Below are 144179 nucleotides of genomic sequence, written 5' to 3'. Positions count from 1 at the left end.
ACATCGCGGCTAAATATAAAATGCATGCTCCCGAAGATTGCTAACATGAATGAAAACCAAGTCTTAGTTTAATTATCAGAATGCAAAAAGGTTTTTACAATATTTCGGCTCTATTTCAGGCCCCGTCCACTCTACGCGGGAGTAATGTAACAACGCAGCTTTATTGCTACGATTAGGCCAACCGTCCACAACATTCCGTCGCGAAAACGGACGTTTTCGAAAACGCTCTTCAAACCGGACAGAATTTGAAAACGCCGGCTTTGAGTTTTGGTGTGGACATTGTGAAAACGGAGCTTTTGGAAAACAATGACGTCACGACAATCATGTAATAGAGACGGTTTTTCTAAAACACGAATCCAAGATGACCGCTGATTGGTGCGTTTTCCAATTTCTCCGGCGTAGTGTGGACAGAAAACATTTGATGCGTTTTCAAAGTGAACACTCTCAAAACAAGTGGACAGCGGTAAGGATTATTCAATACGCATAATAGGAGATTGTTTGGTATCACAGGATATTGTTTGACATCATAGGAGATTGTTTGACATCATAGAAGATTGTGTGACATCACAGGACATTGTTTGGCATCATAGGAGATTGTTTGGCATCATAGGCGATTGTTTGGCATAATAGGAGATTGTTTGACATCATAGGAGATTGTTAGGGATCATAGGAGATTGTTTGGCATCATAGGAGATTGTTAGGCAACATAGGAGATCGTTTGTCATCACAAGAGATTGTTTGACATCATAGGAGATTGTTAGGGGTCATAGGAAATTGTTTGGCATCATAGGAGATTGTTTGGCATCACAGGAGATTGTTTGGCATCATGGATCATAGAAGCGCTCAAGATGACCGCTGATTGGTGCGTTTTCAAATTTCTCCGGCGCAGTGTGGACAGAAAAAATTTGATGCGTTTTTAGAGTGAAAACTCTCAAAACAAGTGGACAGCTATAAGGATTATTCAGTACGCATAATAGGAGATTGTTTGACATCATGGGGTATTGTTTGGCATCATAAGAGATTGTTAGGCATCATGGGAGATTGTTTGACATCATAGAAGATCGTTTTCATGCCCCATGAAAAACAAAAACTCAGATAACTGACTACTCACCTTGTTTCCGCTTGTCTCTTTGTCGCTTCTTAAACATCTAGTGAACAAAATAAAAACGACAAAGAAATAAAATCAGAATCCTTTAGCAGTAAGACGGCTTTTCCACAAATGTCACGTCTACATTACCTTTTTCCTTTCTTTGTTGGTCTGCATATTAAACTCGTTCATTTCATCCGCGTTTAATCCAACTATGGTCTTCTCACGAGATTTTGTGACGTCTTTAGAGTGCGTGACGGATTTTGATTTCTTGATAAGAACTGTCATGCCATCTTTCTCAGCCTATGAATCAGTACACAAACAGATTTAAGAATTAAAAATTAAGAACTCCATTTGTTAAAAGAATACATGGTTTTTCCTTTTCCTTATCTTTTCTTTTTTTTTTCTCTCTCATAAGAACCTTTTTTGTGAGAACAACGAAGTAGACAAAGACCAAAAACATGGTTAGACCAAAATTTGAGAATTTGGTTTTTCAATCTGTTGACCGAGATGTTAACACTGTGGAGAGAAAATACACGTTGATACCTGCTCGTCATCACTATCTTCCATGGCTTCTCCTTCATCACTTTGATCATCATCATCATCATCATCATCTTCTTCCAAGTGTTCTTCTTCTTCGTCGTCAGACTCCTTCATTAAACCAAAAAAATTCACGAGGTGCATAACATATTTCTTATTCTTTTAAGTAAAACATTTATTACCGATCATATAGGTAGAGAAAGAGAAGAAAACGAAACAAAACAGAAATACATGTATATGATGTGGTTTAAATAGGTTGGAAAGTTTTAAAACCGAATTCTCCGTAGGGAAAACGATGCCGACTAGAACATTTACCCATAATTCTTAGCGAAAGAAAACTTAAACAACGCTAATAAAAACGTACTGAAAAGTTCAAACATCTTCAAATCTAAAATACACAATGTCGCAATGTCGTAAGCACAGGGACAAATACTGCCAAAATATGGTTTTCCATGTACTCTATGCTTCTAAAAGGCTGGCATGTTATTGCGGTAAAATGTACAGCCGTCACCTATTTTTCCTACAGAGGACTGAGTTTCATTTTCCTTTGCTTCGGAATAAAAACAAGGAAAAATCAATTCGGATTAAACAAAATTCACATCAAAGCAATATATATATAAATGGAACTAAATTGATGACCCATCCAATACCCGTTTAGCGTTCCTTTAACACAAGCGCGTCTTTAATTGAGACCTTGAGGTCAAGTTCAGAATTTGTTGCCATCTCGACAATTCAGAAGGAGCTTGCCACGCATTGGCAACAAGAATGTCACCAAACAAAAGGTTTATTGGGCAATGCAATGGCTCTACACGGGCGCTGGCGTTATGAACCTTTATACATTGCTGAACTGTCCTCTGCACAACAACATGAAATAACCATAATCTGTGTTTGCGTTGAATAAGGTAGCTCTTGCCCGTTTCTATGGACTTGGTCAGTGAGTAACGCATATTTAAAATGTTATGACATTTATTTTTATTATTTTTTTACCCAACAACTGTTCATAATACTAGCTTAGTATTTTTCTTTAAGTTACTATCGCTCTTAATTAAACAATGCTCTGTCAATAACTGGTACTGTTACTACTTATATTTCTTTTTATATTTATATCTATATTTTTTTTTCTACCTCTTCTTTTCTTTATTTTCCCTACAACCTATTTAAAGCGTAATAATCCTTGTAACTACTCAGCTCGTTTAGTTCTTACTATTTTGAGTAGTCTTTTTTTTGCTTATTTAAGTTTAGTGTATTTTTTTCCTGTATGATATTCTATGTATTAAGCAAAATAAAATGGTTGTTGTTGTTAAGTATCAACATACCATATCTTCTTCCTCAATCTCCTCTGCGGCATCCACAGGACCACCAGCCTTAAGCACCATGGCATCCTCCATTTTATTCTGCAGACCTACCAAGTATAGTGTCTCAGTAATCATACTGGGTCACGCAAAAACGCTCTATTTATTTACACTGTCGATCCTAGCTATCAAATAAGTAAGGCTTAAGAGAATACTTTCAACACAAAAATTAACGAAAGTAATGCACGACGTTTGTTCGACATCCCAACGATGTCGAAACGTGGTTTATTACTTTCGCTAATTTTTGCGTTGATTCTAGCTATCTTTCTATAATTAAGAACCGCTGCAAACAAGCCGAAAATTCAACACAATCTGTAATTGTGACATCATCTATACAGACAACAGCCGTAGACCGTAGTTATTACACGTAATATGATGTCACCACAAAATCTTACCTGCGCTTTTGTTTAAAATACGCTTACAATAAATTTGCATTTAAGAACTACAAAATAGTGCGCGTGTTTCGATAATCTGTTGCAAACACGAAAAGGAGAATTTGAGAGTTTAGCTAAAGCTTCGTCGCAGATGGTTTACCATACATGTTAAGTAATTTTAAACGCTAGCATCAGGTTATGGAACAAAATTTCTCAAACCCACAAATAATTGTTTGGATATCGGAACTAAATTAACATAGATTTTTACGATTTTATTTCTCTGCTTTCTCCTTAGTATTTGTTTCGATTGAGAAGATATATCAAACACTCGAGACAGTGTTTCTTCGGCTATCCAAACACCTCAAATTTCGTCAAAAATACTCCGCTGAAACACAAGTGCCAACAACCCAATTTTCTCCGAATAGTAAATCTTTTAGTCCACATTTTCTATTTAATATGAAGTTTCAGTCGTGAAGTTACCTTATGTTACCTTAGAACAGGCGCTTTAGCGGGGCAGAGTACGAAGTGCGATACACTAGCGAGGAACCCGAGACCGAAGTTTTCGTAACTTCTTTTTCGCGCTCCGCGCTTGCCCTCGCGTTTCGCGGTCATGTGTTGCGCTCGTCTTCCGCCCCGCTAGACAACCTGTTGCACAGCTAAGTTATCTGAAATTCTCAAAATTAATTACACTTGAACTTTTTTCAAAAATAAGGAAATTGACACCAAAGATAATCATTCCTTTAAAACGCGAGATAAATAATAAAATGTGTTCATTCTTTGTGACAAATTCTTCATTTAAGATTTTAAATATCTAAATTAATCATCAGTTAACTCACCATGCAGTTCAGCGCGTTCATGCTGTTGAAGAGAGCCCTGGAAACGAAAAGAACAACATTCCTAATCAGGAAACTGGGTGATAAAACAGACTGTAAATACTTATATACGTACTGATGCGCTGACCATCGCCTCTCCGAGACGAGGATGCCAACTGTATTTATTGTAAATCTCCAGTATTTCAGTCTGTTTCAAAAATTCCAGAGACAACATGGCAGCTACTCAACCATGCTAGTGCGGGTAAACTTTCCTCTATCTGCCATCACTCCTCCATTTAGCCCCCTCCCTCTAAAAAGAACTTCTACACCTCTCCTCCAAGACTTCTCACTCTCATAAGCCGCCACCGCCCCCCGCCCCCCCCCAACCTCCCCACCTCGAGTAGGATAGAAAAGGAACAATTTATTTGTTCATGATAACTTTGTTCAAACAAAACAAGTATTTTGGTTCTTTTGTAAAGCCGTGCAGTTACTTACGGAAAGAACCTGGAATCGTGGATTATTAGTGCCAGTCGCTGAGAAGCAAGTTTAATGGACGAGTTAGAGGCATACATAACCTGCGATCATACCCTCCCACCCCCCCCCCCCAAAAAAGAGAAACGCCTGATCGCAGGTTAAGGCATACATGACGAGGGACACATAATATCGTTATTTGTAAATGTTTAAGTCAATACAATTGGTCAATACTGGAGGCAGAGGCAAATAATTCATCTGCGACAAACGTACAAAGCACGATCATATTTTGTGATAACTGAGTTCAATAATTATCTTGTTCCTTGACAAGTGACCTTTGTAGATGTAGCTTTCATTACATGCACGCTATTTCGATGTGCACTATTGTGCATTAGGAAAGTATTATTTTAATTTGTAGCAAGTAATTTGTTAATTTAGGATTTAATAACTAACTCACCAGATCAAATTCCTTGCTCCACTTACTAACAATATCAGCTGATAGATGGGTGGGTAGCTTGTGTTCTTCTGGTGGATGTGTGTAGAATACAATCTTTCCACTGTCAGAAATGGAAAATTTATATTTCATTCATTTCTACAAACAGAAACCCCTCATTACAGTTACTCCCTCAGTACTTCCCAATGTACGTCTTGCACAGAAAAATATTTTGCAAAAGTACTGTTACACTATGCATGGAAGAAATCTAATGCATTTGCCATGATTGAGTTGCCTTTTAGACCCAGGGTCAACCTGTTGCGGTCTTGGACAAGAATGAACCCTGCTATCTCAAACTCCCAAGAGTAACTAAAAAACAAAGATTCAAGATGGCCGATGGTATACACGTGAAAGAAAGGCAAATGATTTGAGTTTGTGATAGTAAGGAGTTCAAGATAATGATGTTTAACTACTTTACTCTCACAGAGCCTTTCTGTAAGGGTCATCACAACTGATATCACATTTTGAACTACCTGCGGTGGACTACCATCTCATCCAGGGGGAGTAGGTGCAACAGTGTTTGTTGCTTCATGCTACAGAAACCAACATCAGCTCTGACAGGTTGGTTCAATTTAGTCTGAGTTCAGATTTTGACTTCATACAGTATGTAACATATAACAAACCTATTCCAGTCTTTCAACACCATCTTTCCAGCAGCATTAACGTCAGGTATACCACCTACAATAAATTGTAATCAATTTACGATCAACAATAGAGTAATATCCCTTAGATGAAAACAGAAACGAAAATGTAACAAAGCTGTGAAGGCAGCAAATTGTTATCCCATTTAGAAGCCTTGCATTTGGCTGATTTCCTTTGTTTCAATGACCATAAACTACCCTCTGGTACTAAATGCCATGAGTTTTTATCTCTTGTTATATAACACTAAGAAAGTAAGATTTTATTTTATGGGGTAATGAATTTATGGCTAGGTGAGTTACTGCTGCAAATTGTAAGTCTTGATTGAATAACCCCAACAAAGGCTAACTATAAGAGCCAATACTACTATCCAATGCTTGGTTGTTCAAAGTATAATTACGATAGTCCAGTCCAAGATAAACATCAACTTTATTATTTTTCTTAAAGAACCTCATTTTAATTTTTTAAACTCTTCATTAATACTTGTCAAGAGAAATGCAAAAACATCGATGAACATGAAATTGTAGTCTTTGTTTGGTGTTATCAGCTTTTGAACAACAGAGTCCAGACTTGCAGAGTTCATTATTCCTTCGAACAAACAACTTACCTTTCTTTAATTTCCCAAGTCTTTTACCAAGATGTGCTAGAAACTCTTGTACATTAGCATAATCAGGAACAAGGTATTTTTCCATTACCTTAGTAACAGAAAATAAAAAAAGTGGTAGAACATACTTCAGTTGGATAATAGCCACAATAAGAAAATAACAAATAAAAGACATTATTTTGATTTACAAATGTTATATATGTACAAATTTTGTTTTGTTTTTTCTTTTTTTATGTCTTAACTTTCATTTAATTTTATTTACCTGTTGTTTGTTACACCTTCTTAGGATAGCTTCAACTGATGGAACTGGATCATCAATGCTCTCTATCTGAAATGAAATGAAAAGTACCTTACCATGACAGTGAATCGTTAGAAGCAACGTAAGCATGTCAGAAGTGGAAAGAGCTTAACACTCTGTACGCATTACGTGCCTATGCAACATTCTTGGCCTGCAGTCTACAGAAGCGCTAAAACATGGTTCATACAAGTTTGATGACCTTTTACTCAAGGACTTTTCCAGGACTTTTCAAGGACTTTTAACAATGTTCAAGGAGTCCGTTTCCACAGGCACGATTATCACATTTTCTCCACAGATCACTCCAAAAAAACTGAATTTCCATTTCCACATGATACAAAAGCGAATGAGGATAACGTCACTGGCTGTTCACCTCCAATTCTACTGTTGTTTTCGTGCCTTTCACTTTTCATGTGCGATTTCAACGCAGACTCTCCCATGTTTGAAATGTCGATCATTCGATCGCAGCATTTGCAGAAGGCTTTTTTCACTCAACCAGCCAGGTGTCTGGAAAACCCGAATAGCGAATATTCCCGAATAGTGTGAATAGTCTCAAATAGTGTGAATAGTGGTGAACAGTTGCGAAAAGTGAAGAATAGTCGTCAATAGTCACCGCTTTAGATCTAATGTCCTGTGTTAATTATTAATTATTCAAATAAGCAACAGAATTTCAGTGAATTTATTACCTATTACTAGGGCTATCCATCGCCAACATTAAGAAAACAGAAAACACAAGGATAACCTAATAAAGACGTATTTACGCTTTCGCAGCGGTTAAAACGGAAGTAATTACATTTAGAAACACCTTTTGTCCTGATAAGCGTCTGTGCTTTTTAGCGAGAAAATCCCATCCTACGTTGCTGCGAGGTTGACTGCGAGATACTGGGTACCCTATTTGCTACGATTTGCCACTATTTGCCTATTCGCACTGATTGAGACTATTCATACTATTCGCTATTCGCCCCCCCCCCCCCCCCCCCTATTCGGGACTATTCGTGGTTCGCGACTATTCGCTATTTGGGTTTCCCAGTCACCCCAACCAGCCTTTGTACTTGGAAAGTTTCCACTGTCGATTATAAAAGCAGTTTCCTCTTTGACCTTTTGAATTCATTTAAGATACAATAAACAGGACCAGAGTCGAATAAATTTCACACTTCAAGCTGCATTTCCCTTGTGGTTTTATTTGCTTAGAGAGGGCCCACACAATACACCTGGGATACTCCATTAAAGGTGCAGTTACTTAGATGCTTTGAATAAGAAACACTGAATTGTCCTACTATAAAAAGCTTTGCCATTTTGAGACGATAAATGAGTTTTTCAACTGATGTTAGATGTTAACGCAATCTTTTCAATCTTTTGATGCCAAAATGAACTTATTTTGCTGTATTCTCAAGTATTCAAGGACTTTTTCATAAATTTCAAGCACTACTACTTCAACTTCAAGGAGTTTTCAACGACCTAGCAGTTTTTCAAGGAGTATTCCAGGCCGTGCGAACCATGTAGAAGAGTGACGAGGAATATTCTACTCTCCCCGGATGGGTGGCTAGTTCTTTCACTGACTACATGTAATTCATTGAGCATCAGTAATATTCCTATTGGTTTTCCCTAATTATTGTACATTGAACTCGCTATCTCTTTTCTGATTGGCTGAAAGCGTACTATGAATTTTTGAAATCAGCGCATGTGACGTCATCTAGCAGTAGATTATACAATAATCATGTTTAGGACACACAAGGTCACGGGTAATCATGTCAGTGAAGAAGCAAAAACATGATTTCCTGGTTTTTTCGTTCAATGTCTAATGAAACAGTTATTAAACTCGGTTTTTGTGATATCCAGAATAATCAAGGTCTTGGTAAGGTTTATCAGCCTCAACCTTCCACTTCGGCTGACAACCCCTACCTCGATCTTGATTATTCTGGATATCACAAAACCTCATCCAATAAAATTGTTTATAATCTAACTAAGTGAGTTTGACAGTCCCAATTTATAGTGGTGGCCTTAGGTGGGAGAGAGGCTCTAACAAAGGAAAGGGTAATTATGAAGAAGAGTTCCCAAAACCGACTGTCAGCATGCAGCATCTTTAGTTATTATTATGATCTCATACTGTACCTTGACACAGTTGCGTAATATAACAGCTGAATCAGAGTTTCCACTGTCCATCACTATACCAGGACTATCTAGAAGTTTAACATGTTTATCCAGATGTACTTCCTGCATGCTCCTGGAAATTAATCCCACACAAATTAGTAAGATTGTGATGAAATTCCTGTTATTACATCAATACACTGTCAAGCTGAGATGATGAGAATTTATATTATATAATCATCAATTTGGGGATGATGTTTTGATGCACAACCAAATAATCAGAATTGAAATTAAAAGAATGCATGACTGTCAGTTAAGGGAATGTAAAGAATGATCAAACTTAGAACAAAACTCTGCAGAATCCACCTCACAAACAGTACATGTATCTGTTGTTTGTATCATATATAATTATATTTTTTTTGGGGGGGGGGGCATGGTTTAAACCAATTCAAGTTTTAATTCTTTCATCTACAGTGCTTTCATTAGAAGCTGGCTACCACTGGAGCTGTAACAGCTGTGAGTCATTGAGTCACTGGCGACTTGGCTGTGTTTGTTGACAAAATCTTTAAAAATGTAACTCTTATAACATTTACAGCCTACCTATTTCTCAGTTCAAATAAACTGATAAAACATTTCTTACATTTGTCTTGACTGTTCATGTATATAAAAGCATACACATTGATCAAATACGATTGCAAATGCAAAACATTCAGCCATTTTCAACAGTATCATAATAAAACTTAACCTCGCTTTCAAACTATTACCACCTGGTCAATTGAGCAAAGCATGCTCCTGTACAGTCTGGAAAGACTGATTTCAAAGAAACCACATACCAGAACAGGTATTTGAATAAATTTATTTGATTTCGGAATTATTCTTTCATAAACCCATTGTGTTCTTCTTTGCTTACGAATGAATATTAATTGCAGAAAACAAAACGCTTCATTCCAATGATGAAATTTCGCCAATCAACCAACTGACTCTAACACTGTATCATCTGAAGTCGCAGATAAGACCTTGTCATCTTTGCAGTTTTTGGAAAGTCGTGAGCCACGCAAAGGGCTATCAATCAAAGAAATGAAAGACTTTATTTGTTCATTGTTTGGAAATTCATTCAACAAGCCTGTTCACAGTTTTTACACTTGCAGTTGTGAAGGAAGCCAACGTACTTTGGTAACCCAAACAGAGATAAATCGTTTACGAGCAGCGAGCGAAAAAGATCGGTTCCAGCATATATTCCTCATTGACTTTGCAAACTTTGATGCCCAGAAAGCTGGAAATCGTATATCTGAGAGATTAAATTTCAAAATTTTCTAGGGGAGCATGCCCCCAACCCCCTTATATATCCTTAGCTGCCTACTTTTATACTGGCAGATGTCTACTTCAAATCTTATTGAAAGCACTGCATCTAACAGTTATATCATAAAGAGAAAAAAAGGAAAATTTAAATCAAACTGGTTTGAAAAAACCACAACATATACAGTCAAACCTTTTCCCTACAGACACCTCCATAATGCAAACACCTCTATATTAAGAACAGTTAACCCAGTCCCAGCTTAACCAGAATTCATAGATCAATCCCTTCCTCTCTATAATACAGTCCCCTCTGTAATAGGGAAACCAAGATCTGCCCCTTTAGAGTTCATTAAAGAGGTAACTTCAAAAATCTTCTTAGGAATTAACAACTTAACCAATGGCGTATAAACAAGAAAGAGCGGATTAAAGTAACTTTGATGCACAGGTCACTTGAATACATAATCAGTGTGTGTTTTGAACAGTGGTAGGTATGTAAGATAAACTCTTCATTCAAGTCTTGTGTCCAATGGGTTGGCAAACTTATCTGTGGTTTCTGCTGCATGAAGAAACAACAAGTATTTCTTCTCCCTTGTGGATTGGACGGTAGTCCATCACAGGGTTACTGACCCAGCATGTAATTAGCTGTACCTATTTACACATCTGAGTGGAGAGAGGCCCAAGTGTCTTGTGTAAGAACACAACACTGTGACTAGCCAGGGCTTGATCCCAGACTGCTCAATCCAATGGTCTACCATGTCGCACCAGTTTCAATGTACACACTTACTGCAACTACATCTAACAGATTGTTAATTAGACTTTCAACAAAATTAAGGAGAAAAAATAAAAGTTACCACAAGGTCTTGCCTGGGCATGCAAAGTGCTCTCTAATACACTTAGGAGTATAATGTTTATTTGCTCACTTGAAATCAATCCTCACACTGCAATAAAATTTACTCACTTTGTAACTCCTGGAGTAGCCCCCACTGTACAGGCCTTGCACCTTTTTAAACTGTTTATGATGCTGGAAAACAACGTCAAAAGAACATTCATTAGACAAATGAATTCAAAAAGATATGTAATTGTTAAATTTCAATTACAAATGATGTAATGATAAATGTATAGAGAGTAAACCTAGCTACATGGTAACGTTGTAGTTATGATAATCCACTATTTGAGTGAAAAACAGTAACTGAATTTTACCTGCTTTTGCCAACATTGGGAAAACCTAAAAAAAATAATTTGTTTGATTAATTTGTTACAATGTTTTATGATACATTACACTTCTCACATGTACAACATTAAAATTACTTAGTATACTTTGTCCCACAACAGAAAAAAAAAACATTAAAACACATAACAATAAGATTGTGTGTAACTGCGGTGATCAATCACATCTTCATATGTTTCTCTGCAGTTCAAATATATGGTCTTTCATATATTCACGTGAATATGATTTATCTTACTTTTGTTACATATTTACATTCCAGAACATTACTTACAATACATGTATACATGTATACTGTATTACAGTACATTACAATGTATTTCTTACTGCTATGTATTATATAAAAGTTCATTTCATGCTGTTCTGCCAATTTAATTAAGGAGAAGTAGTACTTATTCATATATTTTTCTCTTTTTACTGGAAATTACATAACATTAATTTTATAGTTTAAACAAGAAACAAGAAAAAGTGACTATTAGGAAACTATAATGTCAACTAAACAACCCGTTTTACTCTGAGTGAGTCTGACTGAGTATTCTGAATACCATTTTTCCATCTTGAAGAAATGCAGAAGTAAACTTGACTGCCTGAGATATGAAATGTTATATATCAGAGATCTTAAGGTGGTTTGGTACAGTTTTTTCTGGACCATACCTAGCATTTTCAATTGGCGTTTTACCAACCTACATCTACATCTACATCTACATCTACATCTACATCTACATCTACATCTACATCTACATCTACATCTACATCTACATCTACATCTACATCTACATCTACATCTACATCTACATCTACATCTACAGCTACAGCTACAGCTACAGCTACAGCTACAGCTACAGCTACAGCTACAGCTACAGCTACAGCTACAGCTACAGCTACAGCTACAGCTACAGCTACAGCTACAGCTACAGCTACAGCTACAGCTACAGCTACAGCTACAGCTACAGCTACAGCTACAGCTACAGCTACAGCTACAGCTACAGCTACAGCTACAGCTACAGCTACAGCTACAGCTACAGCTACAGCTACAGCTACAGCTACAGCTACAGCTACAGCTACAGCTACAGCTACAGCTACAGCTACAGCTACAGCTACAGCTACAGCTACAGCTACAGCTACAGCTACAGCTACAGCTACAGCTACAGCTACAGCTACAGCTACAGCTACAGCTACATCTACATCTACATCTACATCTACATCTACATCTACATTATGGGGGTCTTGCAAAGGGAGGCATGCTCCCATCACTGCAAGACATTAAATAAAAAAAAAATAAAAAGCAGGGTGGGTGTGGGGGGTAAAAAACCTTAAAAATATATAATAAAATATGTACATAATTTAAAAAGATTACTAAGAAAAGTTAATTAAGATTAAAAAATTGGAACCTAATTAAAATGTCATCATTCTAATCTAAGAGCGTTCTTGAATAATTGACTTTACCTTAACCTTCCCTTACTCTGATCAATGTGCAATCGATCGGGATTTTGTGACACAAGTTTTTTGTGTGTTCGAGCACCTACTTCATCCACAAATTTAAAAGTGTTCCAGTATATCAATGCTAATGAAACTTTGGAATAAAATTGTTCACACCATCAGGCATACATGGTTAACGTCTTGAAAAATCTATTGAGCCGTTTTTAAGATTTTCCAAAAAGCGTTTAAAATCAAAAATTGTTCTTAATTTATCATGGAAGTGATGTTGAGAAAAAGTCTTGTTCTAGAGATCAAGTTCAGCGACGCGCGACAAAGCACATCCTGAGGCTCCCTTTTTGCTGTGACGTTCCATACAAGACCAGGCTTCTGATGACCAACTTAATTCCACTATCCTTCTGGCACGAGTATTTGGACATTGTTTTCTTTTACAAAGCTGTAAATAATTTAATATATGTAAATAGTGATGCTCTACCGGTTACTAGGCAACCGGTCAGAATAACGAGATATTCTAGCAATAGCTCTGTCACTTATATACCTAAGAAATGCCGTACTCTCTCCTATCAACGCTCGTTTTTTGTCCGATGTGCTAGAATCTGGAACATTTTGCCTGAAAGTCTTAAGGAACACAATCAAACACCCCTTGCTTTTAAGAGATCCTTACTAAAATATTATACAAACGCTGTAGATATTTTTGATCAAGAAGATATAAGGACGTGGTGGACAATTTGCCCAAAGTGCAATACCGCTAAGACCTTAACGCGCCCACCGCATTGCTGCTTTTAAGCTCTCTTTACTACATTTAGATTTATATATATTGTATAATTTTGTCTCTTAATTATATCTAAGGGGGCTGCTGTAATTGGCTAAGCTTTAGCGGCTCCCCTGGCCATTTTGTTTTTTGTTTTTTTGTTTTTTGTTTTTTTTGTTTTTGTTTTTTGTTTTTTGTTTTTTGTTTTTCTTTATGTGTAATAGTAGGCCGAAGCTTAATAAATAAATAAATAAATAAACTACAAATGAACAAAACTTTCATGGCTTCAAAACAAAACTTCAAGACACATTTTGGTGTCTTTTGGAGCAATTTCATTGAAATAGCATTCTTCTTTCAGTCCATTTAATTTCATTAAACATACAGAATTTTTTATTCTTGCATATTCCCCTAGCTACATTTTAATTTCAGAAATTCACATCGGATTTTCTGTAACAGATCTGGTTCGTACAAAATTCACGCTTTACCGATTGTCATATTTTTGGTTTATTGTTTCCATGGAAATATCGATAACCTTAAAAAACACATTCAACCAAACTTCAATCATTTCCAAAAGCTGGTGTAATTTGCACATCGATCAGAGTATGGGAAGGTTGGTAAAATGCCAATTGAAAATGCTAGGTATGGTCCAGACAAAACTGAATCAAACCACCCTAAGCCAGTACTCAATACTCAGTCAGACTCAATCAGAGCAAAACTGTTTGTTTAATTAACATAGTTTCTGACATGTAATACTCACGTTTTCTTGTCACTTAACATGTTTGGCCATATAATGCAAAAACTAACCTACAAGTTTACTTGACAATGCCATCTGACAATGTTGAAACATTGTTTATTAATTTCGCTAATTTTTGTGCTAAAAAAATTGTGAATAACATACAAAAACATCTCAAATGATGTTAACATACCAACTATTCCAACAGTAATAGCTGTCTTGATATCCTTGTTACGACAATAATTGCCCAGGAGCTTGAGAAGCGTGTCCGCTCCTATACAAGCACTACTTGTTAGCAGGTCTGCTGAGGCTAATGATGAAGAAACTTTACTTTGATGCTGAAAAATATTAAGTAATGGTTTCATTAGATGTCTTGACAGCAATTTGCATTCAAACAGTTAAGTATATACACCTACATGTTTACATTTCTCAGTTTAAATCATACAACCAGACACTCTTGGGGTCAAAAAGTGTCCAGTTAAGTTTAATATATAGATTTAGCCAAGCCCATAAAATACTACTTCTTCTTTTCATTTTAAGGCCAGAAGCATAAATTTTATGTGTTTTGAACGGAAAAAGACCTTGAAAGCCTGTAAATCTCTGTAAGAGGCATACTTACTATAGTCTTATGTACATACTCACATGTACAGTATACTTACATTTACACATACAGTACAGTATGTACAGTGTGTGACTCAGACCACGACAAACTGAAAGTATCTGCTTACAGACAGGTAAATTCCACTGTATGTGTCACTTGGGTCACCAAATAATGGGGCATTAATGTTATAAGTTACTAGATATCACCGTGGCAGGCTGAAAACTAAATCTCTCTGTCTGTATCTCTGAAGCTTACAGTTTGTAACAATATATCAATCGTTACAAGCAGAAAATAAACAAGATAAACAACTATTAATTCACTTACCAAATTCTGTTTCTGACTCTGTGTAGATGCCTTAAAAGCTATTGTTGGAAATTCATTGCGAAGATATTTTAACCACTGATCCACAATTTCCCTTGGAACAAGGTCTGAGATGAAATAATTTTTGTAACATTTAGAAATTTGTCATCAACTGAACAATTTGACAAAAATATGTTTTAATATTATAAACCCACCTATTTTATTCAAAATGAGAACTAATTTTTTGTTGACTCCTGATGATAGCACTGACTCTTCAACCTGTGAACAAGTATAGAAACAAAGCAGTCAGTGACATATCTAAGGGAGGGGTCCAGAGGAACTGCCCCACCATTCCTCCCCTCCCTCACCTTCCACTTTTGGGGAAAGCAAAAACCTATCTCCACTCTGGGTTCTCATTTTCAACACTATCCCCCCTTCCCTTGTTCCTTCCTCCCCCCATTGAGCAGCTCCAGTTTTATCACTGCATGTTACAGTTTGTTGGTGGTGTACTGCTTTTAAACAGAAAGTATATTTTGAACTTGACCTCACTGATTTCACTGCAAATTTGCAGCTCTGTACAAAGAAATTCAGCTTACTCTAAATAATATCTCAATCTTCTCCCAAAATAATACCAACCTCGTTCCCAGGGTCTCTCATCTTACCGCCCCCTGGAGCGAGCGAAGAGAGACCCTGGTTGGGTCTGGTCACGTGCCACTTTGACAATTGAGAACGTCAGGGAGGGGTCCTCTGTAATCAGCAGTTTGTCGCGTTGAGCTTTGTCGCGCGTTGCGACCGCCACATTACCCGCGGCGTTTATCAATACTTAGCTTTCAGGCTGAAATTTCGAATAATATCTGTTCCAACGTTTACCTAAAGGTTAAGCAAGTCTGTCTCGAGGCAATTTAGTGGTCGTGATTTTCAGTGTTGTCGTCTTACCCACTGGATTTATGGAGAGTCATTCATATTTTAACTGTGGACGTCGAGCAGCGCAATTTCATCCCGTAGTAATTGTTGTTTCTCCTTTGAATGCACTCGATCAAATTGATGCAAAAAAACATAAGAACGTCTCTAGGAAAACGTATAGCTTTCTCAAAGTAAAGCTACGGCGGTCTCTGAAGAAAAGCTGGACGAAGATAAATATGATATTCGTGCAACACACTGTGCTTGGAAACAGTTCCAATCAAATAGCCGGGCCCGGCGTCACCTGCAGCGTCACAATATAGAAAGCAAGTAAGCAATATGTTCACGGAATATTTTAATCTTTGTCCCTGGAGAGCCAATACTTAGAGCCTTAAAACATATCTTGCAATAGAAACGAACCTAAACAAAGTATAAGCACGGCATGGCAAATTACAGAGGTGTCAAACTCTGAGAAGCGACGTGCAGTTAACAGCGGAAACCATGCAGACCTACGACCTCTAAAAATATGCTGTAACATAATCAAAGGACTCCGCTCTACTTATAATTTCCATTTCTTCTAATAACACGGCACAAAAAAAAGCCCCTCAGAAACACGCTTGAAGCAAAGAAAGGTTGAGAGATCGAGATTTAAATGAAAATGTGCACAATTCTCTCGAACCGTTGGTGTCACGTACACTAATTTATTAACGACACAATAAAAATTATATTTTTCTTTTTCTAGCCTCGTTTCGTTCGAAGATAAATCCATTTTATCAGCAATGACGGCAAAATGTATACCGCAACGAGTTCGCTGTATTTATATCCTTCGCGCTCAGCAAAGTTTGCGGCGCCGACGGCGCAGTGAAACTTCAATAAATCTTTTCACCCTTTTGCTCCTTTCGAAGTGACTTTGGCTTTCAGTGATCATTTAAAAGGCCCTTAATTCTCTAAAATTATTTAATCGCCGGTAACAAGACCTACACTTCATTCTGAGGTAAAGATGAGCCAAACATCTTCCATACACAGCCTCGGCTGCGGTGTGTAATTCTCCATTCGCCTTCGTGAGGAGATTTTTACAATATGTAACGTCCTTCACTGAACCATGCAACCATCCGCTATCAGGTGATGGATAAATTTTCCTTGGCGTTTGCAGAATATTACCGCCGGACATTGCTGCAGAACATCATATCGTTCTTGGTTTACTTTGGTGACAACACTTCCCGAACTCCCGTAGGCTAAGTATAGACAAAATTCCTACTAGGCCACCCATCCCTTCAATAATTGAATTGTCATCTCCCAGATTCTGGGAGGCATGTGACCAGACCCAACCAGGGTCTCTCTTCGCTCGCTCCAGGGGCCGGTAAGATGAGAGACCCTGGGAACAAGGTTGAAATAATACTTCCTTACAAATAGAGGGACTGCCTAGGTACTGAGGTGCATTAAGTGTCTGGCTGAAGTTTGTACATAAGCAAATTGGTCTACTTTACAGGTCACTATAATATTACATGTCAAACTTCAGGTAACAGAATACCCTTGAGACCAGAAAACATGTTTTATTAACTGAGATGTCAAGAGTCTTGCCTTTAGATTACTGTTTATTACAGTGACTGTGCTCACACTCCAAGATCTTCATCAAGTCTACATGTCTGACACCAACTGTATGTACAGTACACAAGCTCAAATGGCAATGAGAAGATAGAAACTTAAGATCTATAACAGATCATCACCTGTGGACATCTACAGCCAAGAGGATCACGAGCATCTAACACTTCCAGAACAACATCTGCAGCATCAACAACCTGATAAGAACAGAGAAACAACAATACTGTAATTCCCATTGGCTTAGACAATAGACTGCAGTGATTCTAACTACTGAATTGAAATTATTAATATCAACAGAAATGACAGGAGATTGTGGTGCAGTAGTGTTCACACAACACTTAGTAACCAAACAATTTCTATACTTAAACAAGCAGGGTTCTCCCGCGAATTCGAAGTAGAGGGAGAATAACTTTGAGTAGGTGGAGCACAATGCCAATAAAAAGATGTGGGGTGGTTTTATCAGAGCCATGTGGAAGAGGGAGGACCAACCACTACCTTTTATTGGGGAGTCCAGGAGCCTCCCCGGGAAATTTTTGAAATTGGGGTTCTAAAAAGTGCATTTCAGTGTATTTTAAGCAATCATGGTTTTAAGTTCATTTGTTAAAGAAAAGCAATTTCACTGAGAGAAACATACATGTAATGTATTGTGCTAGTTGAACAGTTTAATCATTGTCATCCATATCAAATTTGAAAAAAAATATCAAAAACGTCAAAAACGTTCTCATTTTGTGGTCAACCACATATGTAAAACAGATGAGAAACCCAACTGAGAAAAGAGTTTGCTGGCATTGAAGGTACTAGATTGAGGTTTGACGTTTATTTTGTTAAAAGACCAGTTTTGAGTGGCTTTAACACAGTGCTAGGTGTGAAATTCAGTGAACGTGATGAAGCTTGTGATTGGTAACCGTTGCAAGCGCAAGCCTGTAATACTTTGCGAAGTTGCCCGTGGATTTAAGCTCAGAATTTTTTCTGATTAAGTGAGTGGACTATCATTGACTTTTTGAACCTTTGCAATAGTTTGGGTTTTTCATTCATGATTTCACAAGTGATAAAATTAATACAATCAAACTTAAACTTGACACATTTTGCAAATGTTTCGCTTTATAATAAAGCCTTGAAATAGTGCATGTATTTATTCGTACTTTCCTGCTCGATAAGCTCGCCAATTTTATACCTCACTTTCAATATTTACACAAACATCTTACAGCTGCCGAGTTTAAAGAATGTGTAAGATCTTGCAAAGTTTGTTGCTATTGTTGAAAGAAATCTTTTATTTATTTCTTTTTTTCAAATACATTGCAGTTATTTGTTCTCGAAAATCGTTCATGTGCAAGCCAAGCACTGGGTTGCATGTCGTTGTGTTTAAAGAACTAAGTAAATTACACGTACATTCACTGGAGATAAAAATAATAACTAATTTTAATTATATTTTTGAAAGAAAACATTTTATGACCTTCATTTGTGCCATCTCTAATTTCTTTTCAATTTGTCCCAGGTACTGAACAGTGAATGCTGGGTTTTTCACTTCATTTTCAGAGGAAAAACTGAGCTTTACTTAACCTCGGCTGTCAAATATTTCAGTGCTGCTGTCATGGCTCAGTGCCCACATCACGTTTTTGGTGGCAATTACGGAGCTTACAGAAAACTCTGAACAAGAAGCTTAATATAAAGGAGAAATATAAATTCAATTTATATTACAATACCAGTACATTAAATATGCAAAATTTGTGGTCCCATTTGCTCGCGCAAAGCTGCACAAGCGCAAATTTTGTGAACAACTCTTTTGCAGTAAATTTATTTATTTACGCTTTATTCTTAATGGTAATTTTGCAGACATCACATTATTCATATAGCTCAAAGTTGTCACTTAATGGCTCTTATTATCGGAAGATTTCAGTGATTGTACTTGGATGGTTGTTTAATTATAGATACATGACGATCCTTCTTCTCCTTCATTTTGATTGTTCTCTATGTTTTTTTCATCAAAAATTGTTAAGGGTAAACTTATATCTTTAAATACGAGAGGCATCAGCAACTTTCGAAAAAGACGGATGATATTTACTTGGCTTAGAAAACAAAACCGCATATTGTTTTCCTGCAGGAAACACATTCCACTCAAGGGAATGAAGTTACGTGGAAAAGAGAATGGGGTGCTACATTGTTTTGCTCTCGTGGGGCTAAACATGCGAGAGGGGTGGCAATTCTAATCAGGAATAATTTTGATTGTACAGTTGAAAATCCATTGTTGACTCTAATGGTAGATTTATTATGCTTAAAGTTCTTCTAAGTGGAGAACCTGCTTGTCTAGTTAATGTTTACGCTCCAAATCGGGATAATGAATTGGTTACCTTTTATTGGTCACTTTTGCAAACCATTGTGAAAAACAATTTGGACGAAATTGAAAATATCATTGTTGGAGGAGACTTCAACTGTCCTTTAAAACCAGTCATTGACAAAAGAGGTGGCAGGAAATGACGGTCTACCTATAGATTTCTATAAGACTTTCTGGAATTTCTTGGGGGATCCTTTAGTTGAATGCTTCAATGCATCTTCTGTACAAGGAGAAATGAGCCCTTCACAAAGACAGGCTGTAATCACATTAATTAAGAAAAAGGACCAAGATTGTTGTGATCTTCGAAACTGGAGGCCAATTTCCCTTTTGAATGTCGATACAAAGATAACCTCAAAAGTTATTGCAGAAAGAATGAAAAGTCTATTACCTAAATTAATACATTATAATCAGTCAGGATATATCCCAGGCAGAAACATCAGTGAGAATATACGCTTAATTCTCGGTATAATGGACTATACAAGCGCTAAGAAATTACCTGGAATTTTACTTTTTATTGACTTTGAGAAAGCATTCGACAGTTTGGAATGGACTTTTCTAGAAAAATGTTTGAATGAATTCGGTTTTGGGCCAGATTTTATAAGATGGATAAATATTTTCTATAAAGATATTCAAAGTTGTATTATAAACAATGGCCTTTGCTCTCACTACCTTAGGATAGAGCGTGGAGTTAGGCAGGGGGAATCTTTTCTACCTACCTTTTTGTCTCTGCTGTTGAAATCCTAATGATTGCTATATGAAACCAAGACGATATTAAAGGAATAAAAATAAACAATTTAGAAACTAAACTGCTGCAGTTCGCTGGTGACACAACCGTTGTTTTATCAGATTTAGATTCCACACAAGCTTAGTTTGTATTGCCTGATTGTTTTGAGCAAGTTTCTGGACTAAAACTTAATGTTGTGCAAAGTGTTGAATTCTGTTCTGTTTACCTATGACCGCCTGTGTAAAATAGGATACGTTTCTGATCCCAACTGCACATTCTGTCATCAGCTAACAGAAACCATATCCCATATTTTGTTTGGTTGTTCTTTTTCAAATTCTTTTTGGCATGAGGTTAATGAAAAACTTTTGAGTAAAATCAAGAGTTGCAGAAGCCTCTTGCTTACATATTGTGATGTTATTGTTGGGTCTTTTGAGGAGGAGATGGATCTATTTAATTACATAGTAATTTTAGGAAAATCTTTCTTGTGGACTTGTCGATGTAAAGAAACATTACCTTTCTTGAATCACTTTTGAAGAATCTTGGTAATTAAATATGAAACTAAAAAACATATATATTTCAAATTGAATAAAACGAATTTGTTTAAAGAAAAGTGGAAGATTTTTGAGGAAACAATTTTATCTAATAATTAAAGTCAGAAAACGCTACTATTAAGGAAAATCGTTAAGTTAAATAAGTATGTAGAAAAGAATTGACATCTATTTTCATAATTAATTCAATATGGTGTCATAGTTAACTTTTGTAACCAAACTTTATTCATTCTTCTGTACATTAATTGTTGAAAAAAGAATTGTACTTGTTGTAATTGTGGAAATAAATAAATTAAAAACAAAGCCAAAAAAAACTTGTGCAAAATTTCATATTCCATTAGTTTTTAATGACACAATGCACAATAGTACAATTTATTTATTTAGCCTGTTGTATATACACGTAGGCCCTTGCGACACTCCAACTTTGTTATTATAGGTCTTAGCTAAAGTTTAGTCTTAAGGATGTTTACGCTAATTATTGTTTCTGTGCATCCTTACGGTGCACACAAATTCACTCACCTCGTCGTGCATGAGAGCACGCGCTAAGTAATAAAACGAACAATGATAGTGCAAATGGCCATTGCTACAGCTTTGCCCGGCTTTTACGATCTTGGACCTTCAGTGACCCCTACTTTTCTTTCCAGAAACAGATTTTATTTACAATTATCTCCATTTTGTCCAAAAATGAACAAACAATCAATGTGGGAAGGTAAAAAAAAAAATCAAGATTTCTGTCCACGAGACATTGATTCCTACCATCTTGAGGCTGCAAGACGCGTGAAACTATGGTCGCTAAATGTGAACTTGCTCTTTAAGGAACCTCACCAATTGATTAAATTCACTTAATAGGTCTACTTAAATAATATTTGGCAGAGAACATTTCACTTCAAAGATCTAATTGCAACATTTTGGGGCTTATAAACACTGTGGCCTTATTCGCTAACGAAGCCCGATTTTTTCAGATTTAGGGTGTTCCTCCAGGCATGTTCCCTCCAAAATGAAGTCGGTGACCCCCACTTTTTTTAAATTTCTGACATAACTAACTCATAATCTTACAGTGGTAAAAGTCTCAGTTTTACTTACTTTATATTGTGAAGCACATTTGAACATTTTATGGAATTTACCCCATATATAATATTTTGTATTACTATTATTATTATTATTATTATTATTATTATTATTATGTTGGAAAATGTTTGCGCGAACGTCCTTAAGCTGAAAAGACATACAACAGTTACTTAAAAACCTGATTAATCATAGCTGCATTAATTCAATTGTTATGAACAGAGGGCAAGATGAATGTGCAGCTGAGCAAAGAGTACAAATACATGTATACTTGTGTACAACTGAAATCATCAAAACACAGCATTTACCTTCTTAAATTCTCTATAATATGCCTTGAGGGATCCCTCTGTAATGAACAAGAAAAGACGTTAGTACAAGGACAACAATTTGATGTACACATGGCTTAATGTATAGGTGACTTAATGTACTAGGCAGGATTCCACTCACCTAATCTTCCCCCAGAATAATCATCTGACAGAGAATTTTCTTTGATAGCTTCCTAAGAAATTAATTGAAAGGTTCTTATCACAAAGTGAAATCAAAATCAAACATTCCTGCAATGTCAATCAAGAAAAAATACAGCGATGAAAATAATTTTCGTGAAATGCATGTAACTGTCTTACTGTAGGAGCGACTGAATTTCAAGTTAAGGTTACAACATTATAAAGTTTATATTTTGTGCAATATGCAAAACTGTTCCTAACAATGACCGTAGACCTTTCAAATCATACAATTACAATACAAACTACTGAACTTAAGTCATTTTGAAGTCAAAACTATTTCCCTTGGATCATGTGCATGTATACATTGTAGGTTAACTGAATCATTTACGTGTGCTATCAGGTATTTCAAGTTTCTCAGTTATTTCAAATTCCTAGATGTGCAGATACATACTCCGTAGACTGTTTTTTGTAACTGTAGTGTAATTTTAATTGTTGTAATTGTTTGAGCAAATTAAAAAAAAAAGAAACACTCCTACAATCCCAGACAAAAAAGTTGGGACACGAGGTAAGTTCTCCTCTCCCCCCACTTACAATGTTGATAACGAAGTGATTTTTTTTCCCTTTTTATTAGTTCAAATTCCATTGATAACGTAACAGGATTAAAAACATAACATATTAAGAAAATGTCAGCGAAAACACAGGTATGGTCGTTTCATCACACTTATATCTTGTCTAGCAACCAATAAAATTAATCTTGTGTTGTAACCGAGTTTTTATAGTAGCTACATGTATATTATTATTTATTGCCATGTGTTTTCATGTTAAATGCTGACTTATTTTGAGCTCCTGCCACTCATCTTTTCAAACATTTTTCTTTTCCCCAGAGAGTTCGAAAGAGTGGGATTCAGCTGTACAATTACCTTTCGCTCAAATTCCTTTCCTCTCTTTAGTGCATCCTTTTGCAGACTCTCCAAGTTCCTTTTTTTATTTACTTCTTTTAATCTGCTCTGCTTTCTTCTTTCATTTGCCTCTTCTTGCTAAGATGGATCATGATATAAAATTGTAATTAAAAATACTGTGACATTTTTTTTACTATAAAAGCTTTAGAGCAGTACCATACTTCAAAAGGTAACTGTCAATCCACATAGAGCATACAATCCTGTTGGAAACATTTTGAATGCAATCTGAGAACTTGCTTGAATCTCTAAATGTCTTTGCTTCCTCAAATCTAAGACAAACACAGAACAAAGTCGAAAGGGTTTTTTTTCAAAACTTCGAGGAAGTCAGAGAATTTTATACCCTTTTAAAAATCACTTGTCGTTATATGAATGTACCATTACCCTTAACTGGTATGCACCATCCAGCACCCGCTCATGCTCCCCTCGCTGTCTTCAGATGTGCAAATCTTTACAAAACCCTCCCACAGCTCCCAAATGTCATCGCAGAATCTCGCTAAAATGCTTACGACCTTAGCTTGCAACATTTTGTTTTCGTTTGGAGATCAGACAATTTCAAACATGCAAGAAAAAAACTGTTTGTCCTGTTTTGTGGAAGCAAAGAAAATTAGAAACTCAAGTGAATTTTCAAATAATGCATTCAAAATGATTGCACTAAGAGCTTCCTCCCTTGTCACATTATATAAACCAGAAACAATTTTGCACAGCATGAAAAGACAGAGGCACGAGTTTAATGCTATATAGTGTTTTGCAGAACATGTAAATTGATTGTAGGTAACAGTTTTCCCTGTAAGTTCTCCATTTTCCCTTTAATAAGTTTTCCTTTTTAACTTCAAGAAAAGTTTCTGTTAGGACATTCCTATTAGTTGATGAAAATTCTACATGTTTTCTTTGTACATGGTGCAAAATGACCTGATTAAGCATGAATTGAGATTTAATTCATGTTTTGTGGCACAAGCAATAACTTCCCTGGTTGTAGAGTGTCTTTAATAATGTTAAAAATTATCATGATCAATTGACCAAACATAACTTTGAATTGACTATTGATTAGAAAAAATTAATAGCTATATAGATGTACTGGTAATAAATATATCTCTACTTTTGGGGAGGGGGGGGAGCAGGTTGGCTTGTTATTTTCAGGATTTAATGTTGGCCATAATTTTTTAACCTCATTTTCAAGCGAGGGCGAGTGCACTTGGGGGCTCAGTACTTTAGGAATGCTACAGTATTTCAGTATTATTCTATACCATCTTCAGACCATACTACATACATAGCACACGGATTTTAAATTCCTTAAAGTAGCAATTGTGAGTGCATTGTGCCGCCCACAGACACAATCCATAGATAATATAGGGAAAGGGTTAGGAAGGCCATTAAACATCAAAGAAGCAAACAAACAGGCTAAGATTTATATTGAAAGGTCCCTGACCCTGCAAATATTTTGTTTGCCCACTTTCTGGCTCCCTGTTTGTGCTCTGCGCCGAAATTCTTGCTAACGCAATAAGGTCTAATGCAGGTATCCAAGGAATCAATATTTACGGAAAAGAATTCAAAATTTCACAATACGCAGACGATACCACTGTTTTTGTTTCCGATAGTATATCTGCCCAAAATTTATTCCAACTGCTCAATGCCTTTCAAAACTGCTCAGGTCTCGAAGTAAACAAAAGTAAAACAGAGGGCATGTGGCTGGGCGCAAACAAAAACAACTTGGAGGAACCTCTAGACATAACATGGCCAAAAGATCCCATACTTGCGCTCGTTATACACTTCTCCTATGATGAAGAGGCTGCCTTTCAAAAGAACTTTGAACAGAAATTGTCTTCAATGACTTCCCTACTTAACCTGTGGTACCCTAGGAACTTAACTCTACATGGCCGTATTGTCATCCTAAAAGCACTAGCCCTTTCCAAACTTATTTATAACACCGCTGTCCTCCCTGTTACATCTAATTTCATTCAAAATGTTAATAAAGTTATATCCCAATTCGTATGGCGCAAGAAAACCCCAAAGATAAAGCAAACCACAATGATTGGACCGAGAGCAAAAGGAGGTCTTGGAATGCCTGATTTTGATGCAATAAACAACGCTCTCAAAGCGACCTGGATCCGAAGACTTGATAATGGTTACCCTTCCGCGAGCTGGACGCATATCCCTGTTACCATGTTAGAAAAATGTGGCGGCAAATTTCTCCTTAAGTGCAATTTTGATCTCAAAAATCTCAATGTAAGAATTCCTCTCAAATTTTACGAGAAAGCCTTGTTGGCTTGGCAGTCAATCAATTTGTTTACTCCGTCCTCAGAAGAGGAAATACTTGATGAAATTCTTTGGAACAATAGATTCATCAGGATTGGTAACTCCTCAGTGTACTACAAAGAATGGCATGAAGCGGGTGTAGAAAAAATTAGAGATATCTTCAACGGTGACACATTTACATCTTACCGAGATTTCTGCTCTCACTTTGCCCTTAAAACTAACTTTCTAACCTATTACGGTTTATGCCAAGCAATTCCATCTAACTGGGTTAAAACTTTGAAAGGCAAATTACAGCCGCATTCGAAGGAACCTACAAACATGGATAGAATTCCCCTTGAGAAGCTCTCTTGCAAACTTGCTACTAACTACCTTGTTGAAAAGAAGTTCGTTTCTGCCACCGCCGAAAAAAGACTGAAAAGAGCTAATTTGAACGACCAGCAAATTTATCAAACGTACATGATGCCTTTCAAGGCCACTAAAGACATTCAACTCTCGATGTTTCAGTTCAAGATTGTACACCATATTTTACCCACCAATGCTGCATTACATAAATTCGGTATTAAAGAGCACGACCGCTGTCATTTATGTGCTGAAAAGCAAACAATTACACATCTCTTCGTAACTTGCCCCAACGTCCAGCTGTTTTGGACAGAGTTTACTGATTGGTGGTACAGAAAAAACAATACTGTAATCATGCTCTCTGAAGCACAAATACTTTACGGCATCACAGACACCGTGCCTCTGTGTCTCGGTTTAAACCTCTGTACAATAATTGCAAAATATTATATTTACACCGCTTCAAAAAATGAGGAAGATTATTTCTTAGACGCTTTCTTGGCCATCCTTAAAAACAAAATAGAAATAGAAACTAGCAGAGCAAAGGTGCAAGTTAAACTGTAAATATAGCTAAATATACTGTAAATTGTCGCTTTTTTGTCTTTTTTTTTTTTTTTTTTTTTTTTTTTTTGCAGTTTTCACTAGTTCTAGTAACCGTAGTAAAAGTTTGTAGTAATTGTCCGCGATTAAAAAGTAGTGTAACGTAAGCGGTTTAAATAATACTGTTGTTTTCGTCAAGCATTGTAATTAGAGCAAGTTGTAATTAGCGTAAGTAGCTGTATTGTTGTAGTTTTATACGTAGTTTTTTGTAATTAATAATGTAAGTATGCGTGCTGTAAAAAATAGATAATTAATAATAATAAAAAATATATATATATATATATATATATATTTTGTTTACGTTCATTGACTTTACGCATGAATAACATTATTGCAATGCTTCTATTGGTTAGTTGTATGAGCACACATAACCACCTTTTGCATTTTGCCAGGTTTTTAGCAGGTAAAGGTAAAGTCTGCATATGAGCCAAGTGGCCCACCAGGCTGGAGCTTATCATGGTTTCCATAGCATGAAGTGACTAGGACTATTTCTAATCCCCCCTGGACGGGATGCTAGTCCACTGCAGGGTTACCCCCAGCATTAAGTTCGCCGGTACCCATTTATGCACCTGGGTGGAGAGAGGCACTGTGAGAGTAAAGTGTCTTACCCAACAACACAACACAATGTCCCTGGCCAGGGCTCGAACCCAGACCGCTCAATCCGGAGACAAGCGCACTAACCATGAGGCCATCACGTAGGGTCAACCCCCATAACACGCAACAAAAACAGACAACAAAGAACTTTGCCAGGTTTCATAACCATTCCCTCAATTAACTATGCACAATCCAATTATTCAGATTAACCTTTATCCTTCATGTACTGACATTATCAACAGGTACACAATGTATAATGGGTTTAGTACAATTATACTTTCATGTCATGATCAATGTTGTAAATTATCTTTTTTAACTTCATATTTTTGACACAACAAAAACAAGCTTTTAACAAAACTAGTAAGATTTTCTAAGCAGTTTTGAACTTGTGCACTTTTAAGAGTGAAAAAATTTGAAACGGTAAAATTGCTGACTTTGATTTAATCAATGCAACCAAATTTAATTTTCGCCCAGACAAATTTCTTTATGGATTTTTGTCTGATAGAATTCTTATTCCCATAATGATGATGTAATCTGAGTACAGTGGAACCTCTACTAGGGGACACCTCCCACAGGTGGACAACTCCCAATAGCAGACACTTAAGTAATGGTCCGAGCCACATTTGCACACTCCATTTTTGACCTCCTTAAAGCAGACAGCTCTCTTAAATGGACACTTTTTCTGGCCCCCAGGGTGTCTGCTTATGGGAGGTTGGACTGTAGATTACAATTTCCTGCATTACCAGATGGGTGCTCAAGTTTGTCTAGGAAAGCCATCTTACTGAGCATAACTAACTGAATACAAAGAATTACTTTTTGATGCAATTATTTTATGCTATAAAGCATAACTGTTAGTAACAAAGGTGAAATGATGAAAATGAAAAAAAATTCTCTTTGTTATGTTAGTGGACAGTGGCTGTCAGCATGTGCATATCAACTTTGTTCCCAGCTTTGATTATTGTTAAATAAATCTTCATGAACTTATATGAACATGTAAGCCAAACTATTATTATATTAATATGTATTTGCTAATAGTTTCCTCATTTAAAACTCTGAAATGTCCACAGCCTTGTGAAATGAGCATACATGTGCATAAGTATACATACCCTTCTTTTCTTTTCCTCTGCCTGTTTAAGTATGTCCTCTTTGAAAGGGAAAAGATTAGGAATCCCTGGATCTTTCTTCTGTTCTGAAATAATATCATCAAGATGCAGTTTGTGTCACAGTCAAACCTCAATTATCCGGACTCGTTGGGACTAGACGAAACAGTCCGGATAATCGAGGGTCCGGATAATCGAAAATATGAATATTAATGAAGAACAAAACTGTTTAAATAAAGCAACATTTAATCGTGAAACAACACTTTTACAAATCGTTTGGAAAACAAAATGGTCTACTGTATAACTTGAACCACTCAACTCTGAGCTAATCAGAACTCATTTGAGAGTTCTTCATTAGTTACAACGCGTGTGAGCGCTGCTTTTGCTCTTCAAAAGCAAAACAACTTGCTTTTGACTGCACTTTTCAATGCTATAGTTTTAAAAACAATATTGCAACGGATCTTGATCATGACTAATAAATATTCATGACAAAATTGGGACTAGAGAAAAAGTGCGGATAATTGAGAAATCCAGATAATCAAGGTACGGACAATCGAGGTTCGACTGTAAAAGATTATCGTAAGTGAAAAACTTTTTTAAGGTTAAACTAACTATGGCTTCTTATATATTTAAAAATGTTCAAGAAAGAATTCTTCCTAAAGGAGCATAAACTACATGTATAGGCTTGCTTTGTTTTAGGTGACAAACCATTCAACAAGGTAGCTCCTCAGTAAGCAAAGTTCTTTTCTGAGTGCTTCTCATTTGGTCTTGGAATAAAAAGGTTATTATGTCTAGATTCCCAGAGATTATATATGTAGCTGGCGTTTGGAAAGATGAATTTTTCTGAAACGTGTTTGGGGACCTGTTTAATCATAGTCTTGTACATAACTTATCTCGCACATCACTTAAGCTTGGTCAGTTAAGATCACAAAGAATCTGAGAAAATCTAACATCCCAGTCAGATCACGCAAGAGGCCCTATTTTGGAACCTTTCTAGCTTGAGACTGAGAAATTAACCAATAAATTTACCAATACATCCCCATGCAGCACTACAATAATCAAAGAGTGGTAGACTGAGAGATATATAAATTGCTGTCAAGATATTTTAGGGAAGTATTGGTTTCAGTCTTCTAAAGGCAACAAAAAATTTTTCCACCTTAATTAAATGGCTTTCGAGATAAGGGAGTCCCAGGGGAGGGGTTCATCTAGATGGCCTCTGAGGCATTTATAATATTCACGACCAGGTTCTGCTTTGATGTCAATCAAGACTAATGACAAGTTGATTGAGAAGCAGTGATATTTTAAGTCAGGTCCAGATGAACATACATTTTGTCTTGACAACGTTAAAGTGAAGACAATTAGCATGTAGCCATTGTTTGAAAGCAATTAAGTCATGACTTAATGCTGAAGAGAGCACTTCATGATTTGTTACATGAAGCAGAAAAGTGAGATCTGCATCATCAGTATACATTCAAGCAATTGAGAGAAGATTGGAGTTAAGTTAGTCATTAATAGCTAATAGAAAAACAGGGAACCAAGTACCTTGGGGTGCTCGACAGTGTAAAGCACAGGATTCTGACTTAAAGTGCACCTAACCCCCAAATTTTTTTTTCGCTAAAACAAATCTAGACTTTATTTGAAGCATTTGGGCGAAGAAATTTTTGAATTTGGTTGAATCCTCGATTTTCTATGCCCTTTCAAAGTCGCGATTAAGTGTTTCACGACCGCGTTTTAGGGAGTCTGGGGCGGCGGTACCTGATGACGTCTACCCAGGAACCAAACACAATGGCGCCTCAGTCAACTCACTGTATTTGCTCGAGAAAATAGAATGCAAAACTAATCGTTCCGATGTATTTTGGGACTAAAACGTCCAAGTTTTGTCTCAGAATCATTTCTTTTTCGTCACTGGAGTCAGAGTTAAGTTTCGATTCGGAAGGCTCCGAAATAAACTTCGATTGAGCACGTTCGACAACTGTGAACTCACTGCTTAGAGCTTTGAGAGCAATTTGCAATATTTCAAGCGACGATGGGGAAGACGTCTTTGCGGACGAGCTGCTCGTATATTAGGAATGGAAAGCTAGATACGAAGTGGAGGAGCAGGCAAACGAACAGCAGGAAAGAAAACTCGAGGACTGCTTTGGATGGTAATTTCGTCAACTAAACATAAGATTCCCACACGTGTTTATAGCCCGTTTACATTTGTCCTTACCGAGAATGTATTTTGTCAAGGTTCTGTTAAATCCAGTTTGTGTTTTACTTTCAGTTGAATACTTCATGTTTATAAGAGCGACGTACGTGTTGCAGTTTTCGAGACTTGATGACCTCCAAAACATTGGCTTGGTTCGATTGAAAATCGTATTGTTTGGACCTGTATTTTTGAAGCTGCGGGAAGCAAGGTGGAAGGAAACATTTCATACAATTACCGATTTCACATTGTCACACGTTTTAAGTCGTAACTCCAAATAACCAATGTAAATTGTTCTCAAAGTTTGCAGTGAAATTCGTCGGATAAGCGAAAAGGATGTGTTCCCTAAGCGGTCCGCAGATAATGTTACGCGGTCATATTTTCGACGCTATTGCACAGAATCTTTGTCACACTGCTGATTTCCAAACCTTCGAAAAACTCTGTGAGTCTAACAATTTTGTTATCATGTAATTCTAGAGGATTAATCTTCGACTTTCATCTAAATCGAAAGAGAAATAAGTGTTGGTTAGCGGCGTACAGTTGCGATCTATTTACGTATCATTATAACGCTTCTTGATCATGACCGGATCACACAACTTTGCCGGTTATGTTATAAATACTGCGGGATTGGAAGATATAGGTTGTCGGTGGTATTTCTACAAATTGCTGGTTAGCTTTAAGCAGAAAATTTATGAAAACAGCGTTCGAAAGTCTGCGGAACAAATTCCAGTGAGAGTTCTTCAATGGTTCTCACAGATTCAGTTCGCTTGTTTCGGTTCGACAAAATCAACCATCGTTTACGTCTTTATTGCACCATTAGCTGATCATCGCCAGTAAATTGTACAGTATACCTTTCTTTAAATCTGGAATATTGCTGCAACAGCCGATAGCACCTCTGGAAGGCGTTTCTGCGCACTTTTCGAATGTGTATTGCACCATCCTGAAGGAGATGAGAGGAAATGAGATATCCAACCTTCCTGGGTAGACGTCACAAGAGCCGCTGGACCCATTCTCCTCAAACTCGGTCGTGAAACAAAATGGCGGTGTTTTGGAGCTATTTTCAAGATTTCGTCGTGGCACAGAAAATCGAGGATTTAACGGAATCCAAAAATTTTTTCGCAGAACTATTTCAAATAATAAGTAGATTCGTTCTAGCGAAAAAAAATTTTTGGGGTTAGGTGCACTTTAACATTGTTTAGCGACATAACCCGCATTCTCTCAGAAAGATAGTTTCTGCACAACTATAGAGCGCTATCCTTGAAACCATACAGTTCTCAGAAGGATTTCATGGTCAGTGGTATCAAATGCCTTTTTAAGATCAATAAAAAGAGTAACATTTGTTGAACCATTGTTGATGTTAAGATACCAGTTATCCATGGCATCAAGAAGAGCAGTCAGAGTAGAGTGGAGTGGTCTACAACCAGACTGGAACTTAATTGGTAAGAAGATCATAATCATTAAGGGACTATGCCATTATAATTGTCAGGATGCAGGGCTCCAAAATGAGCCTAACATAGAGAAATATTATGTTGTGCCCGATACTTGTATGCCTGGTTAAAAAAAAAGCTTTGAATTCTCAAATTATATATTTTTCAAGCAGTTGCTCTACCACCCCACCCAATCAGATACAAAGTTGGCGTAGTAGCTAACCAGCTTTACCAAGTTAATAAAGATAATGATAATGAAGTCAATACCAGACACAACTTGGTCCTACCCATTTTCCCGTGTTTGGCGCAGGTTACAAATGTTTGGTACGTGTGTTCTCATTGCTTTGGTATGGGGTTCATGACACTCAACCAAAACCAACAACTATTACCTATCTGCAAAATTTTAAATTTCCATATGATTAAAATCATACTTTTTGATTTTCCATTAAGTTTGGCCTCCTTCCTTTGTTTTCGAAGATGTTCCCTAACCTGCAAGGAGAAAAGTGGAAATGTTAACCTGAGGCTTTCAGTGGCCTTCCCGGAGTCAGTCGATGCAAGATCCTTGACCATACGTTCTACTGTGATGTCTATCGAACCATGCTTTCGACCAAAAGACAAGCGAATTTCGAGCAGTAACAGATATCGAGTAGCAGTATCTCTAAACAATCCAGACTATCGTTACTCGTGTACAATCAAGCTTAAGCTTAACTTTCCAAATAACTATACCAGGACACTTATTCTACGCTTTTAGGGGATCTTTAATATTCCAACAATGCAGAAACCTTTCGCTGTATTTTGTATCGCTTGTGAGCTGTCATCCTCTTGCTCTGTTTTTCTGTAAGAAAGACTTTACATTAGCACTATAAAAATACACTGAGCGGAAGTGAGAAAACCAGAACTTACTTGGTCGAACCATGCTAAATGTTCTGCTCCCTTACCACGTGAAGGTGTTTCGACAATATGGCGGACTAGTTTCCAGTCTTCCAGCGATAACAAGCCCGTGACGTAATGTTAGGGACTGAAATTTCTCTCCTCCGGCCGGGATTTAGGTAGCCTGCGTCGCAGACAGTCTAAACCGTCGGTATAGTCCGGAGATTTTATGACACGTCCGGCTGCAACGCAGGCTAGGATTTAGGGAGTTTGAGAAAACGACGGCGACGTCGTCACGTCGAGGATAACGTCGATTTAAAAACTGAGTTTATATTTTACCTACGAATCTCGTGGTACTCTAGAGTCATTTAATTTGTTTATCACTGTCAAAGCTATCACGAAACTGAATCTAGGACACATCGATTAATTCGAAATAAAAATAATTTAAAAAATTAGCCGTCGTGGTTCACGTTCTCCAGACAACGCAGAATTTGGTCATTTCACGTTGTTGAAATGTACCAAGAATTACAACGCACGTGCACAGCCATTGTTCTGCTTATTAAACCTTTTGTTTAGTGACGTTGCCAGTGGCGGATCCAGACCTTGAGTTAAGGGGGAGAAGGGGGGGGGCGGTTTTGTTTTGCTTGCCCTGCCGACTTTTCTTCCTTCTGTGGTTTCTTCTTTTCTTACCCAAAGTAAGGGGGGAACGGGCCCCCTAGGGCGCCTCCCCTAGATCCGCCACTGGTTGCAGTTCCCGTCGCCGTCGTGGTTTTCTTAAACTCCAATATAACTTGGCAGTAACTTTCTGCTAAATTTAATGTAAATGTTCACCCCTATCATCGGAAATCATCCGAAAGAAAATTTTATGACTACAACAAGGCTGACTGGTCATGCATAAATGAATTGTTTGAACACATTGTGCGTTTCTTTTAAATGATGCGAATGAAGTTTGGAGTGCGTGGACCGATTTATCTTTTACCGCCGTTGACGAGTGTCTTCCAAAAAAGAAAAAGAAGCGAAATCGCCGGTTCCCTTGGATTTCAGCTGAGATAATTAAACTAGTACGGAAAAAGAAGCGATTGTACAAAAAAGCTAAGATTAGTAATAATGATGAATCGTGGTCCACTTAACAAAAGGCGAGTAATTTGTTGAAGAAAGAATGCAACAAGGCCCGCTGGGAGTACTTCGATAAATTCGCAAACGATATGAACGACAATAGGCCCTTTGCAGCTGGGGTCACTTGACCAAAGTTTATTTTAATGGGCTATAACTTGAAGAATGCCAGAAATGGAAAGAACGCATCGAAAAAACCAAATGGCCAAGTTTGAGACCCCTGGCAGTAAAGAGTAAGTTTATATGACCGTTTGAATTTTCGGAAAATTTAGAGAATTTGGATGGAAAATGCTGCTGGAGAGCAAGACCTTGGTCTCCAACAACTTTTTCCATACAATTAAATATTCTTATTCTTTTAAAAATTCAGACCATCATAAAATCTCATTCTTTAATGATGGGGGCCTCAAACTTGGCCATTTTGATTATTTTCGACATGCTTTTTCCATTTCTGGCATTCGTTAAGTTACAGCCCATAATTTTATGAAAAATAAGTCACGTAATGGCGTGGCTGTAAAGGGCCTACAGCGAACACAGGCCTTTTTGGTATTACGTTCAGTCCAGGCGTAAAGGATCAAATGATCTAATTGTTATAAAGCTGGCCAATGGCAATGTGCTAACAAACGAAGGTGACATTGCTGAGTGCATGAATGAATATTCTGCTTCCGTTTTTACAGCCGAAAACTTTTATAATCTTCCATTATTTGATCAAGTTATCAAGGACAAGGATCTTAGTCTTCTACACTGTTCACCTAAGGATGTTAGCAAGAAGCGAGTTGAAACCTCGTAAATCTCCTGGTCCGGACGGTATACATCCCATGATCTTAAAGAAATGCGCTGGATCCTTGGTTCCATCACTTAGGGATGTTTTTAATGCGTCTCTTGTATCAGGCATGTTACCACACAACTGGTAAAAAACGATCGAAAGAACTATCGCCCTGTCTCACTAACATCGGTGGTGTGCAAAGTGTGTGAAATGATAGTAAGACAGCAGCTTGTTCAGTTTCGGATTACAAAAGAGGTCTTTATTCTGGAGCAATTTGGCTTCCCGAAAGGGAAATCTTGTCTCTCTCAATTATTATCTTCGTTTCACGATTGGGCCCGCGAGAGAAACAAAGGTTTGACAACTGATGTTATCTTTTTAGTCCTTTCAGAAGCGTTTGACTCGGTGCCACATGAACGCCTTTTGACAAAGATACACGCATATGGTATCCAAGGTCCACTCCTGTCTTGGCTTAGATGCTTTCTCACCAATCGATACCAGCGTGTTGATTGTTCTGCGGGGACATCATTCATCTTGGACTTCCGTTTTCATTTATATTAATGATATTTCAAGAAATATTATGTCAAACACAAAACTCTTTGCAGATGATATGAAGGTGTATAGGATACTCAGGGATACTAAGGAAGATGTAGAAGAGCTACAGAAACATCTTACTCGCCTGGAATCTTAGAGCAATGACTGGCAGCTGAAATTTAACACTGATAAATGCGAAGCGATACGTATTTCTAAAAAGAATGATTACTCAAGTCCTCAATATCATCTAACCAGTTGAAAGCTGTATCTGAAGTTAAGGATCTCGGAATCTACATTACTTCGAACCTATCATCGAGTATGCAAGCTAACAAATGCGCAAATAAGGCATATAGTGAGCTTGGATTCATAAGGCGAACGGTGGGTCCTAAAAATCCTGAGTTGTATTCAAAACTTTACTAGAGCCTAGTACTTCCGATACTCGAGTACTACTCTCCAGTTTGGTGTCCGCACCTTAAAAAAGACTCAAACACCTTGGAGAAAGTACAACGTAGAGCATCCAAATATTGGGCAAGACATGCCCTACGAAGGTCGCCTAAAGCTCCTTAAATGGCCAACACTTGAACAAAGAAAGATTATTTTCATCGCTTATCGAGTGTTATAAGACAATAATAGACTTAATGGACTTGATCCCTCGGCATTTTTCACGTTTGCTTATGATTTTCGGCCCTTCGAGAGCTAATCACAGTTTTAAACTTAAGTTTCCATCAGCAACTTTAAATAGCTTTAAACATTCTTTTTTTATACGCGTAATTGCTAAGTGGAGTAATCTGCCAAGGGAAATTGCTGAGGCGGAAAATTTGAATATTTTTAAGAACAGACCGAGACGTCATCTTGCAAATTTTTCTAGTGAACACTAAGTTCTTTTATTGTGGGATGTATTATAATATAGTTAGTATTTTAAACAGTTGTAAAGAATTTATGTCTTAATTTATTTTATTATCAGGAGATAAACTAGAAAGGGATAACCTCTTTTATCCCCTTTTCACTTTCCTATGGATTTATGAACAGTTGTTATTATTATTATTATTATTATTATTATTATTATTATTATTATAAACACTTAAAACACTAATCGGATCGGGTAATTAATGATGAAAAACTTGTTATTTGCAGTTACTCGCTAGAGCGAAACATTGCCTTTACTATTTCAGGAGCGCTTCTGTATATTTATAGATCATTACATTATTTTACTTTATTTCTATTTCCTGTATATTCTATTATTCTATTCTGTGGTGGTGGCCAACTCGGAAGCTTTGCTCCTTTGGCCACTACACACTTTTTTTCTGGTTCAATCTAATTTTGTATTTGTTTTCTTTCTCATTTTGTATTTCTGCTAACCAAAAACGATCTTTTATGTAAATGAAATACGTGGAAATAAAATGTATTCCGGCTAACTTGAACTTCTTCAAATCATGAACTAGGGTATTAGTTTCTACACTTGTTTCTTAAGGTGGTATTGGTACCCTCAATATGGACCAAAAAGTTTGTTTAAATATGGTGAAGAAAGATCAATTGTGTGCTATTGCACTCAAGAAGAGAAATTAAATTTCTAGAGTTTTACTCAAAATGGTTGCTATGGAAACCAGCCACAGCCTTTTGAAGAGTGTTTTATAGTATTGACGCCACACTTCCTGCTCTTTTACAAAACAAGAATTGACTGTCAAATAAGCATATCATGTAAGTTTCTGTTTTGTTCTGTGATATGAACCTAAGTTTTGACAGTTAACTCTTATTTTCAGTGCTTTTCACAGCTTTATTTGGAAATAACCTTATTTTTTACCACACCCAGTGGACAAATCATCTCATGTCACGTGACAGACCTTAAAATGTTACGATTTTTGTGGTTTATATCATCACGACACTATTGGTCTTTGATGAGCCCAAGTTTCAGAAATTCTACTTAAAAGCCTTGCAAAGTAGAAATGTTGGCGTGAAGTCAGTTGGTACAAAAGTAAACTTTTGAGAAAAATGCACTTTAAGTTTCTCACACGAAGTATTAAGCATTTAACGAGCTACAAATAGTGGGGGAGGAGGTTCAGATTGGATCTCGGGGAAGGGGGTGCAATGGTTGTTCTATTTTGTAAAAAGTTACTGCAGTTGTGGGAAATATTCCTTGTCATAAGGGAAATGAATGAACCTGTGATGGCAATTCGAGGCAAAGCTTTTCACAAATAATTATACCAATCGAGTTGCGCATGTCTTAAAAGTTTTTTCTAAATAGTTTCGTTCATATAAGTTAAAAATAATCTATATTTTTGGTCACATTCTTATGGTAAACAGTCGTTGCTATGGCCGTTGCCACGTGAAAAAACTTATACCACTGTGTACTTTCCTTAAATTTCACACTCATCTGGAAGGAAATTCGGCAAGATCGTTTCAAAATGTTTTTGACAAGTCCTCAAGGGTCTTAAGTCTTGTATTTCCAAGAAATTGAATTTTTCATGAACATCGCCATATTTTAGGGTACCATACCACCTTAAGAAAAAGTATCATCTTGAGGCTGTTGAAGTTGAGAAAGGTAAATTAACCACTGTACATTCTCGTCTCCAAAGGCCACGCTCCTTTTGGTCAGCACCAAGAATAGCGACCTCTGGAAGTCCGCGACCTCTGGAAGTCAACACTGAAAGTCCGCAATTAACGGAATTCCCGTCACTTTGCGCATGCTCAGGGTCAAGTCTGACAAATCTGATTGGCTAAGAATAGGAAACGAATTCTCTATGCATGCTCAGAAAATTGGACCTTCCCAGAGGTCGTGATTCTTGGTGCTGACCAAAAGGAGTGTGGCCTCTGGGGACGAGAATGACCACTGTCAATCTCGTTCCCAGAGTCTTCGTTCCCCTTGACCAGCGGTTGCAAAACGAGAGCTCTGGGAGCAACCATTTTGAAATAACCGAATTCTGGTGATTCTGCTTATCCGGTTTCACTGCGCAGTCTGCATCTATGGCGCATGCCTGAAATGGTTGCTCCCAGAGTTCTCGTTTTCCGACCGCTGGTCAAGGGGAACGAAGACTCTGGGAACGAGATTGGACCACTGTAGGGAAGCTAACGTTTTAAGCATGCGCACTTCGTAGAGCAAAGTTGGGGATTTGGGGTTGCATTTTTGTTTATATGTCTAATATGGTGGAGTATGGAGTTAAGGATTCATTTAGTTTCGCACTGAGATTGGGCGAAAACATACAAACGTAACAACGGATTAATGTGCTCTTTGCATGTTACCGTTCTATTTACAAATGTACCACTCGATGAAACAATACAAATTTGTCAAGACAGATTGCATCATGGATTGCATTCTCTCCCTGATCCTCCTCAATTACCTCGTTCTGCTTTGCAGAATCTATCAGAGTGTGCCACTAAAATCATGATACAGTACGATCAGATTGGTAGTGTAGCCATGGGTTCCGGCCTTTAGGCCTTTACGCCTTTAGTCTCAGTTTTGGCTAACATTTTTATGTGCCACTTTGAAGAAAAATCGTTGATTAACAGCAGATTCTGTCCTTCACTTTGGTTCAAATATGTAGATGGCACCTTCACTTTGTTTGACAGCAAAGTCAATGCTAATGAGTTTTTAAGTTGTCTAAATACTCGACACGATAGCATCAAATTTACCAGTGAATTCGAAGAAGACAATAAGGTTCCATTTTTAGACATCCTTGTTAAAGGCTGCCTACATCTCCGCATCTGTCTACCGGAAGAAGACATTCACAGACCTCAACACCAAGTGGTATTCATTCACACCTCGCAAGTACAAAATCAACCTCACCCGCATTCTCACCTGTGGATACTTCCGTTTTTATAAGTTGCTATTAAAGATCTGAGAAAGCTCCTGTTGAAAAATGGTTACCCTCAAGGTGTTATCACGTTCAACATTAACGATGTATTGAACAAAAATAAAAGCAAGCCAAATAACCCTGTTCAAGCTACAATTCCCAAAAAAGATATCTTAATCCTGTTATCCTACTTAGGTCTTCACAGTAACCAAGTCACGAAACGTCTGAAATCCTGCCAGTGTGTATACATTTCTACTCTTTCGCCAATCTCAAGATCACATTCCAACTGAAACATACGCCGCATCAAATCTTACTTTCCATACAAAGATCGCTTGAGCCGCTCACAGGGGTCCAAAGTCATCTATAAAGCTGGTTGCTGGGGCTGTGATGAATTTTAGTTTGGCAAAACAAAACGAAGACTCCATGACAGGAAAACAGAACATTTCAAGACCCGGGAAAACTGACTTTCATTGCAAAATTAAAGAGACCTTCATCATTGAAGAGCTAAAGCCTTCCGTTAACCCTTTGACTGCCAACGACACATACACGCGTACTGAGTGGTCGTGCTCTTTGTACCACTTGCGACGTCATCAATTTAAATGTCACCAGATATTCTTGATAAGCAGATAGGAGAGCTAGGATAGATCTAACTGCACAACAGGCGGTTTTGGATATCGACGTCATAAGGCTGAAGTAGCAAATTGAAAAACAATGTTATCATGTGCAGTTCTGGTGGAGAAATGTACTTAATCTTGGGGAAATCTAACTTTTTGGTTAAAAAAAAAAGAAAAAAAAAGCTATTTAGCGTCCTGGCAGCCAAAAATCTGATTTAGCCGCTAAAAACGGCAATTTTTGTGAAAATTTGGCAGTCAAAGGGTTAATGTAGATAGCCTGCTTTGATATTTGGCTTTGGCAATAAAAACTGCTAAGACCAAACTTCAGTAACACTGTCTTTCATAAATCAAGACGGATACAAGTTATTTTTCCGAGTTGAGCGCCCTCGCTACGGTCCCTGGTCTATAAGCTAATGACAGTAAATGCTGTCCAGTCAATTGAGAGTGTGATGGAGGCCTTTCCACAAATGTCCGGGTATTTTTTGGGATATTTAGAAATTTCCGAGATATTTAGAAAATATTAAAATTTAGGGATACAGTCGAACCTCCGGTTGCGACCACCTCTCGTAAACGACCAGTTTTCCAAAATACCAAAATTTTCCAAGTCAACTCACTATATTTGGAACCTCTTGTAAGCGACCACCTCTCGTAAGCGACCGCGACCACTTTTAGAGCTAAAATTTTGAATTTTTCCTTATTTTTTAAACCTCCCGTAAGCGACCACTTGACAGATAATGGAGCGAAAAATGGTTAATAAAGTTTTGTAAGGCCCATTTCAGACGCCGAACTTTTCATGAGCCGAACCAAATACACTGAATTAAGTACACGAAAAGTTCGGCGTCTGAATCAGTTAAGAACGGCTATTTGAATTTGGAACGGCCCGGCCATTCTTCCCGCCTAGCTCAGCCGGGAATTTCGGCTTTGGAACGGCTTTGATTCAGACGTCGAACTTTTCATGAGCCGAACCTAATGCATAAATCATTGTAACGTATTGTTCAAGTAGTTTTCACTTTGCCTGAAAATCGCTGACATTTCGATGTGATTTGGTTTAAACCAAATAAAGTTCGGCGAATTAACTTCGACGTCTGAATCAACAGGTATACTTTTGATAATTTGGGTCGGTCCAAAGTCGAAGTAAGTTCGGCTCATGAAAAGTTCGGCGTCTGAACTGGACCTAACATGGCCGCGGCCGCACTAGAGAGTTAACCGGGTTATTTCTAATTAATTAATTACGGTTAACCGGGTTACCGAAAAATCGTGATGCGGCCGCTAATTTCGGCTGTTCATGGAACTTAAACCGGGTTTACGGTTACCATGGAAATTAATCGATGAACAATAGATCTTTTAGCCGGGTTAGGTTAATTTTAAACCACCTTTTTCCGTGCTTTAACCCAGGTTAGTGGTCTCTTATCAGCAGTCTGATCAGCGCTGCACGGTAGCGAGTGTTTCTTTTTGCCATAAATGGCGACAGAACACGACAAAGGGCGTGAAAAGAGTCGAAGCTCATTCGAAAGTGCTCTCTAAAAAAGTCATGCATGGCAGAATACCTATGGATTTCCCCAAACCATCGCTGGTCTCTCGGATATACCCAGACTCGAGGACGATTCGACGGCGATGGAGAACACTCTGACGTTTGCGCGAAATTAACATCATGTTTGAAAGAACTGCCTTAGAAATTTGCGTAGTGCGCATTAGAGGGAAGGGGACTGCCTTAGCCGTGAGTGGAGAGAAAGGAAAGGAAAACAAAGAAAAAGAATCGAGAATATAACAACAGACTGAACGGGGTCCTCGAAGTCTGCCATTTTGTTGGTTTATCTCATGACGTCAATTGAGTTTAACCCACTTCATAACCCATTTCAGTGCGACCGCTCATAAAATATAACCTCGTTATTTTATTATAACCAACCTTTAACCGAGTTAAGTTGTTTAGAATTTTTAACCAGGTTTCTAAAAAATAAACCCAGTTAACTCTCTTAGTGCGGCCGCAGCCAATCACATTCCTCGGTAGTACAAGAGACGGAAATTTCTCAATGGGAAGAACCCGATTTTTTTCTCGAAATTGACTTTTACATGAATAAAACGGGTTAAGTCTCGGCATTTACCATATTCTAATGAGGAAAAATTTTGACCCATTATGGTCTAAGCTCTCTTAAGCGACCACCTCCCAAAAACGACCACCTAGGTTTGACATTTTTGGTGGTCGCTTACGGGAGGTTCGACTGTATTTGGAAATTCATAGCTTTTTTTGGCTTAAGGTGGCCGAACACAGTTTTCAAGAGCCTATGCTTAATTCACCATTACTTTCAAGTTATTTATGCTTTGGCGCTTGTTTTTTGCAAGAGTCAAGGTTAACCACAGAAAAGTTTATTCTCGCATTTTGGCTAAGGTGTGTGTTGTTGCCATGGCAACGGGGCTGGTTAAAAACAAGGCTTAAAAAATGGTTTTTGTTTATTTAAAAAAAATCCAGTCGTTAGATTTTTTTCATCTTTTGCCCACTACGAATTGACATTAAATCCCTTCTGTCAACACTGTTCTAATAAAATTTTGACATGGGCGATTTTCGTAATTCGCGGTAAATCGTTTTAATAATAATAATAATAGACTTCTATAGCGCTAGAACTAGACAAACATACTCAAAAGCGCTTTACATTAAGTTAAAATAAATGAATAAATGGAAATCACTAAACTTTAAAACTGTTACAACAACTATGCTAAACTTTAAAACTATTTCCACAAGTCAAAAGCTTTCTTAAAAAGAAATGTTTTCAGTTGCTTTTTGAAAATGGCGAGGCTGCTACTTGTTCTTATAGTTAATGGCAGCGAGTTCCATAAAACAGGTGCAGCATGAGCAAAGGCCCGATCCCCAAGTGTAGAGCAGTTGACTTTTGGAACAACCAGAAGAGATTTTGCAGACGAACGAAGAGCGTAATTAGTAGCTGGTTTCAGGGATAAAAGATCATTTATGTAGGAAGGACTTTGGTTGTGTAGTGCCTTGTAAACAAGAAGAAGCAATTTAAACTGAACTCTAAACGATACTGGGAGCCAATGTAAGTCGATAAGAGCGGGTGTGATATGATCAAATTTCGCAATCCGGAAAATCACTCTAGCCGCGGCATTCTGAACTTTCTGTAAACGATCAATCTGGTATTTAGGTAGACCAAATAGAAGTGCATTGCAGTAATCAAGGTGCGAAGATACAAAGGCGTGGATCAGTGTCTTTGTGGATTGCGCGGTAAGGAATTTTCTGATCTGTCTTATGTTGTATAGTCCTCGAAAAGCCTTGCTACAAATCTTGCCAATGTGAACATTCATTCGCATATGAGCATCGAACCAGGCCCCCAGGTTCCGGACGCTTTCTAACGGTTTAATGACAGTGTCGCCAATGATAATAGAATCAATAAATGTTTTTTCAAGTTGTTGACGGGAGCCAATAACTAGAAATTCAGTTTTCGCGTCATTGATCATTAGACGATTACCAATAAACCAAGAGCGGACATCAGCGATGCACTTTTCAATGACAGAGACAGCGTTAAATTCCGCATGGATAGAACAAGGTCGGAAGGAAAGGTAAATCTGGGTGTCGTCAGCATAACCATGGACGGAAGGGAGGTGCTGTGAAATAATGTTAAAGAGACGGGAGACGTAGAGAGTAAATAAAATAGGGCCCATACAACTGCCCTGGGGGACTCCACAGTTCAGATTGAAGTCGTCAGAAGTCTTATCACCGACAAGTATACGTTGTTTGCGACCAGACAGAAATGAGTCGAACCAATTTAAAGCAGTTCCGACGACTCCAAAATCCTGTTGCAAAATATTGAGAAGAATGCAATGTTCAATGGTATCAAAAGCAGCACTTAGGTCCAGAAGTACGAGAAGTGTCACTTGCTTATTATCCATACTCATTAAGATGTCGTTTTGAACCTTCAATAGAGCAGTCTCTGTCGAGTGATACTTACGGAAGCCGGACTGCAATTTAGGAAGAGGGGCATTTTTCTCACAGTGGGCGAGAAGTTGTTGAAGTGCAGCCTTTTCCACTACCTTGGAAATGAATGGAAGATTACTGACTGGACGGAAATTCTTGTAGACCAAATCAAGTCCAGGTTTTTTCAATAGAGGGATGACAACAGCGGTTCTCCAATTTTCTGGAACGGAACCACTGAGAAGAGAGCAAGTTTCTGCCAAAGCAATCGGTCTCAATTTTTCGAGCAACTGCGCATGCGCTGCATTTAACTGGGTTCTTTCGGTAACAAAGAGAAAGCTGAGAATTGCTGGTTTCTTTGCGTCGTTACCTTTTCTAACATATCTTTTTAATAAAAGTCTAAACCCATCAATACACTGCGTTCAATAATAGAGCAAAAATAGCACAGATAGTGCGGGTGTTGAGTAAATAAAATGATCGCTCTTTGCAATCCTTGTGCGCGCGCTCAATTGCATCAGCAAAAGCGCGCGCGAAAACTGTGTTCGGCCACCTTAAGGCCCCATTAACCGATTCATGCGCGCACTCGCGCGCGTTGCTAAGGAGGTGAAATTTCACTTCCGGTCACTTACGTCAGCCTGAGCACTGAAAATAAAAACAACTCAAAAACTTGCAAATTCGGTTACATTTTAGACGTTTTTCTTTGTGTTTCGCAAAATGCAAAGTAAAAAAAGTACAAGTAAAGACAAAATAGGAGAAAGACAGAAAAAAAAGAGCAATAGAAAGAGAAAAACTAACTCCGTGTGGCTTTGTTTTATCTTGCCGAAGTGTGCTGGTAATGTAACTTGCGCACGCGCTGATAGGGTAACTTCCAATATATATCGGGCGCACTTCCGGTTTTTTAAAATGCTAAAGGAAACGCGGTTTTTCATTAAATCCAGCCTTTTTCGACGAATTTCGATTAAAGCCAACGTTGGCAACATAGCTATGCATTTCTTTTCGAAATCATGCTTTTTTCAGAAAATTACGAATTTTTCAATATTTTGAAATGCTTTCAAAATCTGACCTTTTAGAAATGAAACAAAATCGATGCATAGCGTAATGAGGATTTAAATTAAAATATATTAAATCAATGAAAAAAATCCCGAGAAAGTAATTTGCCTGGGAGCCTTTGCATTTTTTCTGTATTAGTCACATGACCATGGGCGTGGCCTGATGGCGTCATCACTAGTGTTGCTGATCAAGAAAAAGTTAAAACACATGAAATAACTCTGAGGTAACTAAAAATGACGAGGTTATATGAGAATGAATTTTCCTTAGCAACGGCTCGAAAAGATCGGTTAATGGGCCCTTAACCCGGTATTTTCCTCGTTATTTGTTGAAATAATTCTAAGTTCTATGTCAGAAACAATCCGGCTCAGCGGTTTCCCACTCGAAAAATGTATGTATCCAGCAATTTTCCAAAATGGCGGATGCTGGTAACATCGAAGTGGCTGAATCTTCTTCCTCCCACTTCTCACCACTCACCTCCCACTACTGCAAGAAAATTTTGAACATTTTGCAGTTTAGAAGACTTTTTGAGAATTCCCGGAAAGATATTTAGGTGATTTTACGTGATATTTGTGGAAAGGCTTAGCTCAGCCTGATAGTGAACTCAGCAGATGAATGAAGTCGTTGCGTGACAAATTAACTGGTTCCCAGTCGACTCTCTTCATTTAGTGCGCTGCAAAGACGCATGGGTAAATAACTGTTCAGATTATCCAGTTGAAAGAGGTTCAAGATGGCGCAGAAACCTGATAGCTCTTGGAACTTTAAATTAGGGTCGAAACCCAAGTCCGAGAAAAGGTACAATTTTGACCTTTGTCGTCTAGGAGGATTTACATCACAACAAGAAGATCTGTTAGATCTTATAAGCGCGCTTTTAAAATTTAACTGTTCGCTTAGCACTACCGTCGGAACGCAGTGCACACTCCAAAGCAGTCATTGATGATTCTTTTCTTACTGTAGACATCACATCACTTGATCAACACAAACTGTATTATTGCACCATCAGTGGTAGCCGTTGACAAATCTCCGATGACGTAATGGTCTTAATCTAGAACTTTCTTCGGGATATGTATGGGCATGAACGATATGAACGACACAATAATAACACTATTAACAACAGCTTTTTTTCTTAAAAGTCATGATTAAATTTAATTGGTGTTTTCCACGAGTAAAGGGCTAGCAAAGTAGTCACACAAGTCATATAAAAAAAAAACCCTATCCCGACCAGGGGCGGGGCAGAAGACTCCTGAAATTTTCGTATAGGCATCATCCAACAAAAAATGACGTCACATCCGGTTTAAACTGCGCTTCGCGGCTCGTTTCACAAAGCGAGAAAATGGCGTTTCGATTACTCACGATTTCCCTCTATTTGTAAACCATCAGTTTCGTTTCATTTTATATTGAGGATGGAAAGATGTTGCAGACACATTACTTCGACTTTTTAAGCAAAAATTTCGGGAAAAGAGAAAAGTTTATTATTGTTTTGAAGCAAAATAACGGAGAGCCTTTGGTCATCGTCGGGCGAATTTTACACATTTGCAAAACTGGTGTTATTCCGACTTTTGGTTCTTGTTGTTCGTGATTTAGTGATAACAATAAGTGCAAAAGCCTATAATGTTAACAGCAACCTGGATGAAGTATTGCTGGCCATAGTTTGCACTGTGTACTACGGGAACATAATTAACAGAAGCCGTTTAGCTCCGAAAGTCGCTGTCACCAGAGCTTTTGTTGCTCTTGGCTCACGTGTATTGGTAGAAGAGACAAGCTGGATCGCATGCTGAAGGTCAGTATCCCACATTCCCACATTCCCACATCTGTCGTTGAAGATTGTTGTTTTCAGTAAGATACAGTACATATATATTGGTACTTTGGGGTCATCAGTCTCTTTCTCCGGTGAGTACTTTTAAAACGCCCAGTAAAAGCTTGATTCACGGCATGGAAGCTTATGTCTCGCTGGATCGAAATTCGAGCAAGATTTCTAAGTTCTAGTCTTCTTTAAAAGTAATTAAATCAATTATTCAAATCCAGGCCATCAGGGGAATCTGCCATTGAAGCTGCCCAAAGTTAAGGTCCTGTTTAAGGACCTTCCCCTTTGAAAATCGTGGGGGTGTTCTTTGAGGCAACACAGGTCCCATTTATATGGTCTCGGGTACCCGAGATAACCCTCCCCCTGAGGCAACTTTATCAAGTGTTTGTATGTGAAAATGTAATCACTGTAGGCCGAGTAAAAGTTGACCCTGCATGATTTTTTTTTTTTTGACCCTGCATGATTATTCGTAACTCCTATTAAATAATCAAATGTGCAACTATCCCTCTTTGTTTAAGTTTCCCTCAGTCATTTGATCACAGTGTGTTTTGCTGAGTTAATTTTCTCTTCTTTGATCCAAATTGCTGCTTTAAATCTTAAATCTAGACATTACGTGACACTCGCCATGTTGAGAGTTGTTCCAGTTAGGCGAGCCAAAGTGTTTACGTATACTCAAAGAAAAGTTGTTGCTTCATCTGCATGATCCAGCAAGCCTATTAAATAGTAAGGTCGAAGTCATGGCCTTGATTAATGTTTTTCAAGCTGAAAATCACTGCATTATTGAAATTGGGTTAGAGGGGACTGGAAAAGATTGAGTTGCCAATTGGGAACATATTTTTTATAGCCATATTAATGTGTTGCCTGTAGAACTATAACTGGCTACCAAGTTTCAATGATCTCTGCTGTATATATGGTCTGCACTTGATGTAATATTGGGTTTGGTGTATGACATCATCAGTCCTCTCATTTGCATATATTTTACACATTTTAAACTTAAATATCTCCAGAAATAATGCAGATATTTGCAAAGGTAAACAGTGCTTTTTGTAATCTAAAGTGGAATTCTATTTGATACTCCTAAAAAGTCTGAATCAAGGGGTAAAAATTTGATGATAGTAGCATGCCAAATCATTGAGTTGAATTTATGCTGCTGACATTTACATGTACTGTAAGGTGTTGAAGAGAATTTTGGAGGGGAATTTGGTGTGTTTATTGAATTGCCAGAGGTTGGTTGGTTGGTTTTGTTATTGCTTTGTCATTATCTTCCATGTATTTTTTTAAAAGCAGAGTGGTTGGTAGCAAAAGCAAAACTGGCAATATTCTCACTTACCTGTGTTTCTAAAGTCATGTTTTTAGGTTTTTGTGGTTAATCTATTAGTAGCTGCACTGTCTTAAATTACAACAGAGAAGATGTGATTTTAATTATGTAAGTTATACTTTGGTATCGTTTGTACCAAAATTATAGTCACGTTCTGGTTCAATACATGTTTGCCTCTGCATTAACTTGATTAAACTACTGTAGTTTATTTTTTAATCGAATTTAATTCTGTCAAAAGGGAGGTGGGAATCTAAGAGCAATAGTAAACTAGACCAACAAATATACGGAAATCTACCACCATTGCTTTCGTGGCTGGGTGGAGATGAATCCAAGTCAGACCAAAATTGGAAAAAAAATTACTGATTTAATGTGATTATGGAAATGCTGAAGGGTTGAAATGGGATCCTGGCTATAGGAGAGTAGGAATCGGGACTGAGGGGGTGGGTGCTTGTGAATTTAAGAACCTCTCTGAAAGTGAAAACAAACTGTAGGTTTGAAAAGTTTAAAGCAGAAGTAAAAATTATACTTTAATATATCTTGTTTATTAAGGTGGCAAATGAGCAAATACCCACTTACGGTGAGTCTTTGAAACAATGACATAATTTATATTTGTCTTTTCTTAGGTGGTTACTTCCTGACATATACACCCCACACAGGCATACAATGCTATGATTTAGATGATGCAATCTGCTTTCCCATGTTTAACATACACGTAAGAGTGTCAGTGGACCAGGGTACAAGTGTGATTTCTCTACTGATAATGAGAATTATAATAAAGATGCAAAGCCACTCTGGTGTGATTAATTTAATTATTCCATAACAGTAAAGTGAACCAGTTAGACAAAAGGTTGAACTCTGTAAGATCAGGTGTACAAAAATTAAATAGAAAATTTCACTACATCAATTTTATTAATTAAGTAAACTTCTCTGCAAAATATATTTGGTATGTTTTTGTACTGGTAAGAATATATTTTGGAATTTTTTTCTGGGAAATGTTTCCATTTAAAAATGTAGCTCAGATGCCACAACTATAATTCTCGTTTCTGTGGTATTTTTTTTTGTGGTAAATTGTGAAAACAAATTATGTTGACCTTCATGTAAGTTAAAAAAATATACAAGTAGTAGCTCTTCTGAAAAAAAAAAGTTAATTTGTTGTTCCTTCCTGTTCATTTTTTCCTTGAACATTTTTATTTTCCTAATAAGTAGTTTAGCTAGCCATAAAAGTGATTTGTTGTCTCTGAGACCATTTTCAAGATAAAAAAGTGATTTGTATATAAAATTTGAATTTTTTTTTTTGGGGGGGGGGGGTGGGGACCTTTTCAGAATTTCCCTACAAAGATCACAAGGTACAAGGGAAGGGGCAAAAATAGAATTTTAAGTGTTAAAACATATGTTTTCATTATCAGTCTGGGCCTCTCTGTGAAGCTGCAAAGTGTACTTGAGGATAATGTTATACCCATTTTAATTCAAAATACAAATGGAAACTTGCATTGACAATCACTTAATCTCTTGGCACTGTTTTGTTTTTTAATAATTGCCTTTTTTCACAATACAATAATTTGAACATCTTTGTTACACAAGCTGGTGGGGGGGTATTCTACAAAATTTTAAATGGAAAGGCCTTATCTCAAGGTCCATTACCCCTTACCTTTTTGTATACATTTGTACCATTTTGATAGAAATGGCACCTCTTTTGTCGACCTTACATTGCAAAAGGGTAAATGTACTCCTTTAACAAACCTTTTTAAGAATACTGCATCCTTTTTCTATTCCCTTGGAAAGAGGTTAATAAACAATATTATAGAATCTCTTCATTCTGGCTGAGGAGAGTAAATGAGAGCTTTTCAACAACATTTTAGAACCAGAAGAATGGAATCCCTAGAAAACAGATTTTCCTACCCTTTCATACACCTCAACTTGTGAAATCCCTATCATTTTATACCTGAAGCCTGAAAAAGGTACTCATCTTGAGCTAAGCCTCCCCACATAGGTCATTAGAGAGAGCCTTTCCACATGCACAAGTCAGGAACTCTTGACAAGTACTGTAAGTAGTGATGAAGCTGGCTTCAAGACTGGTCTCAGCCAGCTTCTTCACTTTTTTAGCACAAACTTGTTGCTCTCTGTCAATTTCTAGTACGAAACCTTTTCTTTACTGATCTGGTCCAAGTTCACAGACACTAGCATCACTCTCACGACACTGACTCTATCAATGTCACTCACAGTCTGATTCTTCAGTTTCACTGCACCATGCTTCATCATCACTCATCATTGTTAGACATGAGTTCATTAGCTTGTAAAATTCACCAGCCTGTGTTGCTATTGCCTGTTCCCAGACTTCCTTTTATGGCTAGATGTAGGGGCATGAAATTTCACTACTGTTTACGAACAATTTGTTTAGATGGCATATTGAAAGAGTGATGAATTACTGAAAATTGTCAGTATTGTTAGTGTTCTCTCATTCCCTTAAGGATTGAAATATCTTGATGTAAGATGACATAGAGAAAGCACACTGAAATATAATGCACAATTTTTTAGTAACCTTTCAAAATGGGTTGCCAATATGACAAGGATTAATAAACAAGGAACTTGGTCTGCAAACAGGGCAAATAAGAGGGTTTGAAGAAAAGGTGCATGGTTGACCTCAGTGGTGGGGGGGGGGGGGGTATTGGAACTTAGCGTTGCTGACGTTTAGCACGGTTGAAAAGGAAAAATAAATTTGATTATAAATGAGAAAAAACCACGACATGCCCAAATTACTTAATCGCCGTTAAAACTAATCGTCTTGCTTCTTTTAAGGGGTTCACGGCCTGCCTGTAACGAAGCGTTTATCAATTAAGGGATTGCTTAGGGAAAACTTATCTTGTTTAAGGTTCTTAACCAATCGTAACATATTTTATGGCATCAGTTTGAGTCATGAGCAAACACGTGAGTTTGTGTTAGTGTCGATCGGCAAGAAAGTTCTGCAAAGCGCGTTACGTGTGTGGGTCTATTCTTGCAGTGATACGATTAACAGCACTCAAGTACTCTCGAGTGTTGGCAACAGTAAATTTTAAAAAATGCGCTTCTGTTAATAAGGTTCCCCCATGTCTAGAAACCTGTCATTGTGCATTTTTCTTAGTGTGATGCCCGCCTAAGAGAATAGGATATTTGAATTGAGTGCAACTTACCTAGAATTCATTATTTCCACACAAACGATGACTCCTGTGGAATTCAGCGAGGAAGAAATGGCGACATTTCGTAAAAAACACGCCTTCAAAACAGCGTGTTTTTGAATAAATAATTACCCTGTCCTTCAAACAAACTGATATGACGAGGAAGAAGACAAAATTTTGTTTATCGTGGCCAAATAAAACGTTAAAAATACCGGTCGATTGCAAAATATTGCCATTTTACTTACTGAGAGAACGATTATGCCATATTCAAATTTGATTTTGCCGCTCAGCGCTCTTTTTTACCGGATGTGACGTCATTTTTTGTTGGATGATTCAGATACACAAAAAGTGCCAGGCGTCGCAGAGTGTTCTCCCCCGCCCCTGATCCCGACCAGGGGCGGGGCAGAAGACCCCTGAAATTTTTGTACTGGATCATCCAACAAAAAGTAACGTCACATCCGGTTTAAATGGTGCCGCGCAGCTCGTTTCACAAAGCGAAAAAATGGCGTTTCGATTGGGGAAGATTTTCTTCTATTTGCAAACCATCAGGTCCGTGTCCTTCCATACTGAGGATAGAAATATCGTGAAGGCACATTTCTTCGACTTTTGAAGCAAAACTGTTGGCAAAAGAGAACACTTTAGTATTGTTTTGAAGGAAAATAACGGAGAGCCTTGTGTTATCGAATGGCGGATTTTACACATATTCAAAACTGGTGTTGTTCCGACTTTTGGTTCTTATTGTTCGTGATTCGGTGATAACACTAAGTGCAATAGCCTATAATGTTAACAACAACCTGGATGAAGTATTGCTGGCCATAGTTTGCACTGTGCACAACGGGAACATATTTAACAGAAGCCGTTTTTTTCTGAAAGTGAACACAGTTGAAGCTCTGTATCCACGTGCGTGTGGTGGAAAAGACATGCTGAAGCGTATACTCAAGGTTAGTATCCTATTTCCGTATCTCTTGTTGAATACGGTTTTTCTCTGTAAGAAATAAGCAATGTTGAGAGTTAAAGGCGAGCTTTGGAGATATCAGATTTCCCCGAAGAGATCAACAAAGGGGTGAAGCACTCTCCCACCAAATTTTCTGGGAGTACCCCCCCGGGTACTGTGAAACTGTTCATAAATATACATGTATGCTGGACAGAATTCAAATTTTATCCAGTGGTCAATTGTATATTCCTCTGTATTGTCTGAACTGCAATGCTGGCCTAGGGATCAACTTCTTTGGGCAGTTACAAAAGAGGGGGGTTTGCCTGTTTATAGGGTTAGCTCCTTAGCCCTTAACTTTACCTCCGCTTTTGACAGGTACCCACTTCTACTGTGACCCGGGGCGGGGGGTACTCCGTTATTTGCACTATAGGGGTATGTGTGGCCCCAAAAGGTATGGTTTTTCAGTCATTTTGGTCATAAATAGGGTATCAGTTTTGGCCATTTTGGCCTTAAATAGGATATGGGTTTCGTACTCTAGTCTTGAATTGGGTAATGTTGTTTAGAAGAAGCTACTTGTTCATCATTAGTGATAAAACCATAAACAAAAGGCTGTCAAAAATTATGTTTAGGGCAACTGTGTCAGCTACCATGGTGGTAAATAGGTTATCGAATTTTTATTCTGGTAATAAATAGTGTAGGGAGAATCGCAGATTTTGGTAGTCATAATTAGTTAATTCGACTATTTTGAGATTTTAAAGATATGTTCTATATATCAAATTGACTCAACAAGAGGGAACACAGGCCGCTGGTGATTGTTTTCACAGCTTTTTTAGTTCTTCCAAAGATCTGTTTACAACACCTCATCTTCTGTTAATCTGGTGGAGATACAATGTAGCTCTGTAGCAACGGGATCTTTGTTCATTATTTGATCAATGTTTAAATGGCATCTACCTTCCATCTTGTAAAGAAAGAATGAAAAATGGCTGTCTCATACGCATGCATCAAATAATTCACAAAGGTCAGTTGTGATTGCTCCATTGTGGGTGGGCTGAGAATTCTAGCTTGGTGTGATCTTAAAGTGATTGTTTGCCATTTATTTCCCCATGCATTTGGCTGAATATGACCCTGCATGACTATTCAAAACCCTTATTGAATAATCAAATGGGCAATATCCCTCTTTGTTTGAGTTTCCCTCAGTCATTCAATCACAGTGGGTTTTGCTGAGTTAATTTTCTTTTCTTTGTAAATTGATATTTCTGCTTTAAATTCTAAATCTAGGCATCATGTGACACTCGCCATGCGAAGAATTGTCCGTTAGCCAAGCCAAAGTGTTTATATAAAGAACAGTTGCCCTGCCTGTCAGGGTGCCAAGGCGTGACATGAGCCAAGGCTAGACAACTCACCCACCCCTGTTGTCTTGCAGGCGAGACAGGTTCATGATCCTATATGTAAACAGCTGGTTGAATTTTCAAAGAAATAAATGAAAAGTTAGCTTGGCCAGGGTAACTCAGGAGAAGGGTTGTCTTGGGTACCCAAGACCATATAAATGGTCCCTAGTAGGGCCATTCTATTTTATTTCCACACTCCCTCTTCCTTTGTTGACATGAGCTTTAGACGGGGCTATGAAAGAGTTATTTTGGCACTTTTATCTTTTCTGTTAGGTGGTAAATATTGACTTATTTAGTGAGTGTGGCTGGGGGAAGCGGGTGTGGATATAAAATGGAATATCTATAGTCAGCTCTGGGCCCAAGTTGTGTTGTCTAACTGATTATACAAACTATACTTTCCAAAATCTTTATGGGTCGGTGTTTGAGAGGATCATCTTATATGTTCATCACTACAGTGGAACCCTGCCTTATGGCCACCCCATTCACATAGCCACCTTGTTATTACGGCCACTTGATTCTGGCGTGAACAAAGGCTCAGTCAGTTGGTCATTTTCTTATTTAAAGAACCCCTTTAACCACACTGTTAATGTGGTCAGATTTTTGTGGGCCAGTAACCGGATTAACAGAGTTCCACTGTAATTTAAAATTGTCAGTGTTGGTTGTTTTAAGAATATTTGTACCTCACAGAGGTGAAAATGAATTTGAGCTATTACCCACAAAACAAAATTCTGGGTCGTACATTTTAGGAGTAATATACAAAATTTATAATAAGCATCAGGCATCACTTTGATAGTGAAGTCCCATAACTCTATTATTTGGAGATTGGTTATCCAGTATCCCTGAAATTACCAAGGCTGACATCTCTATTATCATGTCATCAAAGCCATATTTTGACACCTACTGTACCAAACACAGTTTCCTTAAGCAGTAACAAGAGTCTTTCTTTAGTAAACGAAAATAGTACTTGCTGCCAGGTGCTTTATAAAAGTAAAACCCTTCCAGAAGCCTTCACAAAGTAATATCAGTTGCTAACAATTTTTTTGTGGCTGATTTAAACCTTGTAATAAATCATACTGAACTGGCCCAAGTTTAATATACATTTTGTTGCATTAAGCTCACATGTTTTCAGTTTAAAGGAGAAGGTCACTCCAAAAAGCTTACTTTTTTTGTCTTCACTTATAGCAAGTGAATATTCAGCATTTCCACTCCCCAAAGGTTCAGCCTCTGAAGTGCCTGCTATCCTTAAGAAATTCATCTCGAAATTAAGAAGCGACTTCAGAGGCCACCATTTTGCAACTGTCTTGGCAGCCTGAGGCTGTGTTTATGTGACTTCATTCTGTCCAACTCGAAATTGGTGGGAAGGAGAAGAACCTGCAACTGACTTGGCATCCGTCACAAGGTCAGCAAAATCTATTTTTTTTCCAAGCAATTATCCTCTTCACTATCTTCAATGCTATTATTTTGGAGTTTAGAGCTTGTTTAGCTCAAAATAATATGTCTCAAGAGCAGCCATAACCCAGAGTGGTAGTCAAAAGGCTTGTCGCAAGCTATCAGGACAAAATCCGTCAGACAGAATGATGTCATGAAAACTTGGCTTGGGTGCTTCTTTGGAGGCGAACTTCATAAGGAAAACCTGCACTTCAGACGCTGAAACTTCTGTGAGTGGCTAACCTTAGTGCAAGGTTTTCATTAGCGTTGACATAAAATGTATGTTTTTTGGAGTGACCTTCTCCTTTAAAATACACACATTAAAGTGGCTATGAAGTAAAAAATAATTGCTGCTTATTTGAAAGGCTTTCCAAAGAAAAGAAGAATGGCGTTTCCCTTTTTGGAATATCTGTTTTCGTTCTAGAGATATTTACGTTTATGTATTATGCAAATGAGGAAAGTGATGACGTCATAGGTGGTTCCACTGGAACAGTAAAACACTGAATCAAGAATATCTCTAGAAATATTGGAGCAGTGTTCTTGAAACTTGGCACCACAAATGTGCATCACAAAAGAAACAGAATGAGACCTTCTGTGTTGTTGCCATGGCAATACTTTTGGCTCCAGTCTCTTTCTGTGAAAAACCAAATATGCCAATTTGCAACCCTTTGAAAAGGGAGAGAGGGTCTTGCTCGGAACACACGTGATTCCCATATTGTCTTAACTCTCCCCATTAGATTGTTGGGAGTGGATGATCCTTGTTTAAGATAAAATCTGGTAATGTTAGTTTTAATTAAAACAGGATCAGCAGCATAACTGTTGTCATGGTGACGGCACGACGGGTGTCATTTCATTTCTTTTGTGATTTACATTTCTGGTGCCAAGTTTAAAGAACACTGCTTTAATATTTCTAGAGATATTCTTGATTGAGTGTTGAACGGTTTTAGTGGAACCACCTATGACGTCATCACTTATAATACAAAAACGTGAATATCTCTAAAACGAAAAAAGATATTCCAAAAAGGAAAACGCCATTCTTCTTTACTTTGAAAAGCCTTTCAAATCAAGAGCAATTATTTTTTACTTCATAGGCACTTTAAGACTTAACTCAGTAGCAAGGTACCTCTTGTATGACCAGTAACAGTATACATGTATCCAAAAAACAAAATATATATTGTCCAAACTCAGTCATGTTAGTAGTGTTAGTGTCTAATGAGTTCCTGCAAAGAGATAATTATACAATCATTCTTGCAACTCACCCCAATATTCTGGGAGTCTCCCACCTACCATTTAGATCATCCATCCCAGGCAAGTTTTGAACTATTGTCCAGATACAAGGGACCATGGGCTCCTAGGGACAGTGCTTTAAAGTGCTATTATGATGAAATTTGCAGATGTCCTCCATAATATGAGCATAACAGTTTTGTTACCATGGCAACATACTGGGTTTCAATGTTTCCTGATGATTATAGGCTTTTCTGGCCACCTTTGGCTTTCCATTTTGATATTTGCCAATGGTGCCTCATCAGCACGATCTAGGAAGCATACATTTATTAACATGCAAGGTCAAAGTCGTAGCCTCGTTTAACGTTTTTCAAGCTGAAAATCACTGAATTAGTGAAATCAGGTTAGAGGGGACTGGAAAAGAGCAAGTTGCCATGGGAAAATACAGGCTGTATATAATTTTTATAGCCATAGGTGTGTTTCCTGTAGTTGTAAGTATAAGCCTACCAACCTGATGTAATATTGGGTTAAGTGTATGACAACATCAGTCACCTCATTTGCATATTTCTATTTTTCAAACCTACATATCTTTGGAACTGATGCAGATATCTGCAAAAGGTAAACAGCATTTTTAATCTTTTGTGGAATTCTAGGTGATACACCTGAAAATTCTGACTCAAGGAGTGAAAATTTAAGGATAGAAGCACTTTAAGGCATTGAGTTGAATTTATGCTGTTGGCAAAATTTTACTCTAAGGTGTCGAAAGGAATTTGGAGGGGAATTTGGTGTGGTTATTGAATTGACAGACGTTGGTTCTGTTATTATTGTCATTATCTTGTATATTTTTGAGGCAGAATGGTTGTTGGCAAAAGCAAAACTGGCAATATGCTCACTGACCTGTGTTTAGATGTTTTTAGGTTTTTGTCTCTGACAATGAAGGTCAATTTGAGCAGTTACACTGTCTTTACAATAGAACATAAGGATATTAATAGTATAGCTATATTTCAATATCCTCATACTAAAATTATAGTAATTTTATGGCTCAATTTCTACCTCTGCTTTAATTTGTTTAAACCAGTTTATTTTTTTAAACCAATTTAATTTCATCAAAGGGGAAGGGGGAATCTGAGAGCAACAATAAATTAGACCAACAAATATAAGGACCTTTGCAATGGTTGCTTTCATGGCTTAGTGGAGATGAAGTGGACCAAAAAGTCAGAGATCTGATGTTTGAATCTAGGTCTGTCTGTACAAAGATTGTATTGTAGTGTAGGAGTATTATGGTAAGTTATCACTTATGTTGGGGGGTTGATATGGGATCCTGGCTGTACTGTTGTAGGGTAGGAATAGGGACTGAGGGGTGGGTGGTGTGCTTGTGATCCTTTTTAAAAACCACTCTAAAAGTGAAAACAAACTGATTTCAATTGAAAAATTTACAGTACAGGTAAAAATGATACATGATATCTTGTTTTTTTTATAGGTGGTAAATGAGCAAATACGCTCATGATCAAGAGACCTGTCCAAGTGTGATTTTTTTTTTTTTTACTGATAATAGAAATCATAATAAAGATGCAAAGCCACCTTGGTGTGATTTCTTCCTTGACAGTGAAGTGCAACCTAACCAAAAGTTGCATTCTGTAAGAGGTTTACAAAAATTAAATGGAAAATTAAACTACACCAGTTTGTATTAGTTTTATAAGTACTCCTCTCTCCAAAATATATTTGGTATGTTGTCGTACATGTACTGGCAAGAATATAATGTAGAAATTTTATGGGAAATGTTTCCATTCAAAAAATATGCAGCTCGGACACAATAACAATAATTCTCATTTCTGTGGTGTTTTCTTTGGTGTGAAAGTGTAAAAACAGATTCTATTACCCTACATGTAAGTTGAAGAATATAGGAGCTCCTCTGCAAAAGTTTGTTGTTTTTTTTTTCTGTTCATTTTTTTTTTGTTGAACATTATTTTATATTTTCCTATAAGCAGTTTCTTCTCAACACATTGTAAGATAATAACTAGCCATAAAAAGGACGTTTTTGTCTCAGAGATCATTTTCAAGATAAAAAAAAAGTGATTTCCATTTATATTCTTTATTTTCTTTGGGCAGAGACGTTTTGAGAATTTCCCCAAAAATATCACAAGGTACAAAGTAAGGGGCAAAAATAAAAGTTGTTTTCATTATCAGTTTGAGTCTCTCTCTGAAGCTGCAAAGTATGGTTATTTTATACTGTTGTGGATAACGTTAGGCCCATTTTAATTCAAAATACAAATGGGAACTTACATTGATAATCACACAATCCCTTAAATTGGCACTGTTTTGTTTTTTGCTTTTTTCCAGAAAACAATTTGAACATCCTTTTTACACAAGGAGAGGCGGGGGGGGGGGGGGGGAGGTATTTTACATAGTTTTAAATGGGGAAGCTGCACCCCAAGGTCCAACCCCTTAATACTGTATCCCTTTTCTAAACCCTTAGAAAGTAGTTTTAAAATATCTTTTTGAACAATATATCAGAATCCCCTCATTCTGGCTCATGAGAGTAAATGAGAGATTATCAACAACATTTTAGAACTAGAAGAAGGAAATCCCTAAAAGAAAGATTTCCGTACCCTTTCATTATACACCTGAATTCAACTTGTCAGAAATCCCTTACCCTTTAATAGTTATATCTGAAGCCTGAAAACTTTTGAGCAGAGCTTCCTGATATATATCCTTACAAGGAGTCCTCCCACATACACAATCCAGGAACTCTTGACAAGTTGCGATGAAGCTGGCTTTAAGACTGTCTGATAAGGCAGCTTCTTCAGTTTTTGAGAACAAACTTGTTACTCTCAGTCAACTTCTAGTATGGAACCTTTTCTTTTCTGGTCTGGTCCAAGTTCACAGACTACTAGCTAGCAATCACTTTCACAACACTAACACTAGCAATGTCAGTTGCAGTCTGGTTGTTCAGTTTCACCACACCATGTTTCATGGTCACTCATCATTGTCAGACATGAGTTCATAATAGCTTGTAACATTCACCAGCCTGGTAGTGTCATTGTTGCTATTACCTGTTCCCAGACTTCCTTTTATGGCTGGGTGTTGGGGTATGATATTTCATTACTGTTTGCAAACAGTTTGTTAAGATCGCACATTGAAAGCGTGATGAATTAAAATAATTGAACTCTATGAGAGAGAACTGTCAGAATTGCTAGGGTTCTCTCATTCTCTGGAACTGAAATGTCTTGATGTAATCTTATGTAGAGAAAGCAAACTGAAAATAGGGCAAAATGTCTAAGTAACCTTTCAAAATAAGTTGCAAAGACATTTGATAGTTAGGGATTAAAAGATAGGGAACTTGGTCGGTAAACAAGGCAATTGAATGGAATCGAAGCAAGTAAAGGTGCATGCTTGACCTCACAGGATCGGGCGGGGAGGGGGGGGGGTGTATTGAAACTTTATAGTGTCACTGACATTTAACACTGTTGAAACAGAAAAATAAATTACATTATAACTGAAAAAAAAAAAAACACGACATGCCCCGATTACTGAATCGCCCATAAAAATATCCTTTTGTTTATATTTAAGGGGTTCACGGCCTGCTAAAGTACATGTTAAAGGAAGCGTTTACCATTATTGCGGGATTACCAAGGGAAACATTAAGATATCTCGTTTAAGGTTCTTAACAAATCGTAACAGAATTTATAATGCCAGTTTGAGTCACAAGCAAGAACAAGAATTTGAGTTAGTGTCGATTGGCAAGAAAGTTCCGCCCCGTTATGTGTGTGGATCTTTACAGTGTGATACGATTAACAGCTCTCCATCACTCTCAAGTGTTTGTTAATGGTAAATTTCAAAAAATGGGCTTCTGTTAAATAGGTTCTCCCACGGCTAGAAAACTGACATGGCGCTTTTCTCTCAGTGTAATGCCTACCTAAGAGAATAGGATATTTGAATTGAGTGCAACTTACCTAGAATTGATTATTTCCACGTAAACGATGACTCCTGTGGAATTCAGTTACGAAGAAACGACGACATTTCGTAAAAACACACGCCTTCAAAACAGCGTCTCTTTGAACAAATAATTGTTCTGTTCCTCAAACAAACGATATGGCGAGGAAGAAGACAAAATTTTGTTTATCATGGCCAAATAAAACGTTAGAAATATCCTGCCGATCGCGAAATATTGCTGTTTTACTTACAGGGAGAACGATTATGTCGCAGTCAAATTTTATTTCACCGCTCAGCCCGCTTTTTTACCGGATGTGACGTCACTTTTCGTTGGATGATCCAAACAAAAAAAGTGCCAGGCGTCGCAGAGTGTTCTCCCCCGCCCCTGATCCCGACCGATGTATCGATTTTGGTCACTCCAGTGACCACAGATTGAAAACGTGACAGAAAATTGGCGTTACTTTTGATTCTCACCAAATTTGTCATATCCCCACCTCGGGAGAATTTTGTTAAGTTAGCTAATTTAGTATGCAAGCCACGGTAATGGCGGTCGCCGCGGCGAAATGTTTATTTGCTCAAAATTGGGGCAAAATCTTTCGGAGATGGAAATCAGGACATTTGTAAGGATACAGAAAGTAATTTGGGACCAGTTGCTGGCTTCTAAGGCTGAATTTATCCAGAAGTAAGCTGTATTTTCGTTTTCGTGCCGAAAGCCACGCGATGAAATATTATCGGTTTGTTCTGCTGTCTTGTTCTGTTTTTTCTCTTGGTCTTTTTTGTAGCCCGCCGAGGCCAGTCTTTCGTCTAAATCAGTTGAAAAAAGTTCGAAAAAGATGTTCCCATTCAGGTTTAAGCTCTCAGGCGATAATTCTGGAGTTTTTTGGCTGAAATGTTGGCTTTGTTATGTTCGTGTTTTTCGGTTGCTATGGGCGACCGTTGCTTCCTTTGTTAGGTCAAGTCTGGGGAGTGAGGTCACAAAAAAATTCTAATTCTGGTTTTGTTCGATTTCGCTGAAATTTTAACACGATAAAGCTGGATTGTTAAGGAATAGATTTACCGCCTGCCAATGTGTGGTAGCTATTAACGCTTAAGTGATATATCGCTTCGAAATCAGGGTTTTGAAGAGATTTTTTGCGACGTGTGGGTTCGGCGTGATTTTGTAATCGGAGGTTTTTGTTGACCCCGAAGGAAAAAATATCCGGAAAAGGTCATTTCATCGATGATTCAAACGAATATAAATATGTATATGTTCTGAGCGAAATTTCTGCTGAAAAAATGTAATTTTTGACGAACGCTGGGTTTTTAATTTTTTTCCCGCGAAAGTCATTATCGGAGATGAGATTTATTAATGTTTCAACAGCTTTTGGCGAGTAAACATCACAGGTTGCGTGACTCAAAATTTGGCCGAGTGAAAGCTTGGGTCTGGTCGCCTACAAATCGAAAAAAAAAAACCACGGGTAAACCATGAACCGCGCTCGGCCCATGGCCGCGCGGTTAAAAAAGTGAGTTTATCGCTAACAGAACCCTTTGCTTGAAGTAAAACATGTGTTTGCATGTCATTAACTCATTAAACTTACTCAATTAGCGTAATTGATAAATTGTATCACTAGCTTGAAATGTTCAATTTTATAAGCTTCAAGTTTGTTATCGTGGTGTAGCCGCGTATATTTATTGTTGACGTTATCCAGAATGAATTCTCATTTTCAATGCTGAATGTTTTATCGACAATTCGCATTGCGTGACGCTCTTCTCCCGTAGTTCTCAGTTTTGGTCAAGTGATCCGTAAGTGCGTGATTCTTGCTGGTTTCTGCCCTAAGCTTGCTTGCTTGCAGAGTTATTTTTTAGCCCAATTCGCTCACTGGGTGTCGTAATATTCCAAAAGGTTTGCGCGCAAATTTCGACAGCCTGTTGAGAAGGTCGAATACATTGTACGGCTCGAAACACTCCCGGTTTACCGACACAGGTACACAGACGTGCAGGACTTGTGGGTCGTATAACTGATATATATTTTTTCTATTGCCCTGTCAATGTGACATTGCACTAGAAACGGAATATAAAGCCACTTGAATCCAGTCCATTTGCTGGTAGTCATTCATTAATCGGGCGACGCATTCATGATTCAGCGATATTCAACGATGTGAAAACGGTCTGAGCTCTGCCTTTCATGATCTTACTTATCTCCTATTGATACAGATACATCTGTCATTGTGTAGATCGAGATTCTTCTCGAAATTGTCACAGTCAAACAGACGTCGCTTAAGTGAGGATCCGGGAAGATCTGTTAACTTTCCTATTTGAGTTCATGATGGTAAATTGCAGTGGTATTTGTGAAAAAGTGATATTAGTCAGTAAATCTGAACTAACTTCCAGAGTTCCAGGTGCTAACTTTTTGTAACATCTAAGGGTTAATGTTCTTTAATGCAACCAAGAATCGGACAAAATCGCAATTCTTAGTTCATTGGTTTAAGGGACATTTACATATTAGGTTTTGTCACATGCATTTGCATTTTCCAGACTTTTCATTTATAAATTAAAATCTTGGGAAGAATCACTTATAAGCGATTGAACTTCATTCTGGCTGGATTTCAGACACGATTTTTCTTTTCGTATCGTTGCCAGTACAATAAAATTGTTACTTATCATGAGAAATATTTATGCGGCAAACGATCTCGTCCTGCAATAAGGAAAAATACTTCAAGAGCCAATATCATTGTTAAAAGACTGGCGGCAAAAAACAAAGGATTATTATTGGAAATGAGCAATGCAAATTTCTGTTGATTTCGTGATGTGAAGATTTGCAATTTAAATTACACAATTTCGAATAGCCTTTTCAGGAAAGGCTGGTTCACATATGCGACGGCAAGCGCAAACCTGATGCATCAGTGTGAACGCGGCTTGTTCGCGAGCTCAATGGGCTTCACATTCTCTCTGGCGCTTGTGTTTGCCTTTCCCCGATAGTCCTCTCGTTCACACGTAAGTATGTTAGACTGCAGAACTGGCGGACTTGCGGGGCAGAGCGCGAAACGCGATACACGATCGTGACCAGTTCTGAAGGCTCTATATATGTTTGCTGAGCTTGTATCGTCCGCCATCTTGAATAGGAACTGTATGAATGCACCGACATTTTATCCTGGGTTTCGTCTTGTGTCGCCAGGTGAAGCAACTTGCACAAATGTCTTCAAGGTCTTTCCAGTTATATTAGATTTGCAGGAATATTGGAAAGCAAGTCACTCACGACACAAGAGTGAGTACATGTCTGGTCTGTGGCGCACCGGGTCAATCTTTGGTTGTTTACCACGCGGTTATGATTTTCTGCGCATGAGTAGTGACAGTTAATTAAGGGTTTGTGGGATGGAAAGGAAGCTTGCATCTTTTGGCGCTTTCCATTCAACCAAATATTCCAAAAATTTCGAAAACGTTTGAATTTCATATTTATATACTTGTATTTTACATATTTTGCTATGAAATTGTGATAAAGAAAATAAAGAAAGAGGACAAATGGTCCGGAAATTTACTCGGAGAGGTTCCAGAAAAGCCGGAAATTGTTGAATTTCCGAAAAGCGAACCATTCAACCAAAACTTCTGAGCTTCCGGGAGGAAAGTCAAATGGAACGGAGATTTCCGGTAAGAAATTTACGAAAATTTCTACCACCTAAAACTAAGGAATCGCCATACCGCGTATTTATACAGCCATATTTTAACTATTGTAACCAAGTCTGGCATCATTGCGGATAAAGAAACACTACTAAAATTGAGAAAGTCAATGAAAGGGCTTTAAGGTACGTCTTCAAAAATAAAAGTGCATTTTATCAAGATCTCTTGAAAAGAATCAGACCCCCATCCATGGAAACTCGAAGAATCCAGGACATGCTATTGGCAATAAACAATTGTATATCGGACAAAGTTCCATCCGCAATTAGAGATCTTATCATCTTGCGCTCATCCAAGTATAATCCTCGGCATGACTATCTCCTTTCTTTGCCGAAACTTATCACAACTAAATATGGTCTCAAATCATGGAGATATTTTGCCGCAAAGAAATGGAACGAGCTAACAAATGATATTGGAATTTAAGTAGGCACTAATGAAGTGAACAACAAAATTCGATCGCTTAAGTTTGACTGATGTCGGAATTTATTGTGATTCGATTCTTTAGATTGTTAGTTCTCTGCGTTTACAGGTCTTTATAGTTTTATTTGATCAATTATTGTACATTTTTAGTTTTAATTTTTAGAATATACTAGGGCCATGGATTACCTGTAAACAAGCTGATTAGCTAAGCGTAACTCCACGTTAAATTTAATATCGTATTGTATCGCATCGCAAGGTTGTCACGCTCCCTAGGTTGGTAAAGGGATGTGTTGGTAAGGATTGGCGAAGCCAGAACAGCATTCCTTCTGCTGGGTCTGCGTCTGAGTACAAAGACGAACACGCGACTCTGATTATATGTGAAGACGAATAGTGTGTCTTGAACGATGAACCAAGGGACTAACTTGGATCAGACAGTTGTGGTTATGCGTGTTAATCAAAACACGGCCACAGTTCGCTTTTGCAGCATTTAAACTGGGCACTTTAAGTCTTCTTCCACCCTTACTGGAGCGACTAGCTGAGGGCTTGGTGCATCTGATTGTTTTTCTGGTTTTTGAATCTGGAAGAATTATGCGCGTCTTTCGTAAAAAGGGCCACAGTGAGTGAGTGGCCAGGATCTTTATCGAGTCAACAGGAGTATCCAACGACACTTTAACTGGAAATTTAAGATGTGACTTCCCAAGCACTGATTCTGTGCTCCCACGTCAATCACCATTAATAATTAACTTTCCTGGGAAAAAAAAAAATCCGCTCTTCACTGCTAGCAAGATCGAGTTTATTTCATAAAACTCCCAGCCAGACATAATGAAAATTTTGAATACCCAGTTAGAAAAATGGCAATTAGCCAAGTAGCCAGCCAGCAGTAAAGAGTAACATTTGAAATGCCAGCAAGGCAATTAGAGGCGAAAAAATGTTCTGGCCAGCGTTTTGACCTAGATTAAAAACAAACGCATTGCTTAGGACGTTTATTCAACAGCCGATTGTCTGTTGACTATTATTAGAGATAAATTAGCAATATGTGGTAATTTTTGCCGCCATGAGCAAAATCTACACTTTGACTACGTTAAAAACAATACAACGTACCATTTATGTCTTAAGCGGATCGGACGAGGTGTCTCCCAGCACGTTGTTTTCCGATATTTTAGATGCCTTCCAGGTTCAGCATACGTGTGACAGTTTGGCACTTTACGTTCTGACATCTAAAATGATTCACACTGATGTTTAAAATAAGATCCCTCTAATCCCTCTAGACATTCAGATCAAACTTGCTTTCACCAAAGAAATGCTTGTTGCAAAATTACTTTTATATAATGCTGTAAGGGAAATGAAGAAAAAAATAATATTGAAGTCCTTTACTAATACATATCGACCTTACTTCTACATTGCTAGCCCAATAATGATTGTAATTTCAACAACAGCAACACACTTTATGTTTACCCCGATTTAGTAGTTTACAATTATTTCTAATGATTTTTTTTTTAAAATAAAGGGTTATGCCAGCTCCCTAAAACAAGTAAAGGGAGCTGGTTTAGTATTGATTAGTAACACCATGTTTACCTCAAAAGTATTGAAAAACGTCTTTTTCTTTTTCTTTGGACAACTGTCTTCTCTGAGCTTCCCACTCTGGAATTGCGAGATAAAAGTGTATAAAGCACATTAAAATCTTTATCATAAAATGAATTTAAAAAAATCTTGATAATACATACCTTGAATGTTGGTGATCCATCTCAGTCCATGTCACTGATCCATGCCTTACCCAAGACTGCAGAGCACTGTCAACACAACTTTCACAAAATTAATTTAACTTGAAAGCTAAACAACCAAAGACACTCACATCCCTTGAGGTAGTTTTACCGTAAAAATTTCATAAATACCCATTGAAGGGATGTTAAAGGCCGTTCACTGTAAAAATTTCACACAGTTAAGTGCAAAGTTTCGCAGCAAATAATCCGGCATGGTTGGAATGTTAAAGGCTGTTCACCATAAAAGTTTCACACAGTTAAGTGCAAAGTTTCGCAGCAAAGACCCCGGCATTGTTGGGATGTTACAGGCCGTTCACCGCAAATGTTTCACACAGTTAAGTGCAAAGTCTCACAGCAAAGACCCCGGTTTGCTTGGGATGTTACAGACCGTTCATCGTAAAAGTTTCACACAGTTAAGTGCATAGTTTCGCAGCAAAGACCCCGGCATTGTTGGGATGTTACAGGCCGTTCATCGTAAAAGTTTCACACAGTTAAGTGCAAAGTTTCGCAGCAAATAATCCGGCATGGTTGGAATGTTAAAGGCTGTTCACCATAAAAGTTTCACACAGTTAAGTGCAAAGTTTCGCAGCAAAGACCCCGGCATTGTTGGGATGTTACAGGCCGTTCACCGCAAATGTTTCACACAGTTAAGTGCAAAGTCTCACAGCAAAGACCCCGGTTTGCTTGGGATGTTACAGACCGTTCATCGTAAAAGTTTCACACAGTTAAGTGCATAGTTTCGCAGCAAAGACCCCGGCATGGTTGGAATTTTAAAGGCCGTTCACTGTAAAGTTTCACACAGTTAAGTGCAAAGTTTCGCAGCAAAGACCCCAGTTTGCTTAGGATGTTACAGGCCGTTCACCGTAAAAGTTTCACACAGTTAAGTGCATAGTTTCGCAGCAAAGACCCCGGCATGGTTGGAATGTTACAGGCCGTTCACCGTAAAAGTTTCACAAAGTTAAGTGCAAAGTTTCGCGGCAAAGACCCCGGCATTGTCGGAATGTTAAAGGCCGTTCACCGTAAAAGTATTGCTATTAACAGCATCATTACGTCTAGAGACTCGTTAACAAAATGTATCAATCAGATCAATGTAATGTCATAAATATACACTGGACGATCAGCATAAAAGATTCACAAACTTAATCTGGTGGTTTCAGCAACAAATTTGCCCATCTTTTCTTGGGTACCAGTCCATGACATCAGGTAGCATTTGCAGCATCTTTAGCTGTGCTTCTTCTAGTTCACGCAATTAATTTTACACCTGAAAAATGATATGTTTTAGAAAATGTAATATACTACACAATCCCTCTTATACCGGCGTCCTCCCCCCGTCCACACACACACACATGCATCCAAATACGCATACAGCCACGGACACATAATAATATACAAAACTGGTGATACTATCGGGTCCCTCAACGTAAGATCTAGATCAAGAACTATGTTCACAAAAATAGCTCATTCATGACAGTATTCAATGAAATGTCTTAGATTTTAACTGATGTTACATTGCTGAAAATTACATTCCCTGGGGCAAGTCAAAGAAGCAAGGATTTAACTGTTTAAGAAAGTAATAATTTTGGAATAATTTTTTTACCGCTCGTTTCGTCATCAAACTGTAACCCAGAAGCGTGAATTCAGTGAATGGTGTGAACTGGTGCCACGCCCCTCCCCTATTTCTTCGTGTGACATGTTTCTTGCTTTGCCTTAACTACATGAACTGAACTGCGCAATAATTTTTCCACCACAAAATCACTGTCTGTGCCATCACAAAAAGAAGGACAATAAGGCGAAATGTCTCTATTTCCGGTAACAACGCAGGCATGCAAAATAACTTGTTCTCTGACAGAAACTGATTGTGCGAAAAACACGCACGTTAACAAATGGGAACGCATAAGAAATTAAATTACACATATTTGTCCTGGCGCTATCGACACCGACAGAACGAAATCTGGAATGACATGATTGCCTTCTGGTCTTTTCTGACCTTTGACATGGCAAGCCTTTGTATTCCCTTTTAAATCCCGAAGTACAGTACAATTAGCATGGAACTAGATCAATCGGGTGTGTTGGTCAACAGCTCTTTCAGGGCAAATTTTCCGCGATACCAAAAGGCAGCAAAGGTAATCAGCCTTCAGTTATATAAAGAACACGATCGGACTTCAATAAAGAAACCGATGGAAACAATACTTTCTTCACCGGGAAAAAATTTCATTTCATCATTTCAATATCTCGTCAGTTTGTCCAAGATGCGGCAAGTGTGTTTCAATAGCTCATGTTTTAACGTTCGACGCATTAAAAAGCGGTCATCATCGACTGCAGCACCGGGATCGGATTTTACTGGTCGTTAAAATTACAGAATTGATCGAAATTACACTTGGAAGTAGGATCACTGTGGATGAATGGACTAACAATTTCGAAAACCCTTCCAAGTTCGGAGACATATTAGGCCTTTTCTTGCTTTCACTGTCTTCACTGAAGCTGCACTTTCCGTTGGGTTTGAAACACAATACAGTGGCGAATACAGTTTGAAAACCTGCGCCGGCTTTTCCCGCATACATCGCTTAACATTGTCAATGTTAAATATATAGGCTGATTCAGCTAGTTCAACTCCAAAGTAGTTCTTACCTAAACCTTTGAATTTATCAGTGGAGTCGTCAGAGTTCTCTGGCAGCCAAACCCTCAAACAACTGGTCTGCAAAATCTGACCGCGCTTGAAACCGACCGTTGGACGCAAAATTATACGGGAACAATGTTTTAGTTAGAAAATATTACGAGGTTACCGGAGTCTCACCGGGCCTCAGGCAAAAATGTGAAAAGACTGCACGGACCAAAAAACGTCATTACCAGATAACCAGTTGTATCACGGTAGAACATGAAAGCAGAAGAGACGATGATTTTCCGCGACCGGATCAACGGTGGTTAAACATACAACCGAACGTGGGAAAAAGGAGCGTCAAGGGAAAAGAAACCGATCTAATTTCACGCTATAAATGACAGCAGAACAGACTTCTATTGTTTGCTGGTAAATAAAACTTTGATAAACAGCTAACATTATATTGTAAGCATGTTTTCAAACAAACAGGTCAAGCAGTCAGAGAGTGTCAAGTGACACACTTCAGTCAGTGATCGCATCCGGAATGTAATTTCCAGCCAGAACTGATTTGTAAAACCACAATGTAAGCTATTTGAACACCAAAAAAAATTTTCCAGCTAGTTAGCTCTCTATAAGCTAAATTCTCAGCAAGATTCTGTTTATTGCTAAGATTCTCAGCCAGCTCAACTGTAGTCTGTAGAGCGGATACTTTGAGGAGCGGATCTGACGGGTACTCCTGTTTTTTTATTTTGTAGTTACCCATATCCAAGTCAACAGTCATTGAATTTCCACTGTGGATGCTTAATTTTTTGTCCAAAACTTGATACAATTTTACGGATACTTCCCGTAAAGCCTCTTTTGTTTAATTAATATTATTTAGAAGAGCCGTATCAGCGTTGTCAACATAAGACTTGTTGGTTTTATCAGCAATAGCAATGTCTTGCTTACTGTTTTCTGCATCAACATAAGCCTTGCTGACTAAGGTATTATTATCATATAACCCATCATAATACGGTTCTGTGTTTTTGATTACCATTTTTCTGGCATCAAAATAATTACCATCTTTGTCCTTTTTTAGAAATTTGTCGTTCAAATATTCTTTGTTAACAGCACTCTTGAGATCTCTGATTCTTGTATTGTAATCATCATCAACTTTATGATCGTCAGGAGTTAGTTTAAAACCTATTCCAGGGTCTCCTTTCTCACCCTTTACTGTTACTGTTTCAGATGAGGCAACTTCACCTGACCAACCTAATATTCCGTTTGAATAAGACATGTATAATAATATTAGATTAGAAAAGATTATCATCTGAAGTTACAATCTCTCATTGAAATTCTTAGCGGTAAATTTTCGTAGTTTATTTATATACAGAAAGGTATATGGATCATTAGTAGCCTTTTCATACAACTTTTTATCAACATTGTTCTCACGGCATAAAAGTGATTTTTCTGATGGAAACTCATAAATACAAAAATGGCTACAGTTTAGTCTAATATCCTTTGGAGTTTTGTAGTAACTGTGACTCAGACATATCACACTACAATTCTTATGTCTTCCTCTTATAAAGTAATCGATTAATGGCGCTTGGTTCTTTTCACAAACAAAGTCATCAAATATGACAAGCTTTTGATTACCACCATTCATTTCTGAAACTGGTTGTATTTCATCATTACTAACTTCCAATATATCATAACCAACTTCTTTACTAATTGGTTTGAAAGTCTTCATCAGATATTCATATTTTGATTGTTCGAGATTTTTCGTATATAGATAACATTTATCGAAATACAGTAAATTCATTATCATATGAAGCAAACTATTTGTTTTTCCTGAGCCTGATGGGCCTCAAATTAGCATCCGAAAGCAACAGTCAGGCATAAATTGGTATAATTGTTTATAATTACCAACATCCTCTTTGATATCATAATTTGGTATTTTCATATTATACCAGTATATAGTTTTGGATGAAATTCTATTTGGATAAAAGATTATCATCTGAAATTCTTTAGTACTACATGATGTAGTACATGGTGTAGTACATGATGTTTTATCTAATTCAATATTATAATGAGTTAACTGAAGTGGAAAGAACTTGCAAAAAAGAAATCTGAATTGGGTAATAAAATCAATTATGTTCATAATACAATAACACAAAGTGATATTGATAAACAGACAAGTCATGAATCTTTCAAAAAGATGTTCAAACCAATAACAACTAAATTGGATGATGTTGTGGCTAGTAATATGAAAATACCACACCAATGAGACGAAAGACAAAGAAGAAGAAAGGTGTACCAAATTATCGTCTTGATACTGATGATGAGGTTGAAGATATGAATCTGGGTGATTTATTTGATCATCCTGTTTTACCATAGCAAGAAAAACAAATAGTACCAAAACCACCAACCTATGAAGAATCGTTGAAGGATGCTTTGGAGGGTAAAAAAGAAATTTATGTTGATCCTCAATATTATTTTGTCTCAAGAACCACAAGAAATGCCTCTAGAATATGATGAGGATGAAGTACCTGATTATGAGATAGCTGATGAAGACATGGCTAACAAGATGTTAGATGATATTGCTGTAACAAATTATGATGATGTAGAAATGCGATTGAATCAACCTAAAATGACGCCGCAAAAGAATAAAGTATATCTTGGTAAAATAATCAAAGATGCGGAATTCAGACGCAAACAATTGAAAGGTTATCAGTCAGCTGTCACAAAACAATTCAAAAATGGAAAAATATTTGAAGCTGAAAGGCAAGAGAATCAGAAAAGAATACAGAATGCGAATGCTGTGTTGGGCCAATATATAAATTATTACAAAACCAAAGTGAAATCTATGAAAGGATCTGGAATTAGACAGAAAGGTGGAAACGTTATCTTTTTCAACGATCCAAAACAGCTTCTCAAAAAATTAGAAATCATAATAGGAGAGATTATGGCTGGTAATACATCAATAAAGATGAGAAACACGGGATTTGCTCTGTTAGACACATTGTTACCTATATCAGCAATCAATAAATCACAATACAATAAATTGCACTAAAGCTATTTTGCAATATAATCTAACTAACTGTATATGGAACGAGAGATTGTATTATCAAGTTATTTGAATAAAAGTAGTGCAAACAATACACCAGCCAATTTTGTGACCAATTTTGATGGACCAATTATTTTAGACAGTAATCATGAGTATGTGATTGGTTTAAACAGAATAATAACCATGTCATTCACGTGGTTTACCGTCAATCCTGGTTATAATAATCAGAAAATAAAATATAGCTCAGATGGTGGTTCAGCTTGGAAAAAACTTACATTTCCAGCTGGAGTCTATAATTACATTAATCTTGACCTGTTCTTGAAAAATGAAACAGTTATAAAAAGTGAAGGTAAAAAAGATGAATATCCAAAAACATTAGAATTTCAACACAGCACTTTCAAAGTTTTGATAAAATTGAAAACAAATTACCAACTTGACTTGACTGGATCAAATTTTCATGAGCTTGTTGACTTTGACAAAGTCATTCTTAAAGATGCTGAAAATTATGGGTCACGAATGCCTAATTTAAGTCAAGATACAGAATGCTAAACATTCATTGTGATTTGGTTAATACCAGCCTTGTTGATGGTGTAGATACAGATATGATATATAGTGTCAGCACATCTGTCTTGAAACCGTCATTTAGTTTCACTATGAAACCACGAAGAATCACATTTAATGCTGTGAATAAGAACACTATTTCGAGAATAAGAATACACATAACTGATGGTAAAAGAAGACAGATAAATCTTAATGGTCAAGATACAGCTTTTAGCTTATTATTGAAAAGAATTGTCTAATCTATATATATTTATGTGAAACCATACGAATTCAAAAGGTTTTACCATCCTAAAATGGGTAAATTGGTATATAAGCACAAAGGAAATGGTTTGATTGTTGACAATATATTCAAACCGATAAGAACTATAGCATCATCTGTATTCCAAAATGTTGTCAAACCATTCGCAAAAAATGCAATAAAATCTGGAGTAGAACACGCTGGTGAGCGTTTGGGTAAAAAAGCAGCAGAAAAATCAGGTGATCTGATAATGAAGAGATTGGGAAATATGAGACAAAAAACACCTGCTAAAAAAGCAGCACTTCCAACAATAAAAGAGAAGAAAGTACAGATATGATATTGAATCGTTTAATATCAGGAGAAGGCGTAGGAAAAAGGAAAGGAAAGGGACTACTACTCGGAAAAAACAGCCCATTCAAAGCTCAATTCCAATACTTGGACAAATATTATAAAAATGAAATCAGTATTTGTTATCTAAAGTAATAGTATAATGGCTTTTAGATCAAGTGAAATGTTACAACGAAATGAGTTGGTAGGATACCAACTTGATGACACAATGAGAGCACCACCTGCTGGTCAACATCAAGACAAAAATGGATACAAATTTACAATCAATGACAGATCAGCGTTTTACGATTGGTATAATGCGTATTTTGAAATTCAATTTCAAGTACAAAGGCTTGCTTATGGAACAGCTTATTGTGGAGGTGATAGAATTACGGTCATCAATGGCTCACATTCTTTCATAAATCATCTGATGATAAAATCCGCTGGTAACATTCAGGGTGTCCAGTTCCTATTTTTTCCTATTTTTTCCTATTTTTTGAGCATATTCCTATTTTCTCCTATTTTTTAGATGAAACTTCTTATTTTTCCTATTTTTTGCTGGTGAAGCCAAAATGTGTTACAAAATTAAAAATGGAATCATACTTTTTATATGCTTTTAGAAAGAGATTTGGTGCAAAGCTGGCATTAGAATGACTTGGATGTTCTAAATTAACAAAAATAGATATAAAAAGTATTTTTTTTTTACCTCTGAAATATTGTTTCTTTAATTAATTGTTATATGGTTTTCTACCACATACATTCTATCAAATCTAGTAAAATAGTGCATGCGGCGCCCAACATAATACTATTCTGCATAAACCTATTGAAAATGCATTGAGGTTGGCTTACAAGTTGTACACACCTGAATGATCATCTTTGAAACTTGGAGATGCTCACATCATCAAGTTCATGTTATACATAAATGGTAAGTGTCTTTAAATATTCTATATATGCACATTGATGCATTTCTACCTAACTTTTTATTAATGCGCTGCCGATTCTGTCTGCAGAGAGGTGGCTGAGGGTGCAAGACTCAAAATGGTTGCATTTGCCACTACTGCAAATATTCTTTACTAAAGTATTTTTGTTTAGTTAGTATTTTAAGTAATTTGGTACCAAATATATAAATTTTAGATAGGTATTGTGTTCCCATGTATGACTAACATAATTTTTGTCTCAAAAACTGCAGGATTACTCCACGTAAGTGAAAAAATTGCCGAATTATAACTGCTTTGTTTGAAAAATGCCTGGCGGCAGAACAAAGTTCTACAATGTGTGGCTGTCTGCTATTGATTCCAATGGTCAAAAACTGAGCTCCTGGTGTCGTAAAGCACTTGAAGACTTTCAGGCGTACTGCCGGTTTTGTGATAGTGAGTTTCTTTGTGACAACTCTGGAAAATCACAGATATTGCAACATGCCAAGAAAGCAAAGCATGTTCAAGCTGTTAAACCATCCATTGATGAATCTCAAGGAAAGTTGTTTGTACAGAGTCAACCAGGTGCAGGCGTCTCAAGTCGCAGTGACTTGCATTTGCCAGAACAGAGCGGAAGTTCGTCAAGACAGCTGTCCATTATCAATTACAAAAATGCTAGCTTGCAAGCAGCAGTGATTTGGCTAGCAAAGTTAGCATCGTGTAATTTTAGCTTTCGATCCGTTGATGATCTTGGGAATGCATTTAAAGTTATGTTTCCTGACAGCAAGATTGCGTCAAGTTTTTCAATTGGCAGAACCCTTGCATCCTATGTTATTGGGGAAGGCTTGGGTCCCCACTTTACGCAGGTAATTTCTGCAATTTATAAAATTAATGTAAATTATAATTTTTGTGTGTTTATTGTCACAATTTAATGTTGCTTCTTCATCTTCCAATGTGTTGTATGCTTCAAAGAGCTAACAATACTAATTTTTATTATCTGATTTTGTTTGTTTATCATCAGGTAATTGTAAATGATGTGAAGAAATCAGATTTGCTATTTTGTTTACACTTTGACGAAACCTCAACCACACAGGTCAAGAAGCAGATGGATCTCACCTTGCGTTACTGGTCACCGACCCATGATGAAGTCTGGGTAAACTTCTACACCTCATTATTTTTTGGTCATGCCGAGGGTGAAAAGGTGGCTGACCATATCTTCCAGACAATGGTGAAAGATGGCCTCCAGATAACGAAGCTATGTACCTTGGTAAGAGATGGCCCTAACGTCAGTAAAACCATTTTTAGAAAGCTGGAAGGAGCAATCAAAGACGGCAACCCAGATTTCAATGGCTTTGTTGACTTAGGAAGTTGTGTCCTTCATAACATCCATAATGCTTTTGGCAAGGGATTGGAGGACTATGAGAAGGACGTAGAACAGATGTGTGTAGACATTCACTCTCTTTTCAAGTACAGTGCAGCAAGACGAGAAGACTATCGTACATTGCAAATTGCAATGGGTGTGGAGTTGCACAATTTTCAACAGCATACAGAGGTGAGATGGGTCAGTTTGGGTCCTTCTGTGCGACGGATTTTAGAGCAGTGGGAATGCATCTGCAGCTTTGTAAAGGACCTTGGAAAAGATCCCAAGACAGCCCCAAAGAGTATTTGTTACAAGAGAGTTGCAGCGATGTTGAATGATGAAGAAGGAAAGAAAACAAAGGCACACCTGGAATTTATCAGCAATGTTTCTCCTGTTTTTGAAGAATTCCTCACCATTTTTCAGAAGAGCTGCCCACAAGTTCACATCTTGTACGATAAAATGTCGGAGCTCTTGCGCACGCTTATGGGTAGATTCCTAAAGAGAGAAGCCTTTGAGAAGAAGTTTGGAAATGACCTAGTAAGTATTGACTGCAGTGCAAACAATCAACTACCTGATTAGGATATTGCAGTTGGAGAAACAACTAAGAAGGCCTTAGCCCAACTCAAGCCAGAACGTCGAAAGAATGTACTTCTTGGCATCCGTACATTTTACAGCACATCAGTTAGACTTACCTATGTACAGTCTCATCTACCTCTTCAGAACATTCTCTTGAAAGCACTAGGGTGTCTAAATCCTCTGAAGAGAGAAAAGGCAAGCAGTGTGAAGGCAATTGCAAGACTGGCAAAAAAACTACAGCCTCCGCTGAATGTGAGCATTGGTCAAGATAAGTGGCGTGTTTATTCTGTAGATGAAGAAGTTGAGAAGCTAGAAAAAAGTCAACGTGTTGACCATCTCTGCCAAGCGGTATTCACTTTTAAGTCTCTTGATGGGACTGGGCTTCGATATTTGGCTCTTCCGAAAGTAGTCAAATCGGGTCTTGTTCTTGCACAGATGAATGCTGAGTCAGAAAGAAGTCTTTCTGTTAATGCCCGCATTGTGACACTGGAGAGGACACTTCTTGGGGAGAGAACCATTGTTGGCCTTAGAGCTGTGAAATATGCTGTGAAGTTTCACGATCCTGAGCACAACAGACCAAAGAAACTTCCTTTGACAGATAGCCTTTTAACAGCTGTACGATCGGCACATATGTGTTACCGAAAACGTCTAGAGGAAGAGGAAGCTGAGAAGAAGAAAAAGGAGGCTGAAAAGAAAAGGGAAGCTGAAGAAGAGGAACGGAGGAAAAGAGACCGGGAGAAGCTAAGACAAGAGAACACATCGTTGAGAGACAGGAAAGCGCCTCGACAGAGAGGAGCAGGAGGCAATGGAAGAAATGCAAACGGCAGACGAGCTGCTGTCAGATGGTACCGTAAAGCTACAGACTGCCCTGTCTTCAGGTTCCAAGGTTGATTCACAAGCTGCAAAAGTTGCATGTCTCATGATAGAAACAGCAAAAGCAAATCAAGCAAAGGCAAAGAGCAAACTTGAGGCAGTCAGAGAAAAACAAAAGGGGGTTAACGAAAAGAATCAGAAATTGCTAGAGAAGACACTCCAAACTAGTGTTTCTGCTCCGCCATCAAAGAAAAGAAAGCCCAATTATGGGAACATACTGTGAACTGTCGTTTTAGAACAGCATGTGTTCACTAACGATTTGTTGTGTTTACCATTTTCTGCTTGTTTAATTCTGAAGTTATGAAAAGAGAATTTTGTTTCTTAACTGAGTGAAGCTGTTACTGTTAAGACTAGGAAATTCAATTGATGGTTTAGAGAATCACAAGTGTTCTTCATGTTTCTATGAAAACATACAACTCTGTAAAGGCGTCGCTTGCCCTTGAATTTCTGTACCATCAAATAATCTGATATGAAAAAACTGATTTGTTTATGTTTAGACCAGTATGAGAGACACATTTAATATTGAAATACTCCTTTTGTTGTATTTCATATGTTCATCATTGTTGTGGACCAAAGTGATGGATTGGGATAGCTGATGGGGTGAAGGGAGGCTATCTTTGTCCATCAAAGTACTATTGATTCTCCTATTTTTCTCCTATTTTTTATACAAAGTTTCCTATTTTTTCCTATTTTTTCAATCCTGAAATTCCTATTTTCCTATTTGTTGAGCAGCTTTGTCACTGGACACCCTGAAAATTGTATGCGATACAGATAATCTCCACAAGGTTACTTTTGTCAAGAATCTGTTGGAATATTCTGATAATTTCAGCAGATCAGTTGGAAAAAACAGTCTTTGGTATTTGGATACTAACCATCAGATTGCTAATGCTAATCAGAATGCAGGATTTGAAGCAAGACGAACTTTAGCAGAGGGAAATGCTGATGTCAATGTTATTATTCCTCTCAATAGACATAGTTTCTTCGAAGTGTTAGAAGATAAGATGCTTATACCAATGCAGCTACAATTAGATATAACGTTACAGAGTGATGATGAGCTCATTCAAAAAGCAGATGCTGTCGATGATGGAAGAGTCGTCCTTAATAGATTTCTCTTATGGGTGCCAAAATTAATTCCAAAAGACAGTTTGTATGACAATTTTGTCAGCTCATTTTTGAAAGAAACAAAATGGTCCTATCTTAGATCAATGTATCAAATGTCTGCTCCCTCACAAGCTAGTGGTTTTTATCAGATATCAGCAAGTGTTAAACACATATTTGTATATCTCCAAAGAAATAAAACAACTGTTGTTACAGAAAATCCTTACTTATTTGATACTTACAAGCTGAATGTCGCTAATGCTAATAGTTATCTGACAACATGTAGACTTGAATACGGTAACGGAATATTTTATCCAGAAACTGAGAATGATACAGATAGTAAGGTGAGAATTTTTAACGATTTGATGTCTTATGCCGCAAGAAGAAATGATTGTAATACTGGTACACAACTGAATCTCGCAAACTATAATAGTCTTTATGGTATGATATATTTTGATTTAACAAACCAAACAGAAAAAGTTACAAGAGATCCCAAACTGTTAATTTTCAGATACAAAATAAATGCTACTCCAGCAGCTGCATTCAACGTTCACGCAATTGTCTTTTACGAAGAGATGGTTGTGATTAACAAAATTGGAAATGAATTAGTTGTTGTGTAAAAAGTTATAAATTAGTTATTGTATAAAAAATTATGAATTAGTTCCTCAATATGAGAATGTTTTTTAAAATATATTATTTGTTATTTAATTTTATACAACATATACAATATATGATGCAATTATTTGAAATGAAGGAGACTGTCACCAAATCAGAAAAAAAATCTTGCTAGTGCATTTCATAAGCGTGAAACCATTGTTCTCAGGCTCTCGAAAGATGCTCTGGCTGGAAATGACATTTTATACATTCCACAAACTGTTGCCAAGAGATTGCAAAAGAATAAACAGCTGAATAAAGGAATGGACATCAAACTGGCTAAGACTAATGTAAGAAATCAAGTTGGAGGTAGTTTGTGGACAAGCATCCTTAGTCTTGGTCGTACTTTTGCACTTCAAATAGTTAAAACGCTTGGATTATCTGCATTGGCTGGATTAGCTTCAGAAGGTGCTTCCCAAGTTGTAACAAAGGTAACAGGAAGAGGTCAAACAGGTGGTGCTTTTATGATTCCAAATAATAGTATCAGTGATCTTGTAAATTCTTATAATCATCTTTTAACCAGAAAACAAGTCGGAGATTTGGCAAGAGGTTTAGCAAGAGGTGATCCGAATGTTCTTCTGAGACTTTCTCAAAAACAAATGGGTTCTGGATAAGGATCAATACTTGCATCAATTGAAATTCCAATAGCTATTGATTTAGTTAGCAAACTTTTCAAAAAAGGTAGTGGGGCTCCACAAATGGGAGCACCCCCATTACCAAAATCAAAAGGGGGTTCAGCTCCTCAAATAGGACAGCCGCTTCCTTTTATCGGTACTTGGGATAAAACAATGGGTTATGAAACAAAAAAAAAAAACAAAAAACAAAAAAAGAATCAAGATCCAAATCAGGAAAGGGACTACTGCTCAGAAAAAAACAGCCTATTCAATTCAATTCCTCTAATAGGAGCAATATTATAAAGAAATCAAATCCAAGGATGAAATCCCTCAACCTAAGATGAAATCCCCTCAATTTCACAAACATATTTCAATGAGTAACCATGATTTGATAGAATGGTGCAAGTACCTGAGAATACCTATTAATGAGGTTCTGTCGAGAGATCAATCAGTACCTCATAATCACAAGCAAGCATTATTTATTTACAATCTTGAACCTTCATATATGAATGGATCTCATTGGGTTACCACATATGTAAAAGATAATAAAATAAATTACTTTGATTCATTTGGAATGCCGCGTTTTCAAGAGCTTGTAAATCATGCCAAGAGAAAAAACCTGACTTTATTACATCAAAATAATCAAATACAAAATCTTATGACAACAACTTGCGGTTATTTCTGTTTATACTTTTTGAATGAGATGAATAAAGGGAAATCATATTTGGATTTGTTAAAAGTGTTTGACATACACGATACAATGAAGAATGAAAAATTCATTGAGAGATATTTCAAAAATATTATGTAATATATATTATATGCAGTCTTCTTGTGTAAAACAGAAAAAGCAAACAGAATAATAATAATAATAATAATAATAATAATAATCACTTTATTTAAGTGTCGATGTATTTAGCACTAGTGTGCTAATTGGGGACACTGTAAATAAATAAACAAATATTTCAAATATAACATGTGTTCCAGGAAGTGAACGCTATATGAAGACCAAAAATGGAAGACACATGATGAAATGTAAATGTGCAGAATGTGGAGTAACAAAGGTTAAATTCGTGAAGCAGGGAAACTAAAGATGCCCTCACAAGCTGGGGACAATATATTTCAACCAATGGATTTGGGTTACGAACTTGCAAAGCTAACTGAACAAGGTGAAAAAAGAAAAAGAGGAAAAGGATTTACGAAAAAGGAATGGGATAAATATCCAGATTATCCAAAAGGTTATAAAACTGTAACGACCAGAAAAGAATTCGACAAACATTTTCCAGGTCATTCAGAATCATTGGTGAAAAGTTCTTATGAGAAAGACATGAAAAAGAAAAGAAATGTGACTGTCTCGAATGCTGCTAAAAAATATATCAAAGATTATTACAGAGACTTTTGGAACGATCATATAAATGAAGGCATAAAAAATGGTGATTATGAATACAAACCGACGATGAAATCCCCTCAAAGCGGATCAGGTATATTGAGTTCCGTTGGAGATACAGCTGCTGAATTATTTATCAGCAAAGGAATTCCTTATTTAGCCAAGAAAGGTACAGAAGCTGGAAGATATTATGGTTCTGAATTCATGAGAAATCCAAAATTGCAAAAGAAAGTCATAAATTATGGAATAAAGAAAGCAACACCAGTTATTCAAAAAGTTGGATCAGAAGCATTGAATCAATTATGCACAAAAGTTAGGCCTAATTACAGATACAAAACTGATAGAATGGATCTTGATGCTGATATGTACAAAGGTGGTAATGTTCCACTTCCATTTTCATATGTTGATTGGAAAGGTGCAAATAAAGTATTGACAGATCCCACTTTATTCAAAAGGCCTGAACCATCCGCAAAGGAGAGAGTTGCTGAATATAAGAGACAGTACAAAGAGTACAAGAACAAAGGTGGAAAAAAGAATTTAGGTAAATGGGCCATTGATCAAGGTTATGCAAGTAAACCAACATGGAATCCAATTGGTGGTGAAATAATCAATTATATCGATAAAAGCAGAAAAGCAAAAAAAAGGAGATTTGATTAACAATTATCAGGAGTTCAACAGAAAGTATCCAGATGCAACAAAATTATTAGCAGTAGATTTAATTATGAAAAATTTCCCAAAAAAATTGACAATAAATGACGCTGGGATGATAGTTCAATTGTTTGATGATTATATCAAATCTTTATTCGAAGATGGTAAAAAATTATTAATAACACCAAATATGTTTAAATTTGCACAAAAAGGAAAAGGATTAGATATCCATAAAGCTATTGGTAAAATACCAAAACCAAAGGCTGGATGGACACCAGGAAAGTACAGATATATGGGACCGTACAAACCCCTTGATAAGCAATTAGAGTATGATAAAAACACTGGCGAGATCACCAAGTGGCATGTACAATCGTATAACAAAGTGGATGAAATAGCGGCTTATCATGATATATTTTATGATATGGGTAAAAACAAGGGAGATTGTGACAGAAAAATGGTTGCATCATTGGATGAAATTCCATATGGTGAAATGCCAAAATGGGGATCAACAGCACGATTCTTGATTGATAAAAAACAAAAATTAGGTCTTGGGGTATCAAAAAACGGAAAAAGCCGTCGAGTGAAATAAACTGGCAAGAAAAATTAGCTGATGAATTACATAAACCAATAAAGCGTAACTTTACTCGACGGCGTGTAATAGTCAATCATATTGATGAAATATGGTGTTCTCATTTAGTTGAAATGCAACAGTGTAGCAAATGGAACAAAGGCTATAGATATCTACTAATTGGTTTTAGATTGTTCAGTAAATATGGTTGGATTGTGCCGTTGAAGAATAAAAAAGGTGAAACTGTAACTGAAGCATTCAAAAACATTTTCAAAGAGGGTAGAAAACCACAATATCTATGGACTGATAAGGGTAAATAATATTATAACAAGTTTTTCAAAGACTTATTGGATAAGAATAAAATAACACTGTATTCCACTGAGAATGAGGAAAAATCATCTGTTTGTGAAAGATGGAATAAAACAAAAACCAAAATGTGGAAGCAGTTTACTGTTCAAGGTAATACCCAGTGTTAGGACATTCTACCTGAAATAGTAAAACAGGACAATAACACCAAACACAGTTCAATGAAAATGACACCCGCAGAAGCTAGTCAAAAGAAGAATGAAGAAATTGTAAATTTTAATCTGAATGGTAATACAGAACCAAGGATGAAATCCCTTAAGTTCAAAGTAGGTGATAAAGTTAGAATAAGCAAGTATAAGAGAAAAGTGTTTGACAAAGGATATACTCCAGATTGGACTGAAGAAGTATTTACAATTGATAAGATCCAATATACGAATCCAATAACATACAAGTTAAAAGATCTCAATAATGAAGAGATAAAAGGCAGTTTTTACGAACCTGAGCTGTTGAAAGCTAAACAGGATGCATTCAGAATTGAAAAATCATCAGGAAAGATCATAAGAAAAAGAAAGCTTTAGTAAAGTGGAAGGGATACAGTGATGATTTCAACAGTTGGGTGCCTTTGATAGATTTGAAAAAGATATAAACGTTAATCGAGTAATGTATATTAGCGACATTACTCGGTTGTGGTGAAAATAATATAACCTATATATACAGATAGATTGTCTATCAGGTGTGTTGTTTTTACTACATATGTATTTTGCTATTTATTTAGCCCAAAGTATTATTATTTCTGGCTATTACAAATTAAAATTTTGTTATGAAGATGCTTGTAACTACTTTTGTAAATTTTGTTGCATGTTAGGCATTTGTAATATTTGTTTTGCCATTTCTTATTTGATTCATATTTACGCTTCTTTTTGTCTTCATCAGACATTTTCGGTTTTATGTTGGCAGATTTTTTATAATCAGCAGGTAAACCCCCTTTTTTGGCATACTCGAATTTATAATGACAACCATCTTTTTTCGAGATACCTGATTTCACATTATTGATTTTTTTCACAAGCCATTTTCACAATACCAGCGTTGATCCCCAAATGTTGTTGTGCAGCATACATGCTATTGAAATATGTTACTTCTTTCGTTTGTTGACACACATATAAGATGAGGGTTCTGGCGCAGCGGTTTACAACAAGGAAGCAAACAGGCAAAAAACGCTCCCACCCCCAACTTCCCGATGCTTGCGAAGGAAGTTGGGGGTGGGAGCGTTTTTTGCCTGTTTGCTTCCTTGTTGTGCTGCGACCAGAACCCTCATCTTATATGTGTGTGTCACGCAAACAGTATAACAATAAAATCGCGCGAGCGGCGCATCGAAGCTGTAACGTCTGTAATCAATCGCCACACAAATTCTGCCCGCACTGATTTTATTCAAAAGTGCGCCAGAAATATTTTCGCATTGAACAAGTATATGCACAGTGTATACGCCGACATGGCTGCCGCAAGATATTCGTCCGATGTTCTGCAAATGTTCTACGGCCCAATACCGAGGGAGGAAAAAATAAACCTTCCCGAACCGTTCAAACCAGATTTTACCGCGTGATATGACGGGTTTCAAATATCCCAAAACAATTTCCAAGAATGGCTTCGTGTGTGGAGAATGGATATATCCGAAAGGAATCCAAACAATAAAGATCTTTTAAAGTTTGCAAGAGAAAACAAAGAAAAGATCACTGATCTGGTTGGACAAGAAACCCAAAGGCTAAATAGCGTTAAAGTAAGTTTTGGGTTACAAGTAAAGTTCTCAATAGAAAGAAACGGTGAAACGCAATTCATGGAGCATTATTTCAAAGACGATGAACCGCACGTTTTCAAAAGGCATGATGAGGACCTGATAAAACAAAAATTTGATGAATTCATTGGAAACGCAAAAGGAGAAATAGAACACTGGTCCGAGAAGGGATCAGGATGGGTGGTTGAAAGGATACAAATCGCGTATGTGAATGTTGCACGCTATCAGCCACTTCGTGGAGGGACCTATTTGCCTCTTCCTGCCAAACTGGCGAAAAAGAAGGCAATAATCAACGTGAAAAACAGGGATAACGAATGTTGGAAGTGGGCACTCAGAGCCGCTTTATTCCCTCCAAAAGACGAGAAAGACCCGCAAAGACCAAGCAAATATCCGGTTAACGAACGTATTAACTACGCAGGCATCGATTTCCCAACACCGGTAAAACAGGTAGAAAAGCTCGAGGCACAAAACCCAAAACTCGCAATAAACGTATTCGGCTGGGAAAACGATTGTGTGATTGTGCACCATATAAGCAAAAAACAAGCGAATGTGCCGCGGATAAGCCTGATGTTAATCGAGTCAGGGAAAATTCAGCACTACTGTTACGTAAAAAGAGAAAGCGCTTTGCTATTCGATCAGAGCAAGAACAGAAACGCAAAACACTATTGTATGCTGTGCTTAACCGGTTTCTCAACTGCGGACTTGCTCGTGAGTCACAAAAAATATTGCAACGGTGTGAACGGCAGGCCGACAAGGATCGAGATGCCAGAAGAGGGGAAAAACATCCTTTCCTTCCAAAACTTCAAAAAACAGATGAAGATGCCTTTCATTATTTACGCGGACTTTGAGGCAATTATCAGAAAGATTCTGGGCTGTGAGCGTGAGAGAACGCAAACAAGCTACACAGAGAAGACCGAATGGCACGAGGCATGCGGTTACTCTTACCTTGTTGTGAGAAGCGATGGTAAAGTGGTAGGTTCGAACACTTACAGGGGTGAAAACGCGGTGGGAAAGTTCTTAAGCAACATTCTGCAGGAAGAGGAGAAAATAAGAGAGAGTTTGGCCACACCAAAGCCGATTGATATGACGGCCGAAGACTGGGAAAAATTAAAAAAATCAAACGACTGCCACGTTTGTAACAAAAGTTTGATAAAAGACGAATTCTTAGGTTCAATGCCCATCTGGGACCATGACACAGGGAGCTATTGCGGTCAAAGTCACAAAGGTTGTTATTACGTGGCGCTCAAAAAAATAAAATTTGTTGGGCCAAAAAGAGAAAGAAAAGAAAAAGACAAAATTGACGAATGGATTCCAAAAACTCAGGAAACATGTTTGTTCTGCGCAGAACCTTTGATGAAGAAAAACTTCAGAGACGCGGTAAAGGACCATTGCCACATAACGGGCAGGTACCGCGGAGCCGCGCACGAAGAATGCAATAAGAAACTGCGAATTAACCCAAAGACGGACCAAATACCAGTTGTATTCCACAACCTGAGGGGCTACGACGCGCACCACTTGATGCAAGCGATGTCGCAGCTGCGGAAAGAGGTGAAATGTGTCGCCAACAACATGGAGAAACACATCACATTTTCGGTCGGAGGTCTGCGTTTCATCGACAGCTTGAACTTTTTGCAAGGAAGCCTCGATTCACTTGTAAGCGAAAGACCGAAAGAAGCATTGAAAATAACATCAACGATTTCGAAAGGCAGCGACCTGCTTTTCAAAAAAGGGATCTACCCTTACGAGTACATGGACTCAAGGGACAGATTTAGCGAGACAAGGCTTCCGGACAGAGAGAAGTTTTACAGCAAGCTGAACGACGAGCACATAACAGACGAAGAGTACGCGCACGCGCAGGCTGCCTGGGAGTATTTTGAATGCTAAACGCTGGGCGATTATCACGATCTTTACGTGAAAACGGACGTCGCGCTGCTGGCGGATGTTTTTGAGAACTTCCGAAACCTGTGCCTTGAGCAGTATGGGTTAGATCCGGCGCATTATTACACGTCGCCAGGTCTTTCCTGGGACGCGCTCCTGAAAAAGACGGGGGTCGAACTTGAGCTCTTCACAGACTACGAAATGCAACTCTTCGTGGAAAGGGGGATGCGGGGCGGAATCTCCATGGTGAGCAACAGGTACGCTAAGGCAAACAACCCGCTAGTACCGGGATACGACCCAAGCAAGCCAAAAAAATACATCATCTATCTCGACGCAAACAACCTTTACGGATGGGCGATGTGCAAGCCCCTCCCGATAAGAGATTTTAAATGGAAGCGTGTCATGCCCACATTGGAGGATATCTTGAATAAGAAAGAGAACGATAAACATTGGTGGATTCTCGAGGTCGATCTCGAATACCCTGCGGAACTGCACGAGGAGCACAACAGCTATCCCCTGGCGCCGGAGAAAAAAGCCGTAAAAAAGGAGTGGATGTCGGACTACCAAAAGGGGTTGATGAAAGACCCGGATTTGAAACCCCCGGACAGCAAGAAGCTGCTGCTAACGCTTCAAGACAAAAAGAACTACGTCGTGCATTACAGAAACTTGCAGTTTTATCTGAAGCAGGGCATGAAACTAAAGCGTGTGCACAGGGTGCTGCAGTTCGAACAAGAACGCTGGATGGAGCCTTACATCCGGATGAACACAGAGTTCAGGAAGAAAGCGAAGAGCGACTTCGAAAAGAACTTTTACAAGCTCATGAACAACTCCGTTTTGGGCAAAACCATGGAAAACCTGTGTAACCGCGTTGACATAAAAATAGTGCGCAGCAACGAGACGGACAAAATAAGGAAATTGATCGCTAGCCCTTTGTACTCAAGGCATGTTTTATTTTCAAACGACATGGCAGGAATCGACATGCGAAAAAGCAAGCTGCTTCTCAACAAGCTTCTCAACACCAACATGGATATATTGTCAACATTAACAGATGATGAACTTAGAGTGTTAGAAGCCAAAGTTTCAAAGTTTCTCTGGGAGTAACTGTGTGTTCGGAGGAACAACCAGCAGCTCTTCACGCACGAAGCCGCGCTTGGGCCCGTCGCGAAGATAGTAGAGAACGGGCTGATCCGGTTTGGAAAAAGATCTTTCAATGCTGTAAACTTTCAAAGACCAGATCGGGTCTGTGGCCCTTTTTACGCCCCCTTCAAGCTCGCCAGGCTGGTAGAGATAACGAACTTGGACAAGAGAGGGGAGGATTTTTTCGCTTTTTCCAACAGGCCTTGAATAAGATGTCGATGGCCTTGCATAAACAGATTTTTCTTTGATGGCGACGGCGGGTTTCTTGCCGATAAGGCTCGTTACCTCGTTGTTCAAAGCCGAAACAACTTCTGGAAGTCTTTTCACCCAGCTGGTGGACCGCTGGCCCCCACGGAGAAGAATTTCCACGGCGTACTGGTGGCCGAACAAGCGCTCCGCCAGGGTGCGGTTGAAACGTTCAACAATGGCCTGGTCGCGGTGAATGTTAGCGCGCCCGCGCCGGATATAGGTTTTGTGGTTGTCCATCTCTTTTGTGACAGCGCCCATGAATTCGCGCCCGGGGTCAACCTGCAGCATTTCAGGCCATTCCAGAGGCGAGCGCTTGTAAATCTTCTGAAAGGCCTGGGCGACCTCATCAGAATCTTTGGAAGTGAGGGGTTCGGCCTCTTTGTAGCGGCTGGCCACATCGACAACGGTCAGCGCGTATTTGAAAACTGCGCCCACGGGGAAGTTTGTCGTGCGGCAGAAAAAGAAGGTCCGCCTGGTGGACCTTGTTGGGTGTTGGAACGTCGAATTTCGGCCGAGGAATTCGCTTCGGCGCGGGGAGGTATATCTGCCAGAGCGCTTGCCTGATCAGCCACTTTTTTGTGGTTTCTTCAAGTACCTTGGCGGCCTCGGCTAATTTTTTGATCGCGGCGATTCCTTTCCAGTAGCCCCCGGGGCCGTAGTATATCTTCGCGAGTTTGGCGTCCATATAAGCAAGGTGTAAAAAAGTTTAAAGGAACCGGAAGGCTGCGTAGCCCAGAACGAGAGCGCCGGCGCCCACGAACATGAGTTCACCGTTTTTCTGCTGCTCGCTTGATTGGTAAAAATCCGAGAACTTGGGCTCCTTGGGGGGTATCATCTGTTCGTCAGGATGCGCCTGGTTGTAGAGTTTGAAGGCATAGTCGGTGTTGGTGAAGTTCTGCTTGGCCTGCTCCTTTGTTTGCGCGTTGGTCGCGATCCAGTCGAGAAGTTGTGTCCGGTCGCGCGTGTATTTGGCGTAAGCCGCTTGATAATCTTCGAGAGCGCTGTCGTGGCGCTTTTTTTCTTCAAGCGCGGCTTTGTCGCCCCCGCAAAGCGCCCTCGCCAGATAATTTCCTCCAATGAAAGCCGTGGCGTTCAACACAGCCCCGCCAACCATAATCGCGATGCTCGCCATGGTTATATATTAACGGAAGCTTTTTTCAAATCATAACTCATTCCTGTTTTCCTCGAATGGTACCACGTTGTTCGCAATCCAGTCGAGAAGGCTTTCGGGTTCGGTCTTGTATTTTTCTTTGGCGTTTTGATACGCCTCGGCGGCTCGCTGTTGACAATCTTTCAAAAAGTCCGCACCTTTTTTGTCCAAGTTTGCCTCGATCCAGTCGAAGTTGAGAAGTGAACGCTCGAAACACTCAAGAAACTCATTGAGTGGTTCGTCGTAGCTCTTTTCGTCTTCTCTCGCGGATCTTGAAACAGCCTCGTAAAAGTCGACGCTTGCAATACTTGCCATGGCGCAATATAATAGACTTTTATTTCTTCAAAACAAAATAATTTATTTCAAACGCTGTCGGGGAGGATTTTCTGGTCCTCGAGGTACTTTTTGAGCGCAATGCTGCCCGCCATGACGGCGGTGAACTTCATATAATTCATAAAACTGCTGCTGGGATCGGAAGTGAAATTCTCTTTCACAACCTTTTTTGCGGCTCAGCCGATGCCAGTGACTAATCCCGTGAGAGTTGCGGCGTCAGTGACGGTCTTGACAAGATGGTGTTGGACGTGCTGCGTTTGATATAAGGAAAGAACAAAAGTTTAAAACAAAATTAATCTGTCTTCACCGCGGCCTCGTCTTCTTCTTCTTTTATTCTTATTATTTCTTTTTCTATTCTTCCTATTCTTCTCTTTTCTTCTGCACCCTTATCAACAAAGGGTTCGCTCAAAAGATCAGCGGTTGTATCAACAACCTTGATGGCGATGTTGAGATATAGAAACCAGATGCCAAAAACCGCGGCTGAATTGAATGCAAGTTTGGGAAAGTCAACTCCGACCATGTTGGAATATACTCTACTCGCAAATGTTTAAAGCATTTTTTTAAATCCTTTTCGCTGTGTCGCGCGAGCAGGTTCTGGCTCGACACTCGTGGGCTCAGGCGCAGGCTCCGGCGTTTTGAATTTGTCGAAGGCGGGCTTGGCCATTGCCTTGAGCTCTTCACGTTTGTAATAGATCCCGAGCAGTGAAACGCCTATGCCGCCAATAGCAATCCATTGGTTGGTGCTGAGGCCGCCGCTTTTTGGGCTTTCGCCTTCTGTAGTCGGGGTTGGCTCAGGGGGTGGCTCAGGGGCCTCTGTGGCGGCTTTCGCTTTATTTTCCGCGTGATAAGCCTCAGCCGCTTTCTTCTGTTCTTCCCATGCCAGCCGCGTTCTTTCAGCAACCATTTTTCCAGCAGCCACACGCTTGGGGTTTTTTACGCGCTGCGTGGCTGCAGTCGGAGTTGTCGCTTGCTGTGTGGCATCGCCGGCGGGTGCTGCTTGGGTCTCGACCTGAGGCGCCGTGACGGCAGGTGCGCTCTCGGATTGTTCGGTTGACATTCTGAAACAAAGGTGTATTCTAAGCAAAATAAAAAAGTTTAATTGATAAAAATTTGTCAGCGCCTCTCAGCAGCTGTTGACGATTTGCTGACAAGTTATTTTGCAGTTGCCGAGTCGGGTACTTCATCAACGCCCTCAAGCGGATAGCCGTGTTCATCACGAGAAGGATGGCTCTGCTCCGGCAACTGTGGACTGAAATCAACATGTTTTGTGGTGATGAACACCGCGTTGGCCGCAGCAAGAAACCGGCCGCACTTCAAAGCAAGGTTGCCGGTCAGATTGGAGAGCTCTTTGTTCAAGATGTAGTCGTTTCTGAGCCCTTTCTGATAAGCGTCGATGTCTTTGATTTTGACGGACATTCCGACCACTTTGGTTGCAAGAAAAATAAAGCTGTCGATCAGGCTTTCCGTTGTCTTTGAGCCCACGTACGTCTCGTAGCGTTTGGTGAATTTCTCGACCTCTTTGTCGCTCAGGCGCTTCACCTGCTCGTGTGTTAACTGCACTCCGATGGCCTCTTTGGCTTTGCCTGTGGACACCAGCACGGCCAGCTGCTCGCGAAGAGCAGGAATGTCAGGTCCGGGGGCGGTTGGAACAAGGCCACCTGCGGGACCACTCGACGGCTCGGGTTCGGTTTGAAGAAGGTTCATAACGTCTGCTAACGCGGCGTCTTCTCCAGCCATTGTGCAAGGCTATATACAACTTTCATTTTTTTATTCAAATAACTTTACCCCGTAGGGGTGGCGAATCGCGAACACAAGATAAGAGAACTTTCGCTCTTTCAGCTTTGAAACCAGACCTTTGTACTCATCCGGGGAGAGCTCGCCGGCGTAATCATCGAAGGTGGCTTTCGTGGTCCTGGCCGAGGGGTGTAAAAGAGGACGATCGCCGCCACGTTCTCCCGGAAGGAAGATGTAATGCCGGTCAACTTCTGGGTCAGCACCCAAACACTGATGCCCATATGCCGGGCAGAAAAGGCGAGATTCACCAGCTCGCCTGTACGCCCTTTCACATCTTTGGAGGCCGCGCAGTCGTCGAGGACTATGAGCGTGTTGGTGCCCTCGGAAAGCCATCTCACGAGCTTCAACCACTTTTCCACGCGTGCTGTTCGCAGACTATCACATCCATTCTTGGATCGTTTTCACCAAGCCGGTGGTAGGTCTTGTTGTGCGTGAACGTCGGGCAGATGAGAACGATGTAGTCGAACTTTCCGCGGAATGGGCCGTAGAGCTGGTCCACCACGAACCTCGATTTACCTGAATTTGTTGGCCCCACAATGAGAGCGTTGAAGGGTATCTTGCTCGGGTCCATGTTCATATTCAATCCTGTACATCTACCATCTGTCTGTCCATAATGTTGAACTGGGAGTCGGAGATGACGAATACGTGGCAATTCAAGTTGCCTGAGAATGCTTTCCTCTCGATTTCCAGCTGGACACCGTCTGTACTGTTCACAAGGCGCTTGCCACTTCCGTGCATTTCTTGGTCTGTCGTGGAGCGCATATCAATTGGAAGCCCGAAATTATCTCCGGTGTAAAACGTTGTCGCATCAATGTGCACGTTTTTATTTTTTCCCTTCACAAAGAAGCGTTTGGCCTCTTCCCACATGTCCTTGCCTTCGACGCCGTTGTTGTAAATCATGTTGGGCGAGCCGTTGATCGTGACTCTGACTTTCGTCAGATCCGGGAAGACGTATTTTTCTGAATCTCTGGTGCCATTAGCATACGGCTCTATGAACAGCAGCAGGATGGCTTTTAGCGACCTTTTTTGGGCTTCGATTTTGACGTTCTTCCTCGTGTCGGCGTTTTTTTCGAAGTTCAACACTTTGAAACGCATCACGTGGTCATAGGCGAACTCTTTTCCGCTGGAGTAAACGCTGTACGCCTCGTCTGCCAGAGTCTTGCTGCGGATCATTTCGTATTTGAGCTGGATGTTGGTCAGCTTGTATTTCAGCTGGGTTGTATCGGAGCCCTTGACCACATGTTCAGCTTCAGCAAGGGTTACTTCGAATACGAGGTCGTTGAAAAGGGCCTGGGGGTAGAAAACGCCGTGATCAGTTAGGATCTGATGGTCAACCTGATCCGGTACTTGCTCCCGTACACCTCATTCAGCTTTTTTTCAGCGTCGACGCCCGAGTCTTTCTTGTCTCCAGCGTTTGAGCGGATCTTGCACAGATCCTCGCTCTGAATCCCTTCGAGGATCATGTTGTCTCGCTTTTCCTGCGAAAGAAAAAGGTCATGAAAGATTTTGTAGATTCCGTAGCCAACCGTGTCTTGCAGGGTTCTGCCTCCAAACTTCACGTGCAGCCTGTCAACGAGCGCTCGCGTGACGTTCTGGACAAGGAAGTTGTTGGCGTGCCCTCCAGAAAGGTCGATGTTAAAGACAAGCGCTAGCGAGCCCGGCACCAGAACCTCGTTCACGTTCAGCTTGGGCACTGAAACATACAGCGTATCGCCGGGTTTGGCTTCAGTGCGGGAAAAGGTGATCCGCTTGACCGCGCGCTCGGCCTGCATGGCTTGTAATGTTTTTTTGCTGTACGTTGCGCGAAGGTTCTCTGGAACTGACATTGTATAATACGCCGGCGATAATTTTCTAATTTAAAAAATAACAGGCTTGAAATATAGCGCTATGTCGGCTGAAGGTGGTGGCGAATTTGGTTACAAAGACCCAGATCTTGACAATCGGCTTGACCACGATGATGATGAAGAACAAGAGGTTGACAGAAGCCATCCTTTTCAACCAGGTGCGGCATCCACTCCCTACCAACCTGGCGCCCTCTACCACGGGGGCGAACAAACGGAAATGCGTACTATGCTCCACGAGCAGTCCGGCCTGCATGACACTTCTTATGAAGAAACTCCTTTGTTAGGCGCGGAAGGTGAGCAGCAAAGATCATGGGACAGTTTAACGAGAGTTTTTCCGAATGCAAGCGCAATAAATCTAGAAACTGAATACAACAAGGGCGAACTGTATGTGAAAATGAAGGGCTTTGGCAAAAAACTTTATAAACTCTTCACCAAAGAAAAGGGTACAGGCAAGCAACAGCTAAACCCAAAACTTTCAAAAGAGATCAAAGACTCTCTTGGCCCGATGGCACAAGAAGTTATTGATCGACAAAATGAGACCATAAGAACTGTCCGACAAAATTTGATAGACTCTGAAAAGCAATTAAAAGAGGCAGAAAAGCTTGCCGCGGAAAGGGAAAAAGCGTCACAAGAGTTGCAGGAGCTTAGGCAACGAATAGATAGAAACCAAGCAAAGATTGGTGAAATTCATGATGAGCAGGGGTCCAATTTTGAAAGTGAAGCGGAACTGCGCAGGCTGAAGCAGCTGCAAAAGAATTTACAAACAGATTTAGAAAACGCAAAAAAGGAGGTGGCCGCGCTTGAAAAGCAAGCGAAAAACAAAGAAAAAGAACAAGAAAAGGTCGACAGACTCAGAGCAAGCCTCGCGGCAAAAGAAAGTGAAAGAAACAACGTCGAAGAAAGGCTAAACCAAACAAAACCGTTGGACGACCTGAAAGAGCAGGAAAGCGAGCTGCAGCGCCAAAACGAGGAAGACCAGGCGATCATCCGAGATGAGAATGCCTCTCCCTCTGAAAAAGAAGCCGCAGAAGGCAGAGTTGCAGAAAGAAACGAGGAGATCGCGCGTTTGCAAACTCAGATCGCGGAAAGGGAAAGGGGGCGGCCTCTCTTGGAAAGGGTCAAGGAAATCTTCAAAAAACATGAAGTGACATTGACTGCTATTCTTCTCGCCGCCGGGGTCACAATCGGAGCTGTCATCGGGGCCCTCACCAGAGGTTTGAAAACCACCGGCAAAGCTTTGGGAAATGGCCTCAAAGATATTGCCGCGAAACTCGGTTCTCTGCTGCCCGGGCTGATTGGCTCGATCGTGAGCTTCCTGTTCAAAGCCGCCGGCCAAGTCGTCGGATTTCTGGCCGAGTACACCTGGCTGCTCATTCTTGCCGCGGTGGCCTTTTTGTTCGAACAATATTTTAAGAAGCAGCGTTAACTTTACCTCCAAGCCATGAACAGCAACACCGATAATCCAACTACACCTACAATGACAGCTGTTTTGTTTATTTCATGTTGCGGTGTTTTATCTGGAGCCGCGGGCTCTATTTTTTGCGCCGTTGGCTGCGCTTGCTGAGTTTCAGTCGAAGATGGTTTCCTTGATTCGGCAGTTGCGGCTTTGTGTATCGGGTTGGACGGATGGCTGTTGGGAGGCTTAATTTTTGACGGGCCGCCTGCCATGAGTTTGAGCCCAGCTTTTTTTGTGTCAGGATTTACCTCGTTGTTGACCCCCAGTTTCATCCCGGAGACCGCCTGTTTCAGCTTGTTGTTGAAACCGATCGTGCTTGCGGTATTGATTATCATTTGCGCGGGCATGAGCCAGGCCATGGGGGCAACAGCGAGATTGAGCCCGACCTTCGCTTGGTCCACCGCGAGCTGGTACCTTTGCACGCTCGCGGCCAGGTCGGGCTGTGTGATCGTGCTTTCCACCAGCACAAGGAACTCACTCTGGGCTTCTCTCGCTCGACCGCCGAACCGAGAATGCTGCTGCGGACGTTGACTTGCGCGCCCAGGATGCAGTAAACGAAAGCCTCGATCGACTGGTTGATTCGCACCAAGCCCGCCTGCGTCAAACCTGATGCTGTGTTTGGCGCGAACCAGTCCGATTGGGTCTCAGAAGCGGCACCCGGCTCGATGTAATAAATCAAGTCCCCTTTTATCGCTTTCCCGCCTTCATCGCTGAATTTGTTCCATCCCGGGTATAGGTAGTCAGTTTTCGACGCGCCGCTCGCATAGACGTAAACGCTTCCCAGACCGTGGTTTGCCCCGTGCGTGTAGCGGAAATCACTCGAGGGGTCTATGCCGAGCTCCCTGCATAACCTTTTGTATGAAGCAACGTCATAATGATTATTGAATTGGTTGAAAAGCGGGTCTCCAGGCAAAGCGCTCATGCTCTGAATACCTCCTAGCTGGAACAAAATTCGCCTGACCGTAAAATACACGTGGAAGATATAAAAAGCTCTTATCTGCGGGGGGAGATTCATCCCGCTGTCAAAGATTTCGCGAGAAACTCCGCACACCTGTGTCGCGCAGAAAACCGCGAAGTTGAGCTGCTGCGGCCAATATTTCATGTCAGGCCCTCCTAACCAGTGTTTTGATTCGGCTGCAGAAGTGTGCCTGAGTTTGGTTTCTTAAAATATTTCTCTGAATTTTGTCGTAAAATATTGGTCAGGCGTGACGTAGATTTGGATTTCGGCGTTGAATATTTTTTTCAAGCTTTGCGCTTTGCCGTCGAAATGTACCGCAGGGATGGGCAAAGAAACTTTTGAACCGAGGGGCGACAATTGATAAGGAAAACCTCCGCTGTCTCCCAAACCTAGCGCCTAACCTCCTCTCATTCCACGCTCCAATATTTTCTATCTGAACCGAAGACACTTTGAAACGAGTCTTCGCTTTCTTTGAAAAACACCTCCCCGGTCACGTTATTTTTCTCGTCGACGCTTCCTTGCGAAACGAACCGGCTTTTGTCCGCTTTGGGGAAGTGGTTTAAAAAGTTTGTCCACGCCTTTTTCTTCGCCGCCTCCGCTTTTTTTAACGCAGGACCATTCCACAAATTCGCCATATTATTTGAACATAATTTTATTTGTTGAATATAAAATGGTTGTTCTCACTGTTGTCACGCAACAGAACGGAGGGACAATATCTTTTGAAAAACCGATATCGAAAGTGCATTTAATGAAACTCATTTCTTGCAGTTTGTACAACAGCTGGGACACTTTGAAGAAAGAAGGTTCGGCCTCCTTGGGAGATAAAAACAAAGATAAAGCTTTGTCAGTTAGTAAATTACCCCCAGGACATTATAATTTAGAAAGCTTTGCAAAACAATAGACAGTCTGTTCGACAAATATCATTATAAACAGTTGGAAACAGAACTTAACCAACCTCTTGGCCAGCTTGTAATCAGAAATTTTGGGGCAAAACCGATTGAACTTGATCGCGATTTAGCCGGTTTGCTTGGTATTGGGCGAAAGTTGAGTCTTATAACCTTCGTAAAAAGGCTTACAGCTCCAATGACATATTTTATTCATTGCGACTTGATCGACAAACAGAAGAATCTGTTCAATGGCAAAAGGTCAGATGTATTAGCCTTGTTTGATGTGAAAGGGAAGCCTTATGAAAAGGTGAGCTACCAGGCTTCTCGCAACAGGTTTAGCGAGAATGCTCTACAGACGAGTTCATAAATAGCATCACCATTAGCGTCAAAGATGAAAATGGTGAACTCTTTGATTTCAAGGGCTTCCCGCTTCTTTTTGAATTACAGTTAAATTAAATTTCTATATATACACAATGTCTTCGGCAAATCTGTTGCCACCAAGCGCGTCGCCTGCCGAGAATGAAAGAAGAATCTATCCAAGCCTTCCCGAAACGACAAATGCCGAGAATTTCCGGCTAACCGAGATAAGCAGAGTTGAAAAAGAAATATCTGCCGAGGTTGAGCATTACAGGCTTGTGTTGAAAAAATACAAAAAAGCCCGGAAAGCGCTTCACTATTCCCTGGTTGGCCTTGGCGCCTTCACAGCAGTTCTATCTTCTGGGGCTGTTGCAACATCACTCACTGGTGTTGGAATTGTTGTCGGCGCGCCTGTTGCCGGGATAGCAGCTTTATCTGGCGCGGTTTCCACTGGCCTATCCGTTGTCAACAAGAAGCTTGAACGCAAAGTCAATAAGCACTCGAGAATCCATTCTCTGGCTATCGGGAAACATGACTCGATAAACCTCGCCGTCTCACAGGCTCTTAATGATAATCGGGTTTCTGACACGGAGTTTCAACTGATCACACGTGAAATGCAGAAATATCGCCAGCTTAAAGAAGCTTTACGATCGAACTTCGCGCGAATACAGACAAGTCCAATCCAGCCAGATATCGAAAAAATAAGAAACCAGGTTCGGGACCAGGTTCGGGAAGAATATAAAAAAAAACTTGCGGATTAAACAGCAGATTTGAACTAAATTTTGAGCGAAAAAACACAAAACTTTCTCTTAGTCTTATCAAAAACAGGTGATTGTGGTACACCGCGTTACCTTCACGCGTGACGTTGCGTGACTGGGTTACGTTACTATCACGCGTGACGTTGCGTGACAGGTCACACAAAAAATCAAAATCCCTGTCGGGGGTGCTGGTTGGCTGTTCTTTTGCCTAGCCCCGGCTAGGACTTTTTCCGCCGCTGACAAGGCGGCTGTCCCGTTTTACCTCCGGACGAGGTTTGAGATCCCGAGGGACCTCTGAGCACCCCCCAGTCACCACTGGGCCGGGGTGGGTTCACCCGGGGTTGTCACCGTGGACGGTCTCACCCCATACCCCTGACAAGCGCCTGTACGTGCCGTATGAGAAATCAGAGGTGGCCACCCTCACATCCAAAAACACCATCATTTGCTCGCTGATAAACAGTAAAATTACTCAAGCTATATACATTGATCCAGTCGCCTCTCCTATCACTTGTGGTGTTGCTTCTCTGTCTTTTGCCTAAATTCGCAGGTTTTCACACATACGCATGCGCTTTTGGGCGGCGAGATGATGTCATGCTTGAGCTATATTTAGAGATTGGATGAATAAATTATATCACAACAGCAGTTCTGAAGGCCAAAATGATTGTGCTGTTCCACGCTATTTGCTTTATTTTCACGGAACTTTCTACGCCCGTTTGGCAGAAAGAGGTCAGACAGATAACGTATCAAGTCGTTGAAGTCATGCGAGAAGCAGAGGAAACTTAAGAGGCCCTGCGCCTAAGAAACGACCGATGATTTCCGGCTAAAAAATAAAATCGGCCGATTTTTATCTCCCAAGTAGAGGTTACCGAATACTATTTAAAAATGAATTTCTTTTGTTTCAGTTTCGCTTTAAACCAAAAATATTGAGCCGCAAACTTTTTCCGTCTGATAGCAGGAAAATCAGGCCGAAAATAAGTCCCCCGCAAAAAACTGTTCAGAAATTACTATCGCAACGCAAAATAATGAGAAAACTACACAGTGTTGAAGAAAAAGGCCTTTTAATGCAATATCATTCGATAAAAATCATGTCGTGGCGTGACAGCGGCCATTGACGTCATATGTCACGTCAAGTCGCAAAAGCGTGGGAAAAGGAGTCTGCAATGTCCTTCGTGCGGTCAGCGGCTAGGGATCCAGTCGTGACCCCATAACTCAGATCACGCTGCGGCCAAAACGGTGTGGCGGTTGGGGAAGTTTTTCTTTCTGAGTGACCATCATTTGTGAAAAATAACATAACATTGTTCCACTAAACGTTTTCTGGCCGGGAAAAATTGTTTTCCTATTTGTGCATTCGTTTGGATTCCGCCGCTATTTATACAAATGACGTCAATGGCCGCTGTCACGCCACGACATTTTCCAGATCCAACTTTCGTTAGCAGATGGTAATTTCGAGTTATTTTCTTTTTCTGCGTATTTTTCATCTTCCTTTCTCTTTCAATTATACATCCTTCTACTCAGGATGGTCTTTGAAGGCCTAGCAAGGTTTAAAGTGGCGTTTACCACGCTACCCACGGCCGTATTGGCAAAAGAGAAGTGTTTCGCCGAAGTAGCAGGATAACGGTAAACACGGTAACTTTGAACGCCTTGTACAAGGTCAATATACTTTGGCCGAAAAATGTTTTTCCAGAAACGTAATGTATATCTCTCCAATGTCTGATTCATCACTGTGATTGCTTTCAAAAGCGTTGAACTTTTGAGAAATAATTATTTTAAAATCAGCTCCAACGCTCCATCTAATTTAGTATGCAATATTTGAAACTTTATTTTTTAATCGCTTCGGCAGTTTTTTGATGTTTATCGAATGATATTGCATTAAAAGGCCTTTTTCTTCAACGCTGTGTAGTTTTCTCATTATTTTGCGTTGCGATAGTAATTTCTGGACAGTATTTTTGCGGGGGCTTATTTTCGGCCTGATTTTGCCGCTATCAGACGGAAAACGTTTGCGGCTCGATATTTTTGGTTTAAAGCGAAACTAAAACAAAAGGAATTCATTTTTAAATAGTATTCGGTAACCTCTACTTGGGAGATAAAAATCGGCCGATTTTATTTTTTAGCCGCAAATCATCGGTCGTTTCTTAGGCGCAGGGCCTCTTAAACGGGTTCGATCGAGGCCCTTGTTCAAGGAATAACACATGATACGAGCGATCGAACGCTGCGATCAAATCTTGCTATTTTCTCGTTTCCTCCTGCTCGCTTCACTTCGGCAGATTCTGTGGTGAAAAAATAACTTACAGCGCGTTGTCTGGGCGTATTTTTTGGTAAATTCTGTTCTGGTTCGTCATTTTCGGCCCAAACAAAAAAATCTTGAGTTGTCCTCCATGTTTTTTCAGTACTGCTCGTCAAAGGGGCCTGGGTAATATTTGGTTCCAGTATTTCTGAGAAAAAATGTCACGCAACTCGCAGATTTCAAAACAAAACTTTTGCTTCGAACGAAGGTTAGTCGCCGCCTTTTTCGCTAACGCTCCCTGCCAAAAAGGAACCACTTGTGCCAATCATCATAACCATCCCCAGAGCATACTTTTAAAAAATTCTTGTACTCAGGGGTGGCTTCTACGAGAGGTATTATCGGCGGGTTTAGCGTTGCTTTATGAACAGTTCCCTCCTTTTCGAAACATGGGAAACAACACTCCTCGAAACAACAGTCCGGATATTCGAAACAAATAACCATCGGCACAATCTGCTCCCTGTATTGACAGAAAGGCAGTTTTAAAATATTCTTGTGTACCTTGTCCCACCCCATTTCATTTTTTCCTTTATTTTTATCGCTATGTACTCCTTGAGAATCATCTCACGAAGCTCTGGAGGGAGGCTTTGAATGGCCTCGGAAAGTTGAACATCGGACGAATATCTTGCCGCAGCCATGTCGGCGTATACACTGTGCATATACTTGTTCAATACGAAAATATTTCTGGCGCACTTTTGAATGAAATCAGTGCGGGCAGAATTTGTGTGGCGATTGATTACAGACGTTACAGCTTCGATGCGCCGCTCGCGCGATTTTATTGTTATACTGTTTGCGTGACACACACATATAAGATGAGGGTTCTGGTCGCAGCACAACAAGGAAGCAAACAGGCAAAAAACGCTCCCACCCCCAACTTCCCTCGCAAGCATCGGGAAGTTGGGGGTGGGAGCGTTTTTTGCCTGTTTGCTTCCTTGTTGTAAGCCGCTGCGCCAGAACCCTCATCTTATATGTGTTGTTGATTGATGGCTTTCACACACTTTCGATTTTGATGATTGTATTTTACAAATGTGTAATCACGTTTCTTGGCAGATTTTTTAGAATTTTGTTGAGGCGTCATCAATTGGAGATTGCATAATCTATTATCATCTTAGACATCATTGATATGATCAATAACTTTATCATCTGGGATAAGTCCGTTATAACACTCCCAAACAAGTCGATGAACGTAATAACATTTATAACCACTTTGTTTGTGTTTTCTAACGTTTAATTTGAGATAACCGTGACTATTATCATTACCTTTGTGAGGTACTTTCTTAATGATATTAATTATATTACCATTTTCATCAGCAGCATACAGATCATAAACTGGATGGATTTTATAAACACAATTATTAATTTCAATCTTACTCATTGCAATATAGTGTAGTGACATCTCTTTATAATAGTTTTCATAAAAATGTTTTTCAAACCATAAATATTTTAAAAGATAGAGCCGTATAATATATATGGAGAGTAAAAATGAAAAAATTGAAAAACCAATAAAATTTCCTGATGAAATAGAATATAGAAAATTAAAAATTGAATTAGATTTTTTAAAACCAATGCATACGAATGTATGCCATCAAACTTCTGCTGAAGTTACACTTGATTTTATTGAAAATAAAATTTTTGATAGACCATCTTTTGAAAAAATTAATTTTTGATTTTATAATGTCCGTAAGCATAAGAGTGTATACCATATTTTCGTATATATCTTTTATCATCAAAACATGATAGTGATACTTTATTCAATTCATAACTACCTATTTGATGACAATTAGATCTGATTGTCCTCATTTTATGATACATTTGTTCACTATTGAAGAGAGTATTTTTATAATCGGTATGATTGATATTCTTTTTGATTACCATTTTTTGATGCCTTTTGCTGTTTTATTATTTTCTCCATTTTCTCTAATATATGAATACATCTTACTTCTGAGACCAACAAATTCTGTTATTATTTGACCTCAAGCTTCGTCTTTGAATTTTCCAATTACCTTTTTGTTTGTTTTATCATAGAATTTACTATCTTCTGGATAATCACTATTATCAAACTTGTCTTTATTTTTCCAAAAATCTTTGTAAACGTCTTTTGTTTCAATTTCATATGTTAAACTATCAGTATCTGTGAACAGTCCGGAATATCCCGATATATTAGGACGGCTGTGATGTCACGAACCTCACGTTTCAACCAATGAGAATGCGTGTTTTGGTTGGAGTGTTGTGTTTCATAACAAACCAAGAGATTCAAGATGGCGGACAAATAGAGTCGCGAATACTTTCCAATGCCATGAATGCGGGCCTTCAGGAGGTATATATTTATCTCGAATTGAGTTAAATACTGTCCAAATTATAAAATAAAAGGAAAGTTTGTGTTCGCGTTCCATGTCACAGACAATTCTGCCCAGGTAACGATTATCCTCGGACCGAAGGAAAAACCACAGAACGCAATGCGGGCCACGTTTGACGAGCTGCTGTTATCATTCTTTGGAAAGAGACCATACAATCGGTAAGCATCTTTACTCTGCATTTTTCTAAGCACAGAAATGATCGATATGAGAATTGAGGCTTTCCTCTTATCTAGGGATTATCGGGCCGAAATCGACAGCTCGCGCGTGTTCTTATATGCCAGCAACGATAAATTGTAGATGTCCAAAATGTTATACGGAGTTGGCTAAATCGAGGAAATGAAATCATCATTAAAACAGAATTTTCAATAACGCATACGAGTTAGAAATTCTTGTTCTTTTATACAAAATAAACTAAGCTAGAAAAAATGTATCCAAAATTTTAGTGTTGTCAGATGCAGGGATAGTCAAAAATTCTGTTAATATATTCTTTGTAATTCTGAAATTTCTCCATTTTGGTATTTATTTCAAATATTTCTTGTATCTATTTGTTATTAGTTTGACAATTAGTAACGTTCAACACTCGACACTACATTCTAAACTCTTGTGCTTTTTCAGTCTTTGCTTTCATAATAATTATTTTACCAAAACATTACTTTCTGGTACAATCAAGCTTCATGGGGAGGTGAAAAGAATCATCATCTACTAGGAACAGCTGTAGTGTGTATAGTTTTTTAAAAAAGCCAAAAAAGAGTACAATGCCCCCTACAAACCTTAACTTACATGTTTGCATGGCCCTCAACGTCTGGTAAATGAGCACAAACAATCTCCTCTACCCTTTGTGCCATTCCTTGGGATACTGATGCAATACATTTACAGGGAATCACTGCACTACCCCTGGCCTGTCTGTTTCGCTGCCACTTCTGTGCTGTAGCTGGTTTTGAACAGGCTGTTGGATCTCCAGTGATACAATTGGGGTACACATTCGGTAAATCCACGAACACAGAGACCTCCCGGCCAAATTTGTTTAATTTCGTCCGCGTACTTAGCGACGTCTTCTTTCCGCTCTTTTCCCTTTTTTCCCCCCACAAATTCGGCAAAGTGCCTCGAGCAGTCGAGTATGCTCTTCCATGTACTTAAGAGAGAAAAATTGAAAACAACTGTCATAAAAACGAAGGAACAATGCATTGCTCAAGCCTAATAATAGCGGTTCAAGCACACATGTAAGGCCTCAAATTCAAAGAGAGTTTACAAACTATTGGCGTTGTTTACAACCGTGGAATTTGGCATGATGAAACTTTAACAACACTAGAACCAGTAAAAAATATACACAGCTCAATTTAAAATACGCAAATACTAGAAAATAACGTGTACTCTTTACTAACCTTAATATTTGACCACAAAATCGCGTGTACATTGTCGCTTGACACCAGAAAAACTCAATGATTAGAAGACAGTTCACGTTCTCCCACTACCAAAATGGCCGCTTATTCTCCTTCTCAACGTTTGGTCGCAAAAAGTCCCGTTTAATGCTGGCTAGTGTCAATGCGAGACTTGAAACAACATATTTTCTTTGTCCGCATGAAAGGTCCGCCATTTTCCCTGCTAACAATAGCTTCATGACGTCATGGCCGTCCTAATATATCGGGATATTCCGGACTGGTAAATAATAATTGAGCTTTAGTTTTGTATTTTTTTTTTTGATGTAATTATAATAGAAATCGTACATTAATGTTTTTGATATATCCGATATAGACATTCCAATATATGCTGGTTTATCCAACTTTAATGTTTCTTTGATTTTATGTACAGCTACTAAATTTTTACTGAAAATTTTAAATGATACATAAGTAGGTTTGCTTGCTAATTTAACGTGTTGTTTTTCATCACATATCTATCTATCTATCTATCTATCTATCTATCTATCTATCTATCTATCTATCTATCTATCTATCTATCTATCTATCTAATTTAACATCTACTCTTTTTCTCAAATTTTCCGTTGTTTTCCCAAATACTGAATTATTCATAAGTTTGAAGAAATCTTTTTCAAATGAATTTTTTGCTTGTTTTCTTTTTTCCGTATTAAAATCAATATAAGGTTTTAACCATGCTGATTGATTGAATTTCAAAACTCTATCCACTTTTGTCAATTTTAGCCCCAAATCAAGATATAATTGTAAATTTCTATAATGTAAAACATATTTTTCTTTGTTATTCAATGTAGGTATTAATTTATGAACTTGTCTGATAGAAATATTGAATTTGTCTTTTATTTCTTTACAATAATCTGAAAGCATATTTTCTGTTACTTTAACTTGTTCAGGAGCTAATGGAAAATCATTATGTAAATCATGTAATTCTTTTAGATATTCAAGATCAACTTCTAAAATCAATCCAGTTTTACTATCTTCTGTATACTTTTCCAAATTTGTTTTATTTATTTCATTTAAAATAATGAGCAGGATCAAGTTTATAATATTCAAAACATGTGTTTCTGAAATTTTCAAAAACATCAGATAGTAACAGAATATCAGACAATAAATATAGATCATGATATTCTCCCATGTTCTTGAGATTAAATCCTCTCCACACTTTTTTAACGTGTTTATAATCATTATCACTAATATGTTCGTCATTTAGAATACTATAAAATTGTTCTTCTGAAGGTAGTTTGGTTTCATTGAATTTTTCAAATGAATCCATATGATCATAAGGATAAATGCCTTTCTTTGACATTAGATCCAGTGCTTTTCCTTTGAAAACTTCAGATGTATATTTTAGAGATTCTTTTGGCAAATTACTCACTAGTTTATCAAGACTGGAGCTCATGAATTGGAAACTATCAATAAATACAAGATTATTACCTAGCATGAATGCCATATATTTTTCCATATCATCTGGAATTGCATTTATCAACATTTTTTCTTCTTCTCCTTTCTTATCAATGTATTTATGATTTGAAGCTATTTCACCTATTTGCTGCATTATGAAATGACTATCATATCCTCTCAGATTATGAAATATAACTGGTATTTTATCAGTAAGTTTAAAATTAGATTACAACTCTCATGTGCAGAACCTCTGTATTTACCTGTTACATGACAACGATCTCTTACTCTTTTACCACAAATATGAGATTCTTTTGATTGTTTGAAATTATTTTCATCTGTCATCTTAAGAGGTTTATTGAATTTGTATTTTATGTTTGTGCAATATTCAACTTCATCAAGCATTTTCTCCATAAATTTATGAACTGCATTTTCACCTCTATAAGATTGAACTGGTTTTGTATATTTATCATCATAGCAACATACTTATTTATAGCCATAACTACAATCTGTGTGTTTTTGATATGCTTCAGTATAGGATTCACTATCATTTGGTTTACAAGAATCCACTTTTTCTGTAATAGATTCGAAATCAGCGTAAATAACAAATGGTACTTTTAATTGTCTATGATGATTTTTAAATATAATTTTTTCACCTTTTTCTGGCATTTTTATTGCTTGTTCACCATTACTTACAATACAATTAGTTTTATGTTTATTAAGAATATCTTCTGATGAAAAATGTTGAAGACAATGCATGCAAAAATGTTGTTTATGTTGATGTTTAGTTTGATCAAACATAAATCTGTTGAAGTCTTTAATCAGTACATAATGTTGTTTTTCTTCATTACTTATTAACAGTAAATTCAAATGATCATTGAACCTTTCTTTGGAAATATGAATTGGAAATTTTTGTTTATTCTCATAACCGAAAACATTAATGTTGATATTATTTTGTTTTCAATTTTATTATAATCATTAATTTTAACCGGAAATTCAACATCAGAATAATCTAAATGTTTAACATATTCCCTATCAATTATTTTAACTCTTTCTTGATCTTTGTTTTGTGGATTTAAATGTCTAATATGACACCATCTGAAACATTCATTATCTTTATTTTTATATTTATTAGACCTTTCATATTATGTCTTAATTCTTTTGGAAGATGGATATATGATTTTCCCTTCATTGGCTTATATTTAACAATATTCAAATAATGGTTATCAATTTTATCGATTATCCAGCCACTACCTTCAGATAACCATTGACCAATTTTTTTAAGAATTTGTTCTTGAGCAATTTTTAATTGTTGATTGAATCAATAATATTTGTAACAGTTTGAGCTTGACTATTGAAATCAAGCTGTTTTACGTTTTACATAATGCTTTCCACCAGTAATATCAATTTCAACTTCAACATCTTTATCATTTTTTTCATTATTAGAAACTTCTTTAATTAAAGTCACTCTCAAAGATTCATAAAATTTTAAATTTTTGTTATTTTCCAAGTAACATTTATTAAAATAGTATTCAATTGCCTGTCTACTATTTTGTAATTGGATTAATTTTTATTTTTAAATTAATCTCATATGTTTTAACAGCATCTTCTAGAGCTTGTTTAATAGGTGTGATTTTGGTTCTTGGCGCAGGAATTGGTTTTTTAGATTTAATAGTTCTAGGTTTTGGAATTGGTTTGTAATTATCTCTAAATTCAAGAGGTGGTGCAATTTTATTTTCCTCATAATCATGTACCATTTGTTTTACAGTTTTGCGAGGTACTGGAATAGTTTTTTTTAATTTTTGTTGATCTTTTAGTAATAGAACAATTTATTGTTTTTTTTTTTGACAACTTATTCAAGTTTGATTTATTCATCATTACTATATTATAGTTAGATCTTTTGAAATAAATTTTCATTTTTCATATTCATTACTACCAATGTATAAATGTCTATTTTTCTTTAAGTCTCTTTCAAAAGCTCTGTTTTGCAAGTGGTGAATGATTTTTTGATTTGTGGAGGCCTGAGACAATCCATTTTTATGCTGTTTCTGAAACGAAGCATTTTTTGATTTCTAGAGGTCTAGCGAGAGTATTTTAAATCATAAGCCGGCTCTGCAAAGGGTTTCTGGCGGAAGGATTTTTTTAATTTGTGGAGGTTTGGGAGACATGAAATTTGCCCACGAGGGGGCTTGAACAGAAAGTGCTCTTAAAATGCTTGAAAATCGGGTTTTTCGAGTTGAGGGTCGGCGAGGGTATTTTTTGATTTGCGGGGGCTGTTGAAGGGTATTTTTTGGTCCAATGCGCCAAATACGGCATTTACATAACTATTTCTCTTAAATCAAAAGACAGAAATTACAACAAATGACTCTTAAAAGAAAAGACTACAACAAATGACCTTCTTGAATGACCTTAAATCAAAAGACAGAAACTACAACAAATGACTTTCTCAAATCAAAAGATAGGACTACATCAAATGACTCTTAAATCAGAAGACAGAAACTTGACTCCTAAATCAAAAGACAGAAACTACAACAAATAACTCTCTTAAATCAAGACAGAAACTACAACAAATGACTCTCTTAAATCAAAAGATAGAAACTACAACAAAAGACTCTCTTAAATCAAAAGACAGAAACTACAACAAATGACTCTCTTAATTAAAAGATTGGACTACAACAAATAACCTTCTTAAATCAAAAGATTGGACAACAACAACTTCATCCCGTAACTCAACAGGAAGGAGTACAACAGACGCCGACGTAATTCAAACGGTGGACAATTAAGTTGCAGCTATAATAAAGGGTCCATCTGTTTTTGTGATCGTGAGAGCATCTAGCGTAGTAATAGCAAGTACTCTTTTGGTACTTGCAATGGAACCTAACTCCAGAAGCTCCATGTGTTCTTAAGCAAGCATTCAGCGTTTTCGCCTCTGAATCGCTGCACCCTCTCCAGTCCGTCCAAAAATGGGTTCGCTTCCTACGTCCATGACCTGAACCAAAAATAAAAGAGGATTGAAGCTGCTTCAGTAAGGCAAAATCACATTAAATTACAACACTATTTTAAACTGCCCTCATAAGACTTCGCCTGGATATAATTTAATTGCACTTTAAGGATGCTAATTTTTGGTTGTTACGCGCTTAATAAGACAGCGGGCGATGACTAAAATTAGCCAATCAGAGTGCTTTATTATTAGTCCTAAACTTTCGAAGTATTGGACCAAGTAGGGTTTCACAGATCTTTCTCAATCATAAGTCTAGACTTGTTTTTGACATCAAAGCCTATTCACTGGGTAAGCGTGTAGTAAAAACAACTAAAACTGGCTGAACATTTTTCGTTATTCAGTTATGACCTCATAGCTACTGCGTCGTCAATTTTTCCTCCATCCGGTGTTATGAAACCTTGGTAACAGGCTGCCCTTTACTGTTCCTAGAAGTCCACTGAGGTGATAAGTAATTTGTATTTGGTGTGACCAGTTCTCACTCTTCATGTTCTTTGCGTTGTAATTGGCGTGTTTAATCGAAAAATGAAAGGTCTACGATAATCGATATCAGAAGTTAAAAATATTGAGGGACAATCAATGGCATGTGTTTGCTGCCGCAGTGAGTGAACCGGAAGCGAACGAACGAGGCAGCTCTCTAATCGGGAGAGGGTCACATTATAGGGGCCTTGAGCACGTTTTTGCGAAACGCAAGGAATTGCGGTAGCGGTAAGATCAAAGGCGTAAGGAATTGTGGTTATGCGCGAATGGAAAAATTAACATGCGCTGTTTTCCATATGCTCTCTCGCGTTGAAGAATGTTCGGAGGTGTGGTTTTTCCAGCTGTGTAAATTGCTCTGTTTTCTTACGCTTGTTGCTGCGTTTTTTACGCTTTTGTTATCCTTTATTGCTGCGCAGTGAGTGAGCCTGGACAACAGAAGCATCAGCCTTACAGAAACGAAGAAGTTCGTAGGTCTAAGGCGTCCGCTGTGATGAGTATCAAGTCCGTTTTCAAAATTTTATCGTTTGCTTACCGTAAACATAAAAGCTCTCAAAACTAGATTTGTAGAAGTAAACCAGTTTTAATCCCTCCTGAAAAAAGTTTGACGTTGTTTTGTGCTATTGATGATGTTTAATTGTGTGAAAGCGAAATTTTGATTCATAACCAGGGGCCCGTTTGTCGAAAGCCCCGGAAACTTTTCGGGCCCGTAAAAGCAGTTTTAGTCCATCTGTATCCATTGACCGGGAATAAGCCAAGTTGTCAGGTTATGATAAAAGATAAATCATGAGGCAAAATTGATGTCACCATAAATGTAAATACTTTACACCAGCATGTACGTGGCAAAAAGAAAAACAAAAACAGCTTACTCAGGCAAACTCTAATTTGAACTTTATTGTAAATTTGGAAACCACAACACTGAGGATACCTTAACTTCGAGCCAGGATTCGAGCCAGGATTTGAGCTAAGATCCGAGCAGGATTAGTAAGGATGAGCTTTCTACGACATGTCACATGACCTGGTTTCCTTGTTTGGGTTGCCCCTGTTGTCTCGTCACAAGTCATGCAGAGTAACGCGTAGGAAGTGTTATATTCTGTTGTGCTGTTTGTGCAAGTGTTTTGCCACATACATTACACATATACTGAAATCTGAAAATTTGAACATTTGAACTTATATTCCAGAAAGTTTAAAAGCTAGTGCAGGGTTGCAGGGTGCAGGGTTGTGGTTGCAGTCTATTGCTTGTCTTCATACATTTTTTTTTTTTGGCTGATCAGATCTCTTGTAGATCCTACGTTGGCAGCGTTTATCGTATGCGGTCCCTTGCAGTTTATGGTTTCTCATTTCGAAGTAACCCCCGTCCGCTCGTCTGGGACAAGTACATTTTACTCTCGGGCAAGTAACTTTGCCCCACGGATAAGAGACGGCCGGCAAACCATCCACCGACTAAATTTTTGATAACGATTTGTAAACAAGGAGTAAGTTTTAGGTTCATGGGAATAATCAAGTGTTTGGACGAAGCTTGCCAAAAATAACAAATTATAGCGTTTTTTTGTTGATTGCATTACGTGCAGTGGTTACCTAGCACGTGATCAAAATCTGCCCCGATCAAATTTCTTTCCACGACTAAATATAGCCGTGTTCCGCACGAAAACGCCCTGTTTATTTCTTAAAATTTCAACATTTTTTGCAATGTATAAAATCAAACTCGACATCAATGTATCAAAGCTGTAGAAACTATTCGCGAAAAGAAGCCTTATATATTCCTACAGCTTAAACAATTGAAGCCTCACCAGCATTTTTAATGAACAAATCCAACTATTAGAATCCCTGTGGCAAGTCAAGTTTTCTGGTAGAAATACACTTGGGCGCCGCCAAAATAAAATTAAATGTATTATTAAGCCAGGTCTAAATGCAGGTCACATTCCACAGGTAAAGAGTAGAAATCCCTACTCTACTGATGAATAACTATGCCAAAAGTTTCCCTTCGAGCTAAAACAACATTTTCACAGAGTGCTAGGGCTAATAAGGGCTACGAGACTGAATCTTGGTGCTGTTTATTTATCTGTAGCACAGTGACTTGTACTCTGACCTGTGGAATGTGACCTGTAGTTTAGACAGGAAGAAATTGACTAGTAAGTCTACTAAGTTATCAAAAAACTTCCAGTGCTCCTGGATGTTTACGTGAAATAGTTTTTCACTCAAACGAAGATTTACTCTCGCCTGAAACTATTTTTCATTTACCTAGTAAATATAAAATATATATGTCCACTGGCCGGCTTTTAATACAAATTCAACACTGAGCCTGCGCCCTGTGTTTAAATTGACGTGCATGAGCCGAAAAGTCATCAAAATGGCGGGAAACACTAAAGGCGCTCACAAAACTAAAAGAGATAATACACACAGACAAAAAGCAACAACAAATTGTACACAGCTACACTTAGAGAGCGAACAAAAGCGATATTAGGCCTGTTTTTCTGTCTTTCTTAACCTCTGTTGTCCTTCTTCAATGGCGTAATCTGAATAGGCTACTCGAAGCGCTCACTCGTTGCTACGTGACGTCACACTGACAGTGATGAGTCGGTCACGAATCAATACCGGAAAACAATAGAGTCACCCCCTCCCTCCTGCTAGAAACGGAGAAGTGTATGCGCCTGAAACTTCTTGTATGAAGGGAACCTCTGTTCATATTAAGAATATGTGAATAAAACAGCTCTGTAATCATAAGGTTCGAGATTTTGCTATGGCTTTCCGGGTGCGAAAACGTTTCGGGACCCTTGAGACGTTTTTTGATAACTTAGTAGACTTACTAGTCAATTTCTTCCTGCCCCAGGCGTCTGTTTTATAGTTTGAAGCAGAGTTCCCTATAATCATCAAGTGTTATTTGCGATCTGTTGAAGTTAATATTATTTTAAAAGTCACAGATTTTACCGGTACCATTTATACATTTTATCTGCACAGCTTTACTCAACATTTTGGAAATCACATTCAAATCACATTCATTCAAATCCTTCGCAAAAATCTAGTCCATTGCACATCTAAGCCCTAAATCGATGTGGCTAAAGAGTTTTGCTGTCTAAAGCAAGCACAACATTATCGCAACAGGGCAAACGGCCTACTGTTACGGAACTAAATGTAACCCGTACAGTTTACACATCTCCTCAGGCCCGCCTCACGTACGATAATGGACGACGCTTACTAGCAAATCGTTAGACTTGGGCCTTCATTGGACTTAATGATGTCCTCGGGCAGACTTCCTTTAGACAGCAAATACAGAACGCTAATCGGTCGCTTCTTGTCAGAGTCACCGCGCGAACTGAATTCAGACGAGTGTAGCCTGGGCTAAACTTAACGCAAATTGAAAAGGGGGTGGGGGGGGGGGGGTCGATAAATAATGAAAAAAAATACCTAACTAAATGAAACATGCGGCAAGGAGTTTCTACATTTCATGCTAGGTAAGATTTACAAGCTGCTGTCAAAGCGAAAGCAGAAAAAACAAACAAACAAATGAAAAAAACAAATAAATCAAAAAACACTTGATTCAGTCTTTAACACAGTTTTCATAAATCCAGACATATATTTCAAGGGAACAAGACTGCATGACCCAGAAAGGTCGAAAAACGAGCGTGTCTAATTTCTGTCGATCTTTCTAAAGCATTTAGAGTCAAACTAGGGAATTCCCTGAGCAGTTTAGGACATTCTGTGCCAATATATGTCTGAATTTATGAAAACCGTGTTAAAGAGTTTGCACCAAAATAGCGGGCATGTTTTTGGAAAATCGGTTAGATAAACTTTTTGCCTTTCACCGATAACCTTTTCCTTCCCTTTCTAAAACTTTCTTAGCGTGAAATTTTTTCATCGCTTTGCTCCGCGGATTTTGTGTCCGGTGCTGAGTCTGTGCTTTCATTCTATCAGTCGCTGTGATTGGTTTGTCGCGTCCGTCTCATGAATTTGATGTGAATAAGCAACTTGATCACGAGAGTATAATAAATTTTCCTCTGACTGACTTTTTCCATGGTCATTTCATAAAAACAATAGACCACTCTTTCTATGGGTTTACCGGCGTAATAAACCACTTGGGATGCTGGGAGAACACTCGAAAAGTTTGTAAATCACTCGCCTAACGGCTCGTGATTTACAAGCTTTTCTCTTGTTCTCCCAACATCCCGCGCGGTTTATTGCGCCAGTGAACCCATAGAAAGAGTGGTCTATTGCTTAAGTAATACACGGCTCAGGGTTCTTTATTGTGTTAAGTAATATTCGCATTTAGAAACCTTGCAACAAAGCTATTTAATTCCTTCGAGAACTTTCTGGAAACTCCGGGTGTACTTGTATGAGAGCGCGAGTTTCATCGGTAAGAGAACAACGAAAATCTTAATGTAATGAGTCCATAGTACGGCATGCAGCCCAGTGCTGTAATCCGAGAAGTTAAATAAACCAGTTTGTTAGTTACCGACAATCCTGAATTTTGCATGGGAACAAAAAACTCTGCTCTGCATTGACAATCCTTACATCCCTCTTCCCTTCGGCAGCATTTTGTACCATTTAGGTAAATTAGTTTAGTTATAATTGAAGGGACCTTAATTGTTACCAATTACCATTAATTACCATATAGCGTGTCATTTATGAAGAGAAATAGCACAGATAGCGCGGGCATAGAGTAAATAAAATGATTGCCGTACCTGCGGCATGTTTTTGCTTTGTAAACCTGAATCGAACAAGCAAGAGCGCGCGCACCTGAAACATTAAGCTTGTTCAACATTCTGGCTGCCAAAGGCTTTATTCAGCTATTTAAGAATCCTTCACCCTGTTCTAAAACCGTAATTGACTTCTCAGTGATTATCCCTGAGGGGTCACCCCAGGGAACCTCTGAGTATTTGCTAATGAAATAGCGCCACAAATCCTCCCACCCAAAAGCCCTTTATCAAATTATATTTAATTTTTCCTTTCTTCTCTTTGCCTCTAATTTTTGAAAATGAGAACATACAATTACGTTTATTACGTTTACTTTATTGGTTCCCAGTTTTAAACTGACTACTGTTCCAGTTTAAAGATCGTTTTAAACTTGGCAAACAGTTGTAGTTTGACATGCTGATCACAAATGGAAATTACCGAGCCAGTTTTTGAGCGGTAAACACTAAAACTAAAATCAATGGCCTTTTTAACAAGTTGCACTGTTGCCATGATAAACTGTTACGTCAGGAATAATTATATATGAAAGTGTTATTTTAAAAGATTGCTCGTCGTTTATAGACCTTTAAACCTGGAAGTATTCAAGGAAATGTGAAAAACGTTCGTCAGCGCGACATGAAATCCGTTCGATAACTCCTGGAGTATTTTGTGAGAATTTTCCCAGAACGGCTGGATTTGCACTGTTGCTCAGCGCATGCGGTGCTGTTCTGTATCTGATACGGGCAATTTAAGATAGTACTTTAAGTCGTTTACTTACTCTGTTCCTGGACCATGGTTGTGTTCATAGAGTCTAGCGAGATTTCCTCAACCTTGGAGATTGGAAAACTACCACAAAAATCCAGAAACTTCTGAGGTAAGGCCAAGCGATTTGCAAAACCTAGCAATCTCAACACAGTTCTCTCAATTTTCACTTTATCAGGTAAGGACTGCCTTGACGCCTGGAGTATTAAACAAAGGGAAATTCCATTAAAAAAAAACAACTTTTTGATTAATAATGATGTCTTTTGAGATTTTTGTGACAGGTATTTAAAAAATCTACAATCCAGATCTTGCACATTTTTATAGGTACACGTAATCAGTTTTTTGACTTGCCTTATTCGCAGCCGTAATAATTTTAAGCCGTGTTTATCTTCTTAATGATAGGCAGTTGCAACGATCAGGAAAGGTTACATCAAATGCCAAATAGTGTTTACTTAGCATTCAATCATTGGTATATTGAATTAATTTTTCCTAAGGGTCCTAATTTTTGCTAAGGGTCATCTAATCTTCAGCTTCTTTCTATATAGTCAAAACATCTTTGGATTTCTCTCTCAGAAACCTTCGTAAGTCTTTGCTAATCTTTAAAAATGTTCCAAGAATGGTTACACACGACTTTTAAACAGTCCATAAAATTTGTAGAAAATGGCGGGAAATCTTGGGATGATGTCTGGGAGAGAGGAGCGGGGGGAGTGGGTGGGCGGGCTCCTTATAATGGACTATACGGTAAGGCTCAGCCCAAAAGGAGCGTCTTTCAAACTGGACGTATACAATAGGGTGGACTTTCACGGCGAGTTATTATTTCAAGGAGTTATTCAATCCAAGGGCACAGAAAAAAGGTTCAATATGTCTATTATTACGTATATGAAGTAGTTGCTTTTCTGTCAAAATCAATATAAAATGGAACAGGTTTTGACCTAGGAAAGGAGAGTCCCTGAAGGTCAAAGTTTATCAAAGCTAGAGCTCTGGCTTTATTATCACTTTTTGGCAATAAATTACCTCTTCTTAATAGCGACTGAAAAGTTTAATTGCTCATCCCGACCCTGTAAATACAAACTCACCTGATCCATGTCGCGCCTCAATTTTTCTGGTGAAGGAAAAGATGAATCCAACTTTGACACGTAGCAATCTTTAGTTGATGGAACACGACGAACTGTCAAACCCTATGCGTGAAGAACGGGGTTAGTTATTTGCTAAGAAGGCTGCATTTTAGCTCGTTAATATTAAATACGGCCCGTTAGCTTCGAAAAAACAAATAACATCTCAGTGATAATGAACAGTGACGAGATAACTCTTTGAACATACTTTTAATAAAAAGAGAAAAATTTTCAGTTTTGTGACAAAGGTCTTTTTTAACTTTTTTTAAAGTTCTATAAGAACAAGATTTGGTTCGAAGATATATGGCCAAATCTTTTGAAAGACGTGAACGCCTGGTCATCTCTTTTTGCTACTAATCGAAGATTCCCGTGCAACTGATCCCTAATGTTGCGAAATGAAACCTGTTTATTAACAGAATACATCAGCCTACACTGATCACAGCCTCATGCATTGTGCCAGTGCTCAGCTTGTAGTGCGCAATATGTGCTAAAAGTTAGACAAAGTTGGCGAATGTACGATTTGTGATGCGCAGTCTTACGGCCACGCGTGACGAGTGAATATGTGACAAATCAGTTTAGGATGCAGGGTAAATGCCCGACTCATTGCAACCTTTAACATTTTATCCCACAAATTTGGTCTTAAAATACCTGAGGTTTTCTTGTCTTTCAATCTTTGTGTCGTTGACAGTGATGAAATGTCGATGACACGTTTTAAGCTAGACTTTGCTTCCCTGACCTAGCTTACTATTATCTAACGCTCTTCTGGCACAATTAGTTCTTTTCATTTCCGTCTATGGGCTCCTTCAGTTTACAGAAAAGCACATGCTCAAGGTTATCAGCTACCTTGGGCATGTACATTATTTTTAAGGAAACAACTTACTAGGGCTCTATTCAGGGACACAAGGAACTTAATTCCATGTTTCTCGAACCATTCATATTGTTTTTGTCAGTTTTTCAGTGTTTGTTATTTGTTTTTGTGTCAATCGTTGTTCATTTTTGGATCTGTTTAAATATTCGACAGTGGTGTTATTTAACAATTATTCCATGAGCACGCGTTGGATATGAGATGGTAAATAGCCAACGAGGCCCGTAGGGCAGAGTTGGCTATAACCAATCTCATATCCAACAAGCGCGAATGGAATAATTGTTTTATTAAATTCGGTGCGTTTGTATTCTTGGAAATATAGCTTAATTTTATTGGATTTTAATTTTACAAAACGACCGGAAGTCGATGTGACAAAAACAACAACAAGTGGGAAATCACATGACATGCGCGCCGTTTGTAAAATTAGTTGAATGAAAAATTTGAGAGCGAAGCAAGCGAATTTGCTGAATGAAATTGCAATCAAGTAGAATTCAAGAAACGTATATCAAATGAAGGAGATATAACCTTGGTCAGAAAGTTTGAAAAGCGTTCAAGTTCGAGTCATGGAGAAGAGCCAAATAATTGTGCACTTGCACATTGCCATTGTAATAATGCTGCGGAAAACTTTGATCGCCATGTGACACAGACGTTGTGCCAAAATTATTCTCGACAAGATCTCTCTCAGGATTCCCTTGCTTTGAAAGCCTTGGCATTTCGAGCTGTATGTGTGGAGCTCATTGTTGGTCAGTTTTAGAGTCAAGGACAGAAACTATTTTAGCGTCAGATTCATCTTCAGAATCTCCGAGGCCACCTGGTGGTTTTTCGTGGCTGGTAAAGAACCGGGCTTACTTCGGTTCAGCTCCAAACACTCAACTCCTTGGGGTGTTTTTCGCAAGGACAAAATTGTTGGCGCTAGCTGTCGTTGATTCTCTCGTCGTCGTCGGCCAAAAAAGAGACTGAGATGAAACTAGGTCGTCCTCTGTAGCTGTGCGGGATTCTTGCTCTCGGCTGATCCGAGCTTGCTTACTCGAACAGTTTCCTCATCTGCTCATTGGAAACTGGTTTCTTATGGACTACACCGGCAATTATGCCTGTTTACCTGCGGCCTTTTACAAATGCATATGCTCTAATAACTTATTTGCCTGGTCAGAGATAATGGAAAACGGTTTGTTGTGCGGCGGCGTGCGAAGGAAATGATCAACTGGCGGCTTTAATGGATTTAATCAATGAACTTTTGCAATTTACGTGTCATCTTTCTTCCTCGCAGCCGAGTAAAAACACTTCAACTGAACATTCAGTTCTTCTTTTGACATTTCTTATATCGGTTTCGAAAATTTGGTGCTACCAGGACTAGCAAGCCATTCTGTTCAGGTAAAATTTGTTTTTGTTACATAATCTTCATGAATGCGTGAAATCTCGCCGGTCATATTTTAATTTTGAAACTTTAAGGGAAACTTAACGTATACGTGCCGTTAAATATTCTTATCTCGAGCTTTGTGGCTTTTTTGTTGTTACTGGGACGGCATTGTCCATAATTCCCTGTATTTCCTATGTAGATAGCTCACCAAATGTGCTTTTTTTCATCCATTTTTTTTGTCGACGAAACTGCGCTTCACGCGAAAAAGCTCATGCCGAGCGACATTTGCCGCTTTCATTTCCATATAAGGTCAAACGCAGGTATAATGGCTGGTAACCGAGATCCAGTGAACCAATCAGAAAGCTAGAATTGCATTATCCGAGGCTGAGAATTTAATAAACGGATGCAATGGACTAACGGTTTACAGTACAAAACCAATGCATCCTATTTGGCCAAACAAAATTTTCTTGCCATTTTAGACTATGGTTGTAAAAAATGGACTCTGTGACTCTGTGACTCCTCCACTTTGATTGATTAAGTAAATAAAATAATTAAATAATGATCTTGTCAAAATAGACCTTCCTATGAACTTTTTGAAAAATGCCCATGTCACTGCGCGAGTTTCCCGAGAGTGCACTCCATGACAAATTGATTTATAATACGAGCCTCGATATTCCTTAAAGAAAAGCACAAATTTTCTCTAAAACTCTCTTTTTCGCCATAGATCGGTCCAATTGACCATTCTTAGTCTCTAACGAGCAAAATTTGGCTGGATGAAGGATTTCATACATTTTTGGTTAACCCTTTGAATACCAACTACGCATATATGCGTAATTAATGGTCGTGCTCTTTGTACCACTTGTGACGTCATCAATTTAAATGTCATTAGATGTTCTTGATAAGCTGATAGTAGTGCTAGGCTAGCCCTTTCCGCACAATGGTCAGGTTTAGATATCGACGACATTCCGACGTCGCAAATCGAAAAACAAGGTTATCAGTTTTGGTGCAAAAACGGTGGTAAAATGGTCCACAACGCCTATGATTGATCAAGGTCCATTTCTAGGCTTCGCCCGTAATTAACATCCAACTTTTCACCGCAGCCAGAAAGAACATACAATGCAAAAGGTAGCCAGTGTAAAAGGGCAGAGAAAAACAGAAAGGAAAGGGCCAACAAACGAAATTGAGAACGGTTAATGGCCAAAAGTCCAAATTTTGGCTTATGCGCATGCCCGTAATTGAAGTTTTGCTCAATTTTGTACCTAATCCTCGAAAAAGCTCTCCTTTTAGCAAAAAAAGAGCTTTTTTAGCACAACTTAGGCTTATTTAGCGTCATGGCAGCTAAAAAACCTGACTAAACGGTTAAAAACGGTATTTTTTGGTAAAAGTTTGGTATTCAAAGGGTTAAGAGTGGATGTCTCTAAAAATCAAAGAAAAATAAAAAAATCGCGGACATGGTCAAAAATTCGTTTCGTCCCATTTTTTGTCTACAGGTAGCTAGAGGTACTAGCTAAAGTGAAATGAGGTTAGTTTGTGTAAATATTCATTTTGACGGGAATAAACCGTAATGAATTGCATGATCGAAAATGAGTGCGTGCGAGCTCGAAATTATGTAGTTTTCAGGCCGTCCTTAGATGAACTAAAATGCGACAGCAGGAATTCTCAAGTTATAAATATATACAGTTGGCCTTCCTTTACCAAGATATACTGGTATTTTTTGTATCGTGTCCTTCCTGATGAAACCACGGGTTAATTACCAGAGGACGTCTTCGCCATTTTTAGTTCACGTCAAACCCGGCCTAATATATTGCGGCAAAAATGCATGTGGTAGTGTCTCAAAATCTCCAGCAATACTATCACGAGGGCTTATGAGGTAGGTCTTCAAATTTATCGTTTCATTTTTCTGGTATCTTCTACTGTTTCAATATACCAACCAACCAAACTTCGGTAAAATTGCAAATGGCGCCATATTGAAATGAACAACATCAACATTGCAGTGACACAAGCAAAGCATTGTTTGAGTCGCAGCCGCACTTAGCTTGTTATGTTTGCTTTGACATCAATAGTTCCTTACCTTAGAAATCTTTTATAGGCCCTTATTATGCTGCTTGGAAGATACTTTCGAAATACTGTCCTCTGCAAGTTGGTGTAAATGGGGCCGACCGGCGCACTCATTGAAGCCACTGAGCCGGTGATGGGTAAACTTTAAAAGTTACTTGTTGTCGTCATTTTCTATAGCGTGTCGCCAGCCAGTTTCGATGAGTCTACTTTGATCCTAATTTCGGCTTTTTTGACGTCCCACACACGAAAGATCCTGTACAACACGGCAGGCACCGCTAGCGATTTGCACAGGTTCCTGTCTGCGTGTCGACTGCGTGACATGTGATAATCTGTCACGTAACGAGATCAACTAACAGTACATTCTGCCTCACGAATAAAATCCAAACAAATATATTGCCGTCATGAACAAAAAAGATACAGCAAAGAAACAGACTTTACAAAATGTCACAAATTTAAAACGTACAGTGAAAACTTTATGGAACGAAAATAACGATTCAATTTTCCCACGGGAAACAAATGTAACCAGTTAACGAAAGTAAACAAAAAGCAAAAGCGTAATAATCGTCGGTGAAAGTAATAAAGATAACGGTTGCTTAAACTCCAGCAGAAAAAAAATGTCTTGTTCTTTCCTTGATATTGTTGGTGGCGTTTGTGGTGCAGAGGAACGCGCAAGGCATCCGTCCACTCAGACAGTATCGCTGTCATCGTGCAGCAAGGATATCAGAAGCCACAAGCGTTTTTTACAGTTCTCAGGTGTTGAGACAGAGATAGAACTTCTCTTAGCAAGAAGCGGGATTTTCGTGAAGCCCGTCAATTTTTCGGAAATGACTGTTTGCCCGTTGCATCGATCAAGCCTTGGAATCGGATGGAGAAGAACTAGTAGATTATGTTCTGTACCTCAGGATGTCTCCGGTCACAAAAAGGAATCTGAAAAGGTACCCGCAGCAGAAAGGGGAATTAGTTTGCAGCACTCAATACAAATTTTTGAGCTTACGAAAAACCTCGTACCCGTCGGATCAGGTAAGCGATTACAATGTTTATTCTCACTTTATGCAAGGATAAACATCCGTATAGCTTCTCATTTCACGCAGGGTACTTGGCGGGAATCACAAACTTCATATCCTTACTTCAAATCACTTCACTGCCGCGTAAAATAACGCCAAGTTGAACAGCAAAATTATTTTTGTCTCACGAGTTTTCAGGATTTTTGCAAATACTTTTACGTCGGAACCTTGTTCAAACACAGGCATTTACTCAACATTTTCACCTTCTTCAAGACTTAATCAAAAGGGGAACACTCGAATTGAAATATTTTACAGATATCAGAATTCCTTCCAACAATGCTCGGAAAAAAGGAAAGGAACGTAAAAGACTGACTTGTGAGAAGGTAAAATACAGATTGCGTAATCAATTTGAGGTTTGTGGGGCTTTTTTCCTGGGCTAGGTTTGTTCTTTTGCCACATTCAGAGCTATTTGTTCAAGGGGGATGTGTAAAGTAGAAAAGAATAAAGTAATCCTTTCTCTCCAAATATTAAAGGAATTTGTGTACGATGTCGACAGTCCCTGGCAAAAACAAAAAATCATTTAGAATCGCAGGACTTGGGTGCCACAGAAGGTGTGGAAAACATCACAGAAGGTCTATGTGGTCTAAGCTTGGTGAGTTTCTTCAAAGTGTTTATGAAATATTTCCATCTAATATAGTTAATGAAAGAGAAAAACCTTAACGCGTTCTCTGAATTCTCCCTTCTCCGCCCTTTTCAGGGGTTCAACCCACGCGGGAGAAGGGCGTGTCGAGGATAACTTGCATGCGCATCCTCAAAACGCCGCCATTGCCGCCCGTCAACGACTGGGCAAGACATGCATGGCACAAGAATTGGAAAAGCGTGTCCTTCCCGGACAGCGAATCACATCCCAAAATATAGCCAAATAATAAAGGATTTAAATTAATATATGGCTTCTCAACTTTTTTTCTAAATGTTCCAAATGGAAAATAATACTGAGTAGTAACTGGATGAGGATATCAGGATAGATTACCAGTCAATTAAATTAATTATCGACTATTACTTTCCAGCTCGCATGCGACTTGCGCTTTTATACATGACACCCTGCGCTTGCACACGGTTGATCTCATTTCGAAGCCATCCAAAGCAATGTGTTCACTTTTTTGTCAGGTTGATGAACAAGCGAGTGACTTTGATATTCCTGCCATTACTTGTCCTGTAACTGTTGGTGATGAATCTCTGCCAGAAGGTTCCATATCCAGACGGCAGAGCCTTTTTTTTCCGCAGGAAGATTCCGAAGAGAGTGATGAAGGCTTCAGTCTAGACAACGAGTCCCAGGAGCAGCTTAATCGCTTCTTACAGCTTCGAGACGTCAGTCCAGTACGTCACACGTTATCAGTGCCGTGGAATACAGCGCACGAGCGTACTAAACGCAGATACCTACGGAAAGCTCAGCAATGTATATCTGCAATGCTTGATGTTCTGGCACCTGAAAATTCGCAAGAACTGTGGACGGAGCTTTGTGATCGTCACGCTGTAAGCAGAGAGAGTCAGGTTGTGGTCGAAGGTAGAAGTGAAAAAGAGACGGAGCTTCTTAGTGCATTTGCTGAGAGCTACTTGAACGCGCAACATTGGAGCACCAGACGACAAATACTCTCTTTGATGGCAGATAAGTTATCCCTTAAGGAGATGAGAGAGTTTATTCCAACCGTTACTAGCTATCGCTACAACATTGCCCGACGCCACAGGCTGTTACATGGAAGAGCTGCTCCTCTTCCAAACCAGGAGAAAAAGAGAATGAGAATTGAACCTGTAAAATTAGAACATTTTGTTTCTTTCATAACGAGTCCACACGTAATTCAAGATGTTCCTTTTGGGGAAAAACTTCTGAAATTATCAACTGGTGAGATCATAAAAACACCCAATGTGATCAGAACAATGATACCAGAGCGCATTGTCCAGCAGTATCAACAATACTGCTGTGAAACCAACTTTGAGCCTATGAGTAAGAGAACGCTACAGAGAGTTTTGGCCGTGTGTTCTTCATCTGTTCGCAAGTCTCTGCAAGGACTTGATAACTTTTCAGCACAAGGAGCGGAAGCATTTGATCATTTAGAGAAACTCGTAGACAAGCTTGTTGACTGTGGCAAGACTCAACAATGGGCGAGGGAAATTAAGCAGCAACTTCGTTTGTCGAAGCAGTACCTAAAGGGCGACTACAAGGTGGTGCATATTTTATTACTATGCGTTGTCTTTGCGGAAGTGATGTAGTAGACTTCTTACTATGATATACGGCTACCTTTTTCTTTCTCTCCAAGTCTTTTTTATGCTTAATTCATGAAACAAGAGGTTGCAATTCACTGTAATACGCTTACACACATGTATACAACGCTGAGAATCGGTTAAATAATCTTTCTGAAATGTCGATGCGCACGCGTTGCTTTGCAAATATGCACTGAATCACGCGGTTGTCATTTTACTTTTTTTTTTTAGGTACATGCAGTGGAGGCCTCAGAGGTTCCCGATCATTGTCGAATTTATGCGCTAAGTGATCCAAGCAATGCAGAATTTCGGGGCTCCTGCGACCACCTCCACAATGAGTCATGTGTGCAGTGTTATGAGTTAGAGGAAGTCATGCGTACCATAGAAGATGAGTGTTCAATTGCGCTCTCGTCAGCAGAAGATCAAGCTGACATGCTGCATACTATCAAACAGGCAAGGGATGATATCATTAGCTGGAAAGCCCATCGGCTACGTTCAGTCCACCAAGCTGAGGCGAAGCATTCAGTTTTAGCCAAACTCGACAGCCGATCGGTGCTGTTAGTCCAGGACTGGGCAATGAAATATATGCCCCGAAAATATCGAGAGGCACAGTCAGACTGGTTTGCGAAGCGAGGATTGCCATGGCACAGTAGCGTTGCCATAAGACGGTCAGAGGGTTCTGAGCACTTTGAATCGCAAACACTTGTTCACGTATTTCAAAGCTGCGCCCAAGACAGTGTGACTGTGGCTTCGATAATGCTTGACTGCCTCACTACCCTGAAAAAGGAAATTCCAGACCTGGAAATGGCTTATTACAAACAAGATAACGCTGGCTGTTATCACAGCGGAAATTCAATCATCTCAGCTAAGCTGGCCGGTAATGCCGTAGGAGTGGCTGTTGTAAGAAACGACTTCTCGGACCCTCAAGGTGGAAAGGGGGTATGTGATCGCAAAGCAGCAACAATCAAAGGAGACGTTGAAAGGTACGTAAACGAAGGCAATGATGTCATCAACGCTTTACAGCTCAAAACAGCCATTGAACCTGGCCAAGGAACCACAGGAGTGAAAACAAGCTATGTTGCTGCCAAGCCGTCAAGCACCTTTAATATCAAATGGGATGGCATTAGCTTACTCAACAATTTTGAGTACGATGAAACTGGCGTACGAGTGTGGAGAGCATTCAATGTGGGTTCCGGTAAAGTAGTGCCATGGGCAAAGTTCGAAGGAGTCATGAAGCAGCCCGAAAAATTGGAAATCCTAGAACCCCCATCGCAGAATGTAAGTGGCGCACCGCCGTTCAAGATTGTGAGACACCGACATATCAAGAAAAGCTCTGTCAAAGCAGATTTCTCAACTGAAAACGAAAACCAAGATCGAAGCAGTATTGGTCAAAATAAGCCAGACGACATGCTTTTCCCGTGTCCAGAGGATGGATGTGTAAAAGCATACAGTCGCTTTGCAAACCTCCAGACACACCTAGATACTGGAAAACACCAAATGATGCTCGAACAGGAAACTCTCTACGATAGAGCTAAAAGAGAATATTCTTCCAAGCTGACGGAGGGATGCAGTCAAATTCCAAACGTTCAAGTTACTGTCCAAGCAAAGAGTGACGCCTTGCTGCCTCTTCCAATGGGTTGGGCCCTGAAGACAATTAAGAAAAAAGTGCGTTTTACAAAGAAACAGACCGAATTCTTAACTGACCAATTTCAAAAAGGGGAGCAAAGTGGACGGAAAAGCGATCCACAGGAAGTTTCGAAAGCAATGAGCTTAGCAAGAGACCAAGCGGGGGAACGCCGATTTCAACCTGATGAAGTCCTCACGTCGCAGCAGATTAGTGGCTTCTTTAGCCGTCTTTCAGCAAAGAAGCGATTAGAAGTTACAGCCGCCGGTAACGAAGCAAGAGCCAGTGACGTCTCAGAAGTGGCCATGGAGAGTTCCGCCGAAGCTGAGAGTCATCTATCTGCTGTGTGTGCGAATGTGATGAGAGATGTGGCTATTCAGCATCCGATTGTATCTTTCGATCTTAACATCTGCGAACTTGTACAAAAACGTACACTCCCAACTTTAAGAGTGGATAGGCTAAGAGACATGTGCATCGACCTTGGGCTGGATATTTCTGACATTTCACCTCAGAAGAGGAAAAAGCCATACATCGCACGACTCACACAATTAGTCCAGGAGTGTACCTGCACTTCCAAGTAACTGAGCCCTGTACGTTTCACGAATCACTGATCCGCTGATTATAAAAGGCGGTGCGTATATAATTTTTAAGAGGGCGTTGCGTGACAGCAGAGTTCTACATATCGCATTTCAGTCACTCGAGCTCGCCGCTGCTGGTGGCATCTCCTCCAATTTGTGTTGACGATTTTCAGTATATTCGAAACTGGCGAGTGCAGAAGGCGCAGAAGGGATGTAAATGCTCGAATTCATGTTCACTGGATGCGAAGCAAACGTAACCTAACGGCTGTGTGGCAAATTTAACCTGTTGTGTGCAATTCAAATGTTCAACCTGTTGTGTGCAGAATTATGCAGAATTATGGCGCGATTCACAGGGTAGGAAAAGTCGAAATTTGTTTCTCCTGTCACAGCATATGAAAATCAAGTGTAGTTATAGACATTTTAATATGTTTCTAGTCATTTCAACGGCCAGTGAAGATATAACTGACCAAAACAGTTATTTGTGTACAACGCGTTTAATTTTGTTATTATGCATCTCATTATGGCGTCATAGTATTTAACCGAATTACGGCCGGTGGTCATCTTTTGATTGTCAAAGGTCCCAAAGAAATAAAACCCAAATCGAAAAGAACTATCTTTCAAGGCTTCTTGGTAGTGTTATTGTAAACTTTGAGACACTACCACATGTATTATTTGCCAAGCTATTATAGGCCACCTTTGCCTTAATTTCAAAAGGCCGAAGATGTCGTCTCTTAACAGAGACGTAGCTCCTCCAGGAATAACACGAGACAAAAACTATCACTTTGTCTTGATTAAGCAAGTCCAACTCTATATTTCTACAGCTAGAAAAGTCCTTCTGTTACATTTTTGTTCGAATGACAACTGTCCGAAAAGTGCATAATTTCAGGATCGCGCTTGGTGAAATTTGAGCAATTGACCCGCCGAAAGTTTTTAACGGTTTATTCCCGTTAAAGTGCATATTTCAAACATCTAACCCCATTTCCGTTTGTTTACTATATAGGGCTACCTACAGGCAAAAAACGAGCCAAATCGATTTTTGGCCGTGTCCGCGATTTTTTCGATAATCTTTGATTTTTACCGACATTCACTCTTAATACACGATTCATTTTCCAAGTTCAGTGGCTCATAGGCACATTTTGACTACTACTGAAATACAAGACTCACCACATCGAAATCATTCATAACGTCCATTGCATCCACACTGTTGTGTTGAGGAACTCGAATCACTTCTGTTTGTTCGTCCACATCAACCTCCACTTCCTCGTTAAAGCTTGTTCCGTTTTCAACGATATTGAAAGCATAGCGCTCAACCTTTAAAGAGAGACCGTTGAGTTTAGATGCTTATTTATCATTTTAAGGTGTCAGTTCCTTCTGCATCATATCTAATTTTTCAAATAAGGTTTTTACCATGCAGTCTTCCCTCGATCGAATTCAAAATTGCACCAGTTGTTGTAGATAGACTGAGTTTGGTATCACGCACTCTTATTTTTCCATGGAAATAAAAAGAAAAACGACTCAAAATCAATAAATCCTGAATTTTGTGCAAATCAGATTTGGTTTGAAATTGTCATACCAATATCTTCTAAGGACTGTAACTTAAGCAATTTCACAACTGCTTAAGTTTTGTGTATATAACAGACTAGCCACAAGTCCTCATCTCATGAAAGTCTATGTGTATAACCGCGATGATCAATCATGTCTTCATATCTTCTCCACAACTCAAAATATGACCTTTCATATATTCACTTGTGAATGCTAACTCTGTTGATAAGGTAAAAACGGTATGTTTTTAACCCCAGGAGTATTTCTTGTGAAAAGAATACAAAGATATGACCACTTGAGTACTTTACAATAACATACTAAATATAATTCAAATATGGGTATAATTTAGGGGCCAAACGCGAAGACCAGAATTTCTGGTAACTTTCACTGATATAAACATTGTCATACCGTTTTAGAATAACTAGAATAACTTTCTAATTTCTCGCGTGCTGATTGGCTCATTTTTATCATCAATATGAGTACAGACGGATAAAATTTTAATTTATGCAAGCTTTCAAGTTCAACTTTCATCTGTCAAACTGTCAATTTTTTAACCAATGAGATCTTATTGACTTTTTAAGTAGCCAATCAAAAAGTGAGAAAAACTATTGACAATGTTCGCGTGATTTTGAATAAGATTCACTTATCTTTGTTCAAGGCAAGTTTACCCCGTTTTCCCCCTCATTTATACCCGGCATTTGACCATTTTGGGATCTTGTTATTGTTAACAACAAATTGACGTCAGTTTTGTTCATGCGTCTGTCCTCTTATTGATGATATATTGCGTCAATGTTCGTAAATTTGTTAATTAGAATGACGAAGATATAATTTTGGGTCTTGTCGGAAAAAGGACACGCTGGTCATCAATAAACTCGATCAGTCATCATTTTGAGAAATTTAACATTTATAAGAGCGGCAGACAAAACCACAATTATGCAGTGTTACGTCGAAACGTGAGGACATAGGAAGTAAACAACAGTCCGAAGTAAAGAACTGTCCGAAGTAAACAACAGTCTAAATCAAAGTGAAAGAACAACTGAATAACACACTGACTTTGCAATCCACTTTGAGTCCATGAAAAGAAAGGAGAACGATCAGGCTGAGCAGGATTTTCAAAACGGAAGTAGCCTGCAGGAGAGAAAGAAGCATTGAAATCAAGTTGAGTCAACAGTAACCATTTTCAAAGAGATGCACACTTACCATATTTCCTCAAAAACGTTGCCTTGCCAGCACTTGACGCGAAGATGTTTGAAGAGAAATGCAACATGGCCATCTTCATGACTCTTTTATTTCCACTGCCTCAGTAATTTGATCTACGTACACTTTCCGTACGTGCGTTGGTTTCTTGTATAATATTTCGTGAATTAGGTTTCTTTTTAGCGAAGTAATAATGTGTTTAAGGAAGAGAATCAGGAACTACACGACACTTCCTCTTCTTTGTTGAAGAGAAGCCAGCATCAATTGACCGTCTGTGCTGAAGGAAGTACATGTAAAATCACGCACCAAGTCTATCAGTTAAGAAATAACATACGCTTCCCTTAGGCTGGCTTGATGTGTTGCATTCGCTGAGGAGAGGTTAACAATGATGCCCTGCTCTGCTCTCAAGGAAGTGACTGACAAATTATGGAAACTTAAACTCGCTATTTTCCATCGACATAAGCTTCCCGCGTGATGACGTCGCGTACTACATTGCTGAAAAGGGCATGTACTAAAACCCGAAACAACGAAACGAAACGAGCGAAACGAAACCACCGAAACGGGCGAAACGACCGAAACGAGTAAAATAATAAGTAGATACATGAAAAAATTAAAAAAAAAAAACAGCCTTGATCTCTGGCACGTTACTATGGTAGCCTGATCTCGTACCCAGATCCACATGTGTGACATCGTTACATCTCAAATCTGAAAGATGGATGAGCGCAAGGGCGTCGACGACGACCACGAAGACATCGAGAAAAAGGTGAGTATTTTTCACATTTGAATGGCATTCTAGCTAAAACAAGAAATGTAATTTCAAAGAAAGGTTTCCTGTTCGTATCGTGGATTCTTACGCGGTGGCGAATCGACAGCGCCGAGCCCAGGATGTACGGAAACACAATCTCAAGAGTATCCGTGAAGAGCTGAGCGCCTAATAATAAATTACTTTGAGAACTGCAAGAGTCACGAAGGCCTGACGTTAATATGATTAAAGCTTGTCAAGTCGCCCTCGTTTTTCTTTAGAGATATACATTAAAGAAAGTCCTGGTTCGCACGAAGAATGCTGCAAAGTCATTCTCGAAAAGACCATTCGATTCGCCACCGTCTAAGAATCCACGATACGACCAGAAAACCTTCCTTTGAAATTAGATTTCCTGTTTTAGCTAGAATACCATTCAGAATGTATAAATACCACCTTTTTCTCGATGTCTTCCTGGTCGACACGCTTGCGCTCATCCACCTTTCAGGTTTGTGATGTCACGATGTCACACATGTGGCTTAAGAGCAGGATCTGGGTACGAGATTCGGCTGCCATAGTAACGTGCTAGAGATCAAGGCTTTTTAAACTTTTTTTTATTTATTTACTTACTATTTTACTCGTTTCGGTCGTTTCGTTTCGCTAGTTTCGCTCGTTTCGTTGTTTCGGGTTTTAGTACTTGCCGCTGAAAAGAGGTTAGTATGCCTAAACCTCCTATACCATTAAAGGAAGTGATTGTGGAATTACGGATTACGTCTGTCAGTTACCGAAGGAATTTGATCAATGAACAATTTCTGTGTGGTTAGTCGTGATATTAATGTGAATCAGAAATGACACATTCGTCAGTCTGTTTATCGATTAACGAGCGATTCCCTTCATAGGCGAACGACCAAAGCAGAAACCACAATTTCGCTTTGTTCATTCGATAGAACTCCAACGGCGCCGCATGACACAACTTTTGATTCCAAACAATCGGTGGTAGTAAAAATACCAGGGGCCCGTTTCTTGAAAGCCCCAGAAACTTTTCGGGCCCGGAAAGCCATAGCAAAATCTCGAACCTTACGATTACAGAGCTGTTTTATTCACATATTCTTAATATGAACAGACTTTCCCTTCATACAAGAAGTTTCAGGCGTATACACTTCTCCGTTTTTCGATACAGATGAACTAAAAATGGTTTTACGGGCCCGAAAAGCTTTCGGGACTTTCGAGAAACGGGCCCCGGGGCCGTAGCCAGAAAAGAGGCAAAACTGGCGCGATGGCCATGGTTAAATTCTCTTATTTATTTGCTAGCAGTGTTTTACTTTCTCCCTTCAACAAACAAAACAACAAAAACGTACTGAAAAACATGACAGAGGCAAGTGCTCGGGTTTGTGTCATACTCAATCTAGAACTTAACAAAGTAAGCAGCTAGCAGGACTGAAAATAATAAATTTGTATGGAAATTGACTTATTTTGGTCTGAATCATCCTCGGAGACCCAGGGGCTGATAGTCGGGACGCGATATTTTCGGGCGAACGATATTTTCAGGCAAAAGTTTACTTCAAGGGTTGAAGCTAACTTTCACTTGAGAATATCGATCGCTCGCTCGAAAATATCGCATCTTTCCGACTACTGCAGCCCTTGCGGGGTCTGAATAGGTTTAGGGTTTGGTAACCCGTGTTTAGAAAGTTTCCAGGAAAACTAGAAATCGACGAATTTCTGAGAAGAGAGGTTTACCTAACTGACTGTGAAATGACTGTCGGTATAATGAATAGTAATCACACAGCATTTGATGTTCTTTGATACTTAGACCCGGGTAATTAGATGTAAGCAACGGCAACGTATGTCGTTACGGATGTACTGTAATAACGTCGCTTGCGCCATTTGGTGTGAAGCAAGCTTGACACGAGTACTTCTTGTGCAGTTTTTGAAGAAAAGGGTATATTTTAGTTGACCTTCTTTGCTGATGGGTGTGAAGAGGAATTACACGTCATTTATCGTTTGAACAATTTGATCGACATGCACTTCCTATTAGTCCTTGCTTCGTGCGTTGAATTAATCGCCTTGGTAGGCCTATGATGTGTTCAAGGAAGTGAATGAAAACTTATACCCGCTATTTTCCATCGTTTTAGCACTTTGATCGACATAAACCTCGCGCGTGATGGCGCCGTGTTCTGCATTTGCTGAAAAGAGATTAATATTCCTCGACCTGCCATGCTTAAGGAAGTGTTTGAGGAATTACGGATTACGTCTGTGAGTTACCTAAGGAATTTGATCACCACATCCTTGAGGATGACACATTCAGTCTGTCTGTCCGTCGTTTAACCCGCAGAAAAAAGTTAAAACTGACGCAATGTCCATGGCAAATTCGTATGTGCTAATAGTGTTTAACTTTCCCCCTTTCCCCCTCTATTTGACAGAAACTGATTTGGAATTATACGCGAGATACTGGTGGATTGGACATCGTCTTACAACTACAATGTACAAAACTACATAATTTGACCGAATAATTTTCAATAAACATGTTTCGAATGATACACAATCTATTTGTTCCATTTTATAGATGTGCAATTGAACCAAGTAGTTTTAATAATCTGGGGACTTCCTTGACCTCCATGGATGAATTTCTGGAAACACAGTCTTGTTACTTATCTCCACCCTGAAACAACAAGGCCTAAGGTGTTTAAGCCTGTGCTTTTCCCTTGGAGCACCGAGACCGGCTCGGTCGAGGCCTAGGAACCGGGAAATGCGGGACTGCTATCAACGGAGTTAATGATTAACAAACTATTTTTCGGAGCAGAAGTAATGGCGGCGATGAAGCTCTCTCCTCTTATTTTGCTTGCTTTCTACAATTGTGCCAGTTGTAGTAGTGTGTACACCAACACATGGGCTGTCAGAATGCTTTGCTATGAACCTTGCGTTATGTTAGAGCGATTGGCGCACAAACATGGATTCGAGAATTCAAGCCAGGTTAGTAGGAACTTACTTTTCATTACGCTGGTAAAGGAAGGAAGTCGTAGAATCTAGATCCTAACATCAACCTTCATTTTAATTTGTATTCTTCTTTCTACGTTGTTACTTGCATTTTTGTCAAGGCTAACAACCTCCAGTATTATAGCGGAATGGAATAAACTGTTGCTGCTGATCAATGTCGAAAAGCTCTGCTTAGATTAGAAAAGTGGGGAGAAGTATTGCTGGGCTAAAACGGGTTTACAGCTATACTCAGTCAAGTACGAGATTTAGTTAAATTTTGGAAAAACGTAAGCTTAAGACTTATACTAGTAGTAATCAGAGATTAGTGAAGTGCGTTCGATACCTTGAGTGGTGTGCATTGCCATTTCCTTTTTGTCGTTTGCTGTGCTACGTTGGAATATTTGCTGTCTTTCCCACGGTCAGAGCATTGTTTAATTAAGAGCGATAGTAACTTAAAGAAAAATACTAAGCTAGCATTAAGCATATGAATTTAGAAATTGCTTAGTCGATGTTTGTTTAAATAAACGCGGAGATAAACTTTTTATCTCTTCATCCAAATTGTCCTAGATAGAAGGACCAGAGAAATGTAGATTGAATTTACCATAATTAGTTCTAACCTGATCGATATAATATGTTGACTTAGATGCTAGCCTAGTATTATAGTTATGTTTAGATGATATGCATGTAAAGTAATTGTCAAAGACCTTAGGTAATAGATTATGGTAATACTAAAACATAAAAATGGCAGTTTGCATAGTAACCAGATTCATGAATTTAATTAAGCCTAACTGTGAAAATAAAGGGCTGGACTGAGCATCTCGTTTTGAGAATGTGATTATATGTGGAGCCTATTTTTGCAAGGTAACAATGGGTTTAAGAGTTGTGGCATAGGTATTTCCCCAGACAACCAAGCCATAGGTAAGAAAGGGATACACTAAGGAATAATAAGGCTGAGTGAGAATATCATCAGTAACAAAATGCCTGAGCTTAGATAGGATACCAATACATCTTGAAATTTTCTTACTCACTTCATGTGCATGTTTTTTCCAATTTAGATGACACTCAGTAATAAGACCTAAGTATTTGACACAAGTTGTTTGCTCCACAGGCACACCTGAGATTTTTAAATCAACAGATAGAGCTTTTCTTTGTGGAGGGTGAAAAATTACAAAATTTGTTTTGTCAATATTTAAAGATAACCTATTTAATTGTAGCCATTGATTAAGTTCATCTAATTCTTCATTTAATTGTAACTCAAGGCATTGTAAGTTTTGATCTTGTAAGAAAATGTTGGTATCATCTGCCAAGAGATGAAAATCTAATACACTGGAACATTTATGCAAGTCATTCACATATTACAAAAATAGAAAACTATACTCATACAAATCATTTTGAAAACAGTAAGCTTGCTTTGTCTTTGAGGTGCACACACACCTTTCCTGTTGGTGTATTGCTATATCCGGTATGTTGCCTGACTGTCTGTCCACAGAATCAAAGTTTATGATTTCCCACTAATATGCTCATGTGAAGAGATCCCCTATCAAGTTTAGGTTGTATTGCTCCTACTGTTGAACACAATAATTATTAAAGATAGCAATTATCTTGGCTTATTACATCCTGAGAAGGGGAGCAGGGGATTATTTAGAGGTGAATTTTTAGAGGGGGACTTACATGTACTGAACAGATGTTTCTGAGTGGGAGAGGGTTGAATATTAGCTTTCGTCACGGTAACTATACCATTTAAATGATATCTGGCTTATTACTTCTTACATTAGGTAGTCGCTAACTACTACACCTTTGACCATAAGCTGGTTCCGACCAGATCAAATTATCCTCGCATGGACATTTCAACGGAACTCTTGGCAGAACCCAAGGTGAGTTAATCTAACTTACTGCTTACTTGTTTGAGGTTGAGTCACAAGAGTCACTACAGGCAACTCCTGATAACTTGAACATCATGCTTAAACTCGAACCAAATTGATTTACCAATGATTTCAGTCATACAGCTACTGTAATTTTACCCTCAGTAACTTGAACTCTTGATAACTGGAACCTCCTGCTAACTTAAAACAATTTTTGATTCCCTTCAGGTCATTTCCTATATAATTTTAAGCTTGATAACTTGAACCATGTTTTTCAAAACAGGGTCAGTACAAAATGTGGACCCCTCCATATGGACCCCCATTGGGACCCCTTTTGGACCCTCATCTGGACTCCTACTGAACCCCACCTGGACACACATCTGGAACCCCTTCTGGACCCCATATTTTTCTTCAAGAAAGTATGGACTCCTAATTTAAATTATACGATGATGAAATCTACTTAAGGTGGCTCAAAACAGTTTCAAGCCCTTTCCAAGACTTAGATTTTGATGGGTCATTATATCTACTTTTTATCAATTGATGCTGCAATCATGTTATCAAAAAAAAACTGCCCAATCATTAAATGAACTTGTTGTTATCATTTCTGTGTCACAAAAGGTTACCATTGCAACAGTATGACCTTGTAAAAACACCCTTAATTATATCTTTAAGGGCTTATTATTCAGAAACATGACTGTGAAATTTTTTTATATTATAAAATTTTGATAAGCAAGATAAGATGCAAGCAACTTTTTCCAACATTTAAGAAAAAATGTGCATAGGGTTCACAGCCACCCCAAATTTTTAAAACTTGTGTTGTGAAGGACAGAGTGAAGAATGAACAAATTCACACAGCGTTGTGCCAAGAGTAAAAATTTCACAGAAAGAATAGTAAAAAAGTAAAAGGTACAGCAGTTTTCTGCATTACTGCTGCACCATTGTCTCTTGACTTTGAACACTGACCAATTTTCTTCAACCTTGAAAATGGATACTTTTCAGATTTGTCTGTTATTTCAGCACAAATTGAGACCTATTCCAGCATAATAAAATTATTCATGGTTCATGGTGGTGAATAAGCAGAAAGAATGAGAATGAAAAATTGCGGTGTTAACACAGAGCACTACTTTCCATATATATGGTAGTTGTGACAAAGGTTGTAAACAAGATGCGGTGGTCTTTTAGATTGGAAATTCTCTCTGTGGGAGCTCAATCACAAGAATTAGTACCAAAAGAACAACACAGTTTTCTGCTACATCCAGGCCAATGATGAATGGCAGTTTACATTCAATCAGTCAGGAAACACTCACCTCCATTATCTTTTTTACAACAACTTCAGAAATTCTCATGCGCTCATTGGCTAATTTTCATTGCCAATAAGCAGACAGACACATCAATTAATAATTATGTGATTTTTGCGATTTTGTTACAATAGCAAAAAACAAGTTGTTGTCAGTTTTTCATGTGTCAGCACTGTTATAGCCAATGAATTTCATCATCACATTGTCAAAGTAGTCAACGGATCCTCAGCTACTTTGTTAATGTTATGATGAAATTCATGATCAATAACAGGACAGACACATGGCAAACTGAAGTCAATTTGTTAACTTTACACGGTCAAGGAAAAATTGGTCAGGGGTACTTCTATTAGTAGGGATGACAAGGCAATCGTGGCTTTGCACTTCTTTCTGTGAAATTGTCATTATTTCAGACACAACACTGCATAAATTCATTAATTCTTTGCATTTTGCTTCCCTCATTAAGTGGACTTTGTGGTTTGTTCTAAGTTTAATTGTTAAAAACTAGCAGTAATCAAAGAATAGAGCACTACGTTCACTGGCATACTTTGCATGTTTGGTCAGCTCTGCTTGGGTGGTAATGGTTGGATAGAAAAATAACATTGATCTAATCACAGATGTAGCGATCTGCACTGGAAGCTGAGTAGCGATGAGTAAATTTATAACCTGCCATGGAAGTGTTTTTAATAAAGTAAATTAACTTGCACTGGACAACATATTCCCCAGAAAAGGTGTTTTTTTAACTGTTGGCGACACTCAAACTTAAATTTCAGATCGTCAACACTTGCAACAATAAATCTTGAGAACATAAAGGTTGGATGGCACCAGCGACCGGCCCTGCATGACAGCACATTGCCAAATATTTATTTTGTCAATTTTACCCATGTCATGCTGTGTGTTTGTATTTGTTTACATTGCTCAAATTTACATCTTGTTTTCGTAAATGAAAAAGGTGAATAAACCATTCTGGCCAGAAATCACAGCCTTTAGATGAGCTACGCAACATGGAAAGTTTGTTTTGTGACAACCAATCATAGCCACAATGAATTTGCCGAGCTACTCTGTGAGCTACATAACTCAGAAGTTTTGTTTTCTGGCCACAAATCATGGCCATTCTCCTTTGCCAAGTTACAAAATATTCATTCCTGGTGACTCAGGTTTCATTACTTGTTGTCGAAGGCAAGCAGTTCAATATCACAGTGGCAATATACTACCTACAGCTGTTTAGAAAACATACAAACTACATGTACATAGTGCAGACATGACTGGTCGTGGCTTTGCATTGTGCAATTTGCCCCTGCTGCAGGGAGGTCAAATCAGCAAACATGGTCGTCCCAAAAAATCTTGACACCGATTGGATTAGGATTGCGTTACACTACGTGAACACAATCAGGAGCCCATGCATGTATTTTCTGGAAGAAAAATAGGTGGTCTAGAATGGGGTCCAAGTGGAGGTCCAGATGGGGTCCAAAAGAGTGCCTAGAAGGGGTCCAGTTAAGGGGGGTCCAAATGGAGGGTCGACATTCTATACTGACCCTTCAAAACAAGACATTACTCAAGACAATCAAACTATTTCTTCAAAAAGTAAATATTTGCCATATATTGAACTCTGTAGCAGCAGCATGATGTTGTTGTCTTTGAAACCTTCAAATTTCTTAGCATCTGGACTTATCCTGCTGCTTTGCTTTTGTTTCCCACTTTGTTTCCCAATTCAGAGTGAATGTCAGAGAAAATCAAAGAAAATTCTAAAAATGTGGCTGTGGTTAAGAAATTGATTTTGCTCATACTTTGCCAGTTTGAAGGCCTATAAGATCAGTAAGTGAAGGAAATCAAGTTAGTTTTTGAAATGCCCACTATAATGGCAGAAATTCACGAAAAACGGTCATCATACCGAAAGGTCAGATTTCACTTCGCGATAATCAGAAATTTTACACTTTGCAGCTACTTGCTGTGAAACGTTCTCAATTTTAAATGTATACATTGATCCTTCTTTAATCAAGATATAGTGATTAATTTCATTTCTTCTGTTTTCTGAGTGAACTGAGCCCTGATTAAGTAGACATACTTTTCTAATTAAAACAAAACTCAAAAGTTATGCAAATTCAGCGAGGAAAAACGCTGACTGGTAGTGCTTCAAATTGTCTGATATTCTAGCAAAAGACAGGTCAGTTAATGAATTTTAGGTTTACAGTTTCATTTTTGTGGGATCTACTAGCAATTTTGCATGAAAGCGGATCAAAAATCGAGAAATTGCAATTCAGCCCCTTTGAAATTTGCAAAGTAATGTAACCCACTAAAATAGGTAAACATTTTTGTTCACTTGAGACAGGACAATCAAACCAGATTAATGTCTTTAACATTTGAAATGCTTTAAAAGTAGTATATAACTTAAGGTAATTCCCCTGAAATAAAACTCTCAATAGATTTTTGTTCAAACTTTGTCCACTGAATATTTATCATAATTTATGAGAACCTTAATTATAAAATAAAAAGGGGGTGTCCATGCTCGTTAAGGAGCAGGGAGGCATTTAAAATTTTCCATTTTATAGCATTATTTAATTAATGCTTATTACAAGAATGCATTCCAAGTTATTGTAAAATCTTTCTGAGCCCAGACTCATGAAAACACGTCTTAAACTACAGTCAATACTTGTGTCGGACACAAATAAACTTTTTAAGTTTGACTTTGACAGACTGCTGAATCCTTGTTGAAATATTGGAACCACATTTCTTGCCACGGCTATCAAACTGCAAATAGAAAAGACTACAGTGCAGCTGCTATTTTCCTTATTTCTTCAATTTTCAGCAAGAGAAATCAGACCAGTCTTTTCTCATGCAAAGCTAATGATTAGTTGATTAAAACGACTGAAAAAAATTGGGGTGCCCGAGCTCGTTCATGAGCTATAGCCATTTTTCAACTGACAGAACTCAATATCAACGGAAATCGGCCATGTTTTCAATGTGTGCGTGTACGAGCATGCACTAGTGATGCCATAAATTATGCGCAGTAAGGATGCACAATACAAATGTGAGGAATCACCTTAATAGTCGACAAAGGTTAAAAAAAAAGGAAAAAGCAAAACCCAACTTTTAAATCTCACTGTCCATCTGTCTCGCTCGCCGGTGTCACACTTGAGTGACTCTTCAAGGAAACACAAATTTTAAATCATTTGTTCAATGTTCAAAATGGGTCAAAATTTGATAAGAATATCTCTGTTGATGATGTGCATTAATAAGAGAGGATTGCCCAGTTAACCTTTTGAATGATTAATTAAACAGAGTGCAATGTCAAAGTGGAAAATGCACTTTTCAACTGGAAACTGAGAATGTTTTGTCGCTCTGAGAACTGTTCCCAGCCTTGGCCAATAAGGGAGCATGAAATCACATTCATTCATAAACGAGAAACAGTTCTCAGTATCCACCAATGAGAACGGGTGAATTTTTCATCGAAAACAAAATGTCTGGTAAGCATCTCTCATGAATCACCGATAAGTATTATTATTATAATTATTCTCGAACGTTTGTTTGTCATCATCTATTAACCACACATGAATGAGTTTACACAATGGTCTTTTATCAAACTACAAGAATGGTGTTTACGTGGCTCTTTAACTAAGCTTATCAACAACAACAACAAAAAAATGTACTGGGGATATTGAATTGAAAACTTTCTAGTTCAGCCGCACAAGTCCACATAATTGCGTTGTCGACAATACAACATGAAATTCTGCTTTTCCATTTTTCTTTTCTAACAAGCATATCAAGGAAGGTGGCAACTTACCAACAGTGTGTCGATCTGTCGTCCAAATGCAAATTTCATTAACTTTTTCCAGGGTCCATAAATCTAGAAAGCGAGTAATCCTTTCCCCTGAAATTCGCGCCAAAATTTTCCCAGACTTGTTTAGCCACTGTTTCATTACGATCTCTTTGAGTATTTCCTCGGCAGCTTGGAGGATACCTTGTCACTTCTGATAATTTACCGTTTGGTGCAATCATTTTGATTCGTTCTTCGGCACAACTCCAAGCTCCTTTCTCTGAAATCTACCCTTAGCGCGTGCCAACCCGCCACGCTGGACGATATTTCCGATTTATGGCTACTTTATCAGAGCATATCATACATTGAAAGGTCACCGGCGGGCGATTTAGGTCAAGATATTTTTAGAATTGAGAACTGTTCTCGTTTTCTACCAATCGACATGGTTTATATTGCTTGTATATTCGCTTGAAACAGCTTTATAAACTGATTATTTTCCTGGACGGATGATCAGTAATTCTTCGGACTACAGTGCAAATAAATATTCTGCTGAAATCTTACGCTTAGAACTTAATAATTCGTGTCTTCTCAAAACCACGAAATGACGAAACGTGACTAGGGCTTTCGAAGTGTCATGTTACGAGATCACGAGTGTTGCGTGTTGTTTTCACGTCATGTCACTCATCTCCGTTCATTACATTTATGGGAAGACTGTAACCTGAAAATCTGTTGTCTTTGTTTTTCTGTCTTGGTGGCCTTCCATAAAATAATATATTTACGGCAAACCGAATAATAAAATTTCGCATCTTAGCGGGAATTATCCGCCTAACGTATTTTATCGCGCTCTGCAAGGGTGGCTGAGCATTGAATTTTCGCTGAACGATTTCCTGTGCTGCATAGGTTTCTTTTCAAACATTCCCAGAATTGTTCTCGCTTTCAGCCAATTGGCGTTTTGTTTATCTGAGAACTGTTCGCAAATTCAGCCACTAAGTGTCAGAAAATCATGACATAATTTGCGTGTCACCCCCGAGAAGTATTTTCCGATCGTAGAAAAGGGACTTATTGTTAAATTGTGAGAACTGTTCTCAGTCTTAGCCAATAGGCTGATGTCAGTGTACCTCTGGATTAAAGAAAAGGAGTAATTTAGTTACTTGTGACGAATGGTAATATCCGATACTCGCCGAGACCCCTGTTTGAAAATCCGAGACCAAGACCAAAACACGCAAGACTTCGACACCGAAATAAACGCAATATAAACGAGACTTCGAGACTCTTCATAAAGGCTGTCGAGATTTCGAGATTGGATGAAAAGTTTGCGAGACCCAAGATTTTGGAAGTACCATTCGCCACCCCTTTTAATGGATTATGGGGACAACGAGTGAAATGAACTTGGCCGACAATTTCTTGCCTGTGAAAAGGCTTTGAATTCTGGTTGTTTTTAGTAATTCTTTCGCGCTCTCCACCAGGATTACTCAGCATTGAATTGTCGCTGAACGATTTTCGCGCTGCAGAACTTCACTACAAGCGTCACAATGTACTAAAAGTTTCTCAAATGAGACGTTTGGTCGTGTTTTGTCCTTCCTGTACCCTTTTCCCTTCATATGACCGGATATGATACAATGTGATGATACAACTGGTTACTTTGCTTACAAAACGACGTAACATAAGGAAAATGTGTTCAAAATACGAAATGGCTAGCAGAGTAACACTACCGTGAGAAACCATGCAATACATCAATGCTGACTCAATTCAGACAAATATAAATTCAATTTTTTGGAGTATGTTTTTACTCATTGCACCTTGGAGAAGGAGTTCGAGTTATCGTGAGTAAAATCATAGAGAATATGACCTTAAGGAAGAATAAACCACTTCAAGTTAGCGGAAGGTGCGAGTTTTCGCGGGTTTCTTTCGCGCATTCTAAGGATGAATTGTCGCTGAACGATTTTTTCGTGCCGCAGAACTTTTTTGTTTTAACATTCCCATAACTGTTCTCGGTTTTAGCCAATCGACAATTTGCTTTGTCCGAGAACTGTTCTCGAATTCAGCCACTAGCTTTCCGCGCCTCGAAATGAATGTGCCTTTGTGTACTCAGTCTGGCCAGAGAGCCTCCCTCGGCGGTGTATATTGGCTAAATCATGGAAATCGTGTAAGTTCAGCAAATTTGAAAACGGCCTTTATTGAAATACTGAAGAGGCCGATTTCCTTGTCAGGGTTGCTTCATCTCACACTCACTCAAACAATGGACTTAGTGATCACGGGCTCAAATGTGTTACTAAATAATTATTTTCGTCTTCTTGTCACCTTATTTCAGTTTCCCAGTGTCCCTGTAAATAGAAATCATGCTCTTACTCCACTGGAAGACTCCACAAAATTTGGCAGGGATGGAAAGGGTATTCAATGCAGTCAACAATTTGAATGTGAGAGCTCCCTTATCTCTAATATCCGAGAAGTGTTCTCAGTCTTCGCCAATCAGCATCTTATTATAAGAAATATTCTCACGGAAAGCAAAAACAGCATTACAAGCGGCACAATTAAAATGAACTTTGTCGAATGACACATTAGGTCTTGTTTTGTTCTTCCTGTTCGCCTGTCCCTTGATATACGCTTTAATGGGCGGTCGGGCAAAATTCCGCAAAATTGTAAAGTATTTGCCAGCGTATAAGTCAATGACGCATACAAAAAACAGTTCCAGTCCAACTGTCTACCAGTTGCCATCACTGAGCAGCCTGAAGGCAATCTGCCATCTGTAGTCATCAATGTCATGCTATAGAGGAAGACGAAGTAGATGTAATAAATGACTTAACACAGAATTACGAAATTGGCCTCATTTGCGGAGAGAACTATATTTGCATCACAGTTAAGGGTTAAGGATCGCCGAGTAATTGGTCCCTCACAAAATGACTGGATTTGTCTCGATATATAGCTGCAAATTCGGCTTGTCGGGAAGAAACGATTGGCACAAAACAATTGCCTGAATAACTTGTTCTTGTTTTGTTGACTTTACAGTGATTAACTACGTTGATGAAGTACAGCATTTCGGTTAAGACCTGTTGGAATGCGATTTCCTTTCTTTCTATCACTCTGCGATGTAAGGAAGAAAAGTGACTGTGTCAATTAACGCATGTCAGAGTCTAACTACATCCATGGTAATTTTCGGTTTAAGTATTGAGAAAACGAATCACATTCTAAACGATTACCTTCAATACGTAGACTCCACAGCTGACATCATCGTTTTGTAAGGGGTGAGGACTGGCCAAGTCAGTCCAGTAACATCCCTCAAGCTGGCTCCTTTTAGTTAGGAAGACCCTTGCAAGGAAATTGTGAATTAATATATGCTTATGTCATGCTTGTCATCTCTTTTAGAGGTCTAAATAACGGATTGTAATAAATTGTCCCTTTGGATTTTCGAGACGAGTCGAGCGCAAATACATTTATCAAGATATCGCTTAACGTTTAACGTGAGGGAATAACAAGTGCTCTTATCTTTATTGTGGTCTAGGCATTTTGACGACGCTGTTATGATCTAGGTCACTGTAGCTCATATATTTGTTGGTCTAATTTTGAAATTGTGTCTGTTAGGGATCAAATAAGGTTTGATTCACACCTAATGCCATAGCCTCCATCGGGAGTTTAATCCCCATTTTTGTCAGATGGAAGGCCCTGGTTATACGATAAATTGTTAATGTCCATGGTTTTTTTGTAAAACTAAAAATGATGAGCGAGTTCGAGAAAAACCAGTGAGCTTCAGTTTGTCTAAGGTGATTATTATTGGTGGCAGTTATGTTTAGGTTAAGTATCTGAGCCCGTAGTTCCCCATAAGTATACTTACGCCCAGTGTCCAGTGATACCACTGGGCAGCCTGATGGGGGAACACAAATTTCTTGTATGCCGAAATGTCAAGTTGTAACCAAATGCAATAAGCAGACATTGGAAAAAAGTACAGAGGTTGATAAATGACTATGAAAAATTCTTCTTTGTTACATGATGGATAGTTAAGCTTGAACATAAAAGGACACAGTAGTCTTACTGTAAAATGACCAACATTTAGACGCCCTTAAAATTTCCCTCTATTTCCATTTCAAATTTTAAGGGAACCCTTGCGTAGTTGTGAGCCTTATTTATACCAATTTTTTAAAAAAATTAATTCTGCACGTTCAAAGTGGTATGAAATCAATGTAATGTGTATGTCAGCTACTTACCCTTTTGCACCAGGGCTTCCCTCGCTTAGTTCTTTCATAGAAAAAACTATTCGCAGTGATAACGAACTTGCCCTGCAACTGTTAACGAGAGCTCTTAAACTACTTTTAATTAAAATTGCTACTCGTGATGTGACGCAACAGTGACCGTAACAGTCGTCTGATACTTACGTTTTTGTTGGCCTGTTTTTCTAATACTGCCATATATGCATTATATTAAAGGAGACTATTAGAAACTCGCAAAGGTAAAAAAAGGTGTAAATTTGTTTTGCATTTGTTTCTATAAAGCGAAACCAAAAATCAAGAGAGCGCTGGAATCTTGCTCCTTTCGCATTTAGTGGATGCGTAGTTAACTGAGTGCACATTAGCTGTTTCTTATCAGTAAAATCCTACTTACTGAATCATTTAGCCATCCAGGTTGTCGATGGCTCAAATAGAGACATCGTTAAAGATTCCTGGATGTACGGCATTCCTAATTGCAGTGTTTTGATATCCTTCCAATTCAAGTAACACCAGTTTTGAAAGTGCAGTAAGGGGTGGAAGTGTCATTCCATATGGCTTGAACCTGACGAAAACGAATTTTTGCCAAATTGTAAAAGGGTGAAATTGTGAAGACGTAGTTATCAAAAAAGCAAATCAAACTGACTACAGCAATAGAGTTGAATTCCTTTTAGTTTAGTTCTCTTTGGGCAGCCAATCCTTGGTAACTCCCGGCTACCACATTTTTAGGCTTTTTATGTCAGCTATCAAATGATGGTAATTACCTGAGAAATCTTTAGTCTTTTTACTAGTGCCTCTTTGCACTGAGGGAATGCTTCTTGGACTTCCTGTATTCTGGGGAATGTTAAGGCGTTAGCCAGTTTGTACCAGCTTCCTCGGCTTCTACATAGGTCAGTGATAAACACCTATTTGGTGTCCACAGTCTCCACTGTTACCTGAGCGGGCCAACCGAACACACCATTTTTTCCCATGAATTTGTTCCAAAAACGTTATCGAAAAAATGCCATCTTCCACCTTCAGCACTCTTCCCAAAAAGAAACAATCGCAGTTACTGTATGCGACAGCGACAAACATGCCACTGGATACCTGCAAAGGAAAACAGCTTATCAGTAGTAAATTATTTTCTTGCACATGTAAACCATTTGTGAAATCAACATAATTCATTCCTTTCTACGTAGCCGTTCATCGGTTTACCTCTTGGCTTTTCGTAGGTTCCTGTTCTTCTTTTCTTTCTGAAACGTCTAATTCTTGGAGTCCTCTCGTCTCCGCCGCTCGTGGTGGCGTCATATTATTGGTGTCTTTATGGGGCATCTGCTGAAAGAATCAGACATAAGTTAAATTGACAGCAATATTCAAATAGGTGATGCAAGGGTGATTACTCACTGATTCCGGCTCGTCGGGTGACTCGGCTTTCATTTTCTTCAGGGGTGTGGAGGTACTCTTAAAAGCAATGACAACAATATTACGAGGTGGTCAAAGACAGTTGCGCTACGGCTATATGGGCTCACTAGTAACAGTGTCATGGTTTATGATACTATATATTTGTCTGCCACTCCCAATCTCAGTGCTAGAGAGCTTAGGTGGTCGCTTTGTTAGAACGTCCGAGTTGGGACCGGGAGGTGCCATGGACTAGCCTTTGCTGTACAAAAGAAAAAACACTAGGATAACAAAGTTAAAGAACCTGAGATGAAAGCTAGTGGAGCCTACTACGTTAATGTTCGTACATCCTGCCAAGGCATAGTAGAGACGCTCGCAGTTGGTTATTACATACAAAATTTCAAATGTTCATCTATATAGATCACTCAGCCCTCGACCAAATATTTCCCCTAGCCATGATACCTTTACTAGTCAGTATTTACGGATTTCTTTGACTTTCTTGTCTGAAAATGAGCCAGATTATGGTATGGCGTCTAATGGGGCTCCCACTGTTGATTCCGGTGACTAGGGGAGAACAACACTCGAAGAGTGCTGGTCGTCGAGCAAGAGCTTTTTGCCCGACGATAAGGTTATCTGCAGCGAGTAAGGGAAACTAACATTTTATAGGCATCTCAGTCTTTGCCAAAGGGGCAAGACAGATTGTAAATAAAATCAAGTATGGATGAGCCTACTCCAGTTGACTTTCTTGTCATTTTCCCTGTTGTCTGGGTGGTTTTTGCGTTCGCTCTTGGTTTGGCCTTAAGAACCAAGACAATTAATATTTCCACCTGCCATAAACTACTGGAAGCCTTGAGAAGATACCATTCGGTGAACTAGCTGTGGATGTAGCGAGTTAGTACAAGATGCAATGTTTCATTAATGTAGTTACACAAAAATTGCGGTGCGTAATCTGCTGTTACTATTCCTGATTGACATATTCTTTGTTGATCCAGAGAGACGAATCGTCTACTAATCAAATAAGGCACCAAGCATAGACCATTGAGAGCAAAGTGTTACCTCGCACTCTCAAGCTTTCAGTCTTCATAGTGTTTCCCTTGCTCAGTTTTTCCTGTAATCGATTCATACAATTATATCAGTCAGTGAAAACCTGAATATTAGTTACGAGGGGTGGCACCTCTAACAGAGGCTGCTTCGGGGATGTCAGTGAATACTTTGCTCCGCGAATTGGCGGAAATGCCAGGTTTTAGGATTTTTATCCCAGGATTTGCCAGAAACTTGGGAGGGACAGAAAAAAAACAAAAACAAAAAACATTGGGACCTACCAACTCATCATTCACTTCGAGAAGCAGTGTTTGATCCAGGTTGGCTTTTGTGGATGACAGTTCATCTTGCAATCTACTGATTACCTAAAAATATCAAAGGCAGGATAGTCTAAACGGTTACTGTCTTTTTCTCGAGAAAATCAATAGTTACAATCTAACACCAAGAACATGAAAGGATTCGCCTTCACAAAAAATAGGTCACTTACATTCAAGTTCCGATAAATGATGCTGTTGCTTGCCTTCCATCTTTTGAGGATATCCTTCTCTTGAGTGGGTTCCTCCGCATCTCCTAAATCTCCTTGCCACTCGTAAAGTTTTTCCCTCATTGACAAAACAGTAGTGACAAAATCTGGAGTGTCGTACTTTTTCCAGGTGGAAAAATAGGCCGGTCTTCATTACGTGGGGCTATCGGCAAAAACTTAGCCACTATATCTGTAGTTTCAGACGAGCTTGGATTTTGCACTTCTTGCGGTTTGCTGCTCTCAAATGCTGCTAGTCCGGTTGTCTGAAGTTTATAA

At 38.7% G+C, this 144179-nt stretch overlaps 4 protein-coding genes, 1 long non-coding RNA gene and 1 pseudogene across 9 annotated transcripts in view; 2 read left to right on the top strand and 4 right to left on the bottom strand.

Annotated features, from left to right (window-relative positions):
• The window catches only part of LOC145503090 (guanine nucleotide-binding protein-like 3 homolog), a 34469-nt gene extending 1300 nt beyond the window's left edge, over positions 1–33169 (bottom strand). For 2 of the 3 annotated variants that reach the window (XM_081482530.1, XM_081482531.1), the window contains exons 1-23: positions 33070–33169; positions 32949–33001; positions 32598–32655; positions 28561–28643; positions 23633–23749; positions 22717–22768; positions 22578–22615; positions 17726–17797; positions 15314–15377; positions 15123–15226; positions 14391–14535; positions 11252–11276; positions 11010–11072; positions 8780–8891; positions 6635–6700; positions 6376–6463; positions 5753–5807; positions 5094–5193; positions 4190–4226; positions 2944–3029; positions 1634–1738; positions 1238–1390; positions 1112–1148 (exon numbers count right to left, since the gene is read on the bottom strand). In XM_081482530.1, coding sequence (XP_081338656.1) covers positions 1112–1148; positions 1238–1390; positions 1634–1738; positions 2944–3029; positions 4190–4226; positions 5094–5193; positions 5753–5807; positions 6376–6463; positions 6635–6700; positions 8780–8891; positions 11010–11072; positions 11252–11276; positions 14391–14535; positions 15123–15226; positions 15314–15377; positions 17726–17797; positions 22578–22615; positions 22717–22768; positions 23633–23749; positions 28561–28643; positions 32598–32655; positions 32949–33001; positions 33070–33082 — 1726 coding nt within the window. In that variant the 5' untranslated portion in view covers positions 33083–33169. The remainder of the gene's footprint in view (positions 1–1111; positions 1149–1237; positions 1391–1633; positions 1739–2943; positions 3030–4189; positions 4227–5093; positions 5194–5752; positions 5808–6375; positions 6464–6634; positions 6701–8779; positions 8892–11009; positions 11073–11251; positions 11277–14390; positions 14536–15122; positions 15227–15313; positions 15378–17725; positions 17798–22577; positions 22616–22716; positions 22769–23632; positions 23750–28560; positions 28644–32597; positions 32656–32948; positions 33002–33069) is intronic. The other variant, XM_081482532.1, reaches the window with a different exon arrangement.
• Positions 33170–74260: 41091 nt separating this feature from the next.
• LOC145502160 (uncharacterized) lies at positions 74261–78680 on the top strand (annotated as a pseudogene).
• Positions 78681–106371: 27691 nt separating this feature from the next.
• Positions 106372–126239, bottom strand: LOC145503122 (uncharacterized). The gene is made up of 6 exons (XM_081482573.1): positions 126147–126239; positions 126000–126074; positions 124569–124715; positions 113624–113725; positions 112564–112744; positions 106372–106631 (listed from the first exon to the last, which is right to left on the bottom strand). Exons 1-6 carry the CDS (start codon positions 126147–126149, stop codon positions 106372–106374), a joined length of 768 nt encoding a protein of 255 aa, XP_081338699.1. The 5' UTR covers positions 126150–126239.
• LOC145503345 (uncharacterized) lies at positions 120182–123407 on the top strand. The gene is made up of 3 exons (XM_081482818.1): positions 120182–120399; positions 120445–121163; positions 121434–123407. Exons 2-3 carry the CDS (start codon positions 120603–120605, stop codon positions 123405–123407), a joined length of 2535 nt encoding a protein of 844 aa, XP_081338944.1. The 5' UTR covers positions 120182–120399; positions 120445–120602.
• Positions 126240–137417: 11178 nt separating the features above from the next.
• LOC145460240 (uncharacterized) lies at positions 137418–141164 on the bottom strand. The gene is made up of 4 exons (XR_014039818.1): positions 141134–141164; positions 140966–141043; positions 139964–140072; positions 137418–139530 (listed from the first exon to the last, which is right to left on the bottom strand). It is a non-coding gene; the product is annotated as an uncharacterized LOC145460240 (long non-coding RNA).
• Positions 141165–141955: 791 nt separating this feature from the next.
• LOC145503127 (uncharacterized) overlaps positions 141956–144179 on the bottom strand; it is a 382969-nt gene continuing 380745 nt past the window's right edge. Inside the window, exons 4-6 of one of the 3 annotated variants that reach the window (XM_081482588.1) lie at positions 143071–143137; positions 142346–142402; positions 141956–142276 (exon numbers count right to left, since the gene is read on the bottom strand). In XM_081482588.1, coding sequence (XP_081338714.1) covers positions 142263–142276; positions 142346–142402; positions 143071–143137 — 138 coding nt within the window. In that variant the 3' untranslated portion in view covers positions 141956–142262. Of the gene's footprint in view, positions 142277–142345; positions 142403–143070; positions 143396–144179 lie in introns of those variants that run through there. The other 2 variants (XM_081482589.1, XR_014051434.1) reach the window with 2 other exon arrangements.

This window comes from Orbicella franksi, chromosome 11 (genome assembly GCF_964199315.1).
Source record: "Orbicella franksi chromosome 11, jaOrbFran1.1, whole genome shotgun sequence".
Taxonomy (NCBI): Eukaryota; Metazoa; Cnidaria; class Anthozoa; order Scleractinia; family Merulinidae; genus Orbicella; species Orbicella franksi.
Note: the sequence above shows the minus strand (reverse complement) of the source record. Positions and strands in the feature narration are given on the sequence as shown.

Bases quoted from the DNA above. Each gene is read 5' to 3' on its own strand.
- LOC145503345 (XM_081482818.1), top strand. From the start codon at position 120,603: ATGGCAGATAAGTTATCCCTTAAGGAGATGAGAGAGTTTATTCCAACC. The intron at 121,164-121,433 runs GTGGTGCATATT...TTTTTTTTTTAG, and splicing joins ACCTAAAGGGCGACTACAAG to GTACATGCAGTGGAGGCCTC.
- LOC145503122 (XM_081482573.1), bottom strand. The intron at 124,716-125,999 runs GTCAGTGTGTTA...CTCTCTTTAAAG, and splicing joins GACTCAAAGTGGATTGCAAA to GTTGAGCGCTATGCTTTCAA. The intron at 106,632-112,563 runs GTAAGTAAACGA...TTTTTGGTTCAG, and splicing joins AACCATGGTCCAGGAACAGA to GTCATGGACGTAGGAAGCGA.